This window comes from Sus scrofa, chromosome 1, assembly GCF_000003025.6.
Source record: "Sus scrofa isolate TJ Tabasco breed Duroc chromosome 1, Sscrofa11.1, whole genome shotgun sequence".
Taxonomy (NCBI): domain Eukaryota; kingdom Metazoa; phylum Chordata; class Mammalia; order Artiodactyla; family Suidae; genus Sus; species Sus scrofa.
This window is the reverse complement of record NC_010443.5, coordinates 152571220-152686032: the sequence shown is the minus strand read 5'-3', so window position 1 is coordinate 152686032 and position 114813 is coordinate 152571220. Positions and strand designations below refer to the sequence as shown.

The 114813-nt window shown below is 39.1% G+C and overlaps 1 protein-coding gene and 1 long non-coding RNA gene across 4 annotated transcripts; both read left to right on the top strand.

The window, feature by feature from the left end:
* Positions 49388-92386, top strand: SOCS6 (suppressor of cytokine signaling 6). 2 transcript variants are annotated; one of them, XM_021093790.1, is made up of 3 exons: positions 49388-49593; positions 54545-54733; positions 86501-92386. In XM_021093790.1, exon 3 carries the CDS (start codon positions 86630-86632, stop codon positions 88235-88237), a length of 1608 nt encoding a protein of 535 aa, XP_020949449.1. In that variant the 5' UTR covers positions 49388-49593; positions 54545-54733; positions 86501-86629; the 3' UTR covers positions 88238-92386.
* LOC106509052 lies at positions 107170-111652 on the top strand. 2 transcript variants are annotated; one of them, XR_002345934.1, is made up of 4 exons: positions 107170-107279; positions 108066-108206; positions 108655-108811; positions 108904-111652. It is a non-coding gene; the product is annotated as an uncharacterized LOC106509052 (long non-coding RNA). The 2 variants fall into 2 exon arrangements; XR_002345933.1 differs by lacking the exon at positions 107170-107279 and having other exon boundaries at positions 107786-108206.

Here is a 114813-nt window from a genome sequence, read left to right as displayed (position 1 = left end):
CCTTGCTCAGTGGGTTAAGCATCCAGCATTGCCATGAGCTGTGGTGTAGGTCACAAACGCGGCTCAGATCCCACGTTGTTGTGACTATGGCTGAAGCAGGCAGCTACAGCTCCGATTCGACTCCTGGGAAATTCCATATGCGGCAGATGCAGCCCTAAAAAGCAAAAAAGCAGCAAAGGGAAAGGTGCCTCTTTGCTATGGACTGAATGATTGTCCTGCTCCCCCTACCAAGAAAATTCTTGTTAAAATCTAATCCCCCATGTAATGGTGTTAGTGGGGACCTTTGGGAGGTGATTGGGTCATGAGGGTTGAGTCCTCCTAAGTAGGATTTGTGCTCTTATAAAAGAAGCTCCAGAGAGGACAAGTGAGGACACAGGAAAACCAAAACAAAAACAACAGCCATCTATGAGGCAGGAAGCAAGTCCTCACGACACAATGAATCTGCTAGTGCCTCGATCTTGGGCATTTCAGCCTCTAGAACTGTGAGAAGTAAATTCGTTGTTTGTAAATTATCCAGTCTATTTTGTTATAGTAGCCCCAAAGGACTAAAATAATCCTCTTTCTAGGAATCAAATGCAATGTCAAACCTGCAAGTATAGTACTACCTGCAAGTATAACCACAAGGTTGATGCTCCCTTCATCCAAGGGGTCCTGGGACACAGACTGAACCTTGCTACTTAGTGAGGGAGGCTTTGAAGATCAGAGGTGCTCCAGCCTTACAGCCATTGGTACAGCCATTCCCAGGAGAAATTTCCAGAAAAAAGAAAAAAAGTATCAGTGCTCAGGCTTTTTTCCCTGGTTTTTTAGAGGAAAGAAATTATTGGCCCAAAGGGGAAATTCTTTTACAGGCTACTTTTACACTCAATGGGATACTAATTTATTTATGAAGACAATGCAAGCAGGATTCCTAAGCAATCCTAGGGCTCTAACCAGTAGATGTGTGGAAGTTATTCATGGTCCCCCAGAGCAGCAAACATTCTGTGTGCCTTCCAGGAAAGTCACCTGGACCTCAGCCTGCCTTATTTAAGAATAAAGATTATGGTTTATTAATAATTCTGATTTCAAAGAAGGAAAAATATTAAAGCCTGAGGTTTCATCCCCAACTCATGAATTTTCCTAATCATGCCCCATAACTTGGTCCTATGAATTTACATAATACTTAATTTTTAAGGGGATTGTCAAATCTAATTTATCCTCCCAATACCAAAATAGAAAGTTAATAAATATTTCATGCCCTTTTATAGTGGAATGATGGAAACAAGATATAGTATGTTCCATTTCAAATAGCAGAGCAACATAAATTTAAACTCTGCTTTTTTTTTTTGCACAATTTAATCAATAAGCCTCTTAATTATAGATACGGCAAAACAGACAAGGATGTCTGCTATCACCATTTCTATTCAGTGCTGCACTTGAAGTTTTATTTATGGTAATTGGGCAAGAAAAAAAAATAAAAGTCATCCAGATAAGAAAGGAAAAGTTAATCTGTTTCTGCTTGCACTTGACATGATCTCATATAGAGAAAATCCTAAGGAATCTGAGAAAAAACTCTTAGAGAAAAAAAGACCTTAGAGTATATAAAATTAATACATAAATCAATTCTATATTTATATACTAGCAATAAACAATCCAAAAATTAAAGAAAATTATTCCCTTTACCATAGCATCTAAAAGAATAAAATATTTAGAAATAAATTTAACACAATAAATATGACTTCTACACTGAAAAGCTACAAAATATCATTGAAAGAAATTAAAGAGGAACTAAACATATAGGAAAAATATCCTGTGTCATTTATTGGAAGATTTGCCATTTTAAAGATGGCAGTACTCCTGAAATTGAACTATAGATTCAAATCAATTTCTATCAAATACCCAGTAAAAATTGACAAGCTTATCCGTATGAAACAGTATTCATGTGGAAATCAAGGGAATGAGACTGACCAAAACAAACTCAAAAAGAACAAGATTGAAGGGTGTATACTTCCCAATTTCAAAACTTGCTACAAAGCTGTAGTATTCAAGAATGTTTCGTATTGGCATAAGGACAGATAAACAGACTAATGTAATAGAACTGAAAGTGCAGAAATAATTACATACCTCTATGGTCAATTGATTATCAATCAGTGTCCCAAGATAATTCAATAGAGAAAGAGTAGGTTTTTTTTCAACAAATGGGAACAACAGGATATCCACATGCAAAAGAATGAATTTGGATCCATACCTTTAGTCATCTACAAAATTAACTCAAATAATCGAAGTCCTAAAGCAAGAGCTAAAACTTTGAATGTGAATCAGATAATGGTTTCTTAGACATGACAGCAAAAACACAAGCAACAACAACAAAAAAGATAAATTAGACATCATCAAAATTTAAAACTTTTGTGCTTCTTGGGACACTATCGAAAAAGTGAAAAAACAACCTGTGAGTGGGAGAAAATATTTACAAATCATATATCTAATAAGGATCTATTATCCAAAATACATAAAGAACTTTTACAATTCCACAGTAAAAGGACAAATAACCCAATTTTAACATGGGCAAAAGATCTGAATAGATAGTTCTTCAAAGAAGATGCATGAATGGCCAATCAACACATGAAAAGATCCTAAACATCACCAGTCATCAAAGAAATGCAAATCAAAAAAAAAAAATCAGAATGAGATACTACTTCATACTCTCTAGAATGGCTATAATCAAAAATAGGGGAGATAACACTGTTGGCAAGAATGTGAAGAAACTGGAAACCTCCAGCACTGTTGGTAGAAATGCAAAATGATGCAGCCACTGTGGAAAACAGGCTGTCAGTTTTTCAAAAAAGAAAACACAGTATTAGCATGTGACCCAGAGATCCTACTCCTAGATATATACCCAAAAGTATTGAAAACAAGTATTCAAGCAAATACCTGCACATAAATGCTCATAGCAGCACTATTTACAATAGCCCAAGGTGAAAAGAACTCACATCCATAAATGGAGGAATGGATAAACAAAATGTAGTACATCCATAAAACTGAATAGTATTCAGCTATAAGAAATAATAAAGTAGTGATACAGGCTACATAGATGAATTTGAAAACATATTAAATAAAAGCAAGTCACAAAAGACCGCATATTATATGACTCCATTTATCTATGTGTTAGTCTGCTCCAGCTGCGATAACAAAATGCTACAGTTGAGTGACTTAAATGACAGAAATTTATTTTCACACAGTTTTGGAGGCAAGAATTTCAAGATCAAGACGCTGGAAAATTTGGTTTCTGGTGAGATCTCTCTTTGTGGCTTAAAGACAACTGCCTTCTGGCTCTGTGTTCACATGGCTTTTCCTCTCTTTGTGTGAGGAGGGAGCAGGGGGCTCTCTGGTGATTCTTCCTCTTCTAATAAGGACACCAGTCCTATCAGACTAGGCCCCCACCTCAATATCCATTTAACCTTAATTATTTTCTTAAAGACACTCTCTCCAAATATAGTCACGTTGGGAAGCAGGCCTGCAACATAGGGATTTTTGCAGGGAAACAATTCAGTCTCTAACAGGATGAAATATCCAAAATAGGCAAATTCATAAGGCCAGAATCAGATTGTTGGTTGCTAGGGGCTGGTGGGAGGGGGAAATGGACACTGACTCATCAATGACTACAAAGTCTTCTTTTGGGGATGATAAAGATGTTTTAACCTAGATAAAGGTGATGGTTTCACAATATCATAAATGTACTAAATGCAACTGAACCTTACACTTTATTTTTTTTTTCCAATTTAGGGCTGTACCTGCAACATGTGAAAGTTCCCAGGCTAGGGGTCTACATCACAGCCCCAGCAACACCAGATCCAGGCCACGTCTACAATCCATGCTGTAGCTTGGGGCAATGCTGGATCCTCAACCCTCTGAGCCATGGAGGGGATTGAACATAAATACTAGTTTTGTTTAACCTGCTGAGCCACAACAGGAACTTCCTGAACTCTACACTTTAAAGGGTTAATTTTATATCATGTGAATTTCTTTTTTCATCATTTTCTTTCTTTTCTTTTTTTTTTTTTTTTTTTTTTTTTGTCTTTTTAGGGCTGTACCCACGGAGTCTGGAGGTTCCCAGGCTAGGGGTCCAGTTGGAGCTGTGGCCACCAGCCTATGCCACAGTCACAGCAACACGGGATCCAAGCCACGTCTGTGACCTACACCACACCTCACAGCAACACCAGATCCTTAACCCACTGAGTGAAGTGGGGGATCAAACCCTTGTCCTCATGGATGCTAGTCAGGTTCATTAACCACTGAGCCATGATGGGAACTCCTGAATTTCCACTCAATAAAAAAAAAATTAATTGAGGAGTTCCCACTGTAGTGCAGTGAGTTAAAGATCCAGCGTTGTCTCTGAGGTGGCATGGATTTGATCCCCAGCCTCACTCAGTGGGTTAAGAATCCAGCATTGCCGCAGCTGTGATGTATGCCACAGCTGCAGCTCAGATTCAATCCCTGGCCCAGGAATTTCTGTATGCAGCCAAAGAAGAAAAAAATATAAATAAATAACAAGTGTTGACAAAGAAATGGAGAAATTGGAATACTTGTGCACTGTTGATGGGAATATATGTTGATGCTGCTGCTATAGAAAGTAGTACTGCAGCCTCAAAAAGTTAAACATTGAATTACCATTCTCCTTCTGGGTAGGTACCCCAAATAATTGAAAGCCAGGGCTCTAATAGTTAGTTGTACACACCTGTTCATAGCAGCATTATTCACAATAGCCAACATGCAGAAGCAACACAAGTATTCATCAACAGATGAACAGACAAACAAAAATGTGGCCCATATCTACAATGAAATATTATTTAGCCTTAAGAGGAAATGGAATTCTGATACCTGTTACAACATGGATGAACTTTGAAGATGTTAAGTAAAATAAGGCAGACACAGGGCAAAAACTATATGATTTACTTATGTGAAATACCTAAAACAGCACAATTTAAAGAGACAAAAATGGTGGTTGCCAGGAGTTGGAGGAATGAGGAATTATTGTTTAATGGGTACAGAGTTTCAATTCCAGAAGATAAAAGAAGTTCTGTAGATGGATAATGACGACGTTTGCACACCAATGTGAATATTTTTGCCATTGAGCTGTACAGTTGAAAATGGTTAAGATGGTAAACTTTATTTGATGTGTACTTTACCACAATGTTTAAAATATCTTTGCACTAAGTTTCAAATGTCCAAAGAAGTGGCCAATGAGAGAGTTCTGTCACCTCTCATCACAGTTTCATGGTTTTGCCCCAAAGTGTCCCTTTATAGTTAACTGATAGGAAAACAAACATGTGAAAACATCACAGAGAAACCAAGGCAGTGAAGGACAGGTCAACACTGGGGACTTCAGGGCAGGTCAAGTTTACCTGGAAAGAGAGGTTGGAATCACAGAATGTAAGACATCAAAATGAACTTAGAGATTGTGTTTCCAGTTTTGTTTTTTTATTTGCTTCATTATTTTTTATTTCAATCCACTGGCCATGGCCCTCCAGGGTGTCAGTTAATCCCTAACTTTATAATTTTTTTTCTTAGTTGTACATGTGCATTATTTAAAGAGAAAGTCTATGGCTTTCATCAGATTCTCAAAGTGTTGATCAACCTGCAGGAAATCAAGAAACAGATGGAGTTCACTCTCACTTTTCAGACAAGGAAACCTGAGATTTGAAGAAATGAGGTTTCAAGCCCAAGGTCAGAGAGTTAGTTATAGTAGATTCTGCCTATCCCTTCTGTTCAGGTACTTTTGAGTTTCAGGTGACTTCCCCTGTGGGAGAATTTCTGTTTTTAGGTGAGCTCTGTGGGAACCAGCTGTCCTGGAACAGAGGAAGAGATGACAAGCGCAACCCTGACTCTGCTGGTCCCGCCCTACTGCCTCCCAACCCCACCAAAGGAGGCCTTTAATGAGGGAGGGAGGAGGGTGACCCCAAGAGGGGCCAGGGAAGGCACAGTATTTGCTGACACCGACGAGGAGGGGGAAGTGCAGGCGGTAACTCTTTGGCTGTCCTTGGACCCCAAAGACTCCCCTGAGACAGTGGCAGGAACTAGAACCATTGTCCTCACATCTCAGCACAGTCTCAATGTGGGGCCAGGCACAGCACAAAGATCCAGCTTCCAAGAGGCAGGGTGGAAAGTGATTCACAGCAGGACCTTCCCAGAACAAAAGGAGAAGGAAGATATTTGGGCTGAGTACAGAAAAACCACAAAGACCAAATAGGCTGTGAGATAAAGCATCCAGCCAGCCAAAGAAATTTAAGCCCTCTTCTTGGCAAGAAAGAGCTCTATTTTAGTCATCAGATCCTTTCTCAGGAAAGCAGGTGCTTTGTAGACAACTGGCCATAATGAGCACACATCAGTAAATTTGGCCAAACACCTCACAGTATCAACCAACAGAATAGTTAAATCAAATAATGAAGGTGCCATACTGGTTCAGTAAATCAAAACACATAGCCCGGAAATGCTGCACTTTCCCAATGAGTTGCAAAAATGTTGTGCCAAATGACATAATGCTCAGATGTTAAATTAGGAGATTAGAACTGTCAACTAATTAAATTAGGGAGCATAGTCTTTCCAGCATGAAGTCAGTAGCAAAGAACTTCCTCCAGCGAGCCTGGGAGCAGTGGTGTTCACAGGATAAGGTGGGTTGAGGCTCAGGCAGTGTGCTCCTGTGCCCCCAGTCTCTGCTCAGTATCAGCTCAGAGGATGCACCAAGTGGTGGTGAGAGACAAGCTTTACAGATGGGGGAGATGCAATCAATAAATCACTTTCCTACACATGACTATAAATCTGCTTCAGGGGATGTGGGCAGCAGATATTAGAGAGGCTGTTTTGTTTTTTTCTTGTGTGCATGAAATGAACAGTTAGGAGGTCTGAAGTATAATAGGCTGTCCTAATAATGGCCTGTATGCTGCAGCCAGAATCTAAATTATTTACCCCACGAAAAATAAAAATCATTTCCTGTGATATCAAATACACAATTTTCAGCTCATAAATTGTTTTAAACATCAGATACTAACTACTGAGCTATCTAAGAATTCTCTATAATAATATATAGCACAAAAAAAGCTTTAATAAGGAATAAAAAAATTAAAAATTTATTTGGGAAAAAAAAAAACCCATCTAATAAGTAGAATCTAGGGTCTCTAGCCTGCCAGTCAACCTTGCAGAATTTGGACTTGCCAGCCCCCACAGCCCCACGAGCCAATTCCTTCTCTCTGTCTTTATATAAATATTCACACACAACCCATTGTTTCTGTTTCTCTGGAGAAACCTAACTAATACAATGGACAAAGGATTTGAATAGGACATTTCTCTGAAGATTAATGTAGGTCAATAAGCACATGAAAAGATGCCGAATCATTAGCCATTAGGGAAATGCACATCAAAACTACAAGATACCAGGAGTTCCCATGGCGCAGTGGTTAACGAATCTGACCAGGAACCATGAAGTTGCGGGTTCAGTCCCTGCCCTTGCTTAGTGGGTTAACGATCCAGCATTGCCGTGAGCTGTGGTGTACGTTGCAGACGCGGCTCGGATCCCGCGTTGCTGTGGCTCTGGCATAGGCCAGTGGCTACAGCTCCAATTAGACCCCTAGCCTGGGAACATCCATATGCCGCAGGAGCGGCCCAAGAAATAGCAAAAAGACAAAAAGCAAAAACAAAAAAAACTACAAGATACCACTTCACACCTACTAGGATTGCTACAATCAAAAATTATCTATCTATCTATCTATCTATCTATCTATCTATCTATCTATCTATCTACCTATCTATCTATCTACCTATCTATCAATTTCATAGTCATAAGCACCAGAATTGAAGTTAAACAGGAAGTGCCTGGGATCAATAACATGCACTTCTGCCACTAGAACATAGGGCCATGGACAATTGGCCTCAGCTGTAGCGTGGTCATTAGCCTGCTGAACCACCACGATATTGTCTATATTACCTAACTAGAGCACAAATGGGGCCAAAATAGGTTCAAATGAGTGCCAGCTTAGGCATGACTAGCTTTGGATCTGGAAGTGGTGTGATCTGTACCTTAAGCTTGGTCGTCCTCATGTTTTCCTTCCTATAAAATAAACATGTTTGCTGGTTTCATTCTACTTATCATATATTTGTCAAATGTTACTAACATACTATATATTTAACATATCTTATGAATTCTGTTCATGTTTCTTAGGCTACTTGTTTATTCAATTTCTTTAATAAGCTTCTGAGTTTCACACATAAGCTACTAGCTTATTTATTAGCTATGCTTAGCATCCATGAATTCCATCCAATTTGTGATGGTTATCTGGGCTAAGAGCTGCCCAGATAGCTGGTAAAACACTGTTTCTGGATGTGTCTGCAAGGGAGTTTCTGGAAAAGATTAGCATTTGGATCAGCAGACTATGTAAAAAAGATTCTCCTTTACCAGTGGGGTGGGCAACCTCCAAACCACTGAGAGCCCAAAGAGAACAAAAAGGCAGAAGAAGGGCAAATTTCTGTCTCTGCTTTAGGTGGGACCCCCATCTTCTCCTTCCCTCAGACAGCCATATCCACGAGCCCAGTTCTCCAGCCTTCAGGCTCAGACCAGAACTTGAATCCCTGACCCTGAGACTTTTGGACTCCAGCTGAATTGTGCCACCAGCTTCCCTGATTCTCTGCTTGTGGATGGCAGTCCCTGAGCCTTCTTGGCCTCAATAACCATGTGATTTAACACCTATTTATTTATTGATACCTACATACACAAATTCCTATTGGTTCTGTTTCTCTGAAGAGCCTTGATAACACACCATTTGTCTTTCTTGCCTTCTGTAGCAGAATTAAATACTCATTAAAGATACAGCAAAATCCTGTTATGACTGAGTAAAACCATTGGGTCCAGTCAATTGTTAGAGTACTTTCATGTTACTCCCTCTTTATAAAATATTATAAACTTTGGTCATTTCACCTTCCACGTAAATGTGGACCTATTTGGAGTGTATCAGCTCTATTAGTTGGCTGATTTTAATAGTTGAATTGTTTGCAAACAATTCAAATACAATTGTATCAGTCAAGAGATAGAAATAACATGAGTTAGACAATTTAATATAAAGAATTGTTCCATATGTTTGAAGCACTGAAAAAGTAAAAAAGCAAACACTAACGCACCCTGTAGTAACAACGACGGAAAGAAGATGGTCCCTCCTCTTTGAGGAGATAAAGAGAAGCTTGGAGGAGGGGTCCCTGAGAATTGGCCCAGACTGCCAAAAAGGGGTTACTCCTTGGCCCTGGAACCCCAACTTTGAGCTGGCTGATGCTGGTGTTTCTCGAGGAGGTACATTGAGGCTGGTCCTTTGTGGGTTAGAAAAACTGCAAACTGGTTCACCTTCTGCTTCAATAACCAGCTGTTGTTGGTGGAGTGGTACTCAGAGCAACAGGACCAGACCAAAAACCCACAGGCAGGAGAAGCCCTTCTCCTCAGCCAGGCAGCCTCTCTCCAGTGCCCCCTACTGGCAGGACCCACAGGGAACAAGTAGATGTAGCAGAAATGTGGTTTGCAGAGACCCGGCCTTGTAGGGAGCATTGTTTGGAGCTGAGAGCCAAAGACTCAGTAACTGGTACAACCATCCTCTCCAGGGTCATTAGATAATTTGTCATATGTTATTATTACTTAAAAACAGGTGGCAATTCCTCACATCAGAGCTACAAATGTACTGAAGCCATGATGGCCAATTTTTACTTCTATTGTATGATAAATTATGTGATTCTATTCTAGATGAAGCCCAAAGATAGGTCCCAAAAGGAGTAACATAGATCTTTCCTCTCTTGAAAGGAGAAACTATCATGAATTATCGGCTAATAGTCAATCCTTTATCCTCCCGAATATTTAATTTATAACTCATATTACTTTCAGGCTTTCAAAAAGGTTTATTTGGTGGATCCTGCTAGGATGTAATGGTAAGGTACTTCTAAGCACACCTCTAGTAACTGTTCTCATTTCTACAAATCTATAAAGGGTCACTCTCAATTGCCATGTGAAGTTTTATCTCTCTCCCATGGGGGTATTAAATTTGGCTGTAAATTCCTTCATCAGTGCCATCCTTCTCCTGAAATACTTAAACTAAGATTCAAAAGGAGCTCCATTTAAGGTATGTTTTTATACTAATTATGTTTAGTTATTTTTGAACAAGGAAGCTCAGTTTAACTATTGAGGGACTCATAACAATATCATTAATCATTAATATACAGCTTGAATTGTTTTTGAATATCACTAGAAATTCAAGACTGTATTGAAATTTTAATAATTAATCAGAAATATGCAATGTTAATGAAGCCCCATATACTCTGTATGACTTCTTATAACACAGCCTGGGCATAGAAAAATATACATCATATTATTTAAATGAGAACATAGAGTTCACAACTCATTGAGGAAACATCTTCTCTTGTTTTAGTTTTATGTAAGTTTTATATCATATTATTGAAAGTAGAGTAAAATCTAACCTAGGATTGGCCTCAAAGAGCTATTAACTTCATACTCTACTTATCATGAATGTTTTCAAAGTAATATTTATAACATCAATAATGATGTTCTTCTTTAGTTTTGAAAACTAAAAATAATGATTGATTAATTACATATGTTGGGATAGAACAATATACAAGAATAGCACACTATAGCAAGAGTCTTTGTTTTCATGAAGAACATCACTTAATCATATCAAGCATTTTTTTCTGACCACAAGACTATGAGACTAGAAATCAACCACAAGAAAAAAACCTGCAAAAAATACAAACACATGGAGGCTAATCAGTATACTACTGAACAACCAATGGATCACTGAAGAAATCAAAGAGGAAATCAAAAAATACCCAGAGACAAATGACAGCAAAGATATAACAATTCAAAGCCTATGGGACACAACAAAAGCAGTTCTGAGAAGGAAATTTATAGCAATACAATCTCGCCTCAGGAAACAAGAAAAATCCCAAATAAACAACCTAACCTTACACCTAAAGCAACTAGAGAAAGAAGAAGAACAACAACAATAAAACTTTAGTAGAAGGAAAGAAACCCTAAAGACCAGAGCAGAAATAAATGAGATAGAGATGAAGAAAATAACTGAAAAAAAATCAATGAAATTAAAACCTGATTCTTTGAAAAGAGAAACAAAATTGATAAATATTTAGCCAGACTCATCAAGAAAAAAAAGGGAGAGGGCTCAAATGAAGTATATCATTCTACTGATGATAGATATAGTTTCATTTGTGAAAATATTTTTGAAAGATACATGTCCAGCTTTTAACCAGTTTTATATTTGAAGTAACAATCTATGTATTTACCAATTCATCCATTTGAAACATATTTTTGTAGAGATGCAAAAATAATATTTTTGCCCCTGTCCCAATGGAACTTAGTAAGATCTAGGTTTATAGCTCTCTCCCTCATCGGTATTCATTGTGTTTCTTCAGTCTTTGAATCCAATTATTGGCTTGAGAAAGCACCAGATTTCAGATTGGGATGGAATATTTGCAAATTTTGTCACAATGATATTCATTCACTTTTCCCTCTGTATCCAGCCTTAGTGAGCAAGTACCTATGATATATTATCTATTTAACTAACATATTCAACAACTATTTATAACATATACACAGAGTTACATAAAAGGTTAAAGCACTTTTTCAGACAAGTAAAGTCAAATCAGAATTTTTCTGGTCAGATTTTATCATTGATCCAACTCACCAGATCGCATTCATCAGAAAATCTAATTGATGATACAACTGCGGAAGGAAATGTTTTTCTTTCTTTAACCATTTAAATTAGCTTTTGGTTGTTGTGGTTACAGTAGAAACTTTTAAGAACTTGTTATTTCTGGCTGCTCTAATTGAATCTAATTAAGTTTTAGTCTAAAGACATAAACATAGACAGTGATTATGTCAACAGATGAGAAAGTTTTATTTAGGATATTTTAAAGACTACCTCTTACAATCAGAAAATTCTCACAATTTTTTGGTGATTGATGAATGTTCAAGTTGCTCAATCATAGTAGCACAGTGAGTAAACATAAATTTATTTAGTTCAGTATTTGGTTGTTAAGATTTCAGGAAGATTATTGGATAATTATTAAAATCACAGAAAGATTCTCCATTTTGAAAATGCTTATTTTTAATAATAACTATGACTTAAAGTGAATATATGCTGCCGGGTCCATGATTTAATCCCTTGTTTAATCTCCGCAACCAGTTGTTTACACATGAGAAGGAGTTAAAAAGTTAAAGACACTTGTCTAGGATTCCACAACTAATAAGTGACAGTTTCACTCTTCCCATGAAAGTGCTTAAGCGCTGGTGTTCTTTAGAACAGTTTTATTCTCCCACAGTTTCAAGGGGACATGATTCAAAATCTAGAACTTGCCTGGAGCAAGAGAAACTCCTGGTTCAAAGCCAAAGATTGAGCTTGATGTTCAGAACCTTCAAGACCAAACTAAGTCATGGTTTCATGTCTGGCATCTCCAGGGGCAGGAACTCCTTCCATTTGTACCTGTAACCAGTCACCATCCTGACGGTGTACAATCCAGCCTCGTGCTGGAGGTCTTTCCATGGAAGTTTCCTCTGTGTTCCTCAGTTTCTAAGTCACTCTCCTAGATCCAACTCCCTCTTAAGCCCTCAACCTACTCTGTGCTAAGGTTTCAACTGACATTGCTAATCATGTTTATCATGAGCTCACAAATTGATCTCCCCCTGGTACCTGAAACAGTAGAAAGGGTTGCATGGATGAACAAATATATAAATACATGAACTAATGGAATTGCATCCCAGTGACTGGGGAGAAGTTATCATTTTGGAATTTATTCTGAGTTTGGCTTGGCAACCAAGGCTAGAGAGAGAGGCAACATCTGTACTGCACTGTAACTATCCCTCTCCTTTTGGTCATTTGCTCTCTTTTTTTTTTTTTTTTTTTTTTTTTTTTTTTCCTTTCACAGCTGCACCTGCAGCATATGGAAGTTTCCAGGTTAGGGGTCAAATTGGAGCTGCAGCTGCTAGCCTATACAGCCACAGCAACATGGGATCCCAGCCACTTCTGTGACCTAGACCTGCAGCTTGTGGCAACTCTGGGTCCTTAACCCACTGAGTAAGGCCAGAGATGGATCCTATATCCTTACGGAGACTATGTCAGGTTCTTAACCCAATGAGCCACAACAGGAACTCCCTGCTCTTTCTTTTCCACTGGAGCTCTAAAACAGAGATGCCATCTCAAATCTCTCACTTTTTCTATTTTACAAGAGAAACCTGAGACCCAGCAGGAAGTAACTCCTCAAGGTGGCAGAGGGAGGACTAGAAACCAGGTCCTGCACCCCTCAACCTTGTGGGTGGTTCCCAAATTCTGGTCCACTGATATTGTGCACTGGAGTCATCTTTCCACAACACATCAAAAAAAGATAAGTGTGTTCACTTATTTTCATTTATTGAGTACGTCTCTCACACATAAGTCATGTAAAATTAAGATGCCCCATCTTCTTCACATTGGCAAATATTGACTCCACACTGTCCTATAGCAAGTCTATCATTATCCTTTTTTTTTTTTTTTTTTTTTTTTTTTTTGGTCTTTTTGGCATTCCTTGGGCCGCTCCTGTGGCATATGGAGGTTCCCAGGCTAGGGGTCCAATCGGAGCTGTAGCCACCAGCCTATGCCAGAGCCACAGCAACGCAGGATCTGAGCCGCGTCTGCAACCTACACCACAGCTCATGGCAATGCCAGATCGTTAACCCACTGAGCAAGGGCAGGACCGAACCTGCAACCTCATGGTTCCTAGTCGGATTCGTTAACCACTGCGCCACGACGGGAACTCCTCATTATCCTTTTAATTAAAGTCAATACTAGGTCTGAGGTTGAAATTAATTGCCAAGGTGGAAAAGAATAAAACTATGACAGTATTGGGGTTCCCTGGTGGCTCGGTGGGTTAAGAATCTGGTGTTGTCACCTCTGAGGCTCAGGTTGCTACTGTGGTAGTTTTGATCCCTGCTCTGAGAACTTCCGCATGTCACAGGTGGGGCAAGTAAAAGAAAAAAGAAAAGAAAAGAAACTATGACAGTGTCTGATAACAGTATCTTTCCCTAGCTTTTAGTAATTTAAGGGCAGGCCCACCCACAGCATTTTTAAATACTCTAAGGTAGTTTTTAGGACTTCACCTGAGAAAGTAAGGATCAGAGTCTACAAATGAAAAGTACTTATGAGAGTTCTGAATGTTCCCTCATTACCTTCCCTGGCAATCATTTACAGGTTTAGGGAAGAAACTCACACTTTCACTTTTGCTCTTTATGCCAACATTATCTCTAGTCAGATGCACATTCACTTACTTAAAAAAAAGAATAGGTAACTGAGATCAAAGGACCTGAATTTGAGATGTAGCTCTGCCAAGACTGGGTTGGGAAAGTCCATCTCTGGACCTCTGCAGGCATCCATAGGGTAGAAGCCATATGAATATTCTTAGTTTTCAGTATTATGGATCCAAAATGGTGATGCATGAGAAAAGACCTGGTAGATATATTTCTTTAGTATTTACCAATATACCTTCCAGAGAGGAAAAGTCTTGTATTTAAAATAGATATACCTTTAGAAAATAAATCAAATCAGTTTTGTTGATAGCCTACATGTTAAATATGCTAATTTCCAATATTGAGAATTGTCACAGAGAAGATTAGTAAAATGCAATATATATATATATATATATATATATTTTGTCTTTTTGCCTTTTCTAGGGCCGCTCCCGCGGCATGTGGAAGTTCCCAGGCTAGGGGTCTAATCGGAGCTGTAGCCAATGGCCTACACCAGGGCCACAGCAACTCGGGATACGAGCCGCATCTGCGACCTACACCACAGCTCACGGCAACACCAGATCCTTAACCCACTGAGCAAGGCAAGGGATTGAACCTGTAACCTCATGGTTCCTAGTCGGATTCGTTAACCACTGCGCCACGACTGGAACTCCAAATGCGATATATTTATATGAATCTAAGATCAATGTCAGATCAATTCACTGCCATTTTGTCAAATAGAGGCAAATAGTACCAAATTTCTGAGAAGTTTCTGACTTTCACAAAGATCTTACAAGGATAAATTTATCGAAAATTGCAGTGTGATTAGTTTATTGCTTTTTCCACAATTATATTTTTAGGCTTGAAAAAAAAATCACAGAAGACATCCAAGAAAGAAAAAAATGACTTTAAGATTCTTAAAACTCTGAGTAACTGTGTCTTGAATAGTGCCTAAGTTCCTTTGTGGCCATGTCTAGAGTTTTCTCAGCATCACTTTACATGAGAGAACCAAAATGGCTGTGTTTTCCAGTCCCAGTCACTAAAATTCTGTGGCTGTTTTCAAATAAGCTTTTCATGGTTTATTCACTTTTCTCCACACAGGGTAATAAGGTAATAGACAAGTGTTGCTCTTCATTGACACATTGCCTCTCAAAACAGTACCGAATTCAAAGGCTATGAAGTATTTAAGAAAGGATAAGTATTTTTCTTAAGTTTAAATGATCCCGTTTGTTTCATTAAACTAGGTTTTCCACTTGGAAGTATTTACCAGTTTGGTCAGGGTTGTGTTAGGATGTTTATTTTACTGCAGAAAAAGACACCTTCCACTTGAAAAAATTGTTAGCCTTTTTTCCTGAAGCAAGCTAAACTGGGTAACACATGGTAAAAATAAGTTCATCATGTGCAGCCCATCAGGTATAAGCATGGTGTTGAATAAGGCTTTATCACTGTATAGTTTAATGGTCTTTCCTTGTTTTCTCTACTCTGAGAGTTAAGTGCCAAAGCACCGAGCTAATAAATATCCCGCATATGTTTGAATGAGTATCAATGCTGATATGTCCCCTTTTTTTAAAAAAAAGAGAGAATTTCTTCTTACAAGATGAAAAAATTCTATAAACCATTGTAGCACATGAGTTGGGAACCACCTTCCCCGCCTCAGTTATATGCTACCCTAGGGGTAGTGTTTAGTGTCAGACCTCTTGATGGGGCCAGTGAATAACACTCACCACTGGCATATTATATTATTCCTTGGGTTGTATTCAGTTATTAAGGAGATGAGCCTGTCTCAGTCCTGAGTGGGGGTGGGGATGGGAGGTTCATGAAACTCTAGGGCTCGTTTGGATGGCTGGTGATGCAATATCAGCCAATGAGGCAGGACAGGGCCTCTACAGGAGACTCATTCCAAAAATAGGACATGAGAAGGAAGGTGCCCTGCCAGCCTCTGGGTACTCTTGCTTGAGCACGTGATGTTTGAAGTCTGTTGCAGCCAACTTGTGACTGTAGAATGGGGCAGGAGTTACCTCATTGCTGTAAGGATGGCAGAGCAGAGAGATTAAAATTTTTCCTCCATGATGTCTTGAGCCTCTGCTTAAAAACCCAGGGCCCACCCTCTCTCAAGACTACTTGTAATGGAAGAATTTCCTCCTTATCTTTTGAGCTGGGTGTTCTGTTACCTTCGAGCAACACAGTCATAGCTGATACTTCATGTGGCCAACAGTAAATGAATCAAGTGATTGCTTTTTGGAGCTGAGTACCAGCAGGCCCAGAATCTAATTTAGTGATAAATCGTTACCCTGTTCTGGTCCTAGACTTAACAGAACATCAAACTCACATAAAAGGTGATGGAAGTTTTTTTTGCGTTTGTTTTTCCTTCAGTTCCATCTAGACAGATATACACCAAGAGCCTTCACTGTGCAGATAAATAGACGAAGAAATAGGATTTTCTCCTTCTGCAGTCTGTCAGGCATCCCCTGCCTCCTCCAAACCTTTTGGTCCTTTATACAAGTGACTTGGGTACCTGGAGTGTGCTGAGAACCCCACTCCTTCTAGAGAAGTGATACAAGGTACTGCGTACCTCAGTGAATTGAGTGTCTGCCCACTCTCATTTCCCACCTCACTGCCACAGGCTGATCCTATTGATAAAGTTAATTCATATATCAGGACCCACAATGTGGAGGCAGCCCCAGTGGCTCAGCCCATGTCACAAATCTAAACCGAAGTCAGCCAGCACTTTCAGGAAACATCTGCCAAGGAAACCTAACATGCACCCATCACAATCCTCCGACTCGGCATCAGCTGGCTCACCTTACCTCAGAAAATCAGACCCACTGATTTCTCTCTAGAGAAATCCCCCATCTCCTGGCCAGTCATGCCCTATTTCTGATTTGCCTCTTCTAATGCTCAGTAAAACCCATTCTTGCCCCAAATCTTTCAGGAAGTGATCTCCCCCAGTCCATGAGGTGCTCTCCTTTCAATAAAGTACATCAAACTCCTCACTAAATTGTTTGAGTTTTGTCATTTGACACTATGCCTCTCTCCTTTTTTCAGGTGGAAACCCTGAGTGGACCCAGTCTCTGGATGACAGCTTATCACATTCACTCTGTGTGTACAAAGTTGCAACTTGGCTTCCTTCATCTGGATCTGATTTCTACTTATGGGACTAACCAGGGAAGGTAAAGGAATTTGAAGTTACTCTGAATGAGATGAAAAACCACCAAATGGCTTTCCACAGGGAACCGGGCACAGAGAGCAGCTGAGCCCCAGGGCTGCCCGTCTCCACACCCAGCTGGTTTGAGTCACTTACCTGAGAAAAGTTTCCTGAGGCCTTGGAGATTGTGACTCCTGTGCAAGAAGAAGCAGGGATGGGGAGTCAACCCTCTGCCAATGCTTACTTTAAAGCACATTAGCTAAAAAATTATTTCATGTCTTTCCACCACGACCCCATTTAAATCAGGTGGGATGGAAAGGAAGTAGAGGCAGAGGAAGGAAAACAAATCACAGAATCTTCCATTCCCACTCCTAATAAATAGGGAGTGGAAAAACTAGTTAAAAGAAAAAGGCAAAACACAGGGGCAGGGACCAAAAAGAGCATGACTTCATGACAGGGGGTAGCAGTTTAGTTAAGAAGCAAATCCTGGGGAAATTCCCACCAACATCATAAAGAGTTGGTAGGAATCTCATGAATGTATTCAACTACAGAGAAATATATTCAGGGGAATGTCTTTATCTTTCTTCTCTGTGTATCTCTGTATGAGTGACTGTTGGGAGAAACTTATAAAATAGTGCAGTAAAAGGAAGGGTCTCGCTCTTTCACCCTGAAGCAGGGCCTTAGGTGTGTTGAGCTCAACTGGGAAACCTTCTAAATCCTGGGAACGTCTCGCCTGGGACACAACGTGCACCCTGCCTGCTCTTTCTGAGTAAAAGGGACAACTGGATGGGACATTTAGCAAAATCCGATAGAGAGAGAGTGAAACTCTGTAAGTTCAGTTTGTAAAGCATTCCACTTGGCCACCTTAAATAACTCCAACTTGTTGGGGGAGGAGGGGCGTGAAAAAAAGGAATCTGAGATAAAAAATCTCTTTGAAGGGCATATTCCATAAATGAGTGTAGGTATTTGGCATGAATGATTTCCATTTGAACATTTATAATCATTCCCAACAACTGCACTTTCATTAGAATAAACAAGAAATTACCCTTTATTCATTATAGCTTTATTTAATTCCTTAAACATCAAGAGCATCGTTACTCAATGGTGAGATTGTCTAACCAGGAAAAAGTGACAGTACATCCTGCATACTTTTCAAAGGTGTGCCTTGGTGAGTTGAAACTAGCTAGGGTGTGGTAGAGCTCACAGTCCGCCTGGAGTTAAAGGCTCATAAAAACAAAAACATTAGAGGGCTCCTTCTTCACAGACAATGGAAAACCCACAAATTAGTGCACGGCTTACTCCGATGTTCGGACTGGAGTCAGAAACAGACAACCAAAAAACAGTATTATTGAAAGTTTTGAACTAATTCTTTTTTAAAAGAAACTTTTTTTTTTTTTCTGTTTAACAGTGATATATTTCTTGACACAAATTTGTAGAGTATTCCAATGCAAGGCAAAACACTGGCCAAGCATGAAGGGAATTACAAATAATTGCTTGGATTTGTGTGAAGACCAGTAATTAACAATGAAATCAACAAATGACATTGTTTGCTCACTTGGGCAAGCAGGAAAACTTAATGGAATCTGCTCATAACTGTTAAGAGGAACTGCCTTATTTACCTTTCCCATATCCAGAAACAAAAGATCCATACATGATTTAACTGTGCTTACAAATAAAATATTTGGCACTTTATTTCTTTTCAAATTTACTTTTCTCAAAATTTAATTACAATAGTGTGGAAGACAAAGGTCTATTGCATAATATTCACTCTCACTCTAGCAAAGAATTAAAAAAAAAAAAGACTATCACAGGAATTTCTGACAATGTTTTAGGAGAAAAAAATTACTTTTTTTGAGTGGCAATGGAATTTTTTTTAGTGGGTGGAAACAGTAACTGCAGACACTCAGACACATAATACCTTATTTTTTTATTTAACAGAAAAAATGCTTTTCAAACATACTACAGTTTATCTATTAAAAATCCATGTATAGAAAAGTGAAATATATTGCTAGTTTTCAGAATCATAAAAATCAAACAAAAATTTAAGAAATTGGATTTACATGGAGAATGTATCAAAACCTCTAACATAAAGAAATATTTTCTAAAATAGTCATTGTGTTAAGACGGTAAGGCAATCAGTGCTTTTTTTTGTTTTTATAAATATTCTGACATAGATACATACATGAAGATGGAGACATATAGCTACAAAAAGAACCAATTTATATCAATTGTTTCCACATGTATATTTTAAGTATAGGAGAATGACTGAAAAACAATCATTTACTCAAAACTGTATTGCATCATCAGCTACAGCACTGCTTAGGATCACAGATAAATTGTTGATGTAATTATCAATACCTATTAAATGTCCATTAAATTCTCTAAAACAACTATTCAGACTCTCTTATGCCATAAACGCATTAAATGAAAAAAGAAAACATGAATTCCAAGCTTACCATTTCCTTTTTGCAACACCCATGTTCCCATAACGTCATACAGGAAGACTTCTGCAGAATTTCTTTCATCTGACCAAGCAGCCTTTGCTATAATTCCTATCATAGTTAATAGTCCAGTATTCTGATGAGAGGAGAACACAGAAATTAGATAGCAGCCAGTAGTTCCATGTCTAGATGGACATCGGAACTACACTGGGAGCTGTTTCTGAAAATCATTATATAGCCATGAAAAGTAGAGAACTGTAGGAACTAAAAATTAGAAATCCCCAGTATTTTCCTTCTCCCTATAAACCATTTCCTAGAGATAACCCTGTTAATAGTACATTGTATATCTTTCCAGACACTGTGTAGCCTCTATAAACAGGTAGAAGGTATGTGGAAATAGCACAGTGGGCACCCTAATATTTAGATAACTTTAATCCTATTTTACACATTAAACACTTGCTTTCTCTTTTCATCTGTGGCAAAGACTAGAGGTTTATTCATTGAATACACTGAAGTAAAAGGTCCTAGACAAGAGATTTCTGGCACAGCCAAAAGTATATGAGGCTGGGGTTTGGCAGGAAATAGATGCACATTCTCCCCTGTAGTGGGAAGAGGGGGATAAGTGAAAGTCCTCATCATGAAGAGTAAGTCCTTCGTCTCCTTTCCCAGTACGCAGGCCGTCCCGCCTTCCTTTCTGAGGAAACTGACCGGCAAGAAAAGAGAACACACACAGACAGACAAAAACCAAATCTTAGATACCTCTGACTCTCACAAAACAAAAAGCCCTGCTCAACACACAAAGCTTCCATGTTAGTCTTTTATTAGAGCCTCATTTTAAAATAGGCACAGACCATTGTAAATCAACTATACTTCAATGAAACTTTAAAAAATAAAATAAAATAGGAACAGACCAGGAGAGATCACTAAACATTTGGAGAAACCCAGAAAGGAAAGATCAAGAACAAAGCAAAGAACCTCACAAGGGACAGAGAAAGTTCAGGAAGCAGAGGGAAAAAAAAATAGATTCTCAAAACAATATATTTCCTCCATGAAACAAAACCTGATCTTACAAAAAGGGGAGCACTCAAACAAAAACAGCTCTGGAAAATTTATATTATGATAGCAGAAATAAAAATGCAATAGAAGAATAGGAAGATAAAGTTGAACACATCTCTCAGAGAATTAAAAAGCAAAGAGATGGAGTTCCCGTCGTGGCGCAGTGGTTAACGAATCTGACTAGGAACCATGGGGTTGCGGGTTCGATCCCTGCCCTTGCTCAGTGGGTCAAGGTTCCAGCGTTGCCGCGAGCTGTGGTGTAGGTCCTGTGGTGTAGGTCGCGGACGCGGCTCGGATCCTGCGTTGCTGTGGCTCTGGCATAGGCTGGCAGCTACAGCTCCGATTCGACCCCTAGCCTGGGAACCTCCATATGCCGCGGGAGTGGCCCAAGAAATGGCAAAAAAACAAAACAAAACAAAAAAAAGCAAAGAGATAGAAAATTTGAGAAAAGTATGAAAAAATGAGGTTACAACAGAGACCCAGCATTCAGCTGACAAGAATTCCAGAAACGGGGAACAGGGAAAATAGAAATATCGAAGGTATAGCATGAGAACATCCCCACACACTGAAAAGTAAGAATTTTCAGAATAAAAGTCCCTATCAAGGGCACAGCACAATGAATGGGAAAAGAGCAAAGTCAAAGAATATCTTTGTGAAATTTCAAAGCAACAGGGATAAAGGGAAGATCCTAATTGCTCTTAGAAGGAAAAAACAGGTCCTATGTAAAGGCAGAGGAGTTCAAATAGCTTAAAAACCATGGGGCACACTTGGTCACACTTTTAAGGAACAAGTCTAAACTAGAATTATAAACCTACCTCAAACTCAATTAAGTATGAAACTGTGATGGTTAATTTTATGTTTCCATTTGACTGGGCTAAGAGATGCCCAGAGAGATGCTGAAACTTTATATCTGGGTGAATCTCTGAAGGTGTTTCTGGGAACAGGTGCAAGAGTATTTCCCAGAAGAGATTAGCATTTGAATTGGTAGATTAGGTAAAGAAGATTGCCCTCACCTTTGCAGATTGGCATCCTCTAATATATGGAGGGCCCAAACGGAACATAAAGGCAGGGAAAGTATGAATTGCTCGAGCTGGGGCATCCATCTCCTGTATTCGGGCATCAGCGCTCCTGGTCCTTAGGACTTTAGACTTGAATTTCAGTTGAAGCCATCAGCCCTCCTGGTTCTCCAGCTCGTACATGACCTTGGGACTTCCTGGCCTCTGTAATCACATGAGCCAATTCTTATATAATAAATTCTCCCTCTCTCTCTCCTTAGTTCTATTAGTTCTGCCCTCTATTTCTAAGGAAATAATTAATAGATCTTTGCAGGTTCAGTCACCTCCTGCATATAATCTATAAAATGGAGCAAACCTCCTGATGACTAGTGACAAGGTACATAGCTGACCTCCAGAGCAGTGTTCTTACCCTGTTAATCCTTGGCTCGTAGCCTACTGCCTCTTAGAAGTTCAAGATCTACCCTCTATGGCTTGCAACTGTGGCTGCATGTGAGAAACACCCAGGCAGCTTTTAAAATGTAAGATCCCCAGAATCTGAGAGATCTAGTTTGCATCCTGGCTCTGTCTTTACAAGCTCTGTGGCTTTGGGCACGTCACTTAACCTCTTCTTAAACTTTGGCATTAATACCGTTATGTACTCACTGAGTTTTGTAAAGATTAAATGGGACTATATATATATATATATATATATATATATATATATATATATATATATATAGTATTATAGTGCCTGAGTAAATGCTCCAAAAAATAAGCTTGTGTTTTAATAATTATTGTTGCTAAATTATTCAACCTCACCATATACCTCATTATAGTTATCTGTAAATAAGAGCAATAAGAGATTCTACCTCACAGGGTCTTCCAAAACTTGAAGGAAGTAAAAATTCAGAACCTTATGCCTAGCACATAGTGAATACTCAAAAAGGTTTGCTATTGTGATGACTCATATAAGTTCATGAAAAGTAGTAAAAAAAACTTGTCTACCCAGCTGTGTTTTACAATACTCAAATTAGTTCATGTAAGTGAAAAGCACTGCCCTTCAGAAATATATAAACACTGTACAAATGTAAGATATGGGTGTATGAACATATGTGTACACATACGTCTGTATACGTATGCATAATGTATTCATAATACAACTGTGGAAACCCCTCCTGTGGTTGCTAGAATAAAGTTTCGCATCCTAGTGCTCAGAACACATGACTATGTGACCTTCCATGGTAAAAGGAATTTGGCAGATGTGGTTAAATCAAGGATTCTGAGATGGTGGGACTATCGTGGATCCCCAATTGAACCCAGTGTAATCACTAGGGTTCAGGATGGAGAGAGGATGATCAAGTGAGTAGCAGGACCTGTGATAATGGAGCAAGAAGTACAGGTGAGGTGAAGATGGGGTCATGAGCCAAGGAGTGCCAGGGGCCTTTCACAGCTGAAAACAGTAAGAAAATGCCTTCTCCCTGAGGTCCACGGAAAGAATCAGCCCTGCATATCCTTTTTTATTTTAATGAAATTTTCTTCCTTCTTCTTTTTTTTTGGCTGTGTTCTCAGCCTGTGGAGATTCCAAGGCTAGGGATCAAATTCAAACCACAGCTGTAACCAGGATCACAGAAGTGAAAATGCCAGGTCCTTAACCCACTGAGCCACCAGGGAACTCCCAGACATCTTGATCTTAGACCCATAAGATTCATTTTTGTCTCTTGATGTGCAGAACCATAAGAGAAAAAATTGTTTTAAGCCACTAAGTTTGTGCAATTTGTTACAGCAATAATTGGAAACTAACACATTTCCCCTAAAGTCAAGGAATGTGAGAAGTAAAAATTAAGATGGATGATGTGATGATTATTTTTAGACACAGTGTGTTCACGATCTTTATTTACTGGTATTTTATTGTTCTCTTTAAGTAGGGACATGAATTAATTTAAAAGATAGCTTTAAACTCTTCTAAGAAAGAATACAATTGCCAATCAGTTAAACAAATGTTTAAGACTTAGCCATGAGAAATTTTATGTATGTATTATCTGATAGATAAGAAATTAGAGAGTAAATATTACATGGATTTACACAATAAAAAGTTGGAAAGACAGAACATGATTATCTCAATAGCAAGACCAAAAGCGAAGTCAACATTTTTTCCTGGTACTAATAATATAGTTATTCAAGAATTTGTATAGCTAAGACTATTTATATTTTATAGACAAAGAAATCAACTAATTCAAATAAAGTAATTACTTTCAAAATTATGAAAAGTATATTTTAACAGATATTCATGATTAATATAGACAATTATGTAGTTTTTTTGACTTTGTATGTAGTTGTATATATGCATGTATTGAGGATTGTCAGATTTAGCAAATAAAAATACAAAGCACACAAAGCACTCAGGGGTTCCTGTTGTGGCGCAGTGGAAACGAGTCTGGCTAGGACTCATGAGGTTGCAGGTTTGATCCCTGGCCTTGCGCAGTGGGTTAAGGATCCAGCGCTGCCGTGAGCTGTGGTGTAGGTCGCAGATGCAGCTAGGATCTGGTGTTGCTGCCACTGTGGCGTAGGCCAGCAGCTGTAGCTTGGATTCAATCCCTAGCCTGGGAATCTCCATATGCTGAGGGTGCTGCCCTAAAAAACAGGAAAACACACACACACCAAAAAAAAAAAAAGCACTCAGTTAAATTTGAATATCAGATAAGCGATTAATATTTTTAGTATAAATATGTCCCAAATATTGTATGCATACTTTTACATAAAAGTATTTGTTGTTTTCCTGAAATGTAAATTTAATAGGAACTTTTATATTTTATCTGATAACCCTAGTTATATGCTTACTGGTAAGCCTAGTTTATAAGTGATGGCTACTTTTTTATTTACTGTATTTATAAAAATCACATCAGAGAACTGTCAAATAAAGATCATTTGAATCATAATAAACGTAAGCTTTTACTTAACTAGAAATTGCCATTTGTATTATCAGATACCACTGTATATTGGTCAATTAAAATGCAAATTGAGGCTATTTTTCCTGATGAACATACTTCAGACATGAATAAAGCTCATGAATAACTGATTAATGGTGAAAAGGATAGGTCAGTTTTAATGGCACGGTTAGATAAGTTAATCCATGAAACTGGAAGCAGGAAAAGGAATAAATGGTTGTATAATTATAAGATGCTCTATGGATTGTACAGCAGTAAGACATCTAAGGGGAATTTGGTCCATGGAGCTCTTTCTAGGAAGTATTGGAGCACACATAATCACATTACAGGCTTCCTTCTCTTCCTAACTATTAATTTTGTCCAGCTGAAATCTAGTTAAATAAATTTCAAAGGCTCCCTTGAGGAAACAGAAAGATCACAAAAAGGCAGAGGGGGAATAGTTTCCTCTTTTGCTTTAAAAACTTGATGGGGAGGGTGTAGAATAAGTATATATACTGATCAATTTAGTCATAACCAATGAGGAGAGGAGGTGGGAAAAAAAATTGAATAAACTTCTTTATTTCCTCCTGCACTTCTCCAACCAGGGGCTTCTCTAAGACAGAAGACTAATGCCATCTACGGTCTAGGTCTAGGTATGGCTTCGAACATGAAATCGAGGAACTGCTAACTATGGCCAGCAATCAGTTATAATGGGGTGTCAGAGTTCCGAGAATTACAGATTTTAGGGAACAAGGGATATGTCCTTTGTTACTCAAAAATAATAGACAGAGGGATTTCCTGTTGTGTCGCAGTGGAAACGAATCTGATTGGTATCCATGAGGATGTGGGTTCGATCACTCAGTTGGTTAAGGATCCGGCGTTGCCATGAGCTGTGGTATAGGTCTAGGTCGCAGATGCAGCTCTGATCTGGCATTGCTGTGGCTGTGGTGTAGGCCACAGCTGTAGCTCCGATTCCACCCCTAGCCTAGGAACCTCCGTATGCCACTGATGCAGCCCTAAACAAAATAAAATAAGATAAAATAATAGACAGAGCTTGACCATCAGCAACAGGGCAAAAGAACCATTCCCAGGGCTTATACATCCATCAGTCTGTGACATGCTCTAGTTCTCCTTGCCTTTGGATGTTGTCTCCTAATCACCTTTCTTTACTCTAACACCCTGGTCTCAAACACAGCCAGCATAAGCAGCCCTTATCAGCCCTGTCACAACCCTTATTCAGAGTCCGCCCTTTGGACCTCAGGCATACTTTTCACGTCTTCTATCTCATTTTCCACCCACATGATTGAGAACTAGAGCTGGTTCCCATTTTTCCAGTGTTCTACTTATCCTCGTTTTTTTTTTTTTTTTTTTTTCCACTATGCTTCTCCTCCATAAGAATTAGTTTTGCTCTGGCTTGTGGCTCTATGAGACAGAGGTCAAGTCTTCTAAATGAAAGTTTTGTTCTGAGTAAAAATTAGAATGTACCAATTTGTCTTGTAATTGTGATACTTTAAGCATCAATTTTTCAGGTTTGGGAAATGATCTTATATTGAAATGGTCTTAGATTTATGTAAATAAAAATTACTTTCTTCCCACCTATAGAGAAAACATTAAAAGATGAACAATTCAAAGAGAAGCTACAGTAGCAAAAAAAAAACAAAAAACAAAAAACCCAAAGCTCAGTCAGTGGTCAAGAGCTGTAGTAAAATCACAGGTGACTACAGTGTGGCCATAGTTTATCACACTTGGTTCTAAAACTAACATGAAAGTAAAATCAGATTTATATAACACAGGCCACATAACTTATATTTTTCCCTGCTGAGTTTGTCTTTTTTCACTAGTTCAAAAAGAATCTGCCATATTAAAAACTTGAAATTGTTTCTACCTAAGATGAACTTGGATGACAATACTTTCTCTGACATCATCTCCAAGAGGGAGCTGACCAATAATGGTGACCTGAATAATGGTCCCTAAAAGTATTTGTTTATTTTTTCACACCAATGCTACAGTTCCTCACAATACCCTTCTTGCCCTTACAAGTCATTTTATCATCATGGGTTTCACACAAACCACTTCTTTTTTTTTTTTGTCTTTCGTTTTTTTAGGGCCACACCCAAGGCATAGGGAGGTTCCCAGGCTAGGGGTTCAATCGGAGCTTCAGCTGCCAGCCTACACCACAGCCACAGCAACTTAGGATCCGTCTGCGACCTACGCCACAACTCATGGCAATGCCTGATTCTTAACCCAGTGAGCAAGGCCAGGGATCAAACCTGCGTCCTCATATATGCTAGTCGGGTTCTCTAACCGCTGAGCCACAATGGGAACTCCCATCACACAAACCATTTCTTTTCTTCATTGCCTTCCAATACAATTCCTTGAAACCCACTATTCAAGGAAGGGGGTTGTATTTTCAATATTAGGCCCTTTATTATTGACAGTAATTACTCTCATTTTTTCTAAATTGAGAAACAAAATTGGTTGTATGTGACACACACAATTATGGATCCAAGCCACATCTGTGACCCACACCACAGCTCACAGTAATGCCGGATCCTTAACATCCTGAGCAAGGCCAGGGATTGAACCCACAACCTTATTGTTCCTAGTCGGATTCATTTCCACTGTGCAAGAATGAGAACTCTTATGGTTAAATTTTTTAAACATAATTTGAAATAACAGTCTGATGAGCCACTATATTCACACATCATGACATTTTACCTCAATTTCAACATGCATCTCCCAAAAAGGATATTCTCCTGTATAATCATGATACTATTACTATACTGAGGAGAATTAACAATAATTCCCTAATACCCGGTATATTTTCAAATTTCTCCAATTCTCTGCAAATGGTTTTGTAGCTAGTTTTAGTTTTTGTTTTCACCTGAAATGTAATATTTGTGCTAATTTAAAATACTGTGCCAATATTGTATGTGATTTTATAAATACATATCCCATTTTGTTTAGGTGTAAAGGCTTGATTAGATTCACTTACATATTTCCATTCATGTTATAAATGATATGTGTGTACTTTCTACTGCCTCCCCACAAAAGGTTATTATAAGGCATTTCCTATAGGCAGAGACATGTCAAATAAGGCAAAGACAGCCCAATGAATCCACTATGGGTACTTTTAAACTTTGTGATTGGGAAGTATAATAGAGTGAATTATTTATAACTGAGCAAATGTGCTCTTAAAAATCATCGCTTATGCAAAATCATAAAATAAAATCCAGAATTTATGGGGGGAAATGGGGTTAGAAGCACAAAACATAAAAACTTCATTAGTGACACACTTAAAAAAAAAAAACAAAAAAACCAAACCCAAACAAACAATAAAAATTGTAGCACAGTTTTACAGACATGAAATGGTTAAAAAATACATAAACACTATGTAAACTAAATATGGCACTTTTTCCTGAAAAGACCTAAAGTTTGCTTGTGGGTGTCAGGAGGATAACTCTAGTGGATGAAATCATAAGCAAATGTGAAATTTGCAACATGCTCAAATTATTCCCTAATATATTTATCCCATTCAAATCCAAGTGTGGTCTAAAAATAAGCATTATAGCAGAAAGTAATCTGTGGTTGCTGATTTGATATTGTATGAATGCCCTGTTTCTCACCAACCTTTCTGATGATTCCCACCTGAGTCAGTGATTTCAATCACAGTTGTATAGTGATGACTTTCTAATTCCATCAATCCTCTACATTTTTTTTTTATGATTTTTATTTTTTTTCATTATAGCTGGCTTACAGTGTTCTGTCAATTTTCTACTGTACAGCATGGTGACCCAGTTACCCATACATGTATACATTCTTTTTTCTCACATTATCATGCTCCATCATAAGTGACCAGACATAGTTCCCAGTGTTACACAGCAGGATCTCATTGCTAACGCATTCCAAAGGCAATAAGCAAACACTGATCTATAGAAACAGCTTTTCCTCCTCTATACAGAGGATGGTCAGTGATTCCCCATGGCTGCCTTTCAGATTTGCTTTTTGTTTTTGTTTTGAGGACTGCACCTGTGGCATATGGAAGTTCCGGGCTAGAGGTTGAACCCATATCCTCACAGAGAGTACGTGGGGTCCTTAACCCCCTGAGCCACAAGGGGAACTCCAGCTTCAAATATTTTAAAACCATGATTTTAGACTTCCTCAGTCTTCTTGTCTCCCAATTAAAGTCCCCCCCTTCTTTAGCTGTTTCCCATATCACATGCTTTGGGGTGCCTTCACCATTCTTGTCACTTTCTGCAGGATAAGCTCGAATTTGCACACAGAAAATATAATTTTCAAGTGGGGTCTGATTGAGTGGATTGAAATAATTGCCTTCTTCACTCTGGACATTAAAGTTCTAGTAATGCAGTCCAAGGTCAGCATAGCTTTGCTAAGTTCACATCATATCATTGCATATTGTCACTAAAATTGCTGAGCTAAATTTCCTCCAATCACACTTGTCCAAAAAATTTTCAGACCAACGATCAAGAACTTACTACGTTATATTCCATCTTTGGAGAGTCAATGAAATTGTCCAGATCGTTCAATTCAGTTTTTTATACTAGCTGTAAATCTAAGAGGCTCTATATTTTTATCCAAGTCATTAATAAATTCTATCAGCAAAGCGCCAAGGACAAAGCTTGCCCTTGATTATGATCATTTGCCGTTTCTTGATGATGATCATTCATCTAGAGCACTATCTGTCAATCTGTCCTTGCCTCTAGCTAACATTTCTCTAGCTAATCCTCAAAGATATCATGTGAGAGAACTTATCAAATGCTTTGCCGAAGTCCAAATACCCTGGGTCTACAGCATGACCCTTAATTTCCCCTTTAGTCACACGGCCTATAAAAGAAGTAAGATAGTGTGACATCACTTGTTTTTAGTGAAACCGCATAATAGCCTTGTGATCCTGGCTTTCTTTCCCAGGAGCTCACAAGTGCTGGACATCAAGCAATCCATTCATTGATGTAACAAAAGATGCTTTTTGAAAAGTAAACATGAAACATGGTTAGGGAGAATTAACTTAAAATCTCGATAAAATATTAAACTGTAGTCCTGGATTATTTAGAATTCTTTAAATTTCTACTTGCCTCTGACTATGGAAGTATTTTGTAAAAGCATGAAAATATAACAAATGGTAATAAGTGGGTGATTCATTTCAAATGAAAGCTTTGCACATATGTTTTTGTATTAAGTTTAATTGTTTAATTTAAGTTTATTATACTTTTTAACAAGTTCTCATTATTTTCAAGGGTTTGCAATGTTCTAAGGGGGAAAAAAAAGGTTAAGGATTGTCCTATTCTCCAAGCGTGCTTTTAAAATTTTAGCATCATAGCTTGTAACACTGGTTGTGCCACCTCGTTAAATAACGTTTCTATATTACTAGCTTTATGCAATGCGTAATAGGTCTATAAATCTATCTAAACAGAGAGAAAATAAATCAGTTAACCAGATCCAACCAAAGGAATCAATCAGTAATTTCATGGCAGACAATTCTGCAAATAGATTGTTTGTATTAAAGTTTTAGTCTTGCAGTTACATTCTGGAGCAGATATTCGTGCAGTAGAATCAAGGTAACTTGACTTCATTAAACTAAAATATGAGTGAAAAAAAGTCCCATGACTTTGTATAGACTTAGAACACCAAAGACATGTTTCTGGCAATACATTTTTCTAGACCTAAAACACCATCTTTGTCTTTGAAATCACATAGGAAAATCAGTCGGTAGCACAACACCCAGAATTTTTCTTGTGACAGAGTGAGGTCAAAATTTTAGAGACATATAAATACACTCACACTGATGCACTTAAATGTTTGTGCTGTTTATTTTAATATATTAAGATAGTTAAAGGTGCTTAAGGTACTGGGAATTGAAAGTGAATATGTAAAAAACTTTAAGATGTACTAGAATCCAAGAAAAATAACATGTTTAATATCATCACAATGTGTGAAAAGATTATTTTGATATTATACAATAGAAAATATTGAAATCAACTTCCATCAATTCAAAAAGAATTTTAAAAAATCAATCCTGTTTAAAAGAGGATAATGTAATTATTTTGTTTCCCTGCAAAGGAAATTAGCATTTTACCTTATTTATTGAAATTCCATTAGGAATTCTGGATCTAAAACATATCTTTTGAAATATTAATCTTTTCTTTTTTCCCCAAATGTCCAATAATTGTAAAATTAAGAAAGGAATAAAAGCATAAGGCAAGTGATCCCTTCCTTTCTCTCCACATTGAAAACAGAACAGAAATTGTTTCTTTTTCAGTGATTTTTTTGTTAATCTAGGTAATGACTATTTCTGGTATCACTGTTGATCATGCTAGCCTCTATTTTAGAGAAATATGGAATATATACACACGAATAAAATGAATTTGTTAGTGGTAAATTATACAAAATATATTTTAGTATGGAAGGTTTAGTGTTAATTTCAGATGACCTTGCTATGAATTCATTTATTTCTCTCCCCTGCCCATCTAAACAAACTCTATTTTAGTTATAAACATAGCTCTGGTTCAGTATTGGCCAGGCTTCTCATCTATTCATAGTAAGCTCCCCAAGACTATAAAATCAGTGGAATAGAACACTGTCCAGGTCCTGTGCCAATCACTTTTTAAATAAACATCTTTTAACCAAAATGAGCACCAGGCCAACATATGTATTTGACTTAGAAAATGACTTTTAAAATTAGAAGAATGCATGGCTTAGTTTCCATAATGGTCTAACATTACCCATGACCATTATTCTCTTCCGATTGATGAGTTCCATTGTGGATGGCATTTAATTAAATAAGGTAATGCATGCTCTTATTAATATGAATGTTCTTATTGTTCTCTTAAGGGGGAGTTCACATAGAAAAAAGAAGCCACATTTTATTGGTTATATTAACTAATATTTTTCAGGCTGGTGAATAGAAAAGATATTTGAAGTACAATTTTTTCCAAATAGTTATATACTCAGCTTCGCAAATTGACAAATTAAAATTCTGCTTTTGTTCCCTTACATTCCTTTATAAAATAAACAAAAGGTCTTATGATTCTTAGACATGCTGGTCATGTTTATTATATGTATCTTTATAAAAATAAAAATTTCCCTTTTCTAATATAAAAATATTTGGGTATAATCCACAACATCATATAATCCATAAAAGCAAAGACATTTATAGAAAAGAAAGTCACCACATAACTTGTTCTGAATGTTATTACCTAATGTGTCACATTTTCTACCAGTTTATTTATTTATCAGGCAATAAATAAACTCTATGCTTAGAGTCCTAACTTTGAAAAATACATTCCAAAATGAAGAAGAAAATAGGAATGTAGCCACTTCTAGAATATTTTTTAAAGTGCACTAATTAATACCCTTTGTTTCTTAACACACACAAAGACACGGGTGACATAATAATGAGTCTCAAATATGTGAAAAAAATTCTGTAATGAGAAGATAGAAAATGTTTTCGTGGTTGCAAAGAATGTCACAATCAGAAATGTGTTCATTTGGAGGGGTTTTTATTGGGCAAATAAAAGAAGGTCTTTACCTTCCACTGATAAAACGTGGAGTGAAAGAATGCTACTTACTGAGAGTAGTTTAATAAAACAAGAAATAACACCCATTTTCTGACCAATTTAGACATCCATAAACTAAGGAGAAACAAGATGAGAGAGAAAGAATGGGATTAATACAGCTAAATGAAATGCACAGATCATTTTAAATGTATAAGTTAATGCCTTTTAAAAATATTTTCAAAAATCTCATAACAATCATACAATAGTTTGAGAAATAACAAAAAGAGCTAATTTGAATTTTAGTTTAATTTCCAAATCTTAGCTTCTGTGAGGACGCTAATGGCCTCAAATCAGGCATCCAGACTGATGTTAATTAGTTAATTATGTTCTCAAAGAGAAAACAATCTCAAAGTTCTAAGATATATTAGAAGGTAATGAGGCTCTGAAATAATAGTTGAAATGGCATTAATAAAGAAGAAAGATAAATAACAGAAAGTTAAAGTACATCTAAAGCACATATGGGAAGATGAAAGTAATGCGACTCTGTAATGTGAGGGTTTTACCAAAGATGCAGAATGACTATATATATATATTCTTTATTACCAAATGCTGATGTGTTATAAAGATTGGCCTCACACAATCCTGGGAACTAGTTAGGCAGTCTCTGTAAGCCTGTGATTTTTTCTGCCTGGCATTTGCTTTTCAGTCTGCAGGGCTACGGCCAACAAAAGAAGACAGTCAAAGATTGGACAGTCAAGGGAACTGGATGCATGAACTTGAGCTGGAGCCAGTCAGACTGGGACTTGGCGACTCTCTCATTACTTCCAGCGCTGGTGATCCAGTGTCCTACAGGGGAAGCTGGTATTTTCATCTCAGAGCTAGACACACACACCTGGCTCAGGCATCAAAGAAGTGAAAGGAGGATGTGGCGGTTGATGGTGCAGCTGCAGGGCCCAGGTACAGCTTACACCCATGAGGTGAGCCATTAGGTAAAGAAAAACAGGCATGAGCTGCCTCAGTGCCTGTGCTTCCACTGATCTTCGGAACCTGAGTAATAGAATTGCTACTTCACTTACCCTTTTCAAAAGTCTTTGTGGCCTACCCTAACCAGAAATATACAAGGATGAGAATTCCAGGAAATGTCGTTTAGCCTAGCCAACTTAGCATATTGCCAGGCCACCAGAGGATTATCCAGAAAATGAAATGACAGCATGGTTCTAAGATGTATGCTCCAAAAAAGCTCCTCCAAGCTACAAACCTGAACTGCTTCCCTTTGCATGCTGTGTGTAGAAGTGCTTTATCATTCAGAGTGCTGGCAGAAGCAGACCTATAGGGTTTAACCCAAGCAATTAAGAGTACACAGAGTAGTGAACACAGTTAAGGAGTAACAGGGGATAATGACACCCAGGAACTGGCAACAGTGGGAAGCCAGTACCACTCGAAATGGCAAGAGGAGGGAACTGCGGGCAAGAGCGCAGGAGTGGCAGTTGAGCAGCGTCTCCGCAAGGCCTCTGTCCAAACTGCAGCCCTGCAAGAATGAAGCAGGGGAACAAACACCCTGAATTCTCTGGAATGCTAATAAGCCCAGGGAATGCATCCATAGAGGGTGGCTCCTAGAACACAGCACAGAGAGGGTAAGGGTGAGAATGGAATTGAGTGGAAAACAAAACAAGCAGCACAAGCGATCAATCTAAACCAAAATGGCCCCCTCTCATAAGCAAATATCTACATCTACAGCTATAAATAACAGAATTGTGTAAAGATTACTAAGGTTGACAAATTTCTGGAAAATACTAATTTACTCAAAAGGTGTTTCTTCCTAAGTGTTTATCTCTACTATCATTTAAGTATAGTTGATTTACAATGTTGTGCCAATTTCTGCTGTACAGCAAAGTGAACCAGTCATACATATATACACATTCTTTTTCTCATATCATCCCCCTATCAGGGGCTATCCCAAGAGATTGGACACAGTTCCCTCTGCTGTACAGTAACACCTCATTGCCCATCCATTGTAAATGTAATAGTTTGCATCTACCAACTCCAAACTCCCTGTCCATCCCACTTCCTCCCCTTTCCCACTTGGCAACCACAAGTGGGGCCTCTGTTTTAGTGAGTCTGTTTCTGTTCTATAGATAGGTTCATTTGTGCCGTAGTTTAGATTCCACATATGGTATTTGTCTTTCTCTTTCTGACTTCACTTGATAGGAGAATCTCTAGTTGCATCCATGTTGCTGAAAATGGCATTATTTAATTCTTTTTTTACAGCTGAGTGCATTCTCATGGTGCTTTTTATTTGCCATTTACTGTCATGCTCCCTTAGGCAGAAGGACACTTGCAGAGCAGGTGCAGACCCTCACAGTCGCCCCTACCCTCTACTTGGTGCGCGTGCAGTTCAATGGATGGTTCCCCACTCCCTCTAACAAGTCTCTTCATCCCCCAGCATCAAACCAAAGCACCTTGCCTGCATTGCCTGGAAGGGAAGGAGAAGCAGTGTCTTTTCTGCCCGTGGGTATTGGAGCTTCTGCTGAGGGATGCACTAGGTATCTAGAAGGAGGAAGGGCAAGAGCCTCCTCTTGCCAGTCACTCAGGATGAGCCATGGTGCAGCCAAGCCAAAGTGAGCCACACTTACCTGCATGATGCAGTGCTCCTGGGCTCTGCCTGCTTCAGTGTCCAGGTGGACACTAGTCAGGGACCAAGCGGGAGTGCACAGATGGACCTAGGGCCAGGCCCATGGATGAGGTGACTTAGAACATGTTGGGAAAGGCCGTGGGAACTGGACTATGTATGAGTTGAGGCTCCAAGCCCCCAGAGCATGCTCCACTTGACAAAACTCAGATTGAAAAAGAAAGTGGTTCAGAGTTCCATGATGGAGCATTGCCCACAGTTGTGAAACCTTCTGACTGAGGGTCCCTGAGCACAGCGCTCCTCCCAGGCCTGTGAATCTGGGGAGGGCTTTAGAATCATTTTCTTCCAGAAATTTTGTCAGGAATTTTTAACCATGGCTCAAATAAAACCAGTTTCCTGAAGCGATCCTTTGTGTCTGGAACATCTTGCAAATATTCATGAAATGAGGCATAGTTATTGAATTGTTGAATGTCATAGACCTTGAGATAAAGATTTTTTTGTTCTTTTTTTTTCCTAACTTGGTGATGGGATTTTCTATTTAATTATTCATGAAGTGATGTTTTCTTATAATCTGGCTGTATTTCCAGTATTAAGAATTTTTTTTAGTAATAAGGAATTTTTAATAGTGATATAGGAGAATTTCATCTTGAAAGATACTCAGGATTCTTGTGAACCCAGGGTGATTTTGATAAGCACTTAGAAGCTATTTTACAGAGCTACAGTTTTAACTCCACTAACAACAACAACAACAAAAAAAAAAACCCCACAAAACCACACACCAAAACTCCTCACTATTTTGTTTCTTTCCAATGTTAAGATTTTACATTTTTATTCTGACACTGACAATGTGCATTACTACTCTTGGGCAAATATTTGGCTCTTTTTTTTTTTAGAAACAACTAAAAATAGATGATCCCATGCAACATTCTACAGCCTTCCTGAGTTTCTCATAGCTGAGCTATTGGTATCAATTTAATTTGTACTGAATTTCAATCTCAACATGTCTGTTTCCACTGATTAATAAACTGAAAGGAACTGTCAACGTTTTTCCTACCATTCTTTGATTTTTAGGTAGTTAAAACAACTAACAGGAAAGCTCTGATCTTGCCTTATACAGTATGAATTACTGTAAAATAATTTGAAAATTTCCTTTCCTCTCCTGGAGTAACTACTTGGGAAATACTTCATTCTTGCAACAGTCTTGAATTACAGATGGAATTAAGAGAGAGAGAGAGAGATAAATATGTATCAGGTAATTGACTTAAAATCTTCTAATGTAGGAGACTAATAGGTAAATAAGATTGGAGAGGAAAATGCCTTTTGGGTTCTATTCACTGATTCAAAATTAAACAAAATTAAAATTCAACCAAAATATTTTGAAGCAATGAGTCATTGTAAATGGGCACCATTCATGATAAAATATTGAATCCGATTATTCCTGAAAATTAGCTGTTATTTAAACCTTCCTTGATCTTTCTTAAATTTATTACTGGATTCTCTTCTCCCCTTTCAAAATAAGAAAGTACACCAAAGTGTACAATCAACAAGGAGCAGTAACTATGTTTAGAAAATATGAAGAGAAATTATTTGATCTCACATAAAAATGTCTGAGTTTTGTGTTGCCCTACAAGTGTTTAAGGGTAAAAGCGTTTGGCATGTTAAAACATGGCTTTGAACAAGGGGACTTGTGTTGCTTGTTGGTGTGACAGAGCAGAGGTAAAATTGTGAAGGGGTTATTTTGGCCCATACCTCAGGAAGGCTCAGGAACAACCTGTGGGCCAAAGCAGGGAGAATCTCCTATTCCCACCTATCCTTGTCTGCTTCCTCAACTGTTCCATATGTCACTGGCCTACCCTCAACCTGTCTAAACGTTAAGCCTATTTCTCTGCACTATCCAGAAATAAAGACTTAAAAACACTCTAGCCATCTGTTGGGGATAAAATGTGTATCCCACTGCCTCTCAGAGCTGAGCAGAGACTGAGTTGAAAGACAGTCTGTGGTGGTGACCTGTCAGGGCTCCAGCAAGTCCTTTGGAAAGGCACTGGTAGCTGGACGGCTATTGTTTGCCTGGCCATCCCCAGAGAGTTGTTTTCAAACAAAACTGAACCTGAAAATAGTCCATGACAGAAGGAAGTCTGAATCACACTGATGTTTCCTTAATAGCTCTCCAGGTCTTCTGTTGCTTTCTCTTTTCAGGTTAAGCCCTGAAGGTACCAGATTTTTCCTGAGTTTACACACACTCAGCAATATTTTAAAGGGAGAAGCTGTGAGGAAACTACTTCTGAAGAGCTCAGTCAAAATTATTCACTGTTTTTGATAGATGCTGGTTTACTGCTATAATAAGGTACACACTGAAGGCTAATGAAATGTAATATTCAAATAAGTATTTCTTGCTAGGATTCACTAGCAAGTATATAAGTATTCCTTAGGTAATGAAGAGTTTTTGCCAAGTGCATTTCTTAAGCTAGTGCATGGCCTTTTCTACTTCTGGGTCTCATTAGAAGTCATAGTCTTCTGTGACAACTACCAAGGAATAAGAAAGGAAGAAAGACGTGGGTAGGTGGCTGACTTAGCATTTACCTTGTTGTGATCATTTTTATTATACAGCTAAACATTAACTCTACTTTCCAGTTATTCCCAGCCCCTCCTGATTGAAAGTTTAGCAATGAGACAGCCTTGAAAACTGGCTTGCCCACTTCCCTTTTTTTCGTGTAATTGTTGCATCACTTCTTCCTTACAAAATATGGGTACCATGAGTGTGGCAAGGGGATAATCTGGACATGAAGAGTAAAGAGAAAATCGAGGGAGAGAGATTAGAACAAGAATGAGGTCAGTGTATGTTGTTTCTTTTTATGAGAACACAGGGTTAAGAAATTAAGCAGTTTATATATTTTGAACCCTCACAGTGGATCTTGAATATTATTTTCTTAAAATGTTAATACTTCATTAGGTCATTTAAATTAAACATCCAGTCTATTACTAATTAAATTTTATAATCCAGGTTAATATTAATGGAGAAGGAAGGTAAATCAGGGTAAAAGAAACATCTTCCCTCCACAAAAAAATTTTAATGAATAGCACAGAAGAACCTTTACTACAAAATATTCAATCATTATCACATTCTGAATAAGTTCAAAAACATGCAACAGATTGATGTTTAAAAATATTCAGTAGGAGTTTCCTTGTGGTGCAGCAGGTTAAAGATATTGTGTTGTCACTGCACTGGCATGGGTTCAGTCCCTGGCCTGGGAATTTCCACGTGCTGTGGACACAGCCAAAACAAGAAAAAAGAAGGAGGAGGAGAAGAAGAAAAGAATCAAGGAAAAATTTTTTTAAATAATCAGTATTTTCTTTTCTAGAAAATAAAATTTATTTAAAATTCTGGAAAAAATACAATAAAATAGTACCTCTGGGCAGCTCACAGCAATGCCAGATCCTTAACCCACTGTACGAGGCTGCATCCTCATGGATACTAGTAGATTCCAAACCCACTGAACCACAATGGGAATTCCCCTTCCTTTCTGTTTCAAAACAATTGTCAAAGTACTTTTTTCTTTAACACCCCTTAGGACAGAAAGAAGTCCTTTGTCAGTTTCCTGGTTCCAGCTCACATCTACAGGTCCGCTAAGCCCATGGATGGCCTTATCCTGTCACAAAATGTGGGGGTAGAGGGGTATTGTGGGCCTGTCTCTTCTTCCCACTGCTGGGTCAGGGCAGCGCTGGTCAGGTTCTATTCCTCAGTGCTTTCCCATGGGATTCTGCCAGCAGGGCCTCCACAGTGCAGATTCCACAAGTCAAACACCTTGGTTTCCTTGGAGCTTTCCATTTCTTGGCTTAAAATGGGGAGGAAACAACTCCTTCTCTCCTTCAGTGGAGGACAGACAGACAGACAGATGGGACACTCAGCCTCCTCTCTTCTATACCCTGAAGCTAGGTCGGTTAGCTAATTCAGGCTAAACAGGTTCTGGGGCCACTCCTTTGCATGTCTGGCATAGATTAGCATTTAATGTCAGGGTATTAGCACCTATTGTTCCCAACCTCTGCCAAAACTCAAGGCCAAGAGGACATTAAAACAGATCCTGTTAGGGAAGCCAGTCACTGGAAACACTTGTATGGCAGGCTGTTGTTTCAAAGAGGGTGTTTTTTGTTTGTTTGTTTGGTTGGTTTTTTTTGTCTTTTTGCTATTTCTTTGGGCCGCTCCGGCAGCATATGGAGGTTCCCAGGCTAGGGGTCTAATTGGAGCTGTAGCCATCAGCCTACACCAGAGCCACAGCAACGCAGGACCGGAGCCGTGTCTATGACCTACACCACAGCTCACGGCAACACTGGATCGTTAACCCACTGAGCAAGGCCAGGGACCGAACCCGCAAACTCATGGTTCCTAGTCGGATTCGCCAACCACTGTGCCACGACGGAAACTCCTTTTTTTTTTTTTTTTTTTTTTTTTTAAAGAGGTTGTTGCTTTTGATCCCAGGTCCTTTGGCCAGCCATCGCTGAGGTGTGACTCAGGATAGGAAATGTATGCCTACCAATTCCAGGTATGTCATTATTGTTATGTGACAAGATATTGGAACAACCAATATTTTTTCATGCCCTAGCACAAATCTCACATGTTTTAAATATGTCTGCTGTTCATTGAAAAGAGAAAACTAGTTTAATATAAAATACACTCAGTCTAAATGCTTTAATAATCATTGGTATCCTTATAGATCACTATTGACATTCTATATTTTTGTTTTGGGTTGCTCACTAAGTGATAGAACACTGCAGGATTCCAAGTTCTGCCACTTACAGTAGTTTTTCTTTCATGAGACAAGTCTGACTTTTAGCACATTTAAGGTATTTTGTAATCTGTGACTCGTTTCGTTCTCAAGAATGTATCTGAATAGTAAATTCTAAGACAACTACCCTAAAATAATTGTCGCCAATTCAGCAGTTTTTGATGTTTGAAGGGGATCAATACATACCACCCCAAACTCTGCCATTTTGACTCATTGATTATTTTGAGCTGAAGGCAATTGAGAAACAGCAGTCACAGGAAGAGTTCTCTGCCCCTCTCCTTTCTGTCTAAAAGTAAGGCATACATTTCCTATCCATTTTTAAGGTGTTCTCTCCAGGAAGATCAGAGAGGCTCTGAGATGAGTCTCTAAAACAAAACTTACTGTCCTTAGAGCCCAAACCCATTTCATTTGCCTAATCACTTTTCTACAATTTATCACCCTTGCTTAAACTGTACATAACCCCCCAAGTGAAACTGTGGAAATTCTTTGGATTTTCACTTCTTTTCTGTGAAGTAGCTGTACACTTAAAAATATTAACATCAATTTAAAAATTACATGCCTTTTCAGCTGTTAATCTGTCTTTTGTCAGTTTAATTTGCAGCACTCCAGAAAAGATTTCAAGAGGTTAGAAGAGAAGTTTTTCCTCTCCTACACTTTGGATTAATAGCCTCTGAAAAATAACAGTGGAAAACTAAAAGATTTGATAAGGAATTAGGTTTTTATTTACAAAGTTCAGGATATACTATCCGAAGACTTGGCACCTGGACATATTGAATATTTCAAGCTGAAGGAATTTGAGAGGTGGCAGGTACAGGAAGGAATTCTGACCTTCTCCAGAAGTAGGTCATGAAACCTAGAAAAGACTTTCTAACCTACCTCCGAAGCAGGTCATAGGTGCCCTCCCTCTACCCAGGGAAAAGGAGCAGCTTTATCTCCAAAGACAAAGGGACAGAGAGAGGGGTCTGAACAAACACCTTCCTAAGTGTCCCCCAATTTACTATGCTTAACTCAAACTCTTTGTCCCATCATATCTTTCCACAACTTTCCACTACTCATCACACCTAGCATGAAAACACTCAGGTTTTTTGGTTTTTTTATATCTAATTTTTTTAAAGGTTTATTGAAGTATAGTTGATTCGTTGATTTACAATGTTGTGATAATTTCTGGGGTACAACAAAGTGATTCAGTCATACATATATGCTTATTCATTCTCTCTCAGATTCTTTTCCCACAGAGATTATTACAGAATATTGGGTAGAGTTGTCTGTACTATACAGAAAGTCCCCATTAGCCAATCATTCCATTTACCACAGTGTTCATATGCCAGTCCCAAACTCTCAGTCCATCCCTCACACACCCACCATATCCCACTTGGTAACTGTAAGTTTTCCAAAGGAAAACACTCAGGTTTAACCATTTCTTCAAGTCCTCATTCTCTTATGAAGGCTCTAGTGTCTTGGTTTAAAGTGAGTCACCCGTGGCTCATTAGCCCAGATTCAAGGGGAGGGGCCGTAGAGGAGTGTCAAAGAACTTCCGGTGGCACTTTATAACCAACGAAACTCCTTCATCTTGCTCTTCAACTAGTACTCACCTGTTAAACTCACATTCAACCAATTTCATTCCCTTTACTTCCACAACCTCTGTCCTAGTCCAAACTGCTACCACATCTCACCTGGGCTCTGGGCCACCAACTCTTCTCCTTTCTTCCAACCTTGTCTAAAATCCCTTCTCCATTCAGGCAACAAGAAAGATCTTTTAAAAATGTAAACTAATCTGCATTGTCACCCAATTAAAATACTTGTTACTTCCCCTTACTCTTAGAATCAAACTAAAACTCCTTACCCATAAGGCCTGAAAGGATTTGGCTCCTGCCCCGAAGGTGACTTCATCTCCAGTCTACCCATTACTTTTCACCATATTCCACCATAACAATTTTCTTTTCTCCTCAAATATGCCACATTCTGTCACACCTCAGAGAGCTTCCTAGAATGTTTCCCTCCTTAGATCTTTGCAAAGTTGTCTCATCTGCATCCTTCAAGATCCAGAACAAAGGTGGCTTCATCAGAGAACCCTTTCTGGATCAACTCATGTAATTGTCACCAACCAGTTACTATTTCCCCATCTTCCTATTTATTTCCTTAGTAGTACGTTTGTACTCTAGACGTTTTGGTTCATTTGCTTAATTATTTAGTGTTAACTCTCCCCATCCCCCTCTTCTCTCTTCCACTGCCACTAAATTAATTTTTTTAAATCTAATATCTTTTATAAAAATTTTATTATAGTTGAGTTACAATGTTCTGTCAATTTCTGCTGTACAGCAAAGTGACCTAGTTTTATATATATATATATATACACATATATATATAATTTTTCTCATTTTATCTTCTATCATATTCCATCTCAAGTGATTGGATATAGTTCCCTGTGCTATGCAGCAGGAGCTCATTGCTTATCCATTCCAAATACAATAGTTTACCTCTACTAACCCCAAATTCCCAGTCCATCTCACTCCCTCCTCCTCCCCCTTGGCAAGCACAGTCTGTTCTCCATGAGTTTGTTCTATAGATAGGTTAAATTAATCTCTCTCTCTCTCTTTTTTTTTTTTTTTTTTTTTTGGCCATGCCTCGGGCATGTGGAAGTTCCTTCACCAGGGATTGAACCCAAGCCTCAGCAGTGACAACACCAGATCCTTAACCTGGCAACTCAGCAGGGATCTCAGTAAATTAAAATCTCTAAGGACAGGCGCCTCATGTGCCCTGTTCAATCCCTTAGCCACTACACAAGAACCATGCCTGAAATGGAGTATATGTCAGGGAACATAAATGCTCAAAGCATGCCTGCTGTGCATAGACTGAATTGAAGTGCAGTCTGGCTCCATGCATCTTCCCAGGTTACAGGTTTGGGCTTCTACCTACTGATATAACATTGTAAATTACCTACACTGATTTCCTGGTTCTGCTGCAGCAAAATACTACCAACTGGGTGGCTTAAAACAACAAAATGTTATCTCACAGTTCTGGAGGCTAGAAGTCTGAAATCAAGGAGTTGGCAGGAGCATGCTCCCTCTGAAGTCTTCTGATGATAACCCCTCCTTGCCTCTTCCAGCTTCTGATGATGGTTAGCAATTCTTGACATTTCCTTGCTTGCAGCTGCAGTGTTCCAATCTCTCCCTCCCTCTCCACATGGCATTCTTGTGTGTCTTTGTCCAAAATTTTCCCTTATAAACGTCAGTCAGTGGATTAAGGCTCACTCTAGCCTAGGACAGTTTTAAGTTGATTACATCTGCAAAGACCCCACTTCCAAATAAAGTCACACTCCCAGGTATGGGGTTAGGACTTCAGCATCTCTTTGGGGGGATACAAGTCACTCCACAATAGTACTTAACACAGGACTTATAATGGGGGCTCCAATGGGAAAATTTCAAGTTTGACTCTTTCATGACCCTTGCTTTAGCTTCCCTCCCAAGATTGGAAGCCAGCCCTGAGTCTATGCAGTTTACTCATCTGAGACTCCAATACCCTCCAAGCCCTGTGAAACTCTTCCTCCTGGGCACTGAAGCCTGATACATTAGTGGTTCTGAGTGAAACTTCTGGAGTTCCTGTTGTGGATCAGTGGGTTAAGAACCTGATATAGTGTCCATGAGGATGAGGGTTCGATCCCTGGCCTCAATCAATGGATTAAAGATCTGGTGTTACCACAAGCTGAGGTGTAGGTCACAGATGTGGCTTGGATCTTGTATTGCTATGACTGTGGTGTAGGGTGGCAGCTGCAGCTCTGATTCGATCCCTAGCCTGGGGACTTCTATATGCTACAGGTGTGGCCCTAAAAAGAAAAATAAAAGAAACTTTGATTCCCAACTGTTACTCATTCCTCAAGAGCCTGCCACTCATGCTCTAGAATAACTTTCACATGATATATACCATATTGGATCACTAGAAAGGTTAACATTCATTCCAGCTGTATAATTTAGTTGTATTATAAGTTTTTTTGTTGGGTAGAGGAGCTAATCTGGGAATCTAATGACCATCCATAACATATTTTTCCTTAGAAACACTGAACTGTAAATCCAATTTATAATCTAAGTTACAAATAAACTCTTGGGGGGAGTTCCCGTTGTGGCTCAGTTGTTAATAAACATAACTAGGACTCATGAAGATGCGGGTTTGATCCCTGGACTTGCTCCATGGGTTAAGGATCTGGCATTGCTGTGAGCTGTGGTATAGCTCGCAGACTTGGCTCAGATCCCGCATTGCTATGGCTCTGGTGTAGGCTGGTAGCTACATACAACTCCAATTTGACCCCTAGCCTGGGATCCTCCATACGCAGCAGGTGTGACCCCAAAAAGACAAAAGACAAAAATAAATAAATAAAAAATAAACTCTTGGAATGGGGTCACATACATGAATGGGGAAACATGAATATAATAAATTAAAAATGATGCAACAACTGAATAACAATGTAACAGAAGTATATAGGTCACAGGATAATAAACAAGTGATGATATCAAAAGTACTGTTGCTTCTAGGGAGATATTTGTAGTTGAATGATTCCAATCTAAAGGAACAAAGCTCTAATATAGAATTTCAATCTATGCCACAGAAGGTAGAGCATTTTTTTCTTTTTTTTACAGATTGCCATGTCTTCCTGATGCCATAGAATCACAAACACAGGCAGTTTTACTTTTCCGTAAAATGCTGACCCTCTTTTGGATTTCTAGCTTTCAAATTCAGTGAGTTACATTGCCACAGAGAAGGGTTCTTTAAGAAATGATATTCTGCCCAGCTAGCAGTCTCATAGGGAGGGGAAGTAGTGATGGTACTTCAAGACTGCACTGAGCTTGGTCATAGGAGTTCTGGCTCTCTGCTTGTTGTAGGGAAGAATTCCAATCCCTCCTTCCATTGTTGGGCTAATAGGGCTGGGGTCTATCATGTTATTCTCTACTATAGAACCTACCTCCTAGGGTTTCAGAAGAGGCAAATATGTGCCATTGACTCCTCATAATAAAGGCTATTGGCTACATTTTTTGGTACTAAATCAATAGAGTTAACTTACATAGTGAGAGACTCCTAAGAAGTCGGAGGAGCTCTGTATCCTGGAAGTGGAGAGGGCAAGCAAGAGTGAGGCATTTTAATTGCCTTCAAATAGGAATTTTTGATCTGAAGAAAGAATAATAAGTTGAGCCTGCAAGGGCTCTTAGCATGTAGTAATGGTATTTTGCTGAAGTGCTACCTTTCTGAACAAATAAAAGGCACCCACATACTTTCTGCTGGGTCTTAAAAACCCTCAGCGCCCATTGTTCTCGGAGGAGGTGGGCATTACTCCTTTGCCTTCAGCATGTTCCCAGCAAGCAGAATCTAACTGCTGTTTGGAACAGCCCAGATATTTTCCCTTAATGATAGTCGACTGAAAAAAATTGCACAACCTAAAAGTTGAGAATTATGTTTTACTCGGTGGCTTTACTGAGGACCATAGCCTGGGATACAGCCTCTCTTGCAGCTCTGAGAAACTGCTTAGGGAGGAACCAGAAGATAAATGAATTTGGGGGGAGGACATGTAGCCAAACATCAAAAGATTATTGCTAATCACACCAAAAACCTCAGACATCCCAAGGAAATGATTTTAGTGCCTTCTAAGTACAGGAAGATGCAAGAGTCTGGGCTCATTGAAATTATTCCTTTGATAGGCATCTTAACTATCTAGGGGCAGTATCTTGTTTTCTTTCATCTTGAATTCCCTTCATCGTCAGGGCTATTCAGTGCTTGATGGCTTGATGGCAGGCAACATGCATTGTAGACTGAAGGGGCAGGCAACATTTCTTTTTTGTCCACGTAATTATACTTTGGAAAGCAGGTTATTTGTAACTTCTCAAAGGACAAACTAGGCACCCCTATATCCGGAAATGGATCTTTAAAAGGGTTTTGAAAGCCCATTTATCACCAGGCTATTTTCAAATAGATGGAGGGAGGAACAAGATACTCATATTTATTCATTAAACATTTCTTGAGCCCTTATTGTATGAAAAACCTTCATTTAAAGTACTAGTAGCATAATACAAAGATGAACAAAACAAACTATCTACATGCAAAGGAGGAGAGAGAAGAACTGCTGCAATTCAGGGTAGAGTATGATGTATACTGTAAAAGAGGTTGAACCCAAGGTGAAGTTTCTAGATGGAATGACAACACTTCTGTTGGGGTAGATCTGAAGCCTAATTGATAAGATTTTCAATCTATAGAAATAATCAAAGGGTGGTGGCAGGGGGGTGAGATGGAAGAATATCCTAGGCAGAGGGGAAAGTATGAATTAAGGCACAGGGCTGGGACTGTCTGGAGATGGAGTAACCTAGTTTGGCCTGGCTTCAAGGCTGGAGAAGTGGGTTGGGTCCAACTCTCTCTCTGAATGCCAAGTAACTGAGTCACTATAATACTTTACAGGGAAGGCAGGGTGAACCCAGAATTTATTTTCAGAACTAGAACAACTTTGGGAGGAAAAGTGGCACTATTCACATTTCACTTTTGTGCCAAAACAAGAGATATAACGTGGTACTGTTCTGGACAGACTGGGACTACAGTGACACTAGTCATTGGGAAACTCTGTAAGGAGAAATTTGGGAAGACGCTGCAGTGACTTCATTCCAGAGAAGAGGCACATGGGATGGGTGGGGAGGAGCAGACCTAGGACCACTGTATTAGTTCCCTATGGCTGCAACAAAGTGCCACAAACTGGGTGCTTTACATAAGAGCAATATATCCTCTCCTGGTTCTGGAGGCTGGAAGTATCAAAGCTGGGTGTATGTAGGGCCACACCCTCTCTGAGGGCCGCTGGGGAGTATGCTTCCTTGCCTCTTCCAGCTCCAGGTGTTGGCAGAAGTCCTGGAAATCCATGGCTTGTAGACACATCGCTGCTATCTCTGCCTTCCTGGGGTTCTCCCTTTACTGACTCCTCCCTCTGCATGCCTGTCTCTGTGTCTCTTCCTCTCTTAAAAGGGCAAAAATCATATCAGATTAGGGGCCCACCCTACTCCAGCATGCTCTCATACCAATTTAACTACATCTACAAAGACTCCACATTCAAACCAGGTCCCATTCTGAGGTTCTGGGAAGGACATGAATCTTTAGGGGACACTCTTCAACCCTATACAAGTACTAAACAGGGAACTCTGAATGAGTAGGGAATCTCTCCTCTAAGGCAGGAAGGCAGGAGGCAGCAGAAAGGCTGTGGGAAGGTGAGAGGGATGTGGAGTGTGTGGAATCGTGCTTACTTGGGCAGCTTTCTCTTAGGGGCCCAGAGGGTGCTTTTAGTACCGAGGTGGTACTTGAAACATCAGGGCGAGGTTGGAAGGCTGCCCACCATATCCCCATGCTGCTTCCATCCAATTGTCTCAAGTCTAAGCTCCTCTCTTCTTCTTGCGGAAGGAGGGGAGATGTTTAATCCTAGAAATCAAACCACGCTTGAAGCTGGAACATGACAGGTCCTGTCATGACTCAGCTAGTTTCAACTCTGTCGGTTGGGCAAGTCATATGATTTCTCAGAGTCTGCTTCCTCCTTCATAAAATGAGGATGTTGAGGATCATCTAGAAAGGTCCTTCTGGCTTTATAAGCAATGACTTTAGGAGGAAGAGGTAGAACTATGCTCCTCTGTCCTGTTCAGAAGACCCTTAGCCATCACCATATTTGAGCAAATTTATCCATCAGACAGTGTTGTCCATAGCCAAGAAGTGTTGGAATCCACCAGGCATGGAGATTTTAAGGGTATATTTAGCCACTAGTATGTCTACACTAAGTTGTTGTTGTGTTATTCATATTGTTATCATTGTATTTTAATTTAGCGGTCAAGAGCTCATTTTTTGGACTCAGGGAGACCTAGGTCTGAATTCCAGCTCTACCCTATAGTAGCTGTGTGACTTTGGGAAAGTTATTTACTGTTTATACACAAGAAGCCTCATCTGTAATGTGAGGTTGATGATAATACTGACCTTGGGAACAAATTATTGTTAAAACAGATAAAATATACCCTCCCCAATTTACATGCCTTGCCTGTAAAATATACATTACATAGTCATAGTTTATGGACCAAGTACTGAGTTAAATGGTTTTGTGCGTTATCTCACTCAATCTTTATAACTACTTAGTATAGTTAATATCAAAATATCAAACCCTCTCCCCAACTCCCACTCTTCAAAATAACTGAAGTTACAACCAAGAAGATTTGTTGAGGTCACACAACTTATATGAATGGTCAAAGCCAGACCAGCTATGCTGGACTCAGAAGCCCAGCCCTTGAACCTGTCTCCTGGAAGTCAGCTCAGCCCATTGCTACCTTAGTGTTCCTCAGCCCTACTGCACAGCCCCCAGCCTCTGACCTTCTCTCTAGATAAGGAGACACCAGTGCCCCGATACTCCAGTCTACCCCATGTCTTCTCCTTCTGAAGGAGCTTAAAACAAGTGCGCTGGGTTGAAAAGTTGGCTTCTTTTCTAATTACTACTTACTATTATCACCAAATTCTCTGACCATTCTTTTAGTCAATATTCACTGTTACTAGATATTTGAGAATTGCCCTGTTGCTATTAAACCAGGTAAGGGGTTAGTAATGAATTCAAGCAAGAATTGAAGATGACAGAGGACTGGTGAATCCCATAAAACAAATGACTTCAATTTTATATATACAATTCATACATACCAATTAAATCAACTGACAACCCAATTTTTAAAGTGTTAATCTAGATTTTGTGTTTAGATGAGAATTGTATGTATGTCCACATTTATAAAAATTAAGATTACTTGAAATTTTTTTAAACTAATAGCTTTGTTGAGGTGTAATTCAGATATAAATTGAACTTTAACATTTTTTCCCTGAGTCTTATTTGTTTCCTTTTTAAAAGGTCACTGCTATTCAAGAAATACAACTTTAAGTGAACAATAATTCTTTAGACTTTAGTTATACTTACCTGTAATTATTTTTCATCAGAAGAGGACACGAATTTTCCTATGGCTTCTCATTGACAAAGGTCCAATCTGTTGTTATTGCTATATGCTAGTAACACAGCTCAGTCAACTTCCAAAGAAATGAGTCAAGTTACCAACACACAACTTCACATCACACTACCTTGGAACTGGGTGGCACAAACAGCGGTCAACTAAGATTTTTTATAAAACCCCACTAACAAGGACTAATGGAAAAGCATATGGCCTGAAACAAGGAATAAGTTTTCTCTCAAAAAGCACACTTTACGGTTAAGCTAGAAAAGGTGTGGGGAAAGACTTCCCCTCACCGATGCGTGCATGCCAGGCTGTCCCTGTCCCTCCCTAAGAGCTGGGACCAGATGGGGTCACCGTGCTAGGTGAGCGGACCTCGGCCGCGTGGGGTAGCCTCCCAGCCACATGGACAAGGGCAGAGCCGGTACCAGAGGGTCCAGAATATTTTCCTTTCTGCGTCAGCCTGGACCACCGGGGAGGGGAGGTTGAAAAGACAGAACCGACACCAAAAAGGCTGCCGGCTCAACTGGCACCAGCCGGACGATGCCCAGACTCCGACTCCGGCGCGGGACCGGCCCCCGCCCCCCGGCCCCGCCCCCGAGCGCCCCCGCCCCCGCCGGCCAGCCCCCGCGCGGACGCCCGCCTGCGCCGCGGGCCGAGTGGTGGGCGCGGAGCGGCCGGCTCCGCTCCTGCGCTCCGGCTCCCGCTCGGGCTGGCGCCGCCGCGCGCCCCTCCTGGAGAAGGAGGAGGAGGAAGGAGGCGGGAGGAGGAGTTGCGGGAGAGGAGGGCCGAGCGCGGCAGTCGCGCCGGCGCTGGGCGAGGAGCGCAGCGGGCCGCTGCCGGGTGAGCGTCTGCGAAGCCGAGTCGGAGGCTGGGTCGGGGCTCGGCTTTTCGCTCCCAATCCTCGGGGCCCGGGGGAGCGGCCTCGGGGGCGCCTCTGCCCCTCAGGCCGGCGGGGGCGGGTCCGGCGCGGGCTGGGCCGCGGGTCGGGTCGGCGCGAGGCCCTGCGCGCCACGGCGGGTCCACGGGCGGGGGCCGGGCGGGCGGGGATAGGCGTCCGGGAAGCCGGGCTGGGGAGCCGGCCGGGGAGGGCCGAGGCCTGCTTCCGCCGGGCGCCGGCCCGACCCCTCGGCCTCCCGGCCTCCTGCGCGCCGGGCCCGGGCCGCCGCCTTTGTTGCCCGCAGCCCTCCGGGGAGAGGCCGGGGCTCAGAGAGGCCTGGGGCGGTGGCGCGGGGCCTGCGCGCTCCACACACAGTCGGCCGCGCTGGGAACCCCTCCGTTCGGCGGCCGAAGGGTGGCCCGGGAGGCCCAGGCCGCGTCGGCGCCGCCGCCCCCGGGCGGCTCCTTGGGTCGGGATCCGGGTCTGTTCCGCGCGTGGAGGCGCCCCTGGACTTGCGCGGATGTAGGGCTCCGGGAGGGTCAAACCGCCCTCGGTGCCGAGACGGGCCTGAATCTTCAATTTGCTTCAGGTGTTGGCAACTTCAGGGCCCCATTGTGGCCCATCCTGTGTCGGAACTGTTGACAATTGTCAGTGGCTGATCCTGGCACAGAACTTGGAACGTGTGCAGTCTTCTGTAAGCCAACTTAGCATGTAGTCGCATCCCATCCCCACTTTTTGGGATTCAGGGCCAGGTAGGATTATGTGGCGGAACTCAGGCTTCCGGTAGTGAAACCTATAACGTTGAATTCAGTTCAGCCAATGTTTGTTGAAAACGACTACCCGGGAAAATGATGATACTTTACTGTGTGTGGGTAACGGAGAACTAAGTGATCACAATTATCACGTGAATGAGACACAAAACGTTTCTCAAATATGTTCTTTATGGACTGTGCCCCTTGGAATAAAGATATATTTGTAATCAAACAAAAGTAAATTGCCATCCACTTCAAGATGAAATGTCTGAGTTGTTCGCACCCACAGAGGTGTACGTTTATCTTGACTTTTTTTGGTTAACAACTATCACAACATGAAATCTATTTCGCTTACTCTAATGAATGAATTTTACATGGACTGTTTAGTGCTGTGGAGAATAATCAGTGTTATTTAAAACCATGAATGGCGTTGTTTATCAAGTTTCACAGAGAAAACCTGAACACTAGCCCGTGATACATTACGTGCTTTTTTCTTTCTCAGTCTTGCATCACTAGCATGGATATACTGTTTCATATTCTGCTCTGACAGAATATGTGGCCTTTGGTTCCCACTTTGCCCCTAATGTTTTCTTGTTGCCTTTGGGAAGGCTGGCCCACCTGACCCTGGACTTAACTAGGATTCTTATAAGCACTCACCTGGGTTTTGGCAAGTGCTTTCCACTGATATGGGTGGGATCACCCAGATTATTTACCTGAACCTTTACCCTTTTTAGACTCTCTTCAGCAGCTCTTTTGAAACATTTTTCCTTTTTTTCTTCTTTTGTTCTTTACCTCCTGGATTGGCGGGAAGTACCTGCACTGCCCCTTGCCCTTCTTTTAGTGGAAAGATGAGCAGGCCTTAAAGATGGTCTCTGTAGGACCCAGGGGCACACTCCTGAGTGTCACCTGGCACTCTCCCCTTGTAACACCTTGCAGGGAGTGGCAGCATAGGGGTTTGGTGCCATTGACCTGGGCTGCAACCAACCTGGGCTGTGCCTTGACCTGGGAGGCAACTCAGCTGTACCGACTGGACTCCTGATCATTTCATGGTCCTGAATACGCCTTTTTTTCCTTTTTTTTTTTTTTTCTTTTTACTTTTTAGGGCTGTACCTGCGGCCTTTGGAGGTTCCTGGGCTACGGGGCTAATCCTAGTTGCAGCTGCCAGCCTACTCCACCGATACAGCAACAGTATCCAAGATGCGTCTGTGATCTACACTGCAGCTCACTTAGCTCATGCCAATGCCGGATCCTAAACCCACTGAGTGAGGCCAGGGATTGAACCCGCATCCTCATGGATACTAATTGGATTTGTAACCCACTGAGCCACATCGGAACTTTTATTGGCCCTCTTTTTAAGGAGCAGAAATGCATCCTAAGACTGTCTTATTAGGTGATTTTACTCTTCAGAGAAAACTCTGGTAGTTTTCTCCATGTGGTCCGTTTTCAGGAAACGTTTGTGTCACTGATATTTTTTATCTTGCTCTTAGAAGTAATTGTGTGATCCTATTTAAAAGTCAAAATATACTCCAAAAAATGGAACTGTTATGCCCGTTTCTGAATTTGTGGCAGTTACAGTTATCCGCTCGAAGTATACACCCATGCAAAATGGGTCGATGCATAGACAGAAACACACACACGTTGAAATATTTATACAAGTTATTTATAATCTCATGTAACTGCTGGTTGTGTATGTGTAGTAATTAATAAGGGTAGGTAGGTAAATGACCTCGAGTTAAAAAGATCATCTTTTGCTTTTTTCTGTTTGTTGCATATTTTATGGGAAATGAAAATTGTCTATTTCAGTTCTCTATCCTCATCCCTAACCTCTTCCAGTTTTGGAAATGGCACCTGTGGTGTCTGGTACTTTTATAAAATTATTCCTTTTGCAGGGGAGAAATTTTATAATATTAGTGTATGTCAGTAAAGGGGGAAACTTTCTTATATGACTACTTTGAAAAAGTTGTCCGGGGTAGTAAAAGAGAAACAGCAGTGGGACATGTTTTAAAGTTTATTGAGAGTGAAATTGTCAGTAGTATTTTGGTGGTTAATTTATTATGTCTCACAGCTTGTTGGTTTAGCTGGTAAGTAGGGAGGGCTTTTGCACTGAAGGCACATTTTGCCTTAAACTGACTTCAGGGTCGTCTCTGATAATTCATACAAACATTACATTTTACTTTGTTGTGACATTTGTTTTGGGTGATTCTTGGTCTTGTGGATGTTTCAAGAATAGCAGGTAAAGTCATTTAAGATTTCAGTTCTCCCTTCACATTGGAGAATGTTTTGGAGGTGTTAGATCTTTAGGGAAGAGTGTACATAATTGGCTTTGTGACCTTGAACACATTGTATGTCCCTTAAATGGGGTTAAGGTGGGAGTAATAATCCATCTGAGGAAGTTACTGTGAGCACATACATATTTTGTTTAAAATGAAATCTAAACTCTTTACTATTGACCACAAGACTTCTGCCTGGTTCCTCAGTTCATCTTCTCTCTGCCTTAGCACCAAGTTATTCTCTAACCTTTCTGTTCCTCCATATTCTAAGCCTCTTCTGGCTTCCTCACCTTTGACATGGTGGTTCCATTTGCGTGGACCACACTTGAGTGGCTCTTCCTGTGATTGGTTCATTCTCAGGTCTTACTGCCAGGGTCACTGTATCAGAGATGCCTCCCCGACTACCCTTCCTTATAATTCCTTTCGTAATCTCATTGTATCAGTTCATATGTTTCTGTTACATCATTTATTACCTAGTTGCTTGCTGAGGCTATGGTCTGTGGTCTTTCTCCTTTTGTCTTCCTAGCACATCTCATGGAGCCTGGCCACTGAGTAGAGACCTGGTGTATAGAAAACACTTGTAGTTTTTGCATTGTAATCTACACATTAAAGGCAAAGATGTGCTTGCCTAGATCTTAAACATGTATTAGGTTTTTTGTGCTTCTTATTTATCTCTTGCTGGGGTTATCTGCTCAGCTGAATGAATCATAGCACCAGTAAGGCCAAAGTTCTTGCAGCTCCATGGCCCAAATGGCCCCACCCAAGGCTCTACCTCTACTTGTGGAGCTGTGATGCGTGTTGGAACTCACTCACATACCCATCTGACTGATCATGAAGCTCACAGGCATTGATCACTTCTGGAAGTACGGTTACCTAGAGCGTGTGGAGAGTAACCGCCCCAAAGCACATTTCCCTTGATGTTGGCACACATCTTACTTGATAAGGTAAAACCCCAGCTCTCTGGAACTGCTGGCCTCCCCAGTTATCTGATGGCAGAGTTAAGCAGGCAGGAGTTAGACTAGCCAGAGGCCTGGGTGACTGAAACTACTGCCAGTAAAGGCAGTCTCTCATAGGGTTGCGGATCTAGGTTGAATTTCAGCACTGTGATAGGTAGGTTTTTAAAATAAACTCAAAGTCTTATTTGTGTTATCTGTAAAATAGTATTAATAGGTATGAAAGTTAAATGAGGTAACACATGTAAACGTTTGAGATCAGTACCTGGAATATAACAGGGGTTAACAGTAATAATTAGTTTAAAATGTACCATGATTCATTAAAAGGAGTGTTCTGGTTAATTCTGGTTAGTCAGCAACATTTGTATAAGACTTGGATTTACACAGTTTCCATCGTGGCTTAGCGGAAACGAATAAGACTGAACCATGAGGTTGTGAGTTCGATCCCTGCCCTCGCTCACTGGGTTAAGGATCCGGCGTTGCTATGAGCTGTGATGTGGGTCACAGATACGGCTCAGATCTGGCATTGCTGTGGCTGTGGCGTAGGCCAGCAACTGTAGCTCCTATTAGACCCCTAGCCTGGGAACCTCCATATGCTGAGAGTGTGGCCCTAAAAAGCAAAAAAAAAAAAAAAAAAAAAATTGGATTTTCTTGTTGAGGAACCCCTGTGTGGGGAAAGGGTGTGAGACCCAAGAGACATAAAAAGTGGCAATAGAAAAAGGAGGATGGGAGTCTGCAGAAAGTCTTGCTGGTGCAGCTGCTTTTAGAATCGAGGGGGTTACACACAGCTGCAGTGTGAGCAGTGGTGGGGTCACTCGGCTGGGTCACTGTGGGCAATGGGTGGGAAGTCTAGGTGTGTGTGGCCCTTGCAGGGTCTTGTCCTGCTGTCATAATGTTAACAGGCATCATGCTGAAATGTTTTCTTAAAATTATTGAAAGGTCATCACACTTGGAGACTATGTTTAGGGAGCGGTGGCTGTCCCATTGTTCCTGGGACCAGACTCTTGAGTAGGAGAGAAGAAGGAAAGAAGAAAAGACTGAATCTCTGAAGGCCTGGGAGACCATCAGTTATCTGAGCATCAGTAAACCCTGAAGGTGTCACCACGCTGTCCTGAAATCTTCCCACAGGTAAATGCATTCTTGTGAAGAAGCATTTGTGTATATACAGTGGTTTAGTGACAGCATGAGATTATATTTAGTGTACATTTGTGTTTAAAATATCTCTCAAGGCAGAAGAATATATGGCTTATCAGATAAGATTTCTTTCAAAAACAATTTTCAGAGTTTAGTGTTACTCTCTAGAACTATTTAGAAAAGATATATTCAGCAGGTTGTCTAGATCACCTATTATTTGATGCTCCTTATGGTTGTGCTTGTAGTGATAGATATTATTCTGGCAATGCCAGTAACACATTGGATGGTGGAAGCAGCAGGTTTAATGCACTTTAAAAAGTAGGATGAATTCTTACTGGTAGACTTGGTATTTTGTATGATTTTTTCTTTTATTTTGATGTTTATAATGATGAAGGTGTTTGTTATTAAAGCTGAGTTTTGGTTTTAAAGGAAATATCATCATCCCTCTGACAGTAGTCATTTTTGTCTGTTGACATTGCTTTTTAAAGTAACAAAACATATATTTAGGGAATAACATTATTGCCAAATATCACAGATTGTCATAATATGTAAGCTTATACCAAGCATAGAATTGAATTATGATCTTAGTGGTTTTTTTTTTTTTTTTTTTTTACATTTACAGAATTATAAGGAGCTTTTTGATAGTTGAGCAGCTTCATTCTTAAGCAGATGATGAGGAAATTTAGTCTAAGAGAGGTTATGTAATTTGCCCAGAGTCACATACCATGGTGCTAACAGGTTTCAGAATGCACCTCTTCTTGCCATTGATGCAAGATGTTTTTATTTACTTCTGGTAGCCAGGGAGTTTGGATTTGTGTCTTCCTGGAAGATGTCACAGTTGAACAGCTAACTCTTGGAGGGTATTTGGGAAGAGCTGTAGATGACAAGGACAGTGTCCCAGACACCGAACAGTAGGAGCTGTGCCATCAACCCAGAGATTATTTTCTCCTCTCTCCTAAGTGGGCTTATCTGCTTTCTGTTTCTTGATTCACTTCCTTGATTTGATGGAACTCATCCTCCTATAACTTCCTAGCAAGGTGATGGAGGAGATATGTGTGTGTGTGTGTGTGTGTATGTGTTTGACACCTTGCATGTCAGAAAATGTCTGTGTTCTAAATATTTGTAGTCTGGCTGTGTATAGAATTCTAGGTTACTATTTTAGTTAGCATAGACTAGATTATGCTGCAGTGGCAGTTTAACTCAGAAGTCTGAGTGCATAAATAAATGCTTATTTCTTGTTCTCAGCAAGTCTACTGTGGGCTTGGGAATCTTCCTACAGCTCCGCATCATGGCTCAGGTTTATCCCAGCAGATGCAAAAGAGAGCTGGCAGGTCATAAGCTGGTACTTAAATACTTGGCCCAGAAGTGACACATGTTGCTTTTGCTCAGGGTCCATTGGCTAGAACCAGTCACATAATCCTGTGAGGATGCAGAGAGATGTGGAAGTGCTCTGTGAGAGTTGTTGATTGCAGGTGTGTGTGGGATTGAAAGCCAGTTTCCTCCTGGAATGTAGAGGACATTGTTCCACTAACTTCCATCTTTCAGTGTTGCCACTGTGTCAGTTGCCACCTCTTTCCCAAGAAAAGAAAAGAACCTTTTTATGTAAGTTTTTTCTCTTTCTGGAAGCTTTATTGTATCTTTCTGTTATCTCTTAAATTTTAAAATTTGACCATGATGTGCCTGATTGTTGTTTTTTCCTTCTTTGTGTGTACTGAGTGTTCCATGGATCCTTTCAGCCTGAGACTTATGTTCCTCACTTCTGGGGGAAGTTTAAGATTTTCTGTTATATTTTTTCCCCTTCATTTTTTTCTTTTCTGACTAAATGACTAAAGCGCTTCTTTTTTTTTTTTTGCGCCACACTTGCGGCCTATGGAAGTTCCCAGGCTATGGGTTAAATCGGAGCTATGGCCGCCAACCTATGCCAGAGCCACAGCAACGCCAGATATGAGCGGTGTCTGTGACCTACACTGCAGCGCACAGCAACACCAGATCCTTAACCCACTGAGTGAGCAAGGGATTGAATCCGCAACCTCATGGTTGCTAGTCAGATTCGTTTTGGCTGTGCCACAATAGTAACTCCCTAAAGCTCTTGCTTATAGGATATTGGACCTCCTGGATTGATACATTAATTTTTTAATTTTTTCTCAAAAATTTAAGTCTGTTTATCTTTTTGGGGGGAGGGTTTTCTCAATTTATTTTTATTTTGGCTTTGGGGACTTTTTTATTTCTTTAGGGCCACACCATGGCATATGGAGGTTCCCAGGCTAGGAGTCGAATCAGAGCTGTAGCCATTGGCCTATACCACAGCAATGCCAGATCTGAGCCGCTTCTGTGACCTACACCTCAGCTCAAGGCAATGCCAGATCCTTAACCCACTGAGTGAGGTCAGGGATTGAACCTGCATCCTCATGGATACTAGTCAGATTCATTTCCACTGAGCCACAATGGGAACTCCTTAGCTGTGGGGATTTTTGTCTTCTAACTATTCTACCTCTGCTTTTTAATAAATAGCATCTGACTCTTGTTTCAAGTTTGTGATATTTTTTCTTAGTCTTATTTTTGTTGTCCTCCCTTCCAATAGGCTTAGACTTTAGGGTTAACATTGCTGTCATCTGCTGTCATTTGCTTTCCAATTTTCATTGTTCTTGTGGTTTTTGTGTGAGTGTGTGGATATAAAGAAGTATATGTTTCATCAGAAGCTCAGTCCAAGTTTTTTGTTCTTTTTAATAGTTTTTGTTTTGCTAGCAGCAGTGAATGTTAAAGGTTTTTCTTCGGGGGAAACCTAAATCTCATTTTTCTTTAAATAAAGGCTTTCAGTGTGTTTTCAGTTAGTACTGTCATGAAGTGACACCTGTGTCACTGAACTATGTATAACTTAATTTATAAAATACCTACTGATCTACAATGAGTAGCATGAATTATTTTAAGTTAGATCTTTTTTTGTTTGTTTGTTTTAAGGCTGCACTCATGGCATATGGAGGTTCCCAGACTAGGGGTCCAATTGGAGCTGTAGCCACTGGCCTACACCAGAGCCACAGCAACTTGGGATCTGAGTTGCAGCTGTGATGGACACCGCAGCTCATGGCAACGCCAGATCCTTAACACACTGAAAGAGGCCAGGGATTGAACCCATGTCCTCATGGGTGTTACTTGGGTTCGTTAACTGCTGAGCCATGATGGGAACTCCACTTAAGTTAGATCATTTTAAGAGCATCAAGAGATCCCCTGTTTGGCAGCCTATAATAAGTGATTAGTTTTGAGAAGTTACTATTTTACAATGGGTATAACCTTTTCCATTTTATAAGATTTTTATTCTCTGTTATTCATTTGAATAATTATTGCCATATGGGATTACTAATGATTGATAAATGAGGTTTACATTCACTTTAATACACATTTAATAAATCTTAAATGGATTACTTCTTTGTATCCCAAAGCTGCTATTCATTATTTGGGTATACTTATATAAAATGAGGAAAAGATTATTTTAACTAAAAGCTCTTATTTAACACACATTGAATGAAAATTCTCATGTTCTATGCAAAAGCATTTGAACATGTAATTGACTATTTTTTTTAAAAATTAGAGAAAAATGTTTATTTCATTTTAGGGCTGGACCTGTGATATATGGAAGTTCCCAGGCTAGGGGTCAAATTGGAGCTGCAGCTGCTGGCCTGCACCACAGCCACACCAGATCCAAGCCGCATCTTTGACCTGCACCACAGTGCACAGCAATGCCGGATCCTTAACCCGCTGAGCAAAACCAGGGATTAAACTGTCATGGGTACTAGTCAGATTCATTACTCCTGAGCCACAGTGGGAACTCCTACCCTATATTTTTTGTATTAAGCCCAGAGGGGGAGTTGAATCACTTGAAAATTTATTAGAGATTTTGTTGTAATCCTAAATTCATTCTTAATTTTAAGTTACATGCAACTTTTAAGTCCATTTTCTTGATTTGATTATCTTTAAATGTCTCTATCTACCTTTGTATTCATGCAGATATTCATATTGCTCTCCGTGAGCTTATTGTGTGAAAATCCAGAGGCTCTAAAAGAAGTCAAAGCAATTCTATTACATTTATTGTGTTTCAGTTACTGAGTGAAGAGTTAGAGACTTTACCCTGCTCTTGAGCTATTCAGTTAGCCAGGAACAGTTTCATGGTTGCTTCCAGAAGATGGGAGCCTCCTGGGTCAGAGATGAAAGACTTTACTTCTCAGGATTGTAACAGTAGCCAGAATGTTGGCATCTGATGCCAGTTCCCTGAGCACCTGCGCGTGTCAGGAAAAGACTGGGGGCCAGGAGTGGCAAAGGAGAAAGCAAGGAAACAAATTAGGAGGCTGTTGCAGTGATGCAGATGAGGTAGGGCAGTATCTTGGCCCAGTGTGATGATTGGACCCCAAAGGGATTGGCTTCTGCGTGTATTTTAAAAATAGGGATTGGGATTTTGTGACCTATTGGATATGGAGTGAGAGAAAGAGAGGAGCCACAGATGCTTCTGAAGGTTTGGATCTGAGCAGTTGGGAGAATGGAGGAGCCATAAGTGAAAGTGGGAAAGTCTGCAAGTAGAGCAGCTTTGAGGGTGGAATGGGAAAAATCCAGAGTTTAGTTTTGGACAGATCATGTTTAGCATGACAGTGAAGTCGCAAAGTTAAGAAGGGAGTTGACTCTAACTGGGCTAAATAAAGAGAAGTTTGGGAGTGGATGACACACCAGTGTTATTTCATGCATGAGAGTGAGTGACATTGCCAAGGGACATGAATGTAGATGGAGAAGAAATGACCAAAATCTGAGTATTGGGTGCTCCAGCCTTAAGAGATTAGAGGCAGAGTGGTCAGTGGAGGAGTGACCAGCTGTGTCAGATGCTGCTGGTGAAGCGTGTGAAGAGCTGGTCTGAGAACTGATGCTGGATTTGAGACGAATTAGTGACCTTGCCAAGGGCAATTTGTGTATAATGGTGCTGCAACAGGTCTCTGGTATGGGTTTATGAGAAAACAGGAGGAGGGAATCAAGTATGCATGATTCTTCCAAGGTGTTTTGCTATAGGGAGGTTAAAGACAGACCATACATGGTGAAGAAAGTTGGGTTAAGTCAAGTATATTTGTATATATAAGAAGCTATGTTTTTAGGAGCAATCCAGTACAGGGAACTTGTAGGAGAAGGAGATCAGGTATGTAAGGAGAGGGGCCCTTTAGAAAGGTGTGTGGATCTATATAGGAAAGGGATGGGTGTGAGAGGTGAAAGTGTTCTTCTGAACTTCTTAATGTTCTCAGGGAAATAGGAGGCTGGGCCATCAGTGGGGATTGAAGATGAGGCAGCGGTGTTAGAGGTAAGAGGAAGGATGTGACATGGTTGGCAGGGATGGTGAGAGATGGCTAGATCAGTGGAAGGTGGATTGGTTTTCAGGTGGCATCCTGGCTCTACCTGGGTTCATGGTGATGGCTGTGAAGTGAGACCAGCCAGGGTGGTCATGTGCTTCCCCAGCCACATTTTCTGTAAGGGTGCAGGTGCAGCGTAGGCAGTCTGATTTAAACTGTGTTGTGGTTTTGACAAGAGTTTTTCTTTTTTTTTTTTTTTTTTTTTTTTGTTTTTGCCTTTTTGTTGTTGTTGTTGTTGCTATTTCTTGGGCCGCTCCCGCGGCATATGGAGGTTCCCAGGCTAGGGGTTGAATCAGAGCTGTAGCCACGGGCCTACGCCAGAGCCACAGCAACGCGGAATCCGAGCCGCGTCTGCAACCTACACCACAGCTCACGGCAACGCCGGATCGTTAACCCACTGAGCAAGGGGAGGGATCGAACCCGCAACCTCATGGTTCCTAGTCGGATTCGTTAACCACTGCGCCACAACGGGAACTCCTTGACAAGAGTTTTTCAGAGTGAGAGTGGGGGAAGGGAACTGAGGGTATATGCAGCGAATGACTATGATTAATGGTGGAATATTAGCTGAGTAAGGAGGGAAGAGAGGATCATTGAAGAGCTGGTGGAGTTATTACTTTTGTCATTTAAACTTAGAATATTTCAGTCCAGACTATATATACACCAAATAAAATGTAATGTCACTTTTGCAAAAAGTTATTTTAGGTGGGCTGAGAAGAAGGAGGTTCTCTAGGAGTTCCCGTCGTGGCGCAGTGGTTAACGAATCTGACTAGGAATCATGAGGTTGCGGGTTCAATCCCCGGCCTTGCTCAGTGGGTAAAGGATCCGGTGTTGCCATGAGCTGTGGTGTAGGTCACAGACGCGGCTTAGATCTGGCATTGCTGTGGCTTTGGTGTAGGCTGGTGGCTACAGCTCTGATTTGACCCCTAGCCTGGGAACTCCACGTGCCACAGGAGCGGCCCTAGAAAAGGCAAAAAGACAAAAAAAAAAAAAAAAAAGAAGAAGAAGAAGAAGAAGGAGCTTCTCTAATAAAACAAAAGTAATGCAGTATTCTTATCTCTTGATTTATCTTTTTTTGTTTGGTGGTCATGGTATGTCTGAAAACCAAGAAAAGGCCTTGCATTTTGCTCTAACCTGATGGATTTACTCCGTCATTCCCTTTTAAAAAGTATCTTAAGAAGAACAGTCTTACAGCCTTTGTTCTTATAAAAACACTCCGTATTTATTATAGAATATTTTGCAAACAAGGTATCGAAAATAATATTTACAAAGTTTGCTGCCATCCAGTTGACAGTCATGTTGTATTTCTTTCTGGTCTGATTTTCCTCCCTATTCTTTATACATAATTGAGGCCACATTTTACATAAGATTTTGTTTCCTGTGTTTTTGCACTTAACAAATGAACAATATGAACTTTCCCCCATGTTATTTATAACTGTATAAATATCAATTTTAGTGGTTCCCTAAAGTTCCATTGTGTAGATGTGCAAGAATTTTGTTAAAGTTCTCATAATGTTGGAAATTAGAATGTTTCTTATTTTTAAGATTTCAATTTATTTTTTTGATCACATATGATAATGCAAGGGTCATTGTTATGCTTTGGTTTCATATTCAAGATTTATAAAAACAGCATTATTGGGTCAAAGAGTATGAATATTTTTAAGAGTTGCATATAGCTAAGTGACTTCTTACAACTATATTAAGATATTTTCAAGTAATATTATGATTTAGAAAATCTTTACTGATTTGACTTGTGAAAAATCCCTACTAATTTGCATTTCCTTGATTCTTACGAGGGTCAATATTTTCTGTGAATGTGTTGAGCCAATTGATTATTCCAAAAAAAAAATGTAAATTAATCCCTACCACACACATCAGTCAGTACTAACCAAGTATTAACCAAGGACTTACATGCAAAAAAGCAAAGCTTTCAGTACTTCTTTATAGGATTTCTTAGGACAGTAGAAGCTGCCTATCAAAAGAAGGTTTAAAAATTTGACAAAAATAAAATGCAAAACTTCACTTCCTCAAGACACCACAAAAAGAATAAAAAGTCAAGACACAAGTACTATAGAAAGTACTTTTCACAAAGTACTTATAGAAAAAAGAAAATAGATAATCTATATAAACTAAGGAGTGATTTCTAGGGGTTTGCAGTGTATCTGCCTTGTTATAAATCTTTGTGTTCTGTGTATTTATAGTCATGTACTTTAATCATTTTTCCCCTAATAAGAAAAAAAGAAAAAATGCTGTTTAAAAGCTAACCCATTTTATGTTGCTTCCAGGAATGTAGGATATTCCAGTTTCTTTACATTCTTGCTGCAGCCAGGTGCTGTCCTTCTGGTGGGTGTGTAGTACTCTCTCCTTTGGTTTTCATTTACTTTGTCCTCCTGGCCAGTTTCATGTGCTTATTAGCTCTTTGTATATCTTTTTGGGTAAAAGGTCTTATTTAAGTCTTTTGCCCATGTAAAAATAGGTTATTTGCTACTTCAGTTTTAAGAGTTCTTTATATATCTGTTCCAGGTACAAATCTTTTATCATCAGATAATATAGTATTCAAATATTCCCTCCCAGTCTGTGGCTTGTCTTTTCTCTTAATAATGTGTTTTGGAACACAAAAGCTGATAATTTTAATGGAGTCCCGTTGTTCAGTGGTTTTTATGAATAAGCTTCTCAGTTGTATGCTATTTATTTCCAGAGTGCTGAAATGGTGGCTTTTGACGGTGGCTAAGCTTCATAGTTGCTTTTTGCTGAGAGGATTTATCAGCCTCTCTTTCCATCACGCCAGAATTGAGTCCCCCGTGGTGTATACTTTTTTAATTCCAATTTTCAGATGAGGAAACTGAGACATGGATGCCCAGGGTTTTCCTCATGGGGAGTGGTGGCCGTGATTTGAACTCGGGCAAGGTGGCTGCAGAGTCTGTGCCCAGAATCTCTGGCTCTGTCTTCCCAGGCTCCATATTGTGTTACCACAGTAGATAAGGTGACACATCGTCAGAAACTGCCAGCAGTCAGCTCTTGTGTCTATTGCTTGGTGACTTCCTTTGTGACTTTGGGCCAGTTGTTAAATATTCTAAGGTTTAGCTTACTCTTCTATAAATGGAGATAGCGGACCTTCCAAATAGAGTTCTTGTAAGGATTCAGGAAGATTCATGTGCATTTTTTAGTACGTGGTACTCTCCGAGTGGGGGTGGTTGTGGCGGTATTAGTAGCAGAAGTCGTTTAATAGCAGATGTAATAGGAGTAGTGACAGGAAACCTCCTTTCTTCCTCTTGGTGTGAGTTAGGTCCCTCTGAATGATGGTAGTAGCATCCTAAGTATGTTTCTTTTACAACCTTTCTGCAGATGTTTGCTTACTTACGTTCTGTACTAAAATCTAAGGGCCTGAAGGGTGAAGACTTTATCTTTCATCCCTATGTTTTTACTGTGGCTTGCAGCTATCTCCTTATACTGTTCGAGGAAGTGCAATGTCTTGTCAGCGTCAAGACATCTTTGTGAGCTGGAGTGTAAATACTGTAGAAGAGGGAGGCAAAGAGATGAACATAGTTAAGGAAATTTATGGTGCTTGTAGTGAATGATGAGAACTGTTTGTGTAGGCTGAACTCAGGATACCAAGGTGCTGGGTACCAGGGCTTTGGCTTTTGAAGTTGTTCATTTCTGGTTTTCATAGGGAGCAGAGCCACTGGAAGACTGAGTTGTGAATAGGGAAGCAAAAGACTGAAATAAGAGAGTGAGGTTCTTGGGATGAGGCAAGATGCCAAGAGGAAGACTGCATTAGGAGATTAGAAACCAGGGAGAATTGGGAACAGTTTAAGAAGATTGGGAGATGGATGAAGAAGGAAGGCTGCTGAGACCTTTGACCCCGAGGGAATCAGAGCTCTGCTTTTCATGACACAAGGTGGTTGACAACACAGAGACAAACATCTTTTACCTAGACTACAGATTTTTTTTTTTTTGTTAAGGGGAGGAGGGTTGTTCTATAGTAAAGTAAACCTACTGAACAGTTACAGGAGGGTCTATTGTAGAAAACATACATCTACTTGTCTGTAGGGCTTCCTGATTCCTTTTCTTATTCACTAGAAGTGTAATCACTGATATTTGGATAGTCATTTACTATACATATTTAGGCATATAAATGAATACATAAATGGTATTGTGTTTGCATTTTGTAGCTTGCTTTTTTTCAACAGTATATCTTGGATCCCCTTATGTAATATTCCATTGTATTGATGGATTATAATTTATTAAACTAGTCCACTGATTTTTAAATTTTTATTTATTTCTTTATGCACCCATAGCATATGGAAGTTCCTGGGCCAGGGATTTAATCCAAGCTACAGCTATGGCAACACCAGATCCTTAACCCACTGCATGACAATGGGAACTCCCAGTCCACTGATTTTTAGTGTGTATTTTTATTGCTGTTCACTGATATCTAGATTAATTCCACTTTTTTACCAAGATGAATTATGCAGTAAATATCTTGTGTAGTGATTAAGTCGGCTTATTTTATAGAATCAGTTATGTGATCTTAGGCAAGTGCTTTATTCTCTGCCTCACCTTCCCCATTTATACAAGGAATATCACTCTTGTTACTACTGCCATTAGCTAGAACCTGTGTAGCTTATGTGTGGTAGACATTTTTTTTTTAAGGACATCACATTTATGAATACGTTTAAACCTCACAGCTAACTTGTGTGATTGATGTTGTTATTTCTGAGATCACACAACTGATAAAAGGTGAAGCTGGGATATATATATGTATTTATGTAAGTATATATGTATGTATATAAACTCATGCATTCTGGTTCCAGATGAGTCCTTCCTGTTGTGTTACACTTCATTGTGCATAGTACTGAACTTTCAGGGTTATGAGGATTAAATGAGATGCAAAGCCTGGCACATATTAGGATAATATGTGGCCTGTATTACCAATAGTAGGTCATTACTAGGTAAATGATCTAGTAATATGAGGTTTTGGTTTTTATTTTATTCTGTAAAGAACATAATTTTCCATATGTCCTTGTTTTTGGCAGGAATATATATCCAAAAGACCAATTCCTAATAAATAGCATAATTACTTGGTTAAAGCATATGTGAATTTTAAAATTTTGATAAATATTTTCAAATAATCCTTCACAAATGAGAACCGATTTATACTTTAACGATTAGTTATCAGTGCTAGTCTCTCATACTCATACTCTTGCCAATTCTGTTAGTGATTTAGTTTTTTCAAATTCATAAGTGAAAGGTTTTTTTGTTTGTTTGCTTTTTAATTTTGTGTCCATACCTGCAGCATATGTAAGTTTCTGGGCCAGGAATTAAATCAGAGCCACAGCCACCACCCACGACAATGCCAGATCCTTTAACCCACTGCACTGGGCTAGGAATTGAATGCACTTCTCCACATCAACCTGAGCTGCTGCAGTAATTCTTAACTCACTGCACCATGGCGGAACTCCATAGGTGAAAGATATAGGATCTTGGGGTTTTTTTTGAATTTTATTTTATTTTTAGTGCATTTTTTGTAGTGAAATTCACCCTTTATAGTATATGGTCTGTTGAGTTTATACAAATGAGTTCAGTCATGTAACCACCACCACAATTACAATGTAGAACTATTCCCATCATACCCCAGTTCCTTTAATTTCTTTGTGGTGAATGAATTGAAAATCTCCTCATGTGTGAATTGGCCACTTGGATTTGCTTTCTCCCTCTCTTGTTTGCTTGATTGCTCTTGCTTGTTTTCTTGGCTTATCTTCCATTATTCTTTTTATGTAATTTCTTCCTTTATATATTTCACCCATTTGTTTATAAGATTGTATGCCTTTCTCTTATGACTTCTAAGAGCATGTTCTGTGTTACAAAAATTAATTCTTTGTCATATGTGTTTGCAGTTTTACTCCAGTTTGTTTTTTGGCTTTATGTCATTTTCTTGGCTATCCAGAAATTTATAAATTTTATATTGCTACATTTGTTGATCTTTTCCTTTATGGATTCAAGGTCTTATGTTTTGTATGAAAAGGTTTCTTGCAATGCAAGTTTTTAAAAAAATTTTTCTTCAACTGTATTTTTGTTTGGTTATTTGATCCTTTTGGAATTTATTTCTAATAAGAAATAATTAAAAATCTTGCTTTTCCCACCATTCCCAAATGGCTTTCCAACCTGCCCTCATCATTTCCTTAATAACCCATCTTTCCTTCAGTAGTTCAACCTGTTTCCTTTGTCACCTGCTCTTTTCCTGTGTGTCTTGGTCTCCTTGACTTTCCAGACTTTTCCCCTCCAGGTTTAAGCTCTCTCACAGTGGGTTCTAATATCCCGTGGAGCTCATTCTCCCTCATTTGTGCTTTAGGATTTTTCTGACTGTTTTCATTGTTTACAGGTCAGAGTTAACTTCAATATCATTTTGTTTCTTGCAGAGACATCATGATGTTTTCATGGGATCTTGAATTAACATTGTGACATAATAGAACGAATTGTTCTATTGAGGATAGATGTGTCTTTCTATATTTTTTTATTTTTTTGTCTTTTTTTTTTTTTTTTTTTTGTCTTTTTGCTATCTCTTTGGGCCTTTCCCGTGGCATATGGAGGTTCCCAGGCTAGGGGTCGAATCCGACCTATAGCCCCTGGCCTATGCCAGAGCCACAGCAACGTAGGATCCGAGCCGCGTCTGCAACCTACACCACACTCACTGCAACACCAGATCCTTAACCCACTGAGGGAGGCCAGGGATCAAACCTGCCACCTCATGGTTCCTGGTTAGATTCATTAACCACTGAGCCATGACAGGAACTCCTCTTTCTATGTATTTAGATCTCTTATGATCCTCTGAGGAGTTCAGTTTTTCACAAAGTTCTGGACATTTTAAAAATTAATTTCATCTTTAAAAAAACTATTATAAGTAGAATCAAGTCTCTTATTATATTTTCTTGACCGTTTTTAAAGAATGCAGAATTACTATTGCATTACATACGCATTTCATAAGCAGTTACTTGATTGAGTTTTCTTTTCTTTTTTCCCCCTAATACTTTTTTGGCTGCATCTTTTCTATTTCTAGGTATTTATTCTACCATGTCACTTGTAAGTAATGACAATTTGTTTCTTCCTTCCAATATTTATACTTATTAATCAGTCTTGTCTAATTAATAGCTAATATGTTAAAAATAATATGAATTAATAGTATTGATAATTGGCATTCTTACTGCCTGCTTTTAGCATTTTTTCTTTATTCACTGTGGCTTGTAGTTTTGTTAAGTGTATGGTGTTAAATGTCCATCTATTTCTATTTTACAAAGATTTTTGGGGGGGCGGGAGTCAAGAATTGATGTTATTTTTCAAAAAATTTTTTTATTTATAGCTGTAATAATGATTTTGCTCTTTGATCTATGGTAAATTAATAAATTTACAAATATACAACCATGCTAGCAATCCTGGGATGTACCTTATCTAGTTGCATTGTTTCCCCCCAGTGCTCCCAATGTTTGCTGATATTTAAGGTTTCTGTTTCAGTATTCAGAAGTGAAATCGGTGTTTTAGTTTTCTAAGATTTGTTGTCTTTGTCCAGTTGTGGTATCAATGTCTTTTCGAATTCAAAAATAAATTTGGGAGCATTTTTTTTCCCTGTATGCCCTGAAGTACTTTAGTGAGTATTAGACATATATCTTTAGTGACTTGTCACTTTTTCTTCCCAAGAGGGAGAGAGGGCCGTAGTATTCTTGGATGACTTTCACAGGGTCTTTGACAGCTTATTATCGTCTTTTGGATTCCTACCTCTCTGATGCAAATTTTAGTAATATATATTTGCCATTAAATTATCCATCTCATCTTACTTGCAAGTTAATCTTCATAGCATTTCAAAGTACTCTTACATAGTTTGATTTCTCATAGATCCATAATTACCTAATTTTATGCAAATACATTTCCCTTTTTTTTTCTTAAAGTTTTATTCTAACACTACCACAACCCATTTGTTTCTGTATGTTTCTTTCCTTTCATGGCCACACTTGCAGCGTATGGAAGTTCCTGGGCCAGGGATCCAATTGGAGCTGCAGCTGCAGTCCTATGCCACAACCACGGCAACACTGGATCCAAGCTGCATCTGCAACCTACACTGCAGCTTGTAGCAACGCTGATTCCGTAACCCACTGAGTGAGGCCAGGGATTGAACCTGCATCCTCATGGAGACCTATGTCAGGTCCTTAACCTGATGAACCACAATGGGAACTCCCTCCCTTTTTTCTTAATTATGACAGCCAGTTGTTATTAGCATATGCCTTTTTTCATTCTTTTCTGTTAGATGATTTCTTTTCCCCAAAAACAATTAGGATTGGTATTTATCAGTTAATTGAAAAACTGCACTGAATATGGACTCATGTACTTTTAAACATTTTATTTTAAATTTAAAAAAGTAAATATGTATTCTCTCATTCAATTTCAAGTGTAGGACTGGTGTCTTCTTTAAATATCCAGTGGCTAAACTCAGTCAATTTTAATTATGTCATCTCTGTCCTTACATAATGCATTATCTGTGATTTCCAGTTTGGCACTTTTTTAAAGCAGAATTAGAGGTTAACAACATTTGCAAAGCAGTCTTTTTACAAAAGCCTAGTTTTTCGGGGTTTTTTTTTTTTTTTTTTTTTTTTTTTTTGAAGTGAAGTTTTTATAGTCCTTGAGAGAGGTTTTGCTTATACTCACTTCCACAGAATATTTTTTAGTCAACTGCATTTATTTCATGTTTCCAAATCAGTTAAATTTTTTTGGAGAAAGAACTTAAAAAAAAAAAAAAAAGGCTATAAATTCTAAGAAGTTTGGATGAGGATCAGCAATGCCCAGAAACTATTTCAGGTACTTGGTTCTAACAAGTGACAAAGTGGTAAGTATCCTAATCTCAAGTAGAATACAAGTAAGAACAGTTAAGTGGATAGAATAAGAAAATCACAGGAATGCTGAAGAAGAGAGTTGGGAAGGGGAAATTTTATATTTTGAAACTTTATGAGATGGACACTAAAACTGTCTTTTTATGTAACACATGATTGGATTTTAAAAACAAAATCTCGGAGTTCCCATCATGGTTCAGTGGAAACAAATCCAACTAGGAACCATGAAGTTGCAGGTTCGATCCCTGGCCTCGCTCAGTGGGTTAAGGATCCGGCCTTGCCGTGAGCTGTGGTGTGTAGGTCGCAAATGTGGCTTGGATCTTGCATTGCTGTGGCTGTGGTATAGACCAGCAGTTGTAGTTCTGATTCGGCCCCTAGCCTGGGAACCTACATATGCCACGAGTGCGGCCCTAAAAGCAAAAAACAAAACAAAAAAACAAATCTGAAAGTCTTTTTCTTCTAATGATTGGGTTTATCTCATTCATATTTTTGGCATAACAAATACTGGGACCTAAGTTCCATCATAACTCATATTATATTGGCCATTGACTTTTTATCTTACGTTGTCTATTTCTTTCCATCCTTCCTACTGCTCCCTTTACTTAAAGACTTTAGTATTTGTTTTTTATTTTTCCTTATTTATAAAGGTCATGGCAGGTAGTGAACTGACAGATTCAGGAGCAATGGAGTAGAATCCAGGGAATCGAACTGGAAGGGCATGAGTCATAGCACACTCAGAGACTGGCTTGGGATACAGTCTTTACTGAAGAGAGATGTTAACAACAGGGAACCTTCTGTCTTGCTGACTTGTTATGTGAATGATTTGCTTACATTAAAAGTCTTTTTCTTTGTTATTTTAAACCTTCTTCACAGATAGTTTAAGCTATCCATTCTCAAAGTATGGTCTGTAGATCCTCTTTCATAATAAGGATAAAACATTATTTGCTTTTTTTCACCATATTGCCTTTTTTTGGCTAAGACATGCAATGGCTTGATGTGGGATCTCAGTTCCCAGACCAGAGATTGAACTTGGGCCACAGTGGTGAAAGTGCCAAGCCCTAACCACTAGACCACCAGGGGACTCTCTGTATTGCCATTTTTGCTAAGGGTGCAAAAGCAGTGTAAATAAAATTGATTGTGCCTTGACACGAACAAGGCAGCGACATCAGCTAGTAATAGTATTCAACTTTCTTAGTAGTAGTAGTTCTTCACTTCCAAGTGCTTGTGGTTAGAAGAAAATTCTAGTTATATTTAAGAATGTCACTGATGAAGCTATAAAAATTATTAATTTTATTAAATTTTGACCTTGAGTACATACACATTTTTTCAAAATCATTATGATGAGGTGTTCCCTGTTGGTTCAGCCGGTTAAGCATCCTGCATTGTCACCCCCATGGCCTGGGTTCACTACCTGGCTGGGGAACTTTCTCATGCCACAAGTGTAGCTAAAAATAAATAAATAAATAAATAAAATCAGAATACTTAAAAAAAAAAATTTGTGATGAAATGGAAGTGTGAAGGAAGCACTTTCTACCACAAACTAAAGAAGGCGTCTCTAGTGAGGCCTTGTGCAGTTGTTTGAGCTGCTGCCGGAACTAACAGCTTTTTCATGAAACACCACTTTTACCTAAAAGAGCAAACTGTGATCAGTCAACTTGAGTGTTTAATAGATATTTTCTCAATAACGATCAAATAAACCTTTCACGTCACTGACTATTGTTGCCCATGTTAAATTCAAGCTTTCAAGCAAAAATTAGAACTGTGGAAAACATCCATCTACCACTGTTGGCTTAACTGCTTCCAAATACTTAGACATTTCTGATGAGATCAGTAGGTGATATAAAATGTAATTTTTTGATATTATGTAATGAAATAATACATGGTGTTAAATCATGCATGTATAAAAGATTCATTCAAAATGTAACCTAGATCAGTGGATTTGACTGTAATAGAATAAAAAAAAATCTTGATACAGTTGCAGATTTCTTAGCACTAATGACTTTTTAAGAAACTATCACTTGATTTTGTTCTAGTATCACAAGAAGACTATCCACTGTTATATGAAAAGGTTATTAAGTAAAATTTCCTCCCTTTTCCAGTTTTATATCTGTAGGAGTTTGGATTTTCTTCTTACACTTCAACCAAAACAACATGTTGTAACAGATTGAATGCAAACGCAGATGAGAATCCGGTTGTCTTAAATCAGACAGAAAAAAGATTTATAATAGTGTAAAACAGTGCTACTTTTCTCATTGAATTTTGATTGTTTGGCCAAGTGTATTTTTTGTAACTTTTTTGAAAAGTTATTTATGTTAACATATAAGGAGTAAATTGTCATTTTAAAATGAACTAATTTTTTAAATTTCACTTTTAATTTCTCATAGGGATTGAATGTAACAGTAAAAAAATCCCAATATGGTTTCAGATTTCCCAGTGCAATGAAATTTTAAGAAACTATTTCAGTAAATATAGCTCACATAGATAAAGCTTTTAGTGGTCTTCAATACTTTTTAAAAGGATAAAGTGGCCCTAAGACCAAAAAGTTTGGGAACCACTGACTTAAACGCTAGTATGACTAATGGAGCAGTTTGTTATAGGGGAAAAAGGTGAGCTTTGGCATCAGAAGCCAGGTTCAAATTCTGATCTGCTATTTTTCCTAGTGGTGAATTAACTTCTTTGGGGAAATTCTAATCTCTCTGAGACCCAGTTTTCTCGTATGTAAAATGGCAATAACAAAACTATTTTGTTTGTTGAAGGTTAAGTAGTTGTTTTTTGATGTTGTCTTTAAAGTTTTTTCATTAGATATTATAATGGCAGGCATGAGTACCCCCAGTAGTTCCTTAAAAATAGGTTGTGAAATTATTTGAAGATGTTTTCCTCTGCCCATACAGATAAAGTATTCATGTCTAAAACTTTCCTTTGAACCTTTATACATATTTTCAACTCTATGTGTAAACTTCAAATTTTACAATTAGAAAAGCAGTGAAACTAATTCAGAACATTTACTTAGGCATGATGAGACAGATGGTAATCCTATAAAAAGATGGCATATATTTTTGGAAGTGCAAACAGAAAAACAGATACTCTTAAAAATTCCAGAGTAATCTTTGCCTAGAAAATGAAGGGAAGAGATGGAAGACCATATGGCCTAATAGAACTTTTTGTAATTTCTGATGTTTAGGATTGAATTGTCTTTGTTTAATATTATTATTAAGTTGCATGTGGATTGGTACTTGAAAAAATACTTAACAAGTAGATAATTACCAAGTACTTTTACTGTGGTTGGTTACCAGTCCTGTTTTCTATGAAGTGGATGTGATCATGGAGAGCAGGACTGTTTGAATCCCAGGTTTAATAAGGGTAATTTAAATGTGACCTTTAGCACTTCAAAGTCAGTTTCTGTTTCTGCTTTTGAGGCAGTCGTATAGATCAGCATTAAGTCATTGTGGACCAATGTTCTCTTTCATTTTTCTTTGTTATTTATTCAACAGATATTTATTGAGTGCCCTTTTTTGGGCCAGATACAAGCTAGGTGGTGGGATAAAATATTGAGAAAAAAATTGACATTCTCCGCATTTGTGTACATTATAGTCTGTAGGGGTGATAGCTATTCATCAAATAATTACACAAAGAGATGTAAGGTACATCCCAGATGGAAATTCTAGGCTGGAGAGGTATTCAGTATTCCGGGATCCTTTAATCGAGGGATTTACCCTAGTTGGGAAGAGCGAGGTCTGTTCCCTGAGAAGGTGTTGGATGAGCTGATGTGTGAAGGAATTAAAAAGGAGAATGAAAAAGAGTTCATATCAAAGGGGCAGTATGTTAAAAAGTTCTGTGTTGAGTGAGAATATGAATATGAATGTTCAGGGTGAATCACCAAAACCAGCTAGGCTGTGTAGGACCTTACTGACCATATTAAGGAGTTCTGTAACTTTCCTTAATAAAGGTAAAATATTGCTTGAGGTGGGGAGAGAGGTGAAAGTGGGCAGGGTATCTGGTCACCATACCTGATTAGGTTTGCATGTCTAAAATTTATTTATTCATAATCCCTGAGCACCTCCTGTGCTCTTGGTATGGTCCTAGACAATTAGAACATATCAGTGAATAAAGCAGAGTTAATATCCCTGCATTTTTTTTTTTTTTTTTTTTGGTCTTGTTAGGGCCACACCCATGGCATATAGAGGTTCCCAGGCTAGGGATCAAATCAGAGCTGTAGCTGCTGGCCTATGCCACATCCACAGCAACTTGCGATCTGACCTGCGTCTCTGACCTACACCACAGCTCACGGCAACGCCAGATCCTTAACCCACTGTGCAAGGCCAAGGATTGAACCCGCAACCTCATTGTTCCTAGTTGGATTCATTTACGCTGCGCCATGACGGAAACACCCCTGCCTTTTTAAAGCTTATGTTCTTTAAAGAGGGGAAGAGTGACAAAAACATAGTAAGACATTTCTGTTGTATGCCAGGGAAAATTAATGCACATGATAAGAGATAAGAGGGTTCCTGTTGCAGTCTAAATGGCATGGTCAGGGCAGGTCTCATTGAGAAAATGGCAATTGTAAAGACTTGGAAGTGAGGGGGCTGGTCCTTTGTGTTTGCAGCCAGCACCAAGGCCCTAAATGGCAGCGTTTTTTTAGTATTCTCAGAGCATCATGGAGGCAGGTAGAGAGGGCAAGGAAAGAATGGTGTAGTCACATCCTGTGTGGCCTTACAGTCCACTGTAAAGACTTATGTTTTTTACTGAGTGAAATGAAAAGTGCTTTCCAGTTTTACTCTTCCTGCAGTTTGGTGATTGGATTGAAGGAAGACCGGAGTGGATGTGGCAGGAGATAATGCTGTTGCCTTACAGGCTGCCCAGGTCCTGCAGTGTATTCTTTCTTATTCGGGCCTACTTTCTACATCATGTTCTGCATTTTTCTTCATCTTCTGGACCTTCTTTTCAGAACACCTAATTATGGATCCCCAAAGCTTGGGCTTATAGAATGTGGCATGTGCTTCCACATGTTTTCCATCCAAACTGGGGATAAGTCTGTGTGTGTTCCTAGCTGCATTAGCTATGTCTACACACCTACAGACATTTCTAGTGACTAGTATAGCCATAACTGGTGGACCCAATAGGTTTGCAACTACAACTGGTTCCTGCCAGGTATCATATTTTAACCAAGTAATAACTTCTAATTGAAGTTGAGTGTTATTTAATTTAGTGTTACTAAGATTATTTCGCTGAACTCGGGCATATTCTATGAAGAATTACTTGCAAATGGAAATTAGATATGAATAAAACCTTTATATGCAGTTGATTCATGTTTGAATCTCTCTAGTGCTTACGTGCTGAATTTGAACTCTCTCAACCCATCAGTTTTTAGAAAAATCCAAGGTGGTAACCTGCTGGGGAAACTTGAGTAATCCTCCCCTAAAGCTACAGATGGTTCCAAATGATTGTTTTAACATCTTCCATCTCATTCAGAAACTGTTCATCTATTTTTCAGATGAGGCTATTTGAAATGTCTGAGTTTTGGAGGGGGGGGGTTGTTTGTTTGTATCATCAAAATTATATTCCTGGTGTGTTTGTGTATGTGTATTGGAGAGGATGATTTTTGGACTCAAAATGGGGAAGTGCATATGTAAGCTGGACCACGATGATATTTGAAACCTTTTAGTTCTCCTTATTGCACTTAGAATCAGACCCAAATACTTTGCTGTGCCCGTCTTGTCCCCACTCCTTCTTTACACCTTACACTTCAGGCACACTGGACTTCTCAGTGTTGCATCTGCAGTTTCCCACCTCAGGGCCTTTGCACATGCTCTCCCTTCCACCTAGAAAGTTGTTCTCTCCACTCAGCCTTCCTTGGCACGGCTGGCTTCTTATCATTCCAGCCTTAGCCTAAATATTTGCTTATCAGAGAGGCCTTGGAGATGAGTCTTAGACGTTTATGGAGTCTGAGCAGAAACCCTGGTTTTCTCTGATCAACCTTACCCCCCTTCCTTCATGGTATCTTTCACAGTTACCAACTCCTTACTTATTTGTGTCTGCACTGCCCAGGCGACCTCTCCCAGGAGTGGTGAGCATTGGGATAGCAGGACCACTGGCTCTCTTAGCACCAAGATATGTTCTTCCCTTTTACAAAGTTTTCTCTGAAGACAAAAGACCTTTTTTCAAGCTGCTTTGAGGGTCTGAGGAAAGTGAGGAGTAAGGAATATAGATAAAATACTGGTCTTTGAGTTCAGGGGTTTTGCAGAACCGCTAAAACCACTCTCAGATTTTATCCACACCCTACAGTGCAGCTAGGAAGTAAGTTAGGAATTACCTTACCCTCCCCTTTGTCTTTATTTACCATCTAGGTGACAGAACTTTTAATTGTCGATCATGTCCAGAGATTACTGCCTCAGGGTCTCTATCAGGTGGTCTCTGTGCAGCCTCTTCCTGTCATTTTCTTTGACCTGTCTTGGAGTTTACAGATCTCATCTCTTAGTTTTGAATCAAACATCCTAACTCCTCTTGGATCTAGTAAAGTATCTTACAAATGGAGGGGAAAGCGCAATAGAGGGCTTTATGAAAAATAGCTTATAAGCAGAAAGGACGGTCTGTAGCCCCTACTGTAGAATTTGGAGGCTGAGGACAACCTGTTTCTTTTGGATCCTGATGACAGCATAGTCCATATATAGAAAATGCCATTGCTGCTCTGCTTTTCACCCATCCTCTACTTGTAAGATCAAAGGTACTTTTTTTTTTTAAGATGGACTTACATAACTACATGGTAATAAGTATTGGGAGGGGATTTACTTTCTCCTCTTTACTAGTATTTATTTGATAAAATTTCTTCAGTAGTTTTTACATGTCTGAACACATACCATGTGAAGTATGGGTGTAGACACTGTGGCAGAGCTTGCTAACTGATGGGCACAGGTTTTTCTGTGTGGTCTTTTCAGGTGGAATTGCTAGTCATTGATTATTTGTAGTAATGACTTGATTTTTATAGGAGATAGATTGCTTCACTTTGATAAAAGATTTAGCCAGTTTTGCACAATGTGGCTTTTTCTATCTATCCATTTACTTGATAGTGAAGTGAATATTTAGTTGGTATTAAAAGAGTTGAGCAGTGTATATTAAGTATCTAATGGTAGTTCCTGGTTAGGAATATAAAAAAATGAATAGGACCTGGTCTCTGTTTTTAAGTGCTACAGTCTGGAGGAAGAGATAAGATATGAATAGAATATAAGCAGTTGTGAAGTTGTGAGTGATTATGTGACACTCTATTAAATTAAGAGGTTCAGGTTGACTATTTAGAGTCCAGAGAAGGGAGGGAACTCCCTTCTAGCTGGGTGATCAGAGATTTCAGGAGGAATATATTTTTTTAAGAAAATCCCTGAAAGATGGATTAGGAAAGAGGAGAAGAACATTTATCATGAGGAAGAAAATAGCATAACCGGGTGCAGTAGTAGGAAAACAAAAGAATGTAATTAAGATTTTTTTTGAAACTGAACTAACATTTTATACCATTCCTAGAAGGTCAGCTGGGCCTGACCCTCTAGGTCAAGCATTAAGTAGATTTACATACTTGCATTGAGATGTTGGGGTGACACTCCATATATAAGCCATTCTAGACACTGATCCATTGATCTAGTTTATCAAGAATTAGCTGATTTTTGGTTATTATTGTAAATAATATTTTCTTGGTAGCATTCCTGTTATTGGGGCTAAACATGTTTGTTTTCTTTTGTATTCACAGCATTTAGTTTTATGGATATTGGTAAATAAGTTTTCTTAATCACTGTGTTAAGTGATGCCCAGAGTTTTGGTGGATAAAAATAGAATTCTTTTCTAGTGAGCCAAAAAATTATCACTTAACACAGGGAGGACTTTTAGTAGTCTTCAGGTCACCATTTTTTGCCTGTTAAGACATATCAATGTGGTTTCTACTACTATGAAGAATTGTACCTAAAAGTTCTAAGAGAAATTAATGGAGCATTTGGTATACTTAGGTATACCAGAGCATATTTTTCTTAGGTTCATACAAAAAATTGTCAGATGAGATCAGTTCCTTTCTGATAGCTTTTGAACTAAAATTGTATTGCTTATCCTTTCTATGTATTACTTTAGAAAGTTTTTTTAAAATTTTTATTACTCAATGAATTTATTACATTTACAGTTGTACAGTGATCACCACAACCCAATTTTATAGCATTTCCATCCCAAACCCCCACAGCATCTCCTCACCCCCAACCTGTCTCCTTTGGAGACCATAGGTTTTTCAGTCCATGAATCAGTGTCTGTCTGCAAAGAAGTTCATTCTGTCCTTTTTTCAGATTCCACATGTCAGTGAAAGCATTTGGTGTTGGTGTATCATTGTCTGACTGACTTCACTTAGCATGATAATTTCTAGGTCCATCCATGTTGCTAAAAATGCTGGTATTTGGTTCATTTTAATGGCTGAGTAATATTCCATTGCGTATATATACCACATCTTCTTGATCCACTCCTCTGTCCATGGACATTTAGGTTGTTTCCATGTCTTGGCTTTTGAAAATAGTGCTGCAGTGAACATTGGAGTACATGTGTCTTTGCAATTCATGGTTTTCTCTGGATAGATGCCCAGGAGTGGGATTGCAGGATGAAATGGTAGTTCTATGTTTAGTTTTCTGAGGCATCTCCATACTTTTTTCCACAGTGATTGCACCAATTTACAATCCCACCAACAGTGTACTAGGGTTCCTTTTTCTCCACACCCTTTCCAGCACTTATTGTTCGTAGACTTTTTGATGATGGTCATTCTGTCTGATGTAAAGTGGGACCTCATAGCGGTTTTGATTTGCATTTCTCTAATAATGAGTGATGTTGAACATCTTTTCATGTGTTTTTTGGCCATCTGTATGACTTCTTTGGAGAACCGTCTGTTTAGATCTGTTTAGATCTTCTACCCATTTTTTTGACAGGGTTGTTTGTTTTTCTGGTATGGAGCTGTAGAAGGTGTTTATAAATTTTGGAGATTAATCCCTTGTCAGTCAATTCATTTGCAAAGATTTTCTCCCATTCTGTGGGTTATCTTTTCATTTTGTTTAGGGTTTCCTTTGCTGTGCAGAAACTTTTAAGTTTAGATAGGTCTCATTTGATTATTTTTGTTTTTACTGTCATTACTCTAAGAGGTGGATCTGAGAAGATGTTGCTGTCGTTTATGTCAGAGAGGGTTTGGCCTATGTTTTCCTCTAAGAGTTTTATAGTGTCTGGTCTTATATCTAGGTCTTTAATCCATTTGGAGTTTATTTTTGTGTATGGTGTTAGGGAGTGTTCTAATTTCATTCTTTTCCATGTGGCTGTCAAGTTTTTCCAGCACCACTTATAGAACAGGGTGTCTTTTCTCCATTGTGTATTCTTGCCTTCTTTGTCATAGATTAGTTGGCTGTAGGTACATGGGTTTAATTCTGGGCTTTCTATCCTGTTCCGCAGATCTGTATTTCTGTCTTTGTGCCAGTACCATATGGTTTTGATGATTGTTGCTTTGTAGTATAGCCTGAAGTCCGGGAGCCTGATTCCTCCAGCTTCATTTTTCTTTTTGAGGATGTCTTTGGCTATTCTGGGTCTTTTGTGCTTCCAAACAAACTTTAAAATATTTTGTTCAATGTCCTTGGTAATTTGATAGGGATTGCATTGAATCTGTAGATTGCCTTGGGTAGTATAGTCATTTTGATAATATTAACTCTTCCAATCCACGAGCATTGTGTATCTTTCCATCTATGTGTGTCATCTTTGCTTTCTTTCATCAGTGTCTTGTAGTTTTCAAGACAAAATACAGGTCTTTTGTCTCTTTAGGTAGGTTTACTCCTAGGTATTTTATTCTATTGGATGTGATGGTGAACGGGATTGCTACCTTAATTTCTCTTTCTGATCTTTCATTGTTGGTATATAGAAATGATGTCGATTTCTGTGTACTAATTTTGTATCCTGTGACTTTGCCAGATTCATGGATGAGCTCTAACAGTTTTCTGGTAGAGTCTTTAGGATTCTCTAGGTATAGTATCATGTCATTTTGCAAATAGGGATAGTTTTACTTCTTCCTTTCCAATTTTGATTCCTTTTATCTCTTTTACTTCTCTGATTGCTGTGGCTAGGACTTCCAAAACTATGTTGAATAGTAGTGGTGAGAGCGGACATCCTTGTCTTGTTCCTGATTTCAGTGGGAATTCTTTCAGCTTTTCCCCATTGAGAATGATGTTCGCTGTGGTTTTGTCATATATGGCCTTTATTATGTTGAGGTAGGTTCCCTCTATGCCCACTTTCTGAAGGGTTTTTATCAGAAATGGGTGTTGGATTTTGTCAAAGGTTTTTTCTGCATCTATTGAGAGGATCATATGGTTTTTACTCTTCAGTTTGTTAATGTGGTGTATCACACTAATGATTTGCAGATATTGAAGAATCCTTGCATCCTTGGTATAACCCACTTGATCATGATGTACAATCCTTTTAATGTATTGTTGGATGTGGTTTGCTGGTATTTTTTTGAGGATTTTTGCATTGATGTTCATCAGTGAAATTGGCCTGTAGTTTTCTTTCTTTCTTTTTTTTTCTTTTTTTTTTTTTTTGGTGTCTTTGTCTGGTTTTGGTATCAAGGTGATGGTGGCCTTATAGAATTAGTTTGGTAGTATCTCTTCCTCTGTAATTTTTTGGAATAGTTTCAGAAGGATAGGTGTTAGCTCTTCTCTAAATGTTTGATAGAATTCACCTGTGACGCCATGTGGTCCTGGACTTTTGTTTGTTGGAAGTTTTTTAATCCCAGTTTAAATTTCAGTTCTTGTGATTGGTCTGTTGATCTTTTCTATTTCATCTTGGTTTAGTCTCGGAAGATTGTACCTTTCTAAGAATTTGTCCATTTCTTCTAGGTTGTCCGTTTTATTGGCATATAGTTGCATATAGTAGTCTCTTATGATCCTTTGTATTTCTGTGGTGTCCGTTGTTATTTCTCCTTTTTCATTTCTAATTTTATTGATTTGAGTCCTCTCTTTTCTTGATAAGTTTGGTTAAGGGTTTATCAATTTTGTTGATCTTTTCAAAGAACTAGCTTTTTGTTTCATTGATCATTTCTACGGTTTTCTTTTTTTCTATTTCATTGATTTCTTCTGATCTTTATGATTTCTTTCTACTAACTTTAAGTGTTGTCTGTTCTTCTCTCTCTGTCTGCTTTAGATGTAAAGTTAGCTTGTTTATTTGAGCTTTTTCTTGTTTCCTGAAGTGGGCTTGTATTGCTATAAACTTTCCTCTTAGAACGGCTATTGCTGCATCCCATAGGTTTTGGAATGTCCTGTCTTTGTTGTCATTTGCTTCTAGGTACCTTTTTATTTCCTCTTTGATTTCTTCAGTGATCCATTGATTGTTTAGTAGCATGTTGTTGAGTTGCCACGTGTTTGTATTTTTTGCAGTTTTTTTCTTGTTGGTTTCTGGTCATATAGCATTTTGGTTGGAAAAGATGCTTGATGTAATTTCAATTTTCTTAAAGTTACTGAGGTTTGATTTGTAGCCCAGGATGTGATCAATCGTAGAGAATGTTCCATGTACACTTGAGAAGAATGTGTATTCTGTTGCTTTTGGATGGAATGTCCTATAAGTATCTATTAAGTCCAGCTGGTCTAGTGCTTCATTCAGGGCCTGTGTTTCCTTATTGATTTTCTGTCTGGATGATCTGTCCATTGCTGTAAGTGGGGTGTTAAAGTCCCCAACTATGATTGTGTTATTGTCGATTTGTCCTTGTAAGGTTGTCAGCAGTTGCCTTATATACTGTGGTGAACCTATGTTGGGCGTGTAGATGTTTAAAATTGTTATATCTTCTTGGATTGATTCTTTGATCATTATGTAATGCCCTTCCTTGTCCCTTAAAATATTCTTCATTTTAAAGTCTGTTTTGTCTGATATGAGTATTGCTACTCCAGCTTTCTTTTGATTCCCGTTTGCATGGAATATTTTCTTCCATCCTCTCACTTTCAATTTGTATGTGTCCCTAGAAGTGAAGTGGGTCTCTTGAAGACAGCATATATATGGGTCTTGTTTTTGTATCCATTCAGCCAGTCTATGTCTTTTGGTTGTGGAGTTTAGTCCATTAATATTTAAGGTAATAATTGATATGTATGTTTTTATTGCCATTTTTTTAATTGCTTTGGATTTGTTTTTTGTTGCTCTATTTTCTTCCTTTCTTCTCTTGTTCTGTTCTACTCTTGTGGTTTGATGATTATCTTTAGTGTTGTATTTGAGTTGATTTTTCAACTCAATCTACAATTGATAGATTGTAGATTTTTGGTTTGCAGTCATTCTGAAGTTTTGATATGAGTCTATGTATATATATATGAAATTGAAGTTGTTGATCTCTTAATTGCAAGTGCATCTCCAGTGTCCTGCATTTGTACCCACCTCTTCTCATGATTTCTGATTTTGGTGGCACAATTGTTCATGGATGATTTCGTATCTTTACTGTATATATACCTTTACTGGTGAGCCTTGTCATTGTGGTATTTGTGTTTCTGGTTGAGGCCTTTTCTTTTCTGCCTAGAGAAGTTCCTTTGGTATTTGTAGTAAAGCTGGTTTAGTGTTGCTGAATTGTCTTAACTTTTGCTTATCTGTGAAGCTTTTGATTCCTCCTTCAAATCTGAATGAGCCTTGCTGGGTAGAGTAATCTTGGCTGGAGGTTTTTTCCTTTCATCACATTAAGTATATCATGCCACTCTCTTCTGGCCTGTAGGGTTTCTGCTGAAAAATCTGCCAATAACTTTATTGGGGTTCCCTTGTATGTTACTTCTTTTCCCTAGGTGCTTTCAGGATTTTCTCTTGGTCTTTAATTTTGGTCAGTTTGATTAATATGTGTCTTGGTGTATTCCTCCTTGGGTTTATTTTATGTGGTACTCATTGTGCTTCCTGGATTGGAGTGAGTGGTTCTTTTCCCATGTTAGGGAAGTTTTTGGCTATTATCTCTTTGAATATTTTTTCTCTCCCTTTCTCTCTCTCTTCTCCTTCTGGCACCCCTATAATACGGATGTTGGTGCGTTTAACATTGTCCCAGAGTTCTCTGAGACTCTTTTCATTTGTTTTCAATCTTTTTTCTCTTTTGTGTTCTGCATCTGTAATTTCCACTAATCTGTCCTCCACCTCACTTATGCGTTCTTCTGCCTCCTGTATTCTGCTGTTAGCTGCTTCTAGTGAATTTTTTATTTCAGTTATTGTATTTGGCATCTCATCTTGCTTAAGTTTTACATCTTGTATCTCTTTGCTCAGTGTTGCCTGTAAATTATCCATCTTTGCCTCCAGTTTATTTCCAATGTCTTGCATCATCTTCAGCATCAACAATCTAAAGTCTTTCTCCTGGAGGCTGAGAATCTCCTCCTTGCTTAGCTGTTTTTCTGGGGTTTTTCCTTTCTCCCTCATCTGAGTTATAATTCTCTGTCTTTTCATTTTTATAGGTTTTTGGTGTGGTGACCTTCTTACAGATAATAAATAGAGTTGTAGCCTCTCTTACTTCTGATGTCTGCCCCCCTGTGGCTTGCTGTAGGCTTCCTGTTGGGAGGGACTGATGCTTGCCCACTGGTAGGTGGAGCTGATTCCTATCCCTCTGGTGGGTGGGGCTTAGTCTCTGGATGGATTAGAGGCAGCTGTGTGCCTCAGGGGTCTTTAGGTAGCCTGTTTACTGAGGGGTGGGGCTGTGATCCCGCCTGGGTTGTTGTTTGCCCTGGGGCTTCTCAGCGTTGATGGGTGGGGCCAGATTTTCCCAAAATGGCCACCTCCAGAGAAAGGCATGGCTGCTGAATATTCCCAAGAGCTTTGTTTTCAATGTCCCCTCCCTTACAACAAGCCACATTCACTCCGGTTTTCCCAGGATGTCCTCCAAGAACTGCAGTCAGGTTTGACCCAGATTCCTATGGAGACTTTGCTTTGCCCTGGGACCCAGTGCACGTGAAAGTCTGTGTGTTCTTTTTAAGAATGGGGTCTCTGTTTCCCCTAGTCCTGTGGAGCTCTTGTGCACAGGCCCTGCTGGCCTTCAATGCCAGGTGCTCTGGGGGCTCTTTCTCCCAGTGCCAGATCCTCACACGTGGGAGTTTGATGTGGGGCTCAGAACTCTTACTCTTGTAGGTGAGTCTCTGTGAACCAGTTAGTTTCTAGTCTGTGGGGCTTCCCACCCTGGAGGTATGGGGTTGCTGATACCGTGTAATCGCCCCTCATACCTCTTGATGTGGCCTCCTCTTTGTCTTTTGGAGTAGGATATCTTTTTGAAAGTTTCCTGTCCATTTGGTTGAAGATTGCTCAGCATTTAGTTGTAAATTTTGTTGTTTTTAGAGAAGTTGAGCTCCAGTCCTTCTATTCCACCATCTTAATCCCATCTCCCACCTACTTTAGAAGGTTTTAAAGATATTTATATTTCATTCTAACTAAACTTAAATTTTCAATGAAGTAGTAGTAGTGTCCTTTTCCCATGGGTTTGCCCTCTGTCATGTGTCAGGATGCCATATATTCATGGGTTGGCTTCCATGTGTAATAGTGTTTCTTTTTTTTTTTTTAAGTTTTTTTTTTTTTTTTTTTTTTTGTCTTTTCTAGCGCTGCACCCATGGCATTGGAGGCTTCCAGGCTTGGATCTAGCTGGCCTACGCTAGAGCCACAGCAACACGGAATCCAAGCTGTGTCTGCGACCCACACCACAGCTTACAGCAATGCCTGATCCTTGACCCACTGAGCGAGGCCAGGGATCAACCTCATGGTTCCTAGTTGGATTCGTTAACCACTGAGCCATGATGGGAACTCCATGCGATGGTTTTTTTATTTACAAAAATTTGTACAAATATACCCACCATGTACACATTTTTAATATTAAAAATTACTTTATATTATTTTATTAGTTGCAGTAGAATTTGTATCTGTGTTTGAAGCATTTAAATAACTTCATATTATCATGTAGGAATATGAAGATGTAATGTTCAGATTTTCATGAAGATATTTTTGCCTTAAATTTTTCTATAGGAAATGTGTAAATACAACGTGTGGCAAGTTAGGGTGGAGTCCTTGGTTGACAGCTTCAGGATGAGCCACTTGGGGTCTGGGGTTACCTTATCTACAAGGCCCATAGATTGAGCTCACATGATATAAACACATCATGTTGAATTTTACCAGAAAGCCACTTGTTCATTTTTACTTACTGTTTATTTCTGTGATGCAAGATTTTGTCTCCTACTGTTTCCACTTATTTTTTTCTTACTTGTTGACCTTTTAAGATTTCGACATAATTTAAACAAATTTTTATTCCCAGGTGAACAGATTATTTTCCTTTACTTACATTTTATATCAGCTACTTTCTAATGGCAGATAGTAATTCATAATCATAATCATAATATCAACAAAATATCTAAATTCCATTTCATGATAATTTTACATTTACAAATGTATCTGTTGCAGCCACAGTGCATGAATTTGTATTTCTTTTTTTTTTAGGGCCACACCTGCGGCATATGGAAATTCCCAGGCTAGGCAGTCCAATCAGAGCTGCAACTGCTAGCCTATACGACAGCCATAGCAATGCCAAATCCATCTGCAACCTACATCATAGCACATGGCAACGCCAGATCCTTAACCCACTGAGCTGGGCCAGGGATCAAACCTGCATCCTTATGGATACTAGTTGGGTTCGTAACCCGCTGAGCCACAGCATGAACTCACATGGCTTCTTATTTTTGTCAAAAAAGATTAAATATTGGTATCTGTCTTGCTTGAGTACAAAGCCTTTACTGTCTATTCAGAAGGAGTGACTTGCCAGCTAAAATGTATTGTCATTATATTATCTATCTCATGTTTATGAGTGGTCATATTTTGTCAAGCAAATTGTATATATTAATAACTTAGCCTAAAGGTTACATCTTTATGCTTGGGCAACAGATAATAGTACTTGGATAGTGAGTCATCTAATATACATCTTTATATAATGCTTAAAGCTAACAGGTGCTGTAGATAGTTATACTCTTTTGTATTTCACAACGTGCTTAAAAAATATAGTATATGACCAGCTTTCTAAAATTGCTCCTTCCATTATAGAGATGATATTGCTGATCCCTAGACAGGTTGTCTGATCTGAGTGGTTTATTACTAGAAATGACATCATGCATGTTTTATTTGCACAGTAACCAAATCCTATCTAAACTGAAGTAAACATTTGTAACGTCTCTCTCTTCTCAACTCCTACCATGTTATTATTGCTGTATTATTAATGGGTTTGTATTACAATTTACCCATTCATAGATCTCTCCTGCTGGATTTTAAGACCATAAGTAATTTATTAACTTGCATATTAGGACATAGTGGTGGGTATGTAGTAGGGGCTTAATAAATGTATAGTGAATTGGGGCATGTCATCAAGGTTAGGGTTGTGGTCTTCGACAAAAAACTGAGTAGTGCTAAATGGATAGGTGGGGAGACCAGAATCTTGCTCTTAGTTTTATTAGGATTTTGCTCAAGGTCAAACTAATCATCTTGTTATGCCATTACACTGCGATGACTGCAGACACAGTACAACATGGCCATAGAGGAAATAAAACATGTGTATGTAGTTTAAATAGCAGTGTCCTTACAAAGCAGTATTACTGTGATCAATTAATATGACCTTATGGGGCCAAATTTTTATCTTTGCAAATGACCTATAGAAGGTCTTTACAGAATTAAAATCTTATTTCAGTGATGGAATAGTATACAAAAAAATAAGTTTAGAAAATATATTTCTGGATATAGAAGTAAAAATTGATGTGGGAAATTTTTTTATAAAAGGAAAAATAATAATTCTGGAAATATATTTCATAATCTTCTTCCAAATAGGTACACACTGGTCTTATTAATGGGTGTTCTTTGGAGGGGAGAGCGTTCAGACTACAAGTACCCCTCTGCTCTCTCAGCTTCACTGGAAACCTGAAGGCAGATGGGCCCTGTTCTCACTGAACTCACCGGTGTAGAAGAACATTTCTAGGCTTCTCTCAGATCAGATAATTGATCACAAGTTACGGAATTCCTTTCATTTTTATAGATGTTTAAATATTTAAAAATATGTATAGGTTGTTGAAGAATCAGGCTTTTATGGAGGTGGTACCTTCTTTGTTGGGTGTTGGCCATTTGTGGACACAGGCTGATGGCTGGCAGAGGCCAGGAGCTGAGAGTCAGTGTGAGAGGATGTGTGGCTTTGTCATAGCTGTGTTAGGAAGGACAAGAGCACTGACCCATCATTAGAATGAAACCAAAGGAAGGTGCAAAAAGAGGTAGATTAGCATTTGTTCTTTAGGCATCATCAAACATTTGTTGAATGGTGGTTACGTAGTAGGCAGTGATCTGTGCTCTTTGAAATGGAAGAAAATCCCTGTCCTGGCAGAACTTACCTTCTTACAAACATACTTTGCTGTCCTTGTTCAGAAGCTAAAGGATTAACACTGTATAAAATACAACTTTTTTGTGGAAATATTTTTTAATGTGAACTGTTTAAAAAATATTGTTTTATTTTATTTCTTTAGAAAATGGCTTCAAAGGGAAAATGAAGCTGGAAAAATACACAGATGCAGCATTGTGTGCAGCCTCCCCAGATGTCTGAGGATAATATTCCAGAGAGAAATTGATCCCCGTGGATTACAAAACTAGTCAGAATGAAGAAAATCAGTCTTAAAACCTTCCGGAAATCTTTCAACCTGAGTAAAAGTAAAGAAGAAACGGATTTCATGGTAGTACAACAGCCATCTCTAGCCGGTGACTTCGGAAAAGAGGATTCCTTATTCGGTAGCTGCTATGGGAAGGATATGGCCAGCTGTGACATCAACAGTGAAGATGAAAAAGGTGGAAAGAATAGATCAAAAAGCGAAAGCCTAATGGGTACGCTAAAAAGACGACTTTCTGCGAAACAGAAGCAGAAGGGCAAGGGTGGCGGGCCCTCCGGGGGCTCTGCGGACGAGGACACCTTTTCCTCTGCCTCGGCGCCCCTGGTCTTCAAAGATGTGAGGGCGCAGAGGCCCATGAGGTCCACCTCGCTGCGCAGCCACCACTACAGCCCCACGCCCTGGCCGCTGCGCCCCACTGCCTCGGAGGAGACATGCATCAAGATGGAGGTGAGGGTCAAGGCCCTGGTCCATGCATCCAGCCCCGGCCCAGCCTTGAACGGCGTGCGCAAGGACTTCCATGACCTCCAGGCCGACACCGCGTGCCAAGAACAGACGAACTCGCTCAAGAGTTCCGAGTCTCAGGATGGGGACCTGCGTCTCCACCTGGACGAACATGTGCCTGTCGTTATCGGACTCGTGCCTCAGGACTACATTCAGTACACTGTGCCTTTGGAGGAGGGCATGTACCCTCTGGAAGGACCGCGCAGCTATTGTCTGGACAGCTCCTCCCCCATGGAGGTCTCCGCCCTGCCCCCGCCGGCGGGAGGGGGCTCCTTCCCCGAGGATGAGAATCAGGTAGACCAGGACCTGGTTGTGGCCCCGGAGATCTTTGTGGACCAGTCGGTGAATGGCTTGCTGATCGGCACCACGGGAGTCGTGTTGCAGAGCCCGAGAGCGAGTCACGATGACGTCCCTCCACTCTCACCATTGCTACCTCCCCTGCAGACAAATCAGATCCAAAGGAATTTTGGCGGGCTCGCGGGCACAGACGCCCACGTGGCCGAGAGTGTGCGCTGTCACTTGAATTTCGATCCTAACTCTGCTCCTGGGGTTGCAAGAGTTTATGACTCAGTGCAGAGTAGTGGCCCCATGGTTGTGACAAGCCTTACAGAGGAGCTGAAAAAACTTGCAAAACAAGGATGGTACTGGGGACCAATCACACGCTGGGAGGCGGAAGGGAAGCTGGCAAATGTGCCAGACGGTTCTTTTCTTGTTCGGGACAGTTCTGATGACCGTTACCTTTTAAGCTTGAGCTTTCGCTCCCATGGCAAAACCCTTCACACTAGAATTGAACATTCAAATGGTAGGTTTAGCTTTTATGAACAACCGGATGTGGAAGGACACACGTCGATAGTGGACCTAATTGAACACTCAATCAGGGACTCTGAAAATGGGGCCTTTTGTTATTCAAGGTCTCGGTTGCCTGGCTCTGCAACATACCCAGTGAGACTGACCAACCCCGTGTCGCGGTTCATGCAGGTGCGCTCCCTGCAGTACCTGTGTCGTTTTGTTATACGTCAGTACACCAGAATAGACCTGATCCAGAAACTGCCTTTGCCAAACAAAATGAAGGATTATTTACAGGAGAAGCACTACTGAAAGATGATGGGAACCCTGCATCTTGCACTTTGGGAGTAAGAAAAAGAGATTGAAATACAGTTTACAGACTTCTCATTGCTATCAAAATCTTTTGCTGCCATACTATTTCAGTTGTATGTGTGAAAGAGTAATCAGTTCTTTAGGGGTGGGGAAGTGTCCACAAGGTGTCTTGGGTTTATTTTGGTTCTTTAAGAAAGGAAGTCTTGAGGTTTCAGAAGTGTGAATTATCTTTCATCAATGTGCAGAATAATCAATGTGAATGATCAGATTCTCCTTACCCACCCACCCCCAGTCCTTTGCTGCTATCCACTGTGATTTTTATGCATTAAAAAGCACATTTCATGTGTATTCAACCCTAAGTAAAGGTGAATGAAACTTATACAGTGAACATTGTTGTATCTCTTTCAGTGGCCCATTTTCAAAAATAGTGTTGAGTAAACATTGCCGTATGATAAATCACAGAATTTACACCTACACTGAAAATGATTTTTAATTTCATGCTATTGAAAGATTTATTTAGAATTATGAACTGACATGACCTTGGGTAATGGAATGCAGAACTGCAACATATCTTTTACAACACTCATTTCTAAATTATTTTTAAGGTTGTGCTGTTATTTTTGGTTGTGAGAAGTTGAATTTTTCTGTTGCCTTCATTTTTATCTTGTGGTTTGTCTGTTTTAATAAATGGCCTTACATTAAAAAATTGTAAAGAAATATATACCACCAACTTAGAAATCGTTGCCTTTTCTGTCATTAAACTCTGGTACAAATTGGCATAACATATAAAGATCTATGGAACTAGAACTATTATTATTATTAAAGAAATACTAGATGATCATAGCTTCCTGTGATAAGGAATTTTTGTGTTATCTATTCTTACCTTTGGTAAAATGTTTTATCTGTGATTTCTTTAGCTTAGTCAACATTTTCTTGGGTGAATTTGATGTAGAAATTTCCATAAAATGGACTAGATTCTCTCAACATTAAAGTTTAAATAGAAAGAAAACACTGTTTTAAAGTTGGGTTTATATATTTTTTTTATGTAGTCGCTATTAAGATGTGCTAGATTTGACCCTTCCTTCCCCCCACCAAAACAAAACCAAAACCAAAAAAACCCAATGATTTTAGTTGAAAAATTGTGGAGCACCATGTAAGAAAAATATTAAAGCTGTATCAAGTACATGTAAGTGTTTGCCTGCCATATATACTGCCATTTAAAAATAGGTTTTCTTTTTTTTCCTTTTTTTTTTGTCTTTTTTTAGGGCTGAACTTGTGGAGGTTCCCAGGCAGGGGTTGAATCAGAGCAGTAGCCACTGGCCTACACCACAGCCACAGGAATGCTGGATCCCAGCCATGTCTGCAACCTACACCACAACTCATGGCAACGCCAAATCCTTAACCCGCTGATCGAGGTCAGGGATTGTACCCATGTCCTCATTGATACTAGTCGGGTTTGTTAACCACTGAGCCTCGTCAGGAACTCCCCTAAAAATAGATTTTCTATTTGTTTCTTTTTCATTTCACTAAGTCTTAAGTAAAGTGGCATCAAAGGACTTGATTCAATCCTTTGAGGGGGGGAATGTGTCATCTCCAATACTTTTTAGTTATTTTGAAATGCAGTGTTTATTCATTGTATGATTCTTTAGTGTTTTGGAATTGCCCCATCCAGAAGATGTTTCTAGCTATATAACTTTAAAAGAAATATGTTTCCCTCTCAGATGAAACATGTAATGTAGACATCTCTTTCTTTGTTCCTCAGTTTTCCTATCTCTGACCCCCATTTAAAAACAAGAGTAAAGATCTTAGGTCAAATTTAATAGCTTTGTTAATTCAAACATATCAGTATCCCCATTTTTTTTTTTTTCTATTTGTTTTTTAGAGTCAGAACTGAGAGTTACCAAGAAAAGGCACAATGCCGTGATATCTGTGTTATGGTATTTTGACTTAAAGGGGAAAAGGTACTTAATTTTGGTGGAATATTGATTGTACCTTGTTACTAAGACTCCTCTTTCTTTTTCTGATGTTTTCACCTAATAAGATGGAATATGGAGTATACTGTAATAATATAATTTAAATGTTCATTATAAGCTATTTGGATTAAGAACTATTAACAGAGTTGTAAACTTGTTATCAAATTAATGCAAGACATTTAAACTATTTTTTTGCAAAACTATTTATTTTTAAACAATTTAAAATATATCTAGGGTGAGTTAAAAGTCCCTGTGCATCTATATTAGATGGCAGGTATTGTCACAGAGTCACTGTGTATTAATAATAAATGTTGAGATGGCTTCTCCATGTTTCTAGAAGCATTTACATGTACTCTTTGTGAGATCATGGTGCACAGAGGTCTTTGGACTGCCCTGAACCCTGTCTTATGTGGGCGTAGTCTGTTCCCCACGCTTTCCTCATGAGACCATGTGTTTAAGATCTAGCCATTTGGTTCCAAGTTAAGATCATTCTGATTTCCATCTAAGTGTTCTTGAAATTGTATTTTGTGTCTTTATGGAGGGCAAGTCTTGATACTGTTCTAATTCACAAAGCCACATTTTAATGTGCTTTTGTATATCCATAAATAAAATCCTTTATAATGCCCTATTCTAATCCCATTTCAAATAGCTAGAGTCTGATAGTATATTGATAAAAAATAAAAGTCTGCCAAGAAGTTATTGACAAACAAAGGAATATTACAATATTGTCTGCTTTTGTTCAGAGAACTTTTTGGCATAGGCAGCACAACATAATGTGAAGGATTGGCTTTATAGGAAATGGAAACAGTCTGGTTAAAAACAGAAAGGGGAAAAAAAGAGATCTTCATCCTGTAGTTTAGTCTAGATACAGTTTGGGTAAGTTTCTGGATTCTGTTGAGTGGTGGCTTAGATAACATGGATACTACCTGTGTGTGATTTCTTAAGTATGTGCTTCTAAAAATCTGAGCTGAAGGCAAGAAAACTGTATTCTTTTGCCGTAATAATTGCATCAAAGTTGTTTTTTTTCTAAATCAAATATCTCATCACAGAAACATGATAGAAATCGGGAGCTGTTTCCAGGCTTACTAGGACACCATTACGCATTTTGATAAATAGTAGCAAAGCATAGGAAGTACATAGAAAGCATAGAAAGAAAAATTATCTCTTGAAAAAAACTGTTCTCTATTTGGTGCAGTAATCTGAGAGTTTTAAAAGGTCAAAAAATACCACAGGAAATGAACATAGAATTAAAAATAGTTTAAGAAAATCAGCTACACTGGGCAACCATCTTGCTCTTGAAGAAAATCTTGTGCCAAAAGACTAAATCATTTGCATATAAGAAATAAAACACAAGTGTATACATGATCATTCTTGAGCCAGTATTACTGAAACAGGATAAAAGTCACTGAAATCTTACCTAGGTTATATGCAGTATCTCTGCTAGTGCTGCCAGTCTAAATATCTTTCTTAACAATGCTTTCAGAAATGCCAATTTTGAACATTGTACATTTCACATTGTATATGAGAGATATTTGCTTTACAAATGATTCAAAGTAACATTTTAAATCTTCATGGCTTTTCATCAAATATGAAGTCTTAATTCGAAAATGAAATCACACTACCAGCAATAGATAGTTTTGTTGAAAACTCTATAATAAGGAACAATCGCCAGTTCTGTAAATGACTTTAAAATTCTAAATTAAAGTATTGGTACGTTAGTAATCACAAATTTGATTTAATACTTTTTTAATCCTGTAAAGAGGACTTTTTATAAACATCCTTTTTATTAATCATAACATGGCGAATGTGTAGTTGCTGTTTCTGAAAAGTGACCCAAACTCTACATCCAGAGATGATGAAAAATTCTTATAGAATTTTGTAATACGTATACATGTTGGGTTGAAGAAATTTTATAGTTGTTGGAGTGCCATGGAATTAATACTTGCAATCCAGATTGCTGTAGTTTACACTTTTTCTGTATGTTTCAAATCAGGTGTGTACCATTTGTACTGAGAACACCACAGAATGAATTATCCAAAGTCCATTGATTTTAATATGTGTTTTGGTTTGTAAACAAATTATAGTAATTTCTTGCACATTTTTGGAAATTGATCGTATAAGAATTTATGTATCTGCTTCTAGATACAATGTGTAAATAAAAATTCCATTCACAAGATCTGCCTTGTAGTCTATTTAATAACCAGGTGCAGAGTTTGATTTTAATTAGTATAGACAGTATCGGATGTCCCATAAACTGGGCAGAGACTGGAGTGTAGAGGCCAACAAATTTTAGTGACAAGGGAAAAGTGGAGTGGTGTCACTAAGAGGAGACATCAGACAAATTAGGAATCAGCATGTTGCTAATATCCTAAAGCCTCTGAGTTCGAACATCTGCAAAACAAAGACTAATTAAAATTATCACAGTAATGAAACCTCACCAGAGGAATGTTAGGGCCAAAGAGAAAATGTTAGGATTGTGACATTTTAAAAGACATATCCTGTATTAACAGAATTTCATAGAAATAGATCTGAATTATCAAGGTGCTCTGTGTAGAAGTCATTTAGAAATACTTGTGTAGACAAGAATGATTTTTGATAGCCACTGAATTTCATTATATGATTTTAAAGTTCTTAAACACCACATTGTGTCTTTTTTATCTTAGCTAATACAAAGAAATTTTAAAATGACCTTGTTCAGGATGTATCACTAGTTTTGACTTTCATAGAATCCAAATAATGTCACTTTCTAACCACATGTTCTAGAGCTGGTATCAATCAACTACATTTATTCTAATATCAGACTTCGTTGGTGGTGCTAACAAAATGCGAAATTAAGGAAAGAATGATCAGGCCTCAAGAATTATGTAGAAGTCTAGACTTTAAAAAGTTATACCCCATCCAGATAGATTTTTATTCATTCAACAAGAGAGAGCAGTAGGGAGCATGTTGAGGCCAGGCTGGTTCCCCTGTGCTGTGGTTCAGAAAGGCCAGGCCTGGGGAGGGAGAGGGTTCAAGCGTGCATGCACAGGTGTGAACTCGAGTGTGTGCGCACATGCACACACTGCATCAACTGCAGAACATCTTACTTGATCATGTTGACAATAGCCAATTTCTTGTACTCCCACCTCAGTTTTAAAATATTTTTATTTTTAACCTTACAGTTTTTACTTATTTTTTTTAAACTAGGCTTTCTGTTTTCTGAATCAAAAATATTTCAACCTTTTTTTTCACTTGAGTTTAGTCCTTATTGTCTGCTATATTAACCTCCAGCCTAGTTTTTTTTCCTTTCAAATCTTTTTTTTTTTTTTTTTTTTCAGCCTTTTGTCTTTTGAGAGCCAAACCCTTGGCATATGGAGATTCCCAGGCTAGGGGTCTAATCAGAGCTGTAGCCGCTGGCCTATGCCACAGCCACAGCAATGCCAGATCTGAGCTGCAAATGTGACCTATTCCACAGTTTGGCAACACCAGGTCCTTAACTCACTGAGCAAGGCCAGGGATCAAACCCGAAACCATCGTGTTCCCTAGTCAGATTTGTTTCTGCTGTGCCATGACAGGAACTCCTCATTTCAAATCTTTAGTTTCATTTAAATGTCATTATTTATAAGTTTCCTTTAATTATAGCTTATTCATATTCCAATTTACAGTTTTAAGAGCTTCCTAACCTTCTGAAATGTCTTTCGGAAAAAAAATGACTTGGGAATTCCTGTTGTGTCTCAGTGGGTTAAGAACCAAACTAATATCCAGGAGGATTTGGGTTTGATCCCTGGCCTCCCTCAGTGGGTTAAGGATCCAGCGTTGCCACAAACTGTGGCATAGGTCAGTTGCAGCTCAGATCTGGCAATTGCTGTGGCTGTGGTGTAGGCCTCAGCTTTGGCCCTGTTTTAACCCCTAGCCCAAAACTTCCATGTACTGCAACTATGGCCCTAAAAAGAAAAAAAAAAAAAAAAAAAAATTGACTCATTTAAAAAAAAAGGCAGGTGGGAGGAGTTTCTTAGTGGCCTACTGGGTTTAGGATCTGGCATTGTCACTGCTATGGCATGGGTTTGATGGGTTTGATGGCATGGGTTCCAGCCTGGGAACATCCACATGTGGCAGGCATGCCCGAAAAAGTAAAATTAACTGGAGTTCTTCCTACTTTTTTTGCATGACTTGTCTTGCTAGTGGATGTTTCTACATCAACTGCTTTGTTCCCACCTTTCCCATCCCCTCTTCCCAAAGCCTCCTCCCGAGAGTCCAGTGCCTCCTGACACTGCAAAGAACCCAATAGGAGTGGCATCTGCATTAAGTATCCATTTCTATGAATTTTGTGGACAGTCTACTGGATTTTTTTTTTTTTTTGCCTTTTAGGGCTGCACGCTTGGCATATGGAGGTTCCCAGGCTAAGGGTGTAATTGGAGCTACAGTTGCTGGCCTACGCCACAGCCACAGCAACGTAGGATCCAAGCCACATCTACAACCTACATACACCACTGCTCACGGCAACACCAGATCCTTAACCCACTGAGCTGAGGCCAGGGATCAAACCTGTCATGGTTCCTAGTCGGATTTGTTTCCACTGTGCCATGATGGGAACTCCCTGGAGTTTGTCTTAAACTGCATTTTTCCTACTTAATATCAGGCTGCCTCACCACCTCTTCTGGAAGAGTTAGAGGAGGGTACTCTTGGGAAAGTCTCCCCCAGATTGTAGAAGCCAGGGAGAGGCTGGCCAGAGCAGAGATTATTTTTACAGTTTATGAACAGGGCCAGTTGCCTTGCCTGGTGGTCATTTGTCATTAAATTCTGTCCTTTGTAACTGACTTGCAAAAATAAGGGTAAATTGAAAGATTCTTTTTGATCGGGAGCTGTGGGTTTTCTCCACACCAAGGATGGTCTAGGAAGCACAGATTCTTTTAAGAAGTTGGATTTTTCTGGTCTCCCTCATTGTTCTATGAGTGTAACAGACACTAGTGTTTTATTACACCAGGCTGGGTCTCAAGTAAAGTTGTATAATGGTCTCAAATATGTGGAATTCCATCCTAGAGACCCATTAAAGAGAATCTCTCTTCCCTTGTGTAATAGCCTCCCCTCTGGCCCCTTTCCATTTCTCACAGCTTTAAGAGGTCGTATCTCTGGTCCTCCCTATGAAAACTGTCATTCTGAAGCCAACTGTTCACCTAATGCCTTTTCCACAGCCCCTTTCTCCTCACTGTAGTCCTTGAGTATTATTTTCTTGTGGCTGGCAAGTGGTGAGGATTATTTGGCCCTGAGAGTTATGAGCCTAACAGTGGCTATGGGGTGTGACACTTGTATAGAAACACAATAGATGGATATCTTTAAACACAGGAAAATTCATTTCTCTGCAATAAATGGGTTCTCCCAGAATCTAGCTAGTAGAATCAACAGAAACTAGAGAGCTGGATTTTACATCATTCATTTTAAAAATAATAGGAAGCACTTTGTGTTAATATGTATACTGCTGTAATACCTAGCATCCATTTCACCTCCTTAAAACAGCCCTATGCAAGGCAGGCTCCTTAGCATCATAAAAAAAGAAACTAAGGCACAGAGAGGAACCTCCCCAAGGCTACAAAGAGCCCAGATGTAAACTCACACTGTCTGACTTCAAAATCTTTGCTCTCATCCAACACAATATACTTCTTTCTTCTTTCTTCTCTGTTAATTAAGACATTTATATCTGTGATTGCTGGGGAAAAGAACTGTTACATAAGCAAATGAATGACATACTATTTTCTCCTCTAGGGACAACTCTGTCACTTATACAAAGAATATTCTAAGCAATAGCAGGTAAACATTTAGGGAGGTCCTGACTGGTGGTGTATGTGTGTGGGCTTTATCTTCTACTGCTGAGGAAAGGGACCACTGCTTTCCCTTGTACGGCCTTGTGGAGTTTTCATAGATCTACCTAGTGTACTAATATCGGAACAAGATTTGGTGAAGTTGAACTCTTGGGAGGATTTCTCCACATGTTTGTTGCATAAGGAAAGTGTTAATTCTTCTCTTTTCTTTGCTAATGAATTGGATCAGATTGCCTGAGACACTCATTGGGCCTTGTTTTACTGGGAGCCATGGTTTTATACTTTATAGCAAAGAACTCCACCCTTTCTCTTTCACTTCCTATACCCATGCTCACTCAACACTATTCCACACACTGAGCAAGAATTTCCTTCTAGAAGCACTTCTAGCTATACTTATTCCTGATGTTCAGCTTCTCTGCCTGAACCTAAATGGGTAGAAAAAATTAGCCATCTGCATTCATGTGGTAATTGCTATGATCAAGCTAAGGGAGAGTCCCCTGCATACTTCTGGGAAATGGTGATTTATATTATACATACATAGCTGAGTATCATTAAGATAGCAATAATCTTTTGTTATCAACTTAGAATAGTTGTCCTAAACTCTATCAGCACATATGGTTAGCTTTAAAAGTTTAGAGGATTAGGTGAAACTGAAAGTAGCTAAATTCTATTTAAAGCAAATTTTAATGTTTCTGGTATTGCAAGTCTGAGGGCAATGGATTCCCTCACCTTTTGTTTAACTGAAGTATAATTTACCCATCTTTGAAAGGTATTTCCACTAGATATAGAATTCTGGGTTGACTCCTTTTTTCCTCCTTAAGTGCTTTAAAAATATCATTCCATTGTCTTCAGGACCCCATTGTTGTTGATAAGAAATTAGCCGTCATTCATATTGCTGTTCTTCTGTCAATTTTGTGTAATCCTCTAACCCCCAGCAATTCTAAGAATTTTTTTCTTCATTATTTTTATCTTTTTAATTTTTCTCCATGCCTTTATTTTTCAGTAGTCTGATTATGATGTCCTGAGGTGTGTGTTTCTCTTTGTATTTATCCTGCTTGGGATTTATTGTGTTTCTTAGATCTATAAGACATGCGTATAAGACTGTTTGATGTTTTCCTAAATATCACTGAGGCTCTTTATTTTTTCAATCATCTTCTCTCAGTGCTTCAGATTGTGACTTCTCTTGATCAATCTTTAAGTAATCCTTATATCTGCAGTCTCCAATGTGTTGTTAAGCCCATCTAGTAAATTTCATTTTATTTCCATCTAGTAAATTTTAAATCTCAGATATTGTACTCTTTGATTCTAGAGTTTCCATTTATTTTCTTTGGTTGTTTCTATTTTTCTCCTAAAATTTTCTATATGGGTCCATTTCTATTTAGTTTTTCCTTACTGCCTAGTTTGGCATCCCTTGGCCGTGTTTTTTGAAAAAGAATTTAAGCACCACTGGTAATATTTGATTGAGGCTGAACATTGTGGATGAAAAATTTTTAGAAACTCTGGACTATTACTCCCTTCCTTTAAGGAGGATTAAGTTTTCTTCTGGAAGTCAGCTAGAAAATTGGCAAATAATCCTGATTCTTTTGAAACTTGATTGTGAACACTATTAAGCCTGGTCTGTTTAAGCTTTTCCCTTTCTCTTATGTCATAGCCTTTGCCCCTAGGAAATGGCCACCGTGAGGTCTCAATTTCAAGTTTGAATGTCTACCAAGACCACTCTTCTTCCAACTCCAACCTCTGTCTCCCCAGCCCTTCTCAGTAGCTAAAGTCTCTGTTTGACTTTTTAGCTGCCCTGCTGCTATTATTTTTTTTTGAGGGTTCATAAATATCTATCTGCGTTTCTGTCTGTCTATCTATCCATCTATCTATTATTTTTTAAATTCCTTTTTTTCCCCTTTTTCTTCATGGAGGTTTATCCTGTGCATGAACATTTTAAAAATCAGAAAATGACTTGAGGGGGTGTTTGTATGAAGAACTTTGAGTTTTCCTTCTGATTCTTTCCTTTCTTTGGTTTTGCTCCTCAAGTCCAAATTAACTTGACAGCTCCAGACACTGACTTTTGCTCTTTACTGAGGCTGCTGCTTTCAGGTTGTGCACTTATCCCATGTGCTGCATTTTGGAAAATGTACTCAGGGAAAATGGCAGGGTAAATGTGGGTCTCATCCTCTGTGTTCTGTCTTGAGTATCATAGTCTGCCCAAATTGATCCCTTTCCAGTTCTTTATTCATGTTTTCCATGTAGTTTGTTGTTGTTATTATTGTTTTTGTAAGATGGTTAATCAGATATAAAATGGTTTATCATGGCCAGAACTGGAAGTCACCATCTGACATACAGCATGTTTATTTGTTTACTTGTTTTGTTTGACTATACCCCTACCAATCCATCCCTTTCACTAGAATGGAAACTCTATGAGGATAGACATTTTGTGTAATTCAATATCCCTTGATCTAGATTGAAGCAGTATGTACAATGTGTTCAACAGATGTTTATTTTATTCAATAGTCAATTATTGAAACTCAGATCAACAACAACAAAAATCTAAGAGAAATAGGCAAACTAAAATTCAGAGTGACCTATGGTAGCCACTTTATAAAATATAAATCTTACTATAGTTTGTATAGTCAATAAACAGTAAAATTTGCTTCAAATGAAATTGTCTTCTGTGTGGGGAGCTGAAGCCTCATTATATTCTGTCATGAGGCTGATTCTGAAACATAAAACCTGATCCTGATAGAGAAATCTGTATTAGTCAGCTAAGGCTGCTATAACAAAGTACAATGGCGTTGGTGGCTTAAGCAACAATTTATTTCTCACAATTCTGGGGACTAGAAGTCCAAGATCAAGGTGCCAGCAGGGTTGGTGCCTGGTAGACCTCTCTCCTTGGGTTGCTGATACCTGCCTTCTTGCTGTGTCCTCATGTGTACTTTCCTCTGTGTGTGCAGGTAGAGAGAGAAAGCAAACTCTCTGGTGCTTTTCTTTTAAGGACACTAATCCCATCCTGGATACCCCACCCTCATGACTTCATCTAAACCCAATTACCTCCCAGAGGGGCCCCCCCCCCAATACCATCACACTGGGGATTAGTTCTTCAATGTGTGAGTTTTAGGGGGATACAAACATTCAGTCCATAATAACAGTAGGGTTTGCTCAGATCCCAGCTGATTGCTAGAAGGCCCATTTTGCCAGCTTTTAAACTCAGTCTTTTGCTCCAGACTGCTTTCTCCATGGAACCCTCACTTTTTTCTGGTGTTATATACCTAAGTTGAATATAATATCCAGAAAAGATCATATATTTATAGGGCTATTTAAAGACATCTCTCAGGAGTTCCTGTCATGGCTCAACAGTAATGAACCCGGCTAGTATCCATGAGGATGTGGTTTTGATCCATGGCCTCACTCAGTCAGTTAAGGATCTGGCATTGCCTTGAGCTGTGATGTAGGTCACTGATGTGGCTCAGATCCCACATTGCTGTGGCTGTGACATAGGCCAGAAGCTGCAGCTCCAATTCAGCCCCTGGCCTGGGAACTTCCATATGTCAGTATGCCATGGGTACAGCCCTAAAAAGCAGGGAAGGAAAAAAAAAAAAAAAAAAAAAAAAAAAAAGAAGCATCTCTCAATGTCAGCTTTGAGGTATTATGTTCCTCTTTTGACTAATTCATCTTCATTAACTGTATGGTATGTTCCAGTGTTCATGGATTCACCCATTCATTGATTCATTCTTTGAGTTTCTACTATGTGTCAGGACTGTGAAAGTAATCCTAAATTAGATAAATATTTAGAACAGAGGGTTCAATGAGACCTAATCTAATCTCAAGAGAGGTGGTTATCAGGGAACAGAAAGTGGTTTATTCTATGTTTGAGGAGGGAACATCCTGACTTCTCCAAATCATGGAATATAATTTTATGGTTTGATGGGTGCCTCTCAGAACTCAATCCATTATGTCTTGACCCTCTCATTTCACAGCTGTCTCTGTATATCAGCTCTGTTCTCTCAAATTCTTCTATGTGGTAAAGGATCTAGCTGCTGGCAGCCCTGGGAACACATTGTTACAGTTTTGTGATCAGTAGAGAAAAGGCATTTCTTTCCTCTAAAGCTCAGCAGAGTGATCCTAGCCAAGAATCCAAATCACTTAAATTGGATCACATATTCATTCTTGAACCAATCAATGTGGTCAGAATAATAAAATTCTCAGATGAGTCCAGCTGGGTCACACAGCTACTCCTGTGGTCAGAAAACAGGAATCTTTTCCACCAAGACCTGCCCTCTTCTCTCTCATGGTGAAAGGTGGTATCTAATGTTTCATTAGAGGTAGATATGTTAATGTGCAAAGAAAATGTGCTAATAAAGTAAAAACATTTACATATGTATAAAAATGTGGGCACTTTTCCATGAATAGTTTTGTGTTAAATATGACCACTTTATATGAAGCATGTTTAAATATTGTGGTAAATCTTTCACATTTTTTTTTTTTGAGGTAATGAAGTAGGATTACCTACAATAGTCATACAATTAGATTTTTTTGTAGAATGTTAAATTATCTGGCCAACTCATCCTCATTAGGTAATAACATTCTGGAATACAGAGATGGGGGCAGTATACCAGGTGTGACCATTTCTTGGAAAATGATGTGAAAATACCTGAAATCTTTTCAGTGCTGTGTGATTTAAAAGCAAAAAACAAAACAAAACAAAAAAAACCTTTGATTACCTATCCATTTGTGACTGATAAAAGTTCATTGACTGAAAAGTTTTATTTCTCTGCTTACTTAGAGGGTTCCTCCTCCTCTAGTCAGAAATTGTTTTGCTACAGTTTTCTCCAACTACCACTTATTAATTTTGTAAGTTTGCTGATTATCTCAGTCAATTTACAATGAGTTTGATAGAGGTCAAAGAAAATGTGAAAGTCCTCTCAGAGTAAAGCCACCTCATTAAGATGAGAAACAGAGAGGAGGTTATCTGCATTTTACCACTGGTTTTTACTGCATTTTACATATCACATGTTAACTTTGATAAATATGGCCTAAACTAAAACACTTTAAAAAATTCAAAAGTATCTTAATAAAAATAACTTTGACTCACAACTTTTGATAGCTAATAATTTTCAGATATATAAATTATAGAATAGATGCAAGATTCTTTTGGTGTAAAAGAATTATTACATTACTTATATTTTTCTTTTTCTTTTTTTCCCTAAAAAAATTGTCTGCAGTGGTATGAAGACAGCTGTGCCCAGAGCATTTATTCTATAGAACAATATCAGGTATTGCATGTACCTTTTGACCTATTTATGGAAATAAAAATTTTGTCTTACTGTAAAGGGACAACTTTTATCATAACAAGGTTAAAAACTTAGTTTTGCCTAATGGGTAGAACTTATTTTTCTTCCCCATTTAGTTAAATGTTTAGTTGTGATGATATTTTTCGTGGTGCATATGTCCCTATAATGGTGTTTCTTGGTTGTTTTAAGTTCTAAGCAAGCCCAATCCATAACCAAGAGAGCTTCACCCCACCCCCCCTTTCATTGTCAAGTAGATGAATTTACCCTGGATGGAAAACATCCTGTAATTAATTTGCTTTCACCCTGCTCTTGCCACCCTCCTCCCAGGAGTCTTCCAACCCTAACCTAGCCTTTTGTTCTTTCCAGAAATAGCATTTTTAATAATTCTATATTGACTTGTGCTTGATGTTCAGTATCTAACAAAATTCTTTTTAAAAACAATCAATATGGGGGGGAGGTAGAGAAATATTTCCAAAATATTTCCTCCATGTGAACAGATTAAAGGTAAAAGGAAATCTAAGTTACTGAAATGATTCCATGAAAGGTTAAAATCTACAACCCCCTTTCCTTCCTTTGGTACAGCACGGCCTTTCCTTATAAATCTCCACACGAAGCCACTTTAATGAAAAAAAATATGACAAAGCACAAGGCAAGAATATACATAAATACTCTTCTTTGCTGTGACCTTGGGGCTCTCAATAAAGTGTGTTTGCATGTCCCTCAATAATTTAGAAAATGATTTTTTCATGGTTTTGATCACTTTCTGAACTGATTTCTTGATTTACCCAGGCGATGGCCTCATATTCACATGAGAATACATCTTCAGGAAGCAACAAGATTGAGAAACCAAACTTTGATCTATATCCTTTGATTATGGGAAAAATACGAGTGTAATTCACTCTTTAGAAGCCATGTAATTTTTGGAGACTTCAATTGAAAAAGTACAGCTAAGGTGTGGTATGTAGAAGTTTATATTTATGCCCTCAAAGTCTCACTCAAATCCTGACCACTTATTTCCCCAGTAATGATGGTTGGTGGTGGTTTTGATTGCTTTAAAGGTGATTTCATTTTCTTTCTTTTTTTGGGTCTACTTCTGAGGAAGTAGTTTTTCACTGTTTAGAATTTAAAGACAATTGGTGGAATCCAGAAATTAGGCAAATGCCAACTGGAAAAGGAAGTTTGAGCTTGAGTTTTTAGAACAATTTGAACCAGATACTGATTTTTTTTTTCTGCTTTACATACTGAAATACCTATACATTTATATTGTTTTGAGTTATTTGTGGCTTTTCAAGCTACTTGTATTTGCCATGTGATGGGAAGATAAGTTTGCCATAGAATAGGAAGATTAAATGTTCATTCTGCATTTCACTAAATTAATAATTTAATTAAATGAGTTATTAGCCCCAGGGCATGAAAGAGTTCTTCTAAGTACATTAAATATGTAACATTTAGCAACTATTAAATTACTAATCCTCATCGTTAATTTATAGAATCTTGGATTTTAACCTTTTTGCTAAACTGTTTCAGTTGAAAGGATTTCTCTATAGGAACTGGGTGATAAAACTGTAACAGGGTGGGAATATATTTCTATTGTTTTCAGAGGAAGTTAAAATGTAAGAGGTCTAAATGTTCAAATAACTCAAAACCTTTAGTAAAACTCTGGGTAAAAGAAATAAATGTATTGAACTTATTTTTTTTTCAGTTTTCATTTCCATGTTCGCCTCAGGCTAAAAATTCAATTTTAATTTTACAATGTTTGTTTCTATTCAAAACTTATGGTAGAAATGAATATACTTAGACCTAGAGGTTGAATATATATTAAGGTAGTCTATTTTAATTTTAGTATGAATTTTTCAATTGCATTTCTCAGCAATTTAGACCTTGGTTATAACATTGCCATGATATTCAGCATCTAGGACTTGATGATTTTCATTAAGATTTTGATCATCTGTCCTGTAAGGGAAAGTGTTTCGGATAGCTGAGTGTTTCACTTTAATCCCACATCAGTGTGCTAGGACAGGCACCTCACTTTATTGTGCCTTGCTTTGCTGCGCTTCATGGATAATTGCATTTGTTAGAAACTGAAGGTTTGTGGCAACCCTGTGTTGAGCAAGTCTATTGGTGCCATTTTTCCTGTAGCATTTGCTCACTTCTTGACTTTGTGACCCATTTTGTTAATTATTGCAATATTTAAAACTTTTCATTTTTATTATGTTTCATAATCTGTTATCATTTATTATATTTGTTGACAGCTATTTTCTTAATGTGATTAAAAACATATAACTAAGTCAACAGTCAGCTTTTTGGCTCCATTTCCATTAGGCATATTATATATGAATTCTGGTGGCTTATGTAGTCCGTGAAATTGGGGAAGGACCTCAGATTTTCAGTCTATTTTGGATGCTTCTTCTGGTCTAAGCCCATGTCCATGTAATTGTGTGGTTTAATATCATGACTGCAATGTTTTTGATTCCCCTACTATTCAGAGGTAGAGTTTATGTGCCCTTCCCTTTTATTTGCTCTGGCTTGTGGCTACTTCTACCAGTAAACAGTAAAAGCGACACTAGGTGATATCTGAGCCTAGATTATAAAAGACTATGCTGCTAGTGCTTTGTTCACTCCTGGATAGTGTTTGGTGATACTGACGTGGCTGTCCTGAAAGGTCCCCTGCAGGGCTCTGCTCAACAGACCGGCTACTCTGGTTCTTCAAGCCATCCTTGTCTGGGCACTTGTGCATGAAGGCTTCATGGGTATGAAGCCATCCTGGACTGTGCAGAACAGTCCATTTGCCATCTGAGTACTACTGAGTTATGGTTGCCAACCGGACATGGAGCAGAGGTCACCCAGTTGATGCCTATCTAAATTCTAGACCCACAAAATCTTCAGATCTAGTGCAATGGCTTTTGTCTTAAAGTCAACAACATTTTAAGGTTTGGGGATAGTTTGTTATGTAACAATGGATGACAACGACTCTTCATATCATATTAGAAGTTACCTTTCATCCCCTCAACATCAAAATTTGGCCTTGAGGATCCTGGCTGAAACTCTAAAACTCAGGATGCTCAGTTCCTTTCTGGGGTCTAAGGAACCAGCCTGTAACCCAGACCTCCAGCTGCTGAAGCCCCCAACAGTTTCGCAGGAAGGGCCACATTCTTTTCATCCTCAGAGAAAAACTTATTTCCTCTAACATTTCTCAGAAACAAAGTTAGCTCTTCTCTAGCAAAGGAATCCAGAACCTAAGGACTTTAAGACGAACTATCTTGCTTAAACAAGAAAAGGGGAAATTTCTTATGTATCTGTGAGGGAAAAACAGTAACATCAATAACCAACAAAACCTCTACCTCAATCAAAAAAGATGTCTTAATCAGTGGTGATAGAGATGTGGTGTTTACATTTCACCAATTAAAAAAAAATTGTAGGAGTTCCCATTGTGGCTCAGTGGATTAAGAATCTGACATAGTGTCTGTGAGGATGTGGGGTTTGATCCCTGGCCTCGCTCGTGGGTTAAGGATCCAGCGTTGCTGCAAGATGTGGCATAGGTCACAAATGTACCTTGGATCCTGCATTGCTGTGGATATGGTGTAGGCCTGCAGCTGCAGCTCCAATTTGACCCCTAACCCGGAAACTTCCACATGCTACAAGTGCAGCCATAAAAAGGAAAAAAAATGGTTACTTATTTTACTACAGAGAATCAGAGTTTTATACTGTGTACTTTTTAGAATCTATTGAGATGTTCTTAATGTCCTAAGATATGATCAATTCTTTAAATCTTCCAAGTGTTTACAGTAAATATATATCAGTATATTTTTAAAATAGCTATTAATTATATTATTGAATTCTTCTGATAATAATAAACAGTTGCCTAGTATTTACCTTTGGTGAAGCACTGTTCTAGAAACTTTAGATAAATTAACTTTTCATCCATTTGTTTTAAATCTACATGCATCTTTAAATTTGAAGTGGATTCCTTGTAAACAACGTGAAGTTGGCTCTTATTTTTTGATCCATTCTGACATTCTTTGTCTTTCAATTTGTGCATTTTCACCATTGATGTTCAATATGGCTATTGATATCGTTGGATGAATATCTGCCATATTTGCTATTGTTTTGCATTTGTTACCTTAGTTTTGTTCCTATTTTCGTCTTCTACTGATTTTCTGCCCTTTGTGATTCCATTTTCTCTCCACTCTTAGCATATCAATTATACTTAAAAAATTTTTTTTTAGTGGTTGCCCTAGAATTGTTAATACACACTTACAACTAACCCAAGTCCACCTGTGAACAGCCTTTGATATTGCAAAGATCTGGAAAAACTTTACTGCCTAAGGTAGTACATGGGCTATATCAGTTTATGAGCAAAGGTCTGGAGCCATGGCCCCATCTCTGGCTGCACAGCCTGGTTACCTGGGGAGCTGTTAGTCCCATGGCCTTACCCAGACCTGCTGGATCAGGGTGAAGAGGCTTATGCATATGGTTATCACCAGCATTAAAATAATCAAACCCCAAATCATAGGACCAATCTTGAGTGGCCCATTAACACACTTTGAAAATTCCTCTTAAAGCTTTCATAAATCCATCTAAGGAACTGCGGCAGAATAACCATTTCTTCCTTCTTCCATGCTCTTCTTTTCATTATGTAGATCCAAGTTTCTGTCCTGTATCACTTTCCTTCTCTCCAAAGAACTTCTTTAACATTTCTTACAAGACTGGTCTACTGGCAACAAATTCCCTCAATATTTGTTTGTCTGAGAAATGCTTTGTTTCTCCTTTGCTTTTGAAGAATAATTTCAGAAGATACAGAATTCTAGGTTGCTGATATTTTCTTCTTTCAATATTTTAAATATTTCTCTCCCCTTTCTTCTTGCTTGCATGGTTTCTGAGGAGAAGTCAGGTGTAATTCTGATCTTTATTTCTCTGTAGATGAGATGTTTTTCTTCTCTGGCTACTTGCAGTAGATTCTTGGGTGTTCTTAATCTGTGATTTTCTGTAATTTGAAAATGATATGCCTAGGTGTAGTTTCCTTGGCATTTATCCTGCTTGGTATTCTCTGAGCTTCCTCAGGTAGATTAACACTTAAAGTGGGGTAAGAACCCTCTGAGGTTGGAGATGTTACAGCTCCCACAGTAAACTTGATCAGTAAGCCTGAGGGAGTGAGAGGTTAAATCACATGGCTAGTATGTGGTAAGGCAAGAGTTTGCACTCAGACAGTATTTTTTTGTTTGTTTGTTTGTTTTCTTTTTCTAAAGGCCACCCCTGCGGCATATGGAAGTTCCTGGACTAGGGGTCAAATTGGAGCTGCAGGTGAGGCATATGCCACAGCCATGGCGATGATGGATCTGAGCCACATCTGTGAGCTGCACCACAGCTTGTGGCAACGCTGGATCCTTAACCCACTGAGCAAGGCCAGGGATCAAATCCTTATCCTCGTGGACACTATGTCAGGTTCTTTAACTGCTGAGCCACAATGGGAATTCCCGGCAGTATTATTTATATTCTAAAGGCCCTTTGGTTTATGTAGACTTTGTATAAAGTCACCTCACATTATTTTGAAAGAGTTGTAGTATGCCTTATTAACAAATGAGAACAAAATGCTCACTTTAACCTCCGTTACCTCTCAAATAGTACTTAAAATATTGCTAAAATATTTCTTCCCTCTCTGCTATTCCTACTTAGTCTATTTTTGCTTACTTTGTAGACGTTATTATTTGAAAATCTCTCAGACTTTTTTTTTTTTTTTCTTTTTAGGGTGGCACCTGTGGCATATGGAGGTTCCTAGGCTAGGGGTCTGATCAGAACTACAGCTGCTGGCCTGCACCACAGCCACAGCAATGCCAGATCTTAGCCACGTCTGTGACCTACAACACAGCTCAGGGCAATGCTGGATCCTTAACCCACTGAGAAAGGCCGAGGATCGAACCTGCAACCTCATGGTTCCTGGTCAGATTCATTTCTACTGCATCGTGATGGGAATGCTGAAAACCTCTCAGACTTTTAAGTATGCTTTTGTATTGGTGCATTATACATATTATACATATTATAAATTTATATTATTTATTTGTTGTATGAATTTTTGTTATTTATTTATTTATTCCAAATGTTTGGGAGTCAAAAAATGACTATGGTGCCATAAATACAATTATTTCAATGAGCTGGTTTGATTTGCCTTTTAATCTGTGTTTTCTCAGTATCCTAGCCTAGCTGCTGGGAGGTATAATGAACTGAGTCATTCATTTGGATCATCTGCTGCGTTATCTGGAAAGTATGCCAGAGGGACAGAGGCTAGATGGGATTTAAGATAACTGGATCTTGGAGTTCCCATTATGACTAGTATGCATGAGGATGCGGGTTTGATCCCAGCTTTGCCCAGTGGGTTAAGGATCCAGCATTGCCACAAGCTGTGGTGTAGGTCACAGATGTGGCTTGGATCCTGTGTTGCTGTGGCTGTGGGGTAGGCCGGCAGCTGTAGCTCCGATTTGACCCCTAGCCTGGGAACTTCCATATGCCTCTAGTGTAGCCCTAAAAAGCAAAAAAAAAAAAAAAAAAAAAAAGATAACTGTCTCTAACCTCTGCTGTTTTACTGGCTGTCTTAAATGGGGCTACATTTTGACTCTGATATATTAGGTATCACTTAATTTCATGTCCTTTGTATCTTTTCCCTCTAAAATGGTAGGCTATTGCAAAGATTCATTATTCTTAAAAACAAAATAAAATGATCAATTTCTCCAGGTGTTTGCTGTATAAATATAAGAAATGATTCTCAGGATTTCCTTGGTCTTTTCAGCTGTGTCTGTAAGGCAAGTAAGCACATTCTCAATGAAGAGGGTGTTGTGAAATTCCTTCCAGAGAAATCTGGCATTCATTCTACATTAACCTGGAGGCTGAGGAACCCTGAAATTGTTCCAGTTAGTTCTTACTCTGCCAGGTAAATATTTCCATGAACTAACAAGCTGTTTGAACTGGTTATCCATGGATTTGGATATTACTGGTGCCTTGTTCTTGAGATACTTTTGTGTTATATTTTTAGAACCCCTATAATTTTTTTGTAAGTCCCAATGCAGAATCTGAGTCAGTATTGTTCTTTTAGGTGTCCCGAAGGACATTAATTGTAAACTTAATAAGATGTTTAGAGGTAACTCTTTCTAGATTGGTTTGTGACTTATTGCGGGGGTCCCATGCTCTTTCTTCCTTATGCCTCAACATCTGTAGCATGTGTGGTTTTTATCTGTAGGGTCATACTTCATGGTCACCAGCTGGTTGCCACACCTACAGGGAGCAAGTCTTTACCTGGCCATGCATGAGTGCAGAAGTGGGAGGTCTGTCGAGATGGCAAGAGACAGCTCTTCTCACATACCTCTCTTCTTTTTATCCAGGGACAAAAATCTTCCCCAGACGTCCCTCTGCCTTACATCTCTTTGGCAGAAGGGGTCTCATGGCCTTTCTGAGCTACAAGGATGGCTGGAAAAAGCAAGTCTCTCTCCTTTTAGTTCCTCTCTAAAAAAGGCAGTTTTTCAGCATCTACATTAGGAGGTAGGCAAGGTGAAGGGAGGAGGAATCGCCAACTAAGGTGTTTGTTGCAACTAACCAGCTCTTTTCCCTTCTCATTTCTCCTTCATTTATAGACATCACTGCCTACCAGTAGCCTCCCCACTCTTGGGAATGGACTCTGGCAAATTTACCACTGTAGCAGTCGACACTTCCCATCTAGCATGGAAGAATGGGGTTCCAACCTTTGTTGCACTATTTTTGAAAGACAGTCAGTATAGGAGTGGCTGGACCAAGTCTATTTAAATTGCTTTGAAATTAACCCAGTAAAGCACCACAAAACACTGCAAGCTAAAGAAGAGAGTGGGAAAAGTTGTACTGGCATCAATCTGTTTCTCACAACTGCCTTGTGAAGGAGGCAGGTAGCCATCAACCATCCTACTGATTTTATAAATGAGGATGCACAGTTAAAGGGGCAGCAGTTTGAATTCAAGGAACCAAGTGTGAAGAGTTTCATTTCTAGGCTCTGAATGACCAAGGGTGTCTGGACTGTAAGTTTTCTGCTCAAAACATGTTTGCTATAGGTCCTCCGACAGCTGGAATTCATCTGAAGTACGTAGATCTCTCTTTTTAAGATATTGGGTCTCTGATGTCCATGCTTTACATCAAAATTTGTAATTTTTTTGCTGTAAATAGTTGGAGAATGGCATAGGATGACCTTTTGTTAGGCAATGTAAAATATGTATATATATACACACACACATGCACACACACAATAAACTTTGTGAGCTAATTCTAGAATAGTCTTCCATTAATAGTAAAGTAGGAAACATGGACTTACATGTTATCCTGGACATTACTCTTTGTTTTTATTGTATTCATAAACTATTGAAGGAGGAGAAGCTCTCCTTGGAGGACAAGTGTGATGGAGTTTGACTGTCCTTTAGTTCTATCTTAATCACCAAAATGACAGGACCTCACACCTGTCTTCCTTCTAGTGATGTCAGGTGGTTGCAACAAAGCATGGAGGCAACCAGCACATTATTCCAAAAGTATCTCCTTGATCTGAAAATGAAGAGAACAACTTGATGTGAATAAAACCCAAAGCATTTTGGGAAATGTTAGTCTTTCCTGATCCCCTTTCTCTCCTTGGGATAGATTTAGTTGAAAGCGACGGAATTTTGATACTGCTTAAACACATGAGAAGTTTCCTTTTTCTTGCTAAAACTGGACATGGCCATTTCGGGGGCAAATATAGCTGCTCTAGGGCCAGGCTCATTTCACCTTTATGCTTTGGTGTCCTTTGTGCATAATGGCTGAGCATCTAAGTATGTCAGCATTCCAGAAACAAAGAAGGAAGAAGAAGGAGGAAGAAGTGGCTATATGAGAATTTGGAACATTTCCAGAAACCCCAGTAAACGTACATCTTGTTGTCCTGAACCAAGTCCCACAGTGATCATTTGCTGCAGTAGAGTCTGACAACTGCTTTTTTCCCCCTCTGGACACATTTCCTTTCCTGCAGGAGCTGAGATTCTCTCGATGAGGATGGAATAGGGAAGCGATATTGCCCAGGCAATGCACCATGGAGACCAGACCTATCAGAGTCCAGCAGAGGATGGTGCCCGGGCTTGGTGTGTTGGTCATTGCTCACTACAAATGCAAGTCAAAATGATAAATGTCAAACACAAACTACCATTTTCTTTTCTTTTTTGAGTAAAGCAATAGCAGCCTTCCTAGTCATGTTTACTCTTGCACCGAATGGACGTTTGTTTTCTTGTGTTATGTGTGTCGTTTTACAATTGTTACCAATTTTGGTGAAGAAGTGAAGGTTCATTTGATGAGAAGGGGACTTTTGGAGGGGCCAGTTCATTCAGTTTTCAGAGGGGTCTGATCTTCATCTGGTGCACAGGTCCTGGGTGCCTGGCCTCCCCTTGGGAACCACGGTCTCTTAACCCTGCCTCAAGCTGCAGAGGATTTAAGGTAAAGGCTGGGGAGCAGCTTCTGTGTCACAAGGTGGCCCATTTAGTGCTGTGCCTGATCTGGCTGTCTGGCTGGTTCTGTGGGGATGCTCCTGATGGTGTCCCAGCCAATAGGTCACCAGTACATTTAAACAGAGCCAGGGTAGTGTGGCATGTACAGCCTGACAGCATCTTGAGTGGAGGTCTTTTCCAAGGGACTTAAAAATGGGATAGGCATTCTAAGCTGGTGGACTCATGGGGTTAGCCTTTCACAACCATGATACTTAGTTGAACATTTTTTTTCCTAACTTCTTCTCCTCCTCCATTATTTCCTTTCATCTTTTTCTCCATTTAGGTTTTGTCCTAGAAGCCTTTTTAGAAGAATCTAGAAGTCACTTTTCTAACTTCCTACCTATAGGCATCTTGGAGGACCTCACCTGGTTCTTTGTGCAAACATCTCCAGACAGACATGCGTCGTCTCCAAGTCAGCCAGTTCTGAAGAGTGTGTCAGAAGGGTGTTGCTCATATTAAGCAGATACCTCCTGTTAGATTTCAGAATATTGTACTAACAGTGAAACTCCAAAACCCAACTGAGTAAGATTTTGACAAAAAGGATGATTGCACTAACTGGGTATTACACTGCTAGGCCTTCCCTTTTGCATGAGGATTTGTTGATTCAGAAGTGAGTGATAATAAGCCTCTGTTAGAAAATTTGGAGGGAAAGTATCTATGAAGCTCAGCAATAATTCTGAAAAATGCTATGCAGTGTTAAAAAGAAACTAACAGTGTTATCTGCCATTGTGACTGGCAACTTCATTGTGGGTTTTTTTGGTTTGTTTTGTTATTTGTCTTTTTATGCACCTGAGGCATATGGAAGTTCCCAGGCTAAGGGTCGAATTGGAGCTTCAGCTACTGGCCTACGCCACAGCCACAGCAGCACAGGATCCAAGCCATGTCTGTGAGCTACACCACAGCTTGTGGCAATGCTGGATCCTTAACCCAATGAGCCAGGCCAGGAATTGAACCCATGTCCTCATGGATACTAGTTGGGTTCATTACCACTGAGCCATCATGGAAACTCCATGACTGGCAACTTTAAAATTAAAACATTGAGGATAATTCCTTGCAAGGATCTCTCTCCATCTTCAGCAAGATTGTAAAACAGGGTTAACTTCCTTCTTTTCTCCCTACCCTTCTCCTTCCCTCCTTCCTTTTCTTCCTTTCCTTCATGCTTTCTTTCCAAAGCTTATAACTATGAGCATTTTAAGGAAAAGAAGGTAATCCCTTTTATTTGACCTCATGAGAAAAGGTGTCAGGAGTCAGTATTTGAGTGTTTGGTCAGGTGAGATGGGAGATATTGAATAGAAACAGATGGACCAATGCCATGATTTTTACTGGGTCTCCTGGAGTGACTCGGTCATGGTTATTCAGGTTACTGTTTCACAGAGTAAATAGATATGCAGCCCACAGGCAGCCATCACTGATACTTCCTTATCCTTTACTTTGGGAGGGCAAAGCATTTGCGAATGCTGATGAATACTCAGCTATTTTCAACGAGTTTGCCCAGGATGCAGATGACCTTCCCAAGTAAGATGCCCCCAAGGAGGCACCTTGGATTATGTGACATGGGGGGCAAGCAGCCTGCGGTTTTATCCCTGTCTCTCTTAAAATCAGACTACATTAAAGAAGAGACTGGCGATATGAGGGAAACAAGTAGAGGTGCCATATTTGTTTTTGAAAAGTTGTCACACCTGATTTTAACTAAGCTTGTAGATGTTGGCAGTTGAAGACTATCAAAAGGTCAAAGGCCTCCCATAGAGTTCATCAGAGTCTATATCCAGAGTTTCCTGCAGTGAGGGAGTCAGCTACTATGGGATGACTCCTGCTAAAGACGCAAAGGGATTTGAAAGGGCAGAGTTTTATGAAGTCAAAGGAAGAAATCTCAGTCTTTGGTCAGTGTCCTATTTGGGAGAGATTTCCCCTTAGGGTGGGACTGGGGAAGTGGACTGGAGGTTGTGGGAGGGGGTAGTAGTGGGTGAGGAGTTTTCTGATTGACTTTTAAATTCATTCAGCTGTCAGATTGGCTCACTTCTCAGGCTGGGTTTTTTCTGTTCCAAGTGAAAGAATATCTGGTTCTCTGCTTTGGGTTCCAAGTCTAGCCTAAGCCATTGCTGCAGGATTGTTGCACTGAACTGAAAGCTCCTTGTTCAGCATATACCAGTGCCAGGTATGTAGTAAAGGGCCCATAAGTATCTGTAGAATAATGAAACATTTTATAAGAGGGATTTTTCTCCCAATGTTGTATTCTAAAAACTTTCAAATCCAAAAATTGAAAGAATTATACAGTAAACATTCATATAACCACCACTTATATTCTATAATTAAAATATTAGTATATTTGCTTCATGAAGTATCTATCCATATATTCACTCCACAAGAGGAATTTTCATATGATGCACTGGATTAAGCTAATAAGAAAACAAATAGTTTATAGCCTTACATAATTACATGAGGAGAGATCCTAGCCCAAGAGAATAATGAGCAATAGTTCTAGAAACATCTTAATTGCCCCTGCAACCCACTGTTGTTTGCCAAATATGGGAAGGGCTCAGGTCCTATATAAGGCTTTTAGTATCTTCGGACTTTAGGCAGTTATGGTGCCAAAGGTTCATTTGTTGATAATATTACTGAGCCATGATTTGCCCATGCTTAAAAATGATTACTATTAAACTTGTAGGGAGAAATGCCAATTTAAAAAACCATATTAGGGATTTTAAGCTTCATGGAGCTACTACAATCAGTGTTTGTCATATGATTTTTTTTTTGAAGAGTCCATGGAAGTCAACTTAATTCACAAATGGAAGTTGATTCTGTAGACTAAATGAGCCAGGTGAAAGCTGAATATGCCTGCTGCATCAAAGACTATTAGGAGGCTGGTTCTCAAAATATGTTTGCTTGTTTTTTTTTTGTTTTTTTTTTTTCTGTTCTATATTCTTTCTTGAGAGTCAATGTATTTCTGCACTATTACTCTCAATCTGTGCACTATGGAAAGTCTAGCCTCTGGCCTCTGGCCAGGGAGGGGAGGACTTGTGACCATGGGAGTCGGTGAAGCCTTCAACCATAGAGCCAACACCTTGAGTTTGGGTGCAGCCTCTGTCCTTCATAGTTGAGGCAAGTTAATTACCTGCCCTGAGTCTCAATTTCTGGATCATGGAATTAATTTAATCCACAAGGAAATTACCTCCCAAGGTTTTTTTTTTGTTGTTGTTGTTGTTGTTTTGTCTTTTTGCCATTTCTTGGGCTGTTCCTTGCGGCATATGGAGGTTCCCAAGCTAGGGGTCTAAGGAGCTGTAGTCGCCAGCCTACATCACAGCCACAGGAACAGGGGATCCGAGCCGCGTCTGCGGCCTATACCACAGCTCACAGCAACGCTGGATCCTTAACCCACTGAGCAAGGGCAGGGATTGAACCCGAAACCTCATGGTTCCTAGTCGGATTTGTTAAACCACTGCGCCACGACGGGAACTCCTCTCCCAAGGTTTTGATAAAGATGAAATGAAATGCTGTGTGTCAGATGCCTGGCTCATAGTGACAACCAGAAAACGCTAGTTGTCATCAGTTAAAATGTGGTAAAAATCATATACTTAGGAGGAAAATTAAAATATACATATATTGGAATTCCTGTTATGGCTTTGCAGGTTAAGAACTCGATTAGTATCCATGAGGATGTGGGTACAGGTACGATCCCTGGCCTTGCTCAGTGGATTAAGGATCCGACATTGCTTCAAGCTGCAGCGTAGGTCACAGATATGGCTCGGATCTGGTGTTGCTGTGTTTGTGGTGTAGGCCAGCAGCTGTAGCTCTGATCCGACCCCTAGCCCTGGAACTCTCATATGACGCATATGACACAGGTACAGCCCTAAAAAGACCAAAAAAAAAAAAAAAAAAAAAAAAAAAAGCTTATATTGGTAGATTTCTAGTTTTGAGCTGGAAGGGGCTTCAAAAATCCTTTCCCTCATTTCCTCATCTGACAAATAGGAACTGAAATTCAGAGACATCAAATGATTTCCCCACAATAATAGTTGAATT

Bases quoted from the DNA above. Each gene is read 5' to 3' on its own strand.
- SOCS6 (XM_021093790.1), top strand. From the start codon at position 86,630: ATGAAGAAAATCAGTCTTAAAACCTTCCGGAAATCTTTCAACCTGAGT.